At 45.7% G+C, this 109,954-nt stretch overlaps 2 protein-coding genes across 4 annotated transcripts; one reads left to right on the plus strand and one right to left on the minus strand.

Annotated features, from left to right (window-relative positions):
* Positions 1–3,738: 3,738 nt before the first annotated feature.
* LOC105703178 lies at positions 3,739–99,080 on the minus strand. 3 transcript variants are annotated; one of them, XM_012431349.2, is made up of 11 exons: positions 98,351–99,080; positions 67,900–68,152; positions 25,378–25,470; positions 15,551–15,685; positions 14,718–14,882; positions 12,029–12,163; positions 10,976–11,245; positions 9,992–10,366; positions 9,299–9,721; positions 8,882–9,182; positions 3,739–8,806 (listed from the first exon to the last, which is right to left on the minus strand). In XM_012431349.2, exons 2-11 carry the CDS (start codon positions 68,128–68,130, stop codon positions 4,974–4,976), a joined length of 5,961 nt encoding a protein of 1,986 aa, XP_012286772.1. In that variant the 5' UTR covers positions 68,131–68,152; positions 98,351–99,080; the 3' UTR covers positions 3,739–4,973. The 3 variants fall into 3 exon arrangements, with proteins under 3 accessions (XP_012286772.1, XP_023288210.1, XP_023288211.1); XM_023432442.1 differs by having other exon boundaries at positions 3,739–9,182; XM_023432443.1 differs by lacking the exons at positions 25,378–25,470; positions 67,900–68,152; positions 98,351–99,080 and adding an exon at positions 17,570–17,841 and having other exon boundaries at positions 3,739–9,182.
* LOC105703177 lies at positions 85,842–88,117 on the plus strand. Its single transcript, XM_012431348.1, has 3 exons — positions 85,842–86,535; positions 87,798–87,988; positions 88,073–88,117. The coding sequence occupies exons 1-3, from the start codon at positions 85,842–85,844 to the stop codon at positions 88,115–88,117; spliced, it is 930 nt and encodes a 309-aa protein (XP_012286771.1).
* Positions 99,081–109,954: the final 10,874 nt, after the last annotated feature.

The following is a 109,954-nucleotide window of genomic DNA, read 5'->3' on the forward strand; positions in this document are numbered from 1 at the left end:
GCTTAAATTGATCTCTCGAGCTAGTGGCTGCGATTTTTTTCGGAGGAGATACAGGGTTTTGCAGTTTTTGTGAGTAGTTCTTCACTTTTTCAGCCGGTTCTCCGGCTGCCCAGAGTTGTAACAGGTGACAAGTGCATTAGCCGTCTGCATCCTCCACCGGAGGTCGCACAGGACGCGGTCAAAGTCAACGCTCTAACATGCTAAACTGACAAGAGGTCATACGAGAAGCCAATACGCGTTTATCAAAAGGTTTCGTTCGTTTATTAATGTCGAAAGTATTTTTAAGACAAACACGCGCAACAAAATATAAAAGGAAAGTTTGTACATCGATGTAGCACGTGAATGGGTTCGCAAGTAACGCGATACATAGGCTGTGAAACTTTTAACATCTAGCGATAATGTAAAATAAATTCCGCGCTTGCTCCGAGATCAGGTTGCTTCCATCGCCTCCAATCATCGTCTGAATTTCGCCAAGGACCTTTTCGATAAATAATCTGCGATAAAGGTACTCTCTAACTTAACACAGGATCCTACGTAGCATCGTTAGTATCAAAAATGCGGCAACTACATCTGTCCCTCTCTTTTCTTTGGCGAGGTTGCTCTATCGAAACGAAACGATGAAACGTCAGGGAATCGACATGCATGATTTGATGGTCCATATAATTTTTTGGTCGAGATTTTTTACAAATCTAACGAGATGTCTCGTCGGAGTCTTTTGCACGGACGACGAGGTCTTAGATAAAATCTTGACGAAGGAATTGACCCATATAAACATGCTCGATAATGGACAAATGCTATCAACGAAAGATATCGTAATTATTGGTCTTTAAAAATGAAATTTAAATATGAAAATTTATGACGGAGACAATGCATGATCGACATGCATGATTTGATGGTCCATATAATTTTTTGGTCGAGATTTTTTACAAATCTAACGAGATGTCTCGTCGGAGCCTTTTGCACGGACGACGAGATCTTAGATAAAATCTTGACGAAGGAGTTGACCCATATAAACATGCTCGATAATGAACAAATGCTATCAACGAAAGATATCGTAATTATTGGTCTTTAAAAAAGAAATTTAAATATGAAAATTTATGACGGAGCAGAAGCTCACGCGTGATTTCAGGAAATTCAAACGTAAATTCATTATTCATTTGTTATCCAAGGGATACAAATTTTTCAAGTTAAAGCCTTGCCTCATCTTTTTGAAATATCGTCGATAGTATAAGATTTTGAAAGCTCTCCCTCCAGGAGAATTAAAAAACTCTGATCCCTGAATTTGTTGAAATCAAGGGCTCCTATGAATAGCAGATTGTACGTTAATTGAGGCAAAGTTGAATCGACCGAAAAGAAATTCTTTTCTATCACTCAAAGGAACCGATCGACCTGGACGAGAACACAGAATTGGAAAGAAGTTTCCGAGAGGTGTTCTAAGTCGCGATTCTTCTTATGAAGTCCTACATAAACGAGATTAAGTTCTTCGTGGATTCTATCGGAACATCAAAGGGACGTCGATTAATCGAAAGGCCAGTCGGAATTCCAAAACTTCCCCATCTTCAGGTTTAAAAAATGGCCTTCCCCCTTGGACTCTACGAGAACCGAAAATCGAGTTTTCGGTTCTTATAGTTCCGAAGAGGAAGGCCGTTGACAAGGAGATGGAACAAAGTCCTTCCGGTTATCAAAATCCTGAAGGAGCCTCCAAGGACCGAATCTCTGGTCGCTTCGGGAATTCCACGTCTTCCGACGTCGTTTTTATCGACCAGGGTGAATTTTATTCATCCAGCAGTTTCAGATCCGACGAGGACGTCGGATTACGCGAATCCTTTGACGCGGCATTTGAATCGCCCAGGTTAAGAGCTGCAATCATCGACTTGGTCTCATCCGAACCGCGATAATGATAGACAAAGACGAGAGACATCGTTCTCGTCGGAGGGTGAGGACGTTTTTGAAAAATTCGATTTACTGATTATTTTCCGATTGAGTAGCAGGGAAGAGTATCGTCCCCGGCATCCGGCAAAAGGAAGAGCTCGGAGTTCAAAGATAATCAGTCCGATGATAAGACGTCTACATCCCCTCTTACAAGGAAGGTATCCCAGGTCGATCTCTCCGATTTCATTTCTTTTATAATACGTTATAGTAGACTAAAAACTAAGCGACACGTATTTTTTTTTATCTGCCATTAAACACTTTAAGGGGGTGAAACCACCATCCAAAGTAAGGACTGTGAGGGGTGGCTCCCCTCTTAAGTTTTCTTTCTTCTAATTCAGAAAACTATATTTTTCATTTCCCGTTATGGGAGAGCTTTTCCAGGTGGATTGGTTAAAAAATGTTATATTCATGTGAGTGAAACTGCCAAATCGCCCCTTGACATCCTTACTTTGGATGGTGTTACATCCCCTTAAAGTGTTTAATGGGAAATTAAAAAAAATACGTGTCGCTTAGTTTTTAGTCTACTATAACATATTATAAAAGAAATGAAATCGGAGAGATCGACCTGAGATATCTTCCTTGTTAGCGTTACAGTGGCCGAAAACCCAGCCAATAGAACGATCTATCGAAAGGCAGATGTCCAGGTAATTTAGGAAAAAAGGACCTTTAAGGGATACCGGAGAAACGATGCCCTCGTATTCATTTTACCTCAAGGTTTGTTGCAGTGCGCACGAGTCTACAAATAAAGAAAGAAAAAAGAAAAAAAAAATGATTTCGAAGAGGGGACGAAAAGTGAACATTTCTCGACATCCCAGAAAAGGGAATTCGTCGTCGGTCGGACTTATCGGTGACGGGAGGTTCAATGTCGATCATTGTTTTTTACTCGGATCGAAGGGGGATAGCTCCAATTTTGACGACGAGGAGGGCAGCCTCCTCGTTGCTCCTGTCCTCGAGGATGAAGTGCTGCTTCAGGACTTCTGGTCTCGGCTGCCCCGTCCGCGCATCGAAGACCTCTCCTCCGGTCAACTTGCGTGAGCAAGATTTTATGGTACTCGACAAGTGTCTGCACCTCCTGACAGTAATTGTTTCTTTACCGAATCTTAAAGAAATGACACAAGTGCGCCTAAAGGTTCATTTTCCAGTTTCCTTCGTCCCATGGTATTATCAACTTGTTTAACTGTTACGAGAAAGCGTGAGTCAGATTTTATGGTACTCGACAAGTGCCTGCACCTCGTGACAGTAATTGCTTCTTTACCGAATCTTGAAGATATGGCATAAGTGCGCCTAAAGGTTCATTTTCCAGTTTCCTTCGTCCCATGGTATTATCAACTTGTTTAACTTAGTTACGAGAAAGCGTGAGTCAGATTTTATGGTACTCGACAATTGCCTGCACCTTCTGACAGTAATTGCTTCTTTACCGAATCTTGAAGATATGGCATAAGTGCGCCTAAAGGTTCATTCGTCCCATGGTATTATCAACTTGTTTAACTTAGTTACGAGAAAGCGTGAGTCAGATTTTATGGTACTCGACAATTGCCTGCACCTTCTGACAGTAATTGTTTCTTTACCGAATCTTGAAGAAATGGCACAAGTGCGCCTAAAGGTTCATTTTCCATCGTCCCATGGTATTATCAACTTGTTTAACTTAGTTACGAGAAAGCGTGAGTCAGATTTTATGGTACTCGACAAGTGTCTGCACCTCGTGACAATAATTGTCTCATTACCGAATTTTTAGAATGAAAGGTAACGCCCTACCATGCAAAACTGACAAGAGGGCATACGAGACGCCAATACAGATTCATCAGAAGGTTTCGTTCATTTATTAACGTCGAAAGTATTTTTAAAACAAAATACTCATGCAAAAAAATATAAAAGGAAAGTTTGTACATCGATTTAGCACACGGATAGGCTCGCAAGTAACGCGATACATAGGCTGTGTAACTTTAAACATCTAACGATAACGTAAAATAAACTCCGCGCTTGCCTCCGAGATCAGGTTGCTTCCATCGCCTCCAATCGTCGTCCGAATTTCGGCAAGGACCTTTCCGAAATAACCTGCGACAAAGGTACTCTCTAACTTAACACAGGATCCTACGTAGCATCGCTAGTATCACAATTCCGGCAACCACATCTGCCCCTCTATTTTCCTCCGCGACATTGTTCTATCGAAACGAAACGATGCATGGTCGGGCGATCGACATGCATAACTTAAGTATTCACCCTGTCAACTTAATCTACTAACGCTCTAATTGATACGCGATAAGCACTAACGGAGCGATCTACGTCTTTGTAAGGCAACGTAACGGAATCCTAAATCAAAAGCTCTATTTACACGTCCACGTGATTATAGAATGCGACCAATCAAGGATGATGGATCATTACGAGGGAACGACGCGTCGCAATGACCTCCATGATTCGCCACGACCGCGGAATAAAAAGTACGTCTAACCTACGCGTCGAATACTGTAAAATGCTCATGTCGACGGTAATACATCAGTAGCTGCGCGACGAAGGTCTTTCATACACGACTTGGTCTTAAAAGTATGTTTAACATCTGTACAAAGCACGCAATTAATTATAACGAAACGCGCTACGCGTCGGACTCCATCCTCTGCACCTGCGTTAGTCGTTTTACTCGAGACGCGTGAAATCATGTTCCTGCTCCCAGAAGCCTAATTCCTCGCCGATGGGATCATAGCCAGGATATATCGGACTCGCAACTCATTTTCGAATAATCGAGTGCAGCTTGAATTCCCCGAGCCGCCTAAGCTAGTGAAATTGTAAAAACGAGAAAGCTGCAATCGAGCGTTACTTCAAATATTAAATCCGATTCAGTCAAGAGTAAAGAAATGTCCGAGGCAAACTTGGAAAACCTCGGGATTCCAATGGCATAATATAATTGTATGGAATTTAACATGTCGGTAGGAGAGCTTGCAGAGAGGTTGGCTAGAGACGGGAATATATGTTGAATCCGCGTAACATGGAGTCCAAGCTCGTATAAATCTCTAGAAGAGTCCTAATTCGCATAGGTGGAAGGTGTCCTAATTTTTAGGTCGGAAGCGCGACATGTAGTAGTCACAGTCGGTGCAGTAGATCGCCGGTTCGGTGATCTGTTTCTTTCTGCACAGGTGACAAGGAGCAGTCCTCGAGGACGCCGAAGTCGCCATGGATGAGGATTTCTGGATGGAAGACGTCGACTGGGGTGTAGGTGCGCAGTTCTTGGCCCCTGGTTGGAAGTGCACCTGTTTGGTCTGTTTGGGTACCGGTGGGTGTTGGTACGTGGGGTACTTCATGTTGGACTGGATTTGTCCGTTTTGGAGAGGATTTGGATAAGTCTGGTTGGGCGCCAAGACGTTCTGCTGATCCACCTTCTGAGAAGGTGGCAGTCGTTGATAGTTATCGAGTCGCTGTTGATAGTTTTGGATAGACTGTTGTTGAGAGTGGTGCTGCTGCTGCTGGTGTTGGATCTGTTGATGCTGATGCTGCTGATGCTGCTGTTGCTGATATGAAACAGCCGTCGGGTTAGGTGGAGGTTGGTATTGAGGTAAGGGCTGTTGGCTTGACCTGTTGATCTGGGGAACGGGTTGATAGGGGAAACTTTGATAGGAACTATGAGAATATTGACCCTGAGGAGAAGAGGAGTACTGCTGATATGGATTTGGCGACTGGTTTGGCGGGCACGTAAACTGTTGTCCATGTTGAACGGTGATAGGGCTTGCATTGTGGCTCGGTATCCTCTGATTCACGGCGCACTGTTGTTGTTGGGCGGTAAGTTGTTTGTTCATCTGGTTGTGCTGCTGCTCCATTGTCTGATAGTTACTCTGATAGGTATTCTTCGGACAATTCAGCTTCTGTTGTTGGATTCCACCGGTTTGTGGGTACTGAATGTGCATCTGCGTGGGATACGGACTGGCTGGTTTTTGCGATTGGGAGGCGGGCACGACCTGATTCCGCGGATGTGACGTCTGCGTTTGCGGATACCCAATTTGCGCTTGCAGATATGGCGCATAACCATTCTGAGGAGGGTAACGGATCTGCTGTTGCAGTTGTTGCTGCAGTTGCGGCGAATAGGACGTCGGCGGTTTAGCAGAATTCGTCGGCGTTGCCGAATACGTCTCCCTGGTGACATCCTGACCCTCGGAAAAGACTCCGAAGTGTTTCTTCGCATCCTGAATTAAACCGACGGATTCGTTCGAGTTCTGCCTTCCAAAAGTGGGTCGAACAGTGTCAGAGATGGAAACTGGATTGACGCTCCTCAGCTGATCCTGAAAAGGCGTTGCCGGAATGCTATCAGCTTCGCTCTTCAGCGGCAGCGTATGTTGCTGAAACTTCGGCGTTGGATTGTCGCGGTTCATTTCAGCCTCTTGAAGGCTTCTGATCTCTCGCAACACTTGGGCAGTTTCCGGCTTGTTCATGGCTGAGCGCAGCACTCTTTCCAAGATGGGGTTTGGTATATACGAGTCCTTTTCGTCGTCTTCTGCCGTCGCGACGAGCACCACCTGATCGCAGAAAGAAACGCTCTTCTTCTTCCCGATTCTTCGTTTCACCTTTCTAGGGGCGATGTCATCTTCGTTTGGTAAAATCGTAGTGTTTTGTATAGTGTTCTGCATGGCGACCTCGCTGATGTCATCTTCCGGATAATCAACCGGCAGACCGTTCTCATGCGGTAATGTCAGAGACATCGATAAAATCGCGGCGTTCAGTCCACTTCCTTGAACATGATTGCCGTTGGCATTGTTTCCAGCAGCCGACGTCATTGTAGGAACAAAGTTATGTTGGCCAGAAGTGGCGTCGAAGCTGGGACTCGCGGCTACAGGTTGAATATCCGTCTTGACGTAAGCAGGTACGTTTTCTGAAGAGAATTTAACAGGTTTAATATCTTCGGTCTGTTGGATGTCTTGAGAGATATCCATAGCCGGGGATGGAGAACTGCTGGGCGGCTTTGTCTGAATCTTCACTTCCGCCTCGGTTTTGGCAGCGGGCTGCAATTTGATCTGCTCGAATCTGGCAGCCATGTCCTTAACGGATGACGAGGAAGTCACAACTTTTGCGCAATCCGGAACATCTCGTCCTTCATCCTGTGGCGGGTTAAGAGTATTCATCATCAGGTCACTGGTCCTCCTGGTAATAGTTGTGCTCGCCGTGGAGGTTATCATCGATTGCCTAACTTTAGGTATATCCTGATTCAAGTCTAAAGATCCTTGCTTTTTCATCCTTCTCTCGGCCTGTTTTGCCTGGAGTTCCCGGAGCCACGTTTCGTTAGAGGTCTTATCATCGTCCTCATCTTGTAATCTCTTCTCTTCGGCGGACTCCGCCGCGAGGATCTGTTCTCTCTTCAGCTGCAACTGCGCCAGCAAGCAACTGATCTGCTGAGCTTCCAATTGCTGCTGAGTCCGGCCGTTTAGCTGGTATTGCTGCGTGTCGTCCTGAGGTGGTTGGGAATTTGCCGAGTCGTCAATGGGAGGTGGCGGAGGTGGAAAGTCCTCGCTGGCTTGTCTGGAGTGAGACACTGGATGAATGGATGGGTAAGGAGGTGGCGGAAACTCCTCGCTGGGTTGTCTCGAGTGGGAAACGTTCTCAGGGTATGGAGGTAGAGGATCGAGAGGTGGTTGTTGCTTCACCGGGCTCTGTTCACTGTGGACGTCGGCTCGGGTAACCACGAAAGTAGGCTCGTACAGGATCCCATTGGCGTATTGGACTACGTCGTCTTGTATTCTGGGTTTGTTGGAATAGCTGGACTGCGTCGTCGCTGAGGAAGTTTGCTCCGTCGTCTGGTAGGACGGAAGGAAGGGGAGGGAATGAAGTTCCGAGGAGTAGTCCGCGTAGTTGGAGTTCCTACTGGATTGCACGTTCACGTTTGAGAGATTGCCCTGATTCGCGTGGTTCCAATAGGTCGTTTTCTGCTCCTGATCGGAATTCCTGGCACCTCCGTCCGTCATGGGGTAGAGAGGTTTCTCTGCCTGTTCGATACGCACTTCTCCGGGACACTTAGCTTTGCTAAGCTGTGAAGTGGTTCGCAGCGGTGGAGGCGGTGGCACCTTGGCCACGTGCAACACCTTACCGGCACTACCATGGAAGCTCTTCCTCATCAATCGACTTCTCTCCAGATTCGGGTTCCCCGTATTTCCAGTGGAATTTCCATTTCCTGCGAATTCCAAGTGCCCCTCCGACAAGTATCCACTCAGAGTTTGCCCAACTTCGTTGCCTTTCAGACCAACACTCGAGTCGTCCACGGACTGCTTTGGCAAACAGTTCGACGACACCTCCGAATTCGCCACATTTTGGCCATCCTGTCCTTCGCGGAGGTCGGGCATGCTCCGGTTCTTCCTTTTGATCAGGCCACCCATTAGCAACTTTCGCCTGATCTTGTGCTGTTTCTTGCCCTGCTTCGGGTCAGACACGTTCCCATTGCTCTGCGTCGACTTGACTGCACTGCCTTCCGCATCTTTGGTCTTCTCCACTTTGCTGGTCTTGGAGGCAGGCGAGCTCTTGGTGGACGGTGCCACGGAGAAATCCTTCGATACGTTCTTGTTCCTCTCTTCGCTTCGGGCCCTCTTCTTGTCTTTTTTTTCGTCTTCGCAGCGTTTTGCGCGGCCAAATAGGCCGGTTCTTTGCGTCGGCCGATCGTATAGCATGTATTCCTCGTCCTCGATGACGTTCACCGCGGTTGCTTTACTTCTGAGAGTCTTCTTTTTGGGCAACGTCGCGTAAATCTCGATGCTTTTTGTCGCCGGTTTGTCCACCACAGCAGGCGTGTTCACCAGAAGTTCGCGACTGTTCTGCCGAGAGTGGTTCCCCTTATCCCTGGAGCTTTGCCGGGAGTGTTGTCCGGATTTGCTGCTTTCCCTGCTGTGTCTGCCTTCCGGTGCTCCTTCTGAAACGCAATCACTGTTAGCAACCCGACCCATAACCGAACACCATTTTCCCCCTATCCAAGAGGCCAACGAACCTTCTTTCTCGCCATTAGCTATCGCCTGCTCCTGGAGGATCCTTCTGTACAAACTCCTGGTCCTCATCACGCAGGTGTTGTGCTTCATCCTCGCGATGGTTATCGTTTGGGGATTATTGTACGGAGCATCCATGGCAGCCCTGGCCTTCCCACTGGCAGCACTGCACAGGGCAACGGCAGTACCAAGATCTCCGGCATCCTCGGCAGCCCTAGATTTGTCCAGGAGAGCGTCGGTCTCTTTGCAGAGGCGCTCGCAGTCGTCCCCGGAAGATGGTTGATAGCCCTCCGGAATTTGTGCAAGCTGCAAGGATGAAACAATGTAACGCGTCCTAAAGGGTAGGGTCCAAATTCGGCGACCAAATTCCATCATTTGGCTGCATGGATGAAGGTAGTCAGAAACGAAGAGCGTGGTCTCACCTGCAGGTTATGCTTCAATCCTTGCTGAAGCGGGAGACTATCGGTGGAAGACAAAGAGTAAGAGTCGTAACCAGCATCATAGTGGCCGCTGCTGCTGCTGGAGAGCTCCCCGGATTTGCTGGTGGGGCTCTTGGGCACCCCCGAGTTCCTCTGCATCTTGTTTACGATGTATAAATAGGGGTTCTCCATGGTGGTTGACGAGCTGGAGGATGCGCTGTTACGATCGCCCGACCAGTTTCCGGAATCTCGTCGTCTGGGCACGTTCATATGGTCTGGAATGCTAATTCCATCTTGCGGAGTTGAACCCGCGCTCAAACTCCGCGTCAGCTGCATCTGCTGCTTCTTTTGTTGCTGCATCACGGTCTCGACCGCTCGTCTACTTATGTACTTTGATTCCGCGTCTCCGTCCACCACGTCCACACCCTGTGTGCAATTAGTCAACAGCCCATGAGCACCTTTCAACCCTTCACGACATACCGATTTAACTAACTGCTTGATCACATCATTCATCCTTTAAATGTGTCGTTCTGGATAAACGAATACGTTAAATATGCCGTCGATTCCACGGGATCGACATATCGTCAAGAGTTCCATTCAGGCTGTACAATTTTTTTTTCAAGTCCGCCCTCAGGGGTCGATGCCATATTTAACGTGTTCATAGTTAAACGAATTCATGTGTTCAAGATGACGTACCTGGTTGCCAAATATGTTATTCTGGATGTCTGTTAAATTCTGATATTCGCTGTAAATCCTCCTCTGGGTGTAAATGTGAGGGGGGCTGTCGGGGTTGGGAGTTATGGCACGTCTTGCGGTATTGTTGATCGGGGGTTTTTCAGGACTTGGTGTGATGGACCTCCTCGCGGTGTTCTTCGGGGGAGTCTTCAGGCCGTTTCCGTTCGGAAAAGGGGTCACCACTTTTGGGGCGTTTTCCGTATTCACGGGTGTCCCCCCAGGAGTCGCGTAGAGCAACAAAAGTGGCTGGTATCGACCTCTTCTGCATTTCTCCACGACTTGCTCCCATCGTGGCCCTATCTCCTTCACGGTCGCGTCATCGAAGTAGATCCAAACCTATGGACGACAGTCATTGATAATTCCATCATCGCCATTGAAACTAAATACGAAAAGGGGTGCATATATTTATTCTAAAATAATCATTAAAGTTTCGACAATAAGTCATATTAATGCGTTCCCAGTCGCGTGGGGCGTTCAGACTATTTCATGTTTTCAATATTAATTACCGTGACCCCGTGGGTCTTTTCGGACACAAGAGAAATTTCCAACTGAAATGTTTCTTGTAAATGTTTTCAATGATATTGAAGAGGAACTTTTAATATGTTTAACATTAAAGACTAGTGGATAACGCAGGAGGGATCTCGATAAGTAGCGCTGGATTCTTTCAAGTTGTCTAAAAGCTCATAAGGGATGAAAAAGTGGATCTGGATAAAATGGATCCAGGTATGAAAGGAAAGCAGTATACATAATGATAGTCATGGAGGGTTATATGTAACATTTTCATAAAATATTTTAGAAAATACTGTATCGATGTCTAAATATCGCCTATAGTGGGATATGTTAGGCATGTACGACCCACGTATGCGTAACCGGAAAGTCGTCGAAATTTGGTCTGGCAGGAAATGCGTTAATCCATGTAATAGGGTATATTTCTTCTGTTATTACCTTCAGCTTCGTGTGGAAGAAGAAGGTGGAGTAATGCTTCCCGTAGTAGGTGACCACACCGACGAGATTGTGGACGGTAGTGGCACCCCAACGGGAATCTACGACGCTGTGAAAGACATCGCTCAGACGTAAAGATGTTCCCACTGTCGCAAAGACATCCATGATGTGCTCCAAAGACGGTCTTTCGCTGTCCCATACGACGCCAACGGAGACAATCTCCGGACGGTTCATCAAGGTTCGGCAAATCTGAATCTTCGCGCCGCAAGAGCTCTGAAACGCGAAATTGACGTACACGTAAGCATCGGAGAACCTTGGCGTAGAATTCCTTGGCAATTCTCATGGTTAATTTAGTTTCCGCCTTAACGTTATTCGCAACCTTGCGGGCCCAGGATCCGGTGTCGCCGAGAGAAAGCCACGGGCTGACGTACTTTCATTCCCGAGAAAACCCTCGAGGAAGATCCGGAATGATCATTAAGGAATGAGTCAAACTCATCTCACGTAACTCCCCACCTCTAGGAGGAGTGATTTAATTTCCTTCCCTTTTTAAATGAAATATCTCCAAAATGATTACTGGAGCCGCATATATGGAAATCCCTGTGTTAACCGATAACCTGGAAAATTTAGAAGCGCGGACCGGAACTGCAGCAAAACGTGACTCGACATCGGGATTTAGATTAGGAAATCAAAAGTGCCGTGAAAATACGACTTGTCGCCAGGATTCAGAAGATAGGACCGAAAGCGGGGCAAAAGGAAGAACGCTGCAAAAATGCGGTAACTCATTGAACGTGTATCTACGTCCCACCCGGGAGCGGACATAAATCCAGCCTCCATCCATAAATCCTTGCATTGCGGCATACCCTACTCCGGCTTTCATCTTTCGACCACCCTGATTCACTCGTGCGGCTCCGCAGAGATTCGAGGAAGAACCGCAGACCTACCGGTCCGCGCCTCCCCCAGCGTCGATTCTTTATACCCTTTTCGGTCCAGACCTTCGTTATCCCTTCCGCGCCTATGACTAAATCCCGAAAAATCTTCCAAAGCGATGCTACTTACAGGACAGTCGCGAATGTCGCCCATGCCCCCGGCTCTTCTCAGCAGCTGTCCGAACAGATCCGGACTGGTCCGGGATGCTGGCGGAGTCTGACGAGCCTGAGCAGTCAGGGCCGAAGCCGACACGTAGTGGACCATCTGGAATTATCGGAAAAAGCCATTTTGTATTAGGTATTCCACATTTCATTGGGCGAGTTAGTCGTGTTGGTCGTTTTTTGGATAGTTTCTTCCGAGGTCCGGCATATCGGAGTTAACTGAACGTCGAATAACATCCTGCACTTCCGGTTAAGTGAAATCACCGGGTGGCGGGGATTTGCAAGCCGCAAATAATGACCGGAATTTCTAGGCTTAGGAAATTCATCGGCAACGCAACATCGCCGCCGGTATTGCTCCCCATGCGAGGCGTTGCGAGAGAGTAAAAGCGATCGGCCATGACCGATGCGGATCGTAACGAGTTTTGTTACTCCTTTTTCCACTGTCCTCGTCCTGACGACCGAGATATCGGCGGTCTAACTGTGCCCAGGACAATTCTACCGACGATTTGTTGTGCACGGTATGCGGGGTGTTGCAAAAGAGCCCACCGCCATACTTGCCGAAAATCGAACAGAAAAATACTGTATTATTTATTGTTTCTACAGTGCATAGTTAACCTGTAATAATTAATACCGCCAACAAGGCGCATCAATTAGTTAAAAGCGAATCTAAGACCCCACCGTAAGTTGCCTTTTCCTTACATCGCAGACCGCAGACCGCGGCTATGTTTCAATTAATTGTTACAGATAAACTATGTACTGCAGAGGAAAAAAAATAGTACAGGACCTTTCGACTCCACTTTCAACTAGGGTTTTTGCTAGGTAAACTGTATTAATCGATTTCGTAACACCCTGCTTATAGGTACTCCTGAAATTGGAGGATTTGCGAAGCGAAATAATGGTCACGAAAAATTTGCAAGAATTTTCAAGTTAGTTGCATATGAACAAGTCATTAGGTCTATAGGTAAGGAATAATTCTATGTACAGGAATCAGGTATTTTTTATGAGGATCTGTATTGACGATAATGAATTCATTGTGATAGTTTTTACACGAGGCCACGGATTCACGTTAATCTCGACAACGATCTGACATAATCTAAATGATAACATCTTCGTATTTAGATGTAAATGTGGAAAGTGGGTCGTCACTCCTTGAATCCAACGTCCCGCGTACACGAATTGGAGGTAACGCCACCAGCAATTTTGTAAGATCCTGTTTAATTAAAGCGAGATTAGCGAGGGCTCACATACGAATCCACGACGAAACGAAAAGAAATTGCGGCATCCCCCGTTTCTTGGCCGAACCGCATCTAATGAGCCATTAAATCCTGATTAGCTAATCCTCTTCCTGGGTGCCATTCAACACCTGTTTAGGGTTCCTTCCCCAAGATGCGTAGAATTGACGAACGTGCTCCCGAAATCAAGCTCATACAGACCATCCCAATAATTGCACCAATACACTAACTAAACATTAAAAAAAAAAAAAAGAAGGAGATGTCGCAATCCATCAAGGACGGTAAGCCCCAGCAAATTAGCAGAGAAGGAAATCATTAATGCTCCTGAAATTCACTGTTAATTTCTCATGATACTCAAGGAAACAGGAAACGGTATGGGGCGCCCATTCCTACATTTCGAATCTGCCCAACAAAAGGTTCGTTTGCGGTTCGGTTCCGACTCTCAATTTAAGCGAGATCATCAAATCAGGGAAGACGGAAAGCTTTGGTACTCCCCAATTAAACCGTCCACTTTTCAAGACATTGCAGGAAACAGTACATGCGTATCTATGCCTAAATCCCAAACTCGCCTTACAAAAAGATTTCTCACGCTTTGGCACAGTTACAATCATCGATTTCAATTGAATCATGAAATCAGCAGGACAGAAAGTTTTGGACGCTCCTTAATCGATTAAACCGCCCATTTCTCACGACGTTGCGAGAAACAAGAACCGATACGTGCGCCCACGCCTAAATCCCAGATCTGCCCTACAAAAGGTTCTTTGGCATAGCTCCGATCATCAATTTCGATGGAACCATCAAATCAGCAAACCAGGATACCAATACTCCTTAACCAATTAAACCGTCCATTTCTCACGACGTTGCGAGAAACAAGAACCGATACGTGCACCCACGCCTAAATCCCAGATCCGCCCTACAAAAGGTTCTTTCACGTTTTGGCATGATCATCAATTTCGCCACAAGGTACCACCCATCGGCCCTGTTCCCACATGGGCCAAGGTCTCATCCACCAAGACCCACGGGTCTTGAGAAAAGCTGTGCAAAGACCTGGAGCGGCACCTTGCCACCGCTGACAAAGATTAGCAGACCCTGGCGTTCACCCTAGGCAAAAGCCTAGGCATCGACAAAAGGTCCTACCTGCGTGGACCAAAACGTGGGAAAAAGGCCGCAGGGTGCTCTCGGACCTGGGATGGGAGAATCTGGGACTTGGATCGGTTCCTCGAAATTTGGTCCGAGTCAAAGGTGGCACCAAAAATGGGCGTGGGTGCCGACACCCCGACCGCTCGCAGGAGACCAAAACGACAGGTGGTCCCAAGGTGCACCTATTGGCGCGGTATCGGTGGACCCCAACTCCGAGTATTACCTGTTACGGTTACCTGGGCTTGTGTACCGTTACGACGGAAGGAGAGGATACATCCGACTTACCTGTGTGAACGGCAGCGGCTCGGAAGTCGCACCGCAGGCACCGCAAACGCTCTGCTCCACGAGCGTCATGGCGAACTTCTGATGGGGCACACAATGCCGGGCGCTGCACATGTCCTCGGCCTCGCCGCTCGCGATGTGCAGGTGGATGCGCAACAAAATGTTTTCCTGAAAAGAGGAACGAAACGGTACCGTAAATGCTTGGTTCGGGAGAGATCGAGACACGCGGATGCTGATGGTAGTGACTTTTCGCCGGTAACGGGTTCGTGCCGATGGCAGGTCGAGGTGGTGGTTGTCTACGGTGTCTTGGAATCCAGGTCTTTTAGATGGTCTTGGATGGGCCTAGATGGTCCGGGTAAGTGAGGAATTTTTTGTGTTGGTTTCAGCGTTGGATGAGACGTCATTTATCTAAGATGGGGTTATACGATCCGAGACGGTCGGAGAATACGAGAATTCTTTTTCTTTGGGTTTCGGTGTTGGATGGAAGACCGCTTACCTCGGATGATCTCAGATGTGGTCTTTGATGGTTGGGACTAGTGGGAAACTTTTGTTTTAGTTTCAGCGTTGGATGGAAAATCATGTTCCTTGGATGATCTCAGATGGTCGGTGTAAGTGAAGGACTTTCGTTTTGGTTTCGGCGTTCGATGAGAAATTTTGATCTTGGATGGTCTTGGATGATCTTAGACGGTAGGAGTAGGTGAGGAATTTTTTGTTTTGGTCCTAGCGTTTGATCGTATATCGGCGCATGAAATGTCACCTAATTCCGGGAGAGGAGACTCGGTGCAATCGCGGAGAACCGATCTGTTCGCCAGCAGCGACTGGTTCCAGACACTTACGAAACATTCCGCCGCGTCGTCCATGAAGCCCAGCTGGAATCTCTGCTGATCCAGGAAACTCTCGGCAAGTGCACGTCGCAGGGCATCTGGAGGCAGTGCACTCTCCTGGGAGAACTGCAGTTGCGAGAAGAGATCCTGAAATGAAATAACGTAGGAAATTAGCGAGCGCGTTCGTACTTAGCGATCGATTCGCAATCAATTACAAGTCTTGACTAAACGGAGTTTAATCAATTCAAAGCGTGCTGATTAACGTCTTAATAGCTTCATTGCCATACCCCCTACCGTCCTTAGTCTGTAGTTAATTAAGACAAATTATTGAAAACTCATTGACGAATTATTCAGAGAAACGGAATAATGGAAGACTCATCGAAGGCAGTGCCGATCGTTTAGATTTAATCGTACTCCACGACGAGTGTCGTTATAAGCAGGCTATTTCTCTGGGAACTCATTAGCGGCAATTTGGCATTTTAACGACTCGTTAAACGCCATAACGAGGAGGAATTTCGAAATCCCTTGGTTAGCTACTCTCGGTACGCAGGACGAGAGACGATCGATTATCCGAGAGAGGCGACGTCGATTGGAATCTAAGCAGAAGTCATTGATCTGCACCTGGTGGTGCACCGCAGATTAAATTACGTAACTCCGAAGGGCATCGACGATGCATGGAAGCCTGCAATCGATTCTCCTTAACCATCGTTTGCTATTAATGATCTTTCGTCGATGATCCAAACGACCGAAGAATCCTCGACCTCCCGATAGACGAGTCCATCGATTTATCGGAAAATCACCAGACTTTAAAAAGTAAATGAACCTCAATATCGTTTTTCTAGACTTACCATCGATAAATCTTGTCGAGTAATCGAGACAAACGAGTTTTCATCGCAACCCCTGCAGCGCAATTGCACATAGACTACCGGCAAGCGAAATTACCGTAGAAAGTGGACATTAGGTGCGAAACCCGAGCATCAGAAAAATCGGGAAACTGCATCTGTCCGACTTCCCGTATGAAATTCCTGAATGAAAGGCGTACCTGTCTCTTTACCAACACCTGCGGAAGTGTACCGACATGGCCATTACCCCCGCGTGTGTACACGCGGTGCGTATGGAGATGTCGCGAAGCTAGGAAGGTGGTTAAGAGTCGCGATTGGAAAGGAAACGTAAAAAATGAAAAGAGAAAAAAGGAACGCGTCGGAACTACGTGGCCACGCTTCCTGTCCAGGGAAAATGATGAATGAAAGCGATAATATGCAGGCGAGATCGCGGACTCTATTAATGATCGATACAGGTCGTAATGATCCTTGAGAAGGATGCGTCCACTTGGCAGGAAACACTTTCACTGGACCGTTCAGTTTTCCTTTGTGGTTTTGAACGTTTTTTTAATCCATAAAGGATGTTTCAACGAATGTATCTTATCAAGGTTAGGTTGAAATAATTGCTTGATTATTTGAGCATTTGTACCGCACCGAGGACAAAGGTGGCTAATAGAAATTCTACAATGGTCGGAGTCAAGCCTAGCGCTAATCAAGACTCTAGAAGAGTGCCTACCAGGTGCAACGAGAATAGAATAATCAGGATTCACCGGTTCGAACGTTTCCAAGAACGACGAGAGGAATTGCAACGAGAGTTGCGACGCATGGAAGGATTATCGGCGAGTGGAAATAAAGAGCCTTGGGAGATTTTCAGTGGAATCTCGATAGAATTCTATCATTGACATTGTTAACGTCGTAGTGACTGGATAAGAAGTCCTGCTGGCAACGAAAAGCCCAAGGAATCGTGAATGAAAATTGACATAATCGAGCTCTTGACGGAGCCACTTGAGAGTCGGGAATGAGTACCGTCCAAAGGACGCAGGAAAAGGAGCCATGTGCAATGTTTCGAGGGCTTTCACACGCCGGCCACTTAAGAAAGTACTTAAAAGACCCTCAATGCTTCGACCATTAAAGATGACTAAAAATTTCCCTGGGAACGCCGAAAAGACCGGCCCGACACCTCTTATATGATTTTCTTAAGTTATCGTACTCTCTTCGAATCAATCCCTGGAGAGTCCTCTCGTTCCATGCCGCTGTCTTCCTCTTCTTCAGCCTTGACTTCAACTTCGACTTCCGAGACATCCTTCGGCGTTTGGTTCCCAGCGGACGAGGGCGAAACCTCCTGCCGTACTTTGATCCACTTCAACATTTTCCGATAATTCTTCGTCAACCTTTTGATATCCAAACTCTTTATCGGACGACTCTGTCGGGTAACGAGGAGTCACTTCAGCTAGTCATCGATTTTTCAGAAACTAATCACTCGAGTAAATCCACATGCGCTGCTCGGTTAACATAAAAAGGTTACGAGCGATCCGGACCGGGCAAAGATGTCTTCCGGTATCATCTCGGAGTGCGCCGATCTCCAAGGAATGAAATCGGAGTCCCTTGAAGAGGACTCCTCCTCGGAAATGTCCGCTAGCTGCCCAGCGAATGCCGACAAGGACATAAATCGCCTTCGAAATGGTACCAGCTCCTTCCAGATGGAACTTGCTCGACCAGGAAGCCCATTTGCGTTATATTCGAGCGATCTCTGGACCTTCCTTTTATGCGTACATATATACCCCGGGAGATAAATATGTTCCCAGGACTCCCGTAGCGATGATATCCAGCAGATCCCGGCCTACAAGGGTCCTGCCCGCCCAAACGCACAGAACGGTCGACACGCTCTAGGTTACTCGAACGTTAATAACAATTGCGTCGGCGCATAACTTGGGCGGGAGAAGTGAGAGAAAATACTAGCCGAAGGTCAGCTCCTCTCCCCGTCTCCTTTCGCCGGGGAGCTCGGCTGAAAAATGGCGACATATCGTGCAAAAGAAGTCCACTGCGACACCTCGCTCCTGCGGACCTCCAGTCTGGATAAAGCACCATCGGCGTAAAACGAAATCCGATCGTTAACTAAATTCAGCCCCAAAACCAGCGAATCGTCCTTAAAGTATCGGCCCAAGGTGTTTCCATTCCATAGTTTTCAGGATAATAGCTGAATGATCAGCAAGGACCTCCCAGTCACCGTTGGTTCTTGTTCGTTCTTCCGCCAGCCGTGTTCGCCACGTGCTCGCGACTGGTCCCATCGAAGACCTCACGTGTCATCCCGAAGTTCCTCATTTCCTCGCTCTCCACTTCCGGATAGACCCGGAACGTATCAGCCCCTTGCCTCTCTTCGATCCGTTGCCCTTCTGGATACCACATCCCAGACACCGAGAAGACTTCATTACTAGAAAATGACCCACACGTGGGAGGGTCTGGACGCATCGCGTATCATTTCCCCTGATTAGAGAAACGCACCCAGCAATCTGCGGCTACCGGAGAGAAGAACCATTCCGCGTCCCCGAGACCGCCTACACGACACTTAGGGCTTATTGCGTGATTGCCCTTTGACCAAGCGCCTTCTGCACGAACTCCGGAAGTGGGGACCACTAGTCTCCGTCTCGGTTTGACCTCTTCACCGACAAAACCAACGTACCACCGATCAACGCGTCTTCGTTTCTTGTTCACTCGGAAGTCCACCACGAGGGCCCAAATCCCAACCTTATCACCCAAGGGATGTTTCCCCAATTAAGCGTCTTCGGCGTGTCCCTTTTAGTGACTCCCATCCAACGGTCGTTGGTGTCAGCTTCCCGCGTTGACGATGCTCAACGAATAGGTCCTGGGCCAGGTCGGCGATCCCTCGGAAAATCCGGTAATGCCTCGTAAAACCCAGCCAGTCCACCAATGGCAGGTAAACCCGAGGTATAGGCGGCGCACCGACGGAGCACTACCTGCAGGCGACACCGTGGTCGCGTACCTGATGAGAGGAACTCGAGGAGCTCCGGAGAACCTCCCACCAGCCGGCAAGGGACGGAGCCCGATCTACCCGAGGCCCCTTCCCCTCCGATAGATCCGAGAAGTCGAGTGACGTCACCCCCGGCGAGCCGGCCACGTTCACCGAGGGGGCGAGAGAGAGGACCGACGAGACGGAGAGAGACGCAGAGTGACGAGGACCGGCGAGGGGGGAAACCCGCGGAGGAGGACGGAGAGAGGAGAGACGCCTAGGAGAGTCGAGGCACGTTGCTCCGGAGGACAAAGCGACGAGTACCTTCCACTCGGCTTCCATAGGGCATCTCGTAAATGCGCTCTCGGAGCCCCGACTTGGAAGGATGCTGCGAAGGGCCCCAGAAGAATGGCACTCTCTTCTTAGAGGAGAGAGTTATGGGCGCGGGGTTAAGCGTCGGGGGTTCGCCGGGCTCGCCCTCGATCCTTGAGATCGCCCAGCGAGAGCGGCTTCGACGGAGAGATCGGATCGCTTTGACGAGAGCAGGGGGACTCGTCTTATGGGGATGTTTAGATATTTCAAGAGAACTGGGAACAATGTTTACGCGTGCCCACGGTTTGCGCCATCCCTGATGATAATACCGCCGGAAGGTCCCGTGCAATTGTTTCTTTCGACCGTGCACAATTTGAATACAAATTAAGCGATAAACAGGATTAGATTAGAAATTAAGTTACAATAATTGAATACAAATTAAGCGATTGATGCTAATCGACGCGACTGGTTTTAGGTTTTTTTAGTTCGTTATTATTGGCAGACTGTGCACTTTAGAAAGAAAATATGCCCGGGATCCTTCGGCTCCTCTTTTCAAGAAGAATAGCGACGGGTAAACCGTGGACGAGAATTCTGTCCACTAATGTCTGGAAGGATGCCCGGAATGGCGCGAAGTTTAAAGATGGCGTCTCTTCTCGACGTCGGTGGGGGCTCCCCGACTCTTCGAGAATTAGAATGAATTACTTTCCTGCACCAGAGAAAATTACAGCTCGCCTTGCCGTTCGGGTAGAATATAACTATTCAATCTGTTTTCCTTTTTCGCACGTTGGAGTGCAGATATAATGATTATTTTTTCGATAGTTTTTTTTTTTTCAACAATTATACATGCCGCCATGATATGTCACGGCGAACTTAATCGGTTTACTGCGAGCCCATTCCGTCCACTCGTGCTGCAATACATGATTCCATGCACGCTTGCAATAGTATCAGCAACGGTAAACATTTTACTGCCTCGAAATAGGGCACTTAACGTTGATTTTTCTCCCTTGACATCGATTATAGTTGATGTGCATTTTATGCGCCGGGGTTACGTTAGACTTTCTCTGCGGACATATTTGGCCCTGCAACGAATATTTTTTTCTTTTTTCTTTCCAGCGGGAAATCGTGGGGAGAAAATGTAACGCGGGGCAATTAACCCGAAGTGTCGCCTTGAATGACAATGAAAAGTGTACAGATTCCACGGAGCATACCGACTCCATTCGCGTCGATTTCTCCGAACGAGCAGGATCGTTGAACCGCGTGGTCCCGAAGACCATGGGTAATGGATGACGGGTTGGAGAACGTTTAGAGAGAAGTCGATGGGCAAGGGTCCCGGGGTCGAGGTGGTCCACGGCGAAGAAGATGGACACCCTCGCCGGCGATCTTGAGATGCATCAGGGGTGAATCATCGGGGTGCTCGAGCCGAATTCCTAACTTAACGTCCAGCATCCTTACTCCGGAATGCGAGCCTCCTCGGCACCGTAGAAAATTAATTTCGAGGATACAGGAAATAATGCCAAAGTACGGAATAATTCCATAAGTTCGCGGAAACATTTTTTATTTTGCGACAAATGGAGTTATTTCATGCTAAACAAAACTGCCGTCAAGGCGGCAAGCAATGATCGAAAGTTGGGGACCACATTATTAATCGATACGTGGTTCGTTTCGTTGTAAATGGAAAATACAGTTTTTTCAGCCTTTACACACGTGTCCGCGAATTAATGAAACGACCCTCAGGTACGCGAAATCTCTACCCTGATTTTTGACAAAATGCTGCGCGTCGTTTTCATATCGATGCAATTTAATTGTACTTGCAATTGGCAATAATGAAGAAAAGGTTGTCGGTAGGCATCTTTCTGTTCGTGCTTTTATCCGTGACCCGAAGACCCGAATTCGAAGGTGCATCAGGACGCGTCACGGAGCCATATAATAGCGGGTTCATCAGCGAATTGGCAGGCTTCGGAACAGGTAATGACCCCCTGAACGCGACCTCGCTTCTCCCCAATATTTTTGGAAGAGGCCATTAAGGTTTACGGCATTCGTGAGGGGCCCCTTTCGGCCCTTTCCTTCGTTACTCTTCGTTCTCCAAGTGGCGTTTCCGAGTCGCCTCCCGGGGGCCGGGTTTACGGTGGAGGTTCCCCCGGGTTTCGATGCTCGGAAACGTTTCGCGTTAATGGCGTAGAACGTCGGCCAAGAATCGAAAATTACCTCGGACCACCTCGGGCCACTCCTCTCATCTGGCGAACCTGTTCCCCAAAGTTTACTCCGTGCCGGGGAAAGCAACAGGTAGATTTTCCCCGCCGGCCCCCTGGCCCCTTAGGACCCCGTGGACTCAGGTGCCCTTCAGGGGGAGAACCTGCACCGCAGGGTCGCCCCTTCAAACGGAAAACCCTTGGGACTCGTGTCACGTCTCCCGGGCGGAAAGTCAACGCGCTAATCTCCGGAAGCGGAGGCGCGACGCGTTCCGCTCGCTTCTGTAAACCTTGGTCCAGACCCCGATCAATTTTCATTTCCACGGAAATAAGGGACTGAGTACTTATTGGCACTTGCAACCCTGCGAAAGGATGAACTTTCAAGTCCGTCGAATCCTCTTTAAATTATATTAATGCCGTAGATGAATCTTTATAAATATTGCAGGTGACCGAAATTAATTAGATATACCGTTAAAAGTATTTCGATATTTCTATTTTTATTTTTATTTCCTTTCTATGCAATGAACTTTTTTAATTAATAATATATTTATTGGCGTCGTCAATGACATTAAACCCCTTCGGTGGGTAACTATCGAATGCCTTTCTTCCAAAAAGATGGCGATCGAGAAAGTCAGCGAGAAAGAAATCAGACAAGGACTTATGGACCAATCCAATATTTTCACTTCTCGTGCATTTCCTAGAATGGTCATTTTGTTCTAGAGTGTATCGACAGGGATTATTAATGGATCCTTGATTACGAAATGATTATGATTATTGCACCGTGTAGGGAAAAGATCGAAATTCCAAACCAGGAAGGGCGACGAGCGTATCTCTTTACATCTTCGCGCATTCAGGCGTGCATATCCTTTTGCAGCAGGTTGCAAGATGAGCTCCAATTTAGAATCATTGCAATTGCGAGTACGGCAGTGGTTCTCGATTAGTACCAGTTAGAGTCTCCAGCATCGGAATTTCTAATTATCGTGATTCAGGCGCGACAATATTTTGGATGAATTAGAATGAGATCAGTAATTGTGCTTTTCTACTTCTTCCGTCCTGTTAGATTTCGGAAGGTTAAAAATTGTATCTGTACTTCCTACGTGTAACTGAAGTCTACTATATGCTTCTTACATATTCGAAGCTAGTAAATCACGGAAATACTTGGAGGCAAAAAGCAGAAATGGAATTTTCTAAATCGGTGGATAGTATCACGCGACCCAGGCACTCGCTTCAACGAGCACCATAATGGAGTGCCGATCGCTTTCCGTAATAATAAGGGAGTTTCTCGTAAAACCAACTTCACCTTCTCTACCAGATACTCAAGCCAACTAATTCCTGCTAAATAAACTCTACCCTTGGCTTCTTATACTCCGATACCCTTGGATCCATCATCCGATAAAACGATCGTGGGGTGAAACTCTTAGATGCCGTAGCTCAATAGTAATATTTCTTATCGACATACTCGGATGCGATAATAAACTCATTAAACGATTGATTAAATTTCTAATTTTTAAATAAGAATTAAACTATCAGCCACCAAATCCGGTAACTAAAACTTCCCTGGCGAATGCGAATTTATGAAATTGTTTAAACTTATTTAATTAAGAGGTCAAAGAAATTTCTCCCGATTGCCTCGTTTCGACGTTTGCACCTTTTCGCAGACCCTTTCCCCGGCTTTCCATTTATCTTTCGAAAAGCTATTATCGAAAGCTATTATCAACATATTCGGATGCGATATTAAACTCATTACACGATTGATTAAATTTCTAATTTTTAAATAAGAATTAAACTATCAGACACCAAGTCCGGTAACTAAAACTTCCCCGGCGAACGCGAATTTATGAAATTGTTTAAACTTATTTAATTAAGAGGTCAAAGAAATTTCTCCCGATTGCCTCGTTTCGACGTTTGCACCTTTTCGCAGACCCTTTCCCCGGCTTTCCATTTATCTTTCGGAAAGCTATTCCCACGGGGAAACGCAGATTTTCGCGCGTTCTTCGAAGGGAAAAGAAAAGAAAAAAAAAATTAACGGCCCGCGGTCGGTCCAAGAAAGTTTCCAACAACGTCCGGGCGAGCCGTTCTAGACTTTTTTACGTTTGCAAGGAGGCGCATAACAGCTTGATCATCCTCGCTATATGGAAGCCGCGGAGCTCGCGTCAATTATCTCATGGCCCCTCAATTAGCCGGTCAAAGAAACCGCTGCGATTCCCGGGGTATACTTTCCCGAGTTCCGGGGAAAGGGGCGGCGGAAGTGCCCGACAAACTGTTCGCCAAGAAACGCCATTTCTGCGGGGACCAGCAGAACCGAGCTCGGGCAACAAAGGCTCGTTTCCATATACCCACGATGGACCCGACGACGCTTACTTGGGAACCTCCACGGATTGTCATGGTACTCGGCCAATGGCGGCGCTTAGATCACCGGAGAAAGGTATACTCGATGGGCCCGAGGGTCCGTTACATGGAGTCTCGCCGAAGTAACAAACTTCGAGGCACTTTGTGACCCCAGGAGAGAAGCCTACATCCACTCGAAAATTTTCCACCCGACCTTTTCACATTTCTTATTTCCGAACGTAACGGGGACCTCTGAGTCCCGCTTCGATCTGACTTTCCCGCATTCGACTATAAGCGACTCTTATTACAGGGAAATGTACATTTATTACGCGCAAAATATTATCAATTTTGTGTAAATAATTCCTAATGTATTTCACCGGAAATTAACCGCTTGACGCGTGCAGTAGATAGGTGATTATTTTTTTTTTTTAAGACTGCATTTGTATTTTTCTTGGAGGGTGTTTGTACATTTAATGACGTACTTGTGGGGTTTCGGGGGTGGATATTAAATTTACGTTCAAGCAGATAAATGGTTTGAAGGGTCTTATCAGGCCATGTTGGGTAGGGTCGTCGAGAGTTCTCCATGGCTGGTCATGAAGTTAGGTTAAAAACGTGAAGCAACATTGGTCATTATCGTTATGTTTCCGAGATATCTGTCGCATGGGTATCCTAAGAGGCCACCGGACCTCTGCTTAATGTGGTAATAATTTACATTCTTCACGGGTTATCGTGGAATCGTTCATGCTCCTCGATCGCGCAGCGCTTTTTATTTGTCGACCATCGTCGAGATTGCCCTAAGTGGTTCGTGAAAGATCTTGGCTAATCCGCGCGAATAAGACGTTGATGAGGCCACATTAGCCTCGCAATTTTAACTCATCCTTGAGGCGTGAAAAGACCAAAGAACGCCATGCATTTTATCAGGAAAGACGCCCAAGAACGAATTAACAGCCTGCTTGTTGCTAGAAACCATCAACTGTCTCGTACAATCCAATTACATTCTTTAAAGCGGAATCTCTTTTCTAATAAGATTTTAGCATCTATTTATCCTAACAAATATTCTTTACAAATTAGTAAAAACAAATTTCTCCTCGAGAAAATATGTTTAACTGCAAAATGGGATTTTTTATTAAAAAATAAGTCGTCTGGGTGTCGTCTTTCGTGATGTTGAATTGTTATTGAAGAGTAAGTGAAACATTTGTTTCCATTTTATAAATATATTACCTTGAGTGCGCAGAAGATGCAGGACTCCCTCATGCAAGCGTGTCCGGAAAGCTCCCGAAAGCTCCTCCGAAAGATGTCCAGATGCCATAATACCTGGAATAAAAGGGATCTCAATAAGCTTTATGATTCAAAAGAATGTACATGTACGACTGTCGCGACAAATCAAAACACTCGATTTTCCGCACCACCGACAGTCCCACTATTATTATTTAAAAAATCCAGGTTCATGGATATCCGTACTAAGAATCGATTTTACGGCCCACCTGGGTAAAACATCTCAATTGATACGGAAACGTCTAATCATTGCGGAAGTAAGTGTCGACGGAATTTTATTGACTTCACAAGTTGTAGGTAGAAGTAACGAGAAACAAAAAGACAGAGGTATTAATATAAGACTTAAAACAATTGCTTGGAAAAATGTGAAAATTTCCAGAATATAATTTTTTTTAATTATCTATTATCAGCATTAATTTTTAACAATTCTACAGAGCGTAGTTGCATCCCTCGTGGACGCATACAAACAATTTAATAGACGGCAGCATTGACAAAAGCGATACTGCAAGAATATGCATGTCCACACGCAGAAGATAACGCATCGCATCCTGTTCATTATGCACGTTATGGGGAAGGAAATTGTTGTTTCCGCGACTTCATATAATTAACACTGGTTGTTTGTCCTTTGTCCTTTGTCCTCGCCCCAGGGACCTCAATTCGCAACTAAATCGTACGCCACGTGCGACGGAGCAACTATGAATTAATAAATAATTACAATTATTACCGCCCTTATTTCTTGAAACAAAAATATTGTGTGTCTTCGGTATTTACGATTGTCCACGTCTAATTGAACTTCAAACAAAGATGAGGAGAAATAGAGATAGAAGATTTCGCATTTCTCCCTTAGAAGAAGAGGGATTTAAGAGCCTTGGGAAGAAGGACTAAGCAAGAGTCCTGGGGGATCAGGAGAAGGTCTGGATGAGCCCTGGTGGACGACAGGTGAAGGATCGGAGGTTTACAGGACAAAAGTGTCCCTCGGACCTTACAGCGACACAATACCCCCGGAACAAGGAACCCTGAGCTCGTAAGTGGATTTCACTGCAGCGATGTGGGTGTATGCAAGGTGCATCGGCTTTCACGTCTGGCGGTCTAGACCCTTGGCGCCAGAATTCGGAAATTTTGTACAAGAACTTCCATTAGAAATAGGAACACGAAACGCAAAAGTCTTTCTATGCAGAAATCGCATAAAAATATAAACTTTTTTTAGGCGTCTGTAATAGAAAACTGCTTTTCAAAAAAGTAGTCTCATTTGAGGTGAAGAAATGTACTTCTAATCTTTATCTCGCTATGCTTTTAAGGTTTGACAAAGAGAAGAGGTAAAAAGCAAGTACGGCAACACCATTAAGAAGCAATAAGAAGTGATTATGTTGTGAGCCGGGGGTGGAGGGAAAGGAAGCATGACAGCACGCATAGTGCCAAACCTCGGTATGCAAGAAATGCAATTATCAATGCGGAGGGCTCGAACGTGGCAGTACTCTCATTACGGAAACTCCGGTTTATCGTGCGATCTATTTTGCTCCTCCGTCGTCAAGCGTCCCGCAGGGTAACTGGGTATTTGGACCATTTTGAATTTCAAATTCGGAAGCATCCCCTTCCTGCATAGCTGCATGCCGATCTGCAAAACCGTCCGAAGAGACAATTTCGCAAGTGCGACTTCTTGGAAAAGTACTTCGCGAAGTATGTAACGGCTGCTGCAGCTATGCTCTCCTTGGCCGAGAATCGGTTAACCGAGAAATGCGAGAAAGAAATGTACGAGCAGCATGAACGATCACTAGGTAGGAGAAATGTTGCGTTCCTCGACGTATATGTTTGCTTAAAAAAAATACAATTCAGTTCCCATAATATTGAGGAAGTCTGAAAGTAAATAAAATATCGATATCTCGTCGTAATAGGTACGGCGGAAGCCAAATAATTTAAATCCCCGACGAAGAGTTGCGCAAGAGTGTAAACAAATATGGCGCACCGCAGGAGATGCGGAGACTTCGATGCCCGACTGGCAGTGACCGCTATCCAAGTCGGTGGTCATGGTTCCATGCATTGGTCGTTCTTACCCGACATGTTACATTTATTTTATTCTAAATATCACATGCATTTTGTACAAAACTCAGCTTCATTACACTAAAAAATTCAAAACACTAAAAAAAGATCCGTGAGCTCAAGATTCAAGACGTTCACAGGTGGAAGATGCGGTGATTTCGATGCCTGGCAAGTAATGACTACTGCTCAACCTAAGTCGATGGTCATATTCTCTTGTATTGATCATCATTACTCGTTTGATAACATTTATCTTAACAAACTGTACTCGACAGACTGATTCTACCTATGCATAGTATGCATCTAAAAAGAAATCCAGTTTCATTGATGCTAAAAAGAGCCGTAAGATCAAGGCTCGTGGTGTCCAGAGATGAGAGATGCGGTGACTTCGATGCCGGGCAAGCAATAGTCTCTCGCCGACCTAAGCTAGCGGTCATGTTTTCCCGTATCGATCATCATTTCCCGTTCGAGTACATCCACCTTATCGAAATGTATCTTACACTCAAAGTGTTTCTTCCTCTCTGTACATTACATGTACCTAATAAAAAGAGGTCCGGTTTCACGGAGGTCGAAAAAAAGAACCGTAAGCTCAAGATTCGTGACGCCCAGAGGTGGGAGACGCGGTGACTTCGATTCCCAGAAAGCAGCACCGGTGTTTAACCCACGCTGCCGACCACGTTTTCTTACCCCGCATTACGCGTCGCGTACATAGGTAATAAGTTTTTGTAAAACGCTAAACCCAACCCGTACCTTGCAGATAAACGAAAAAATCCATTTGCACCAACGCCGGTTAAGGAAACGGCAGTATCGCCATTTGGAGCACTTTCATAAAACGAGTGCAGCGATACTTGGGGTAATTATTACGGAATTTCGTTTCAATTGCTGTAGGTCGTACCATGAATCGCCGCCGGTACGGCATTAGATCTAAGAACGGTCGTTTGACTTCGTTGTCGGGATGCGGAGAAAGAATCAATTGCGATTTCCTTTTTAGGCGCCGCTATATTCCGGGCTTCTGGGGAGCACGATGGCGCTCCGTTGCTCCGGCGTGAAAGAGGTGTTGGAGGTGAAAAGAAGAAAATCTTGCGCGCATACCGTGGCGAGAGGGTTAACGCCACGAGAGCAACGGCGCAAGTTATTACGATGGATTATATAAATAACGTTTTCCAGTCGGTTGCGAACCGCGCCTCGCGTTCCCAGGCTCGCGTCGAGAGCATCCTCCTAGAGCGAATCGGAGTTCTGATAAGAAAAGGAACCATAGCCAATCTTACGGGTTAAACCGGCCTGCTACTAACAACCAAGAGAACGCACCATGAACCTACAATTACGGATATGGTTTAACGGGAGAAAAACTAATCGGATGTCGACGGAACTAATTTTTGGCGACTCGACCTATGATCTTGAGAAGGTACTGCGGGAATTAGTTATCATTATGGACGGTAATTCGGATTACAATATATCTATATCGTCAAACGTACATGTATGTACGTACCTATAATTGTGCACAGATGTATTTGTTTACAGGTATGTAAGATCATTCTAATCTTTGTAATAATCCTTATTTATGTGTGCCAATCATCAAGAAGGTAACCCAAAACTCTAGAAAAATGAATTTAAGCCCTACTTTGTGTTGTATGCATTTAAATTACAATAATGTGAAGTAGTTAAATTACAATAGTGTCGTAAAAAAATGACTTAGGACACTGTCCTGATCATCGGTACATGTAATAATAAAACGAACCGTAGGGTGTAAAACTTTGAAAAGTCATTGGCAGTTATTAATTAAACAGGAAACAGGATACAAATTACTTCAAGATAAGCACTATCTCGTCGAAACTAAAATATCGCCGGGGTATATTAAAGGTAACATAAACTTGCAGGGAAGTAGGGAGAAAAACGAATCGCTGAATCCCACAGGTGAAGTCGCGGTACCGGTTGTGCACGTAGCTTGGCCCGCTGGGCCATGACGCGAAGGAGGAGACGAAGAAGAAGCTGAAGGAAATATCGAACCTTGGCGTTCTGGAAGAGTGCGCGTCTCCGCGGTAAGACCCGACCAATACCGAAATCTCGCTTCTGCATTACTTACCCTCAAAAGATACAAATATCCCGCGTTGAAAACAAACGGCTACCCAACAATACTAATGCCAGAATGACGGCCGCGCTCCCACTCGACATAACATTTAATCCGTGCCTAAAAGAGAATTAAAACCAAATTCACCGCAATCTCAAATAAACCTAGAGAACGCTCGCTCGTTTAAAAATGCCCAACCCCTCCCAGCACCCCTCACACTGCATAAAAATAAAAATAAAAAACGGAGAACCGTCAAACGTCTCACGCGCACGTACACCATCCAAGTGCCTGGTCGTCCGGGTCATGCCGGGAGGATAAAAGAGAAACTTAAAATGCCAAGAGAAAGAAAAAACAAAAAGAAACCAGGAGAACGTCGAACCTTGGCGATCTGGAAGAGCGCCTGCCTCCGTGGCCTCTCCTGCTTCATCTCTCCGGATGCACTCCGCTCGGGGCCTTCTCTCTTCCCTCGTCACTCGGGCCCACGGACGTCACCCATCGATGACGTCACCCCGCGAATTGGAGCCAAATGTGTGCTCGCGCGCGCGTACCGAGCGAACTCGAGGGCGGAACACCGAAAAGGTTCTTCCTGACGCGGGCGTCGCTGCAACAATGCCGGAGTAAGGCCCCGCCGGGCCCCAGCCGATCGCAGCGCCACCACGGGCCCGAGCGGCCAGGTGAGGAACTGTCGACTCTCCCTGTAAAGCGAGAGGCTGGATTCGGGCCGCGGTGTACAGTTCGTGGTAGGGACGGGCCCGCAAGAACCACTCAGGAGTGTAGAGTACGAGAGAGGCGGCCATCTTTACTACGCGGCGTGGGTGAGGGGCCCGCTCGACCGGGCCCCGGGAAGCGGGGCGGGGGGCAGGGGACAGGGGAAGAGGGGGCCTTCGGAAAACCGGACCCCGGGAAAGGGGCGGGAGGAAGCGACGGCGACGCTTTTACGTTTTACGCTACGCTACGCACCTACGAGCGATCGTTACGCAACCTCGCTCTCGACTCGGCATGAGTAATTTGGGAACCCGAATTTATGCCGGTTCCCAAATTCGTAGATTAGGCGCGCCGGTACAGGATGCACATCGTGCGTGGGGTGATCCTTCTTCCGGAAGGAGATGGGTGGAGGAGACCGTTTTTAGGGGCGGCAAATGCGCCCAAACTGGCCAAGACGTGGGCTCGAGATTGCATCCGGAATTGTGGGGACTTGGGTAATTTGTGGCAATTAAACGGGGGTGTATAGGTGCAGTGGATGATTGGTCGAGAATCTATTCTCTTGATTCGCCGCTGGTTGTGTAACGAGGTTAAGGATTGCGACTCGTGAGATACCGCGTGCGTAAGAATGGCGACGCCTAGGTAATGGGATCATGATCACCTTTGTTTGTGGGGAGCGCAATGGACTAAGCGGGATTGCTTTTAACGCTCGGATGTTGAGTCATCGGAGAGTGATATTAATTCGATATTGTTTTACGACTATGCTTGGGTTTGCGGTTGATTAGTTGTTGGAGTAAGTTAGGATGGACGAATTGACGGGTGGCCCCTGTGGAGGAATCGAGGAATTCAGGCCGGTGGTTTAGGTCCAATGTGAAGATTCCCTTTCAGGAACCATCCTACGCGTTCCGCGGATCGGTCGTACGCGAGACGCGTCTTGTTCTTGCGATTTGCCTTTACGCCCTCGCGACCGGTCCCATTTGCATGGCGCCGTCCCAACGCTACCAACATGGCGGCCCGGCGCTCGCCAGCCTCTTCGAGAGGATATCGCTCTTGCATAGAAACGAAGACCAACTAGGATGAGAAAGACGGAGAGGAGGAAACAGAAAGGGACCCTTGCCAGCTTTGTTTTCTTCGCCGGGCTACGGCGGGGCTCTGGGACGCAAATGGCGCCCGAGCTCTGCAATTTTGTCTAGGCTCGGTAAGGCGCGATTACCAGGCACCGATCCGCTCCTGGCAGAATTCAGAAAGTGCAACGACCAGGGAAAAACATCGCAGAGAGACGGAAGACTATGCCGAGTTTACATTAACTTATCTCTGGCTGTGAAAAAAGAAAAGACAGAAATATATAGACTACTTTTGGAGTACCCAGAACGTTTCCACGTATTATCTCCGTTTTTCTCCTGAAGGAACGTCACGGAATATTCTAACGTTTCCACGTATTATCTCTGTTTTTCTCCTGGAGGGACCTCACGGAATATTCGAAGACCCCACATCAGCGGGGTGTCCGATACTAGCCAGACCCATTTAGTCCTCGACAAAGGCGTCCATTCGAGACGGAAGGTTTTCACGACAACAAAGAGGCGCCAGTTTTCCGTCCCGTATTTTCTCGCTCGTCGAATTGCGGACACTTGGCAGACCACCGGAAATATCTGCTCACTGGATGGCCCGGGTGCCCGTCCACAATTTTCGAGGACGTTTCCTCAACCCAGGCCATGGATTTCAAGAGTTTCTCCGCCGACTCGTTGGGTTCTCGTTTTGTTAGGAACAAAAAAAAAGGAAAAAAAAATCGAAATCCACGCAATTCAGAGCGGTTGCGTAGATGTGGAGTAGCTTCTCGTGGAGGGGACTTTCAATGAAAAATGACTCGCGCGAATCTCGACATCCGGAACCGGAGAGCGACTCGCGTTTCTTGCGTGGACCTTTCTTCTCCTTTTTGTCGAAAAGTCAACAGCGTCCACGTGACTCCCCGCAATGCTAATCCAATCGCGGCCATTGCTCTACGCCTTTCACGCACGATCCTATTGTTCGCCGGGGCGATGCGAGTCCACGCCAATCCGTGGAGGAGAAATACGACGAAGCCATTGTCTTCGAGGCGAACTCGAAAAGTCCGGCAACGCGGATCGCGCCGTTAAAAGAGGCGTAATTATTCGGAACCCGGTAACCGATCGGTACTTAATCGACCTACGTGCGAGGAGAATGATGCATCGCGGTGAACACATCGCATCGAACCCTTCGTATTGGTTGAACACACATTCGGAGCCCCTTTTAACGCGTGGGCCGTGGACCGACCCGCCCTCCCCATTAACAATACCTCGCTATCCGCTATTACGTTATTTATAATCCTCAACTCTTACATTACCCAGAGGCTCCTTATGATTTATCGCGAAGAAGCCATGGATCGAACGTCAAAAATGAAAATTCTCTCGGAACAAATTGTCTCGGAAACGTCGCCGTTTAAGTGCTTAAAAATGACTTCAGCCACCTGATAGAAGTCGCGCAAATAATTTGGCTAAAATTAAGGACGTTTTTCAGATTCGAAAGAGACAATTTAATTCGCTGAATTTTCCCGAATCATGAGACTTGACGGAGCTTTCAGAGAGAAATACATTTGAGCGGGAAACTCGTCCTAATTTCGGGTTCTTCCTAAAGCCGATTTTTTGGCTTTAGGACGAACGGATGAATGCACGAACGAGCAAATGCGAGACTCCGTTTGGACCCGGTGGACAATACGTGGATGCAAATCGAAAGGGAGAAGCGTCCTTTTCTCCCGTGCACGACAGCGCCGTGTTTTCCGCTCAAATGGAACAAACAACAGCCGCGTGTGTGCCGGCTCGGTGGATTGCGCCGTTTCACTTTTTTTTCTTTCCCTTCCCTTTGACACGTTTCACGTGACTTCCACGTTACCGGCAGTAATTTGACAGCGGTGCGATACTCGAAACGTTCCTGCAAGGTTTCGCTGGCGCATCTGTTGCTCCGTGCCACCGCAGATGGCAGCCTCGTCGTTTCTCGAGCAGAAACCTATGCTCGACTTGGAAAAAAAGAAGAAGAAATAACAAAACAAAATGCACGTACGGTTAACAAGTACAATTAAATACAATTTGAGCGCCGGCGTTTTACGTTTCACCGTAAAAAATGCAGTGGTTAACTTTTACGACCAAAGGCACAGTGAGTTAACCTTTACCGTCTCAAATTTCATGTTTCCATAATCCACTGAAACTTTCTCCAGGTGGAAGGTGATTCGATTTTTCCACGATGAGTTTGTCTCATCGGGAGGGTAGAGTGCAAAAAGGTGCGGGGACAAATGTCACGAAGAAACCACGCGCACAAAACGACGCGCTTGGTCCTCGGTAATTGCGCCTCTGTTTAGAATAACGAGGAAGGTTGCTCTTTACGAGACGTTTCTTTTTCCCATTTTCCAAGTATCTTAATACGATCGTACGTCGCCTTCAAAAATCAACTCTTCGCTTTCACTCGACCAAATTCCGCCGTTCTAGGACGGGCCGCGATACAGTGGGATTTTCCGAAACGAACTTTCTCTCGGGTCGAAAAGCTGGTTCCACATGATTTTCGACAACCAGTGCCGTTGCATTTCGGTGTAAGAGAAAACGGGCAAGAAGTCACGCGCGACGCAACAGGTGTCACTGAGAAGTCGCACGCGTGAAGCGCGCACAAAGGAGTCGTAGGTTAAGGTCGCGGCTGAAAAGAAGCCAGGTAATGAGAGAGCTTAAGGTGCATCCAAAGGTCGGAAGAGGGGAAACCTGTTTTCCAGGCTGGGAAACCGAAGTTCTCCCTAGTGGGGCTGAAAAGCAGGTCCAGAGAGAAACTCATCATGGCCGGTTCACTCGCCTGCACCCTAGCCATCTAATTCCTGCTGGGTGATTCGTTAACTCTTTGAGGCACGGTGGTATTAAAATTTTTAATGCGTGAACATGCACGGTGGGGTATAAATGCCGTGCCTCAAAGGGTTAATCCTTTGAGGCACAGAATTTTAGAAAATAAAGACGCCCATGATGCACAGAAATTTTATTCCTTTTTTAACCCATCGTGCATATTTATACATTAAGGGGATGTGAAAGTGGCATCCGAAGGCTCAATCGTTCATAAAACTCTTCTACGAATTGGGTGTCTCAAATCGTTTCATATCATCTCTAGATTTACTTATTCTCTAAACGATGACGTTCCAAGCTGAAGGATGAGGAATTGAAAAACCTTGGAAAGGATTACCCTAAGAAGCGTACCGAAATACCTACAACTGCAAACATCCATGGATGAGAGCAATAAATCCCAATCTATCCGTAGAAATAATCACTACTCGGAAAAGCGACAGTTTCGCGCCAAATACATTTTCTGACAAGCGCTGTACTAAGATATAGTATTGAATAAGACGTGCAGCCGAGATACTCTAGATTTACTTATTCTCTAAACGATGACGTTCCAAGTTGAAGGATGAGGAAGTCAAAAACGTTGAAAAGGATTACCCTAAGAAGCGTGCCGAAATACCTACAACTGCAAACATCCATGGATTAGAGCAATAAATCCAATTTATCCGTAGAAATAATCACTCCTCGAGGAAGCGACAGAGTTTCGCGCAAAATACATTTCCTGACAAGCACTGTACCAAGATATAGTGTTGGATAAGACCCGCGCGTGCCGTAAGTGATTCAGGATCGGCTCTTAATTCGATTTATGGGTGCCTTAGGATGGTTTAAGCGGGTCTTGCAGCTCAGGTGTAGGCGGAGGATTCACTCCTCGGGAACAAATGTCAAACGAGAGGCCGAGGCGCATCTTCGGTTGGCTGCAGGTCGGGTGAAAGGGTTGTCACGGCACGAAGCTCGATCCCGTCGCGGAATACATCAACGAACGGGTCTGCTCGTCTTCCATGAGTTGCGCAATCCCATTGAGGACGACACGAGCGCTCTGCGTTGCTTTGGCATTTTGCAATTGCGGCTTTGCTAGCCGTAAAGGCGCACGCGCGCCAAGTCGTGCGTCGATTGGAAATCAAGTCGGACAACCGGTTCTCTCTACATACAACCGGGCGGCCGATAAAAGGAACGGGAATGACCCCCTTCGAGATTCGACCATAGCTTACCAATTGTACCGTTCGAGGGAAGTCGATTTGGAGACCTTTAAATGCAGAGCGTACTCGGAATGGCCACGGTAATGGTGAATGGCCACGGCGATGTCTGCTCAGAAATTTGCATAAACCTCCATACCGAAGATTTTAATCTCCCGACACTTATTTTTACTATTTTTTTTCTTTTTTTTTCCCTTTACGAGGAAGATTGGACACTTTTACTCATCTTATTGTAGGAACATCGGAGAAGACGTAACGCGATTGGACAACTAGGATCGATGATGAAGAGAGAACGAGTATCTTGAAAATTGTTCCTGGGAAGGTCCAGGCTCTGATCTAAACCCAGTTGGCTCAATTGAACAGAAGTTGCAAGGAACACTTTTCCATCGAAAGTGCAATAAGAGTCCGCAGAAATAAGGGACTCGTCCGCGGTTTGCATATCAAGGGAGATCCGACACTCCTCGGGTGCGCCGAACAATTGCGCGAGTAATTAAGCAAATGTATGCAATTGCACTTTTAACCGGGTATAACGGGTTGAAAAGAGGTACCGCTAGGCGTGCACCGCGAAGACTTTCCAGCGGGTTTCGGAGTTAGTTCCCGGAGACGCAAATCGTTCCGAGCGATCGTAATCGGCCGGCTGGTATCGGCCGTTTCCTCGTTACTTCTCTTGAAAAATGTCCCGACACCATGGCCCAGCGCTTAAACGTGGCCGAATCTGGCCGTCGTTAAATCCAAAAAGAGTCGACGACATTTAACGAACCGGTTCCCAAAAGGTCCTCCAGGGACGTTCGGGATCATAACGAATCGCTTCTTCGCTCTAAACCAACATTGTGTGAAATTGTTCACCTTCCGCGTTATCGGGGTCCGCCTCGCCCATCCGTCGTGCTCAAGATAAATTTGGTATAAAAGATTAAAAAGAAATAATCCTATTACCCAGGATACAACTGGGAACGCCGTTACATCGTTATTGTGCCATTTGCACCATTTTTTAAGTGCCTCCCAGGTTTATCAGGCAATTCGCCACGGCGTTGAAAACTTAATCGAATGCCTAATGGACGGGCAGAAGAGAGGAAGAGAAATGTCTTGGAGTAGGCAATCGCTGCACCTGCATGCACCTGCAGCTCGCTGTTTACCGTCGTTGGTGGGCGATTCCACCGTTGGATGGCCAAGCAAGAATTTACCACAGCGATTCGTGGGCGATAGTCGCCGTCGTTACGATTGAACCGTAAATGTCGAAGACTTCGGGAAAAGGCCTTTCCCTTTCGTCTCGTCTTTCGTTACGCGGCATGCAAATTAATTTGTCGTCCGGCTGACAGGAAAACCGTTATCGGTAACTTCTTCTCTTGATCCAGGCGCCCTGTTTATGAGAAATTGCATCGGCAAGGCTCATCAACCAGGCTATTAAATTGAAAAGTGAAGGCGCTTCGATCGTTTATTGGCAGCCGTTAAATAAACGTTTCACCGCTCGTTGTTCAATGAGCGATAGACTTTCGCGATGTCCCTCTTTTCGGGTCTACGGCCTGAAGGAGGACCAACGACGAACATTTAACCAGCGTCATTATCCTTTTTTAGGTAGGGGAATCTTCGTCACCAAACGCGAAGATCGTGTTTAAAGCCGGATCCACGGCCATCATTTTCAAAACGGATTGGCCCAATAAAGCAGGCTTCAAAAATGTCCCTAAGCCGACGAACAGGTAAGGCACTGAGGGAAATCTTAAGATGGGACATCCCGATTAACCCGGGACCAGTTTCTCGCGACGATGTCGATCCCGCGCTTCGAGGAAGGTGTGTTCGTCGGCGTTCATTTCTGGTGCCCTACACCCTTCCCCAGAGTTTAAAATCAGGATTAAAAATCTCGCCCCTTTCGTTTCTTTCACCTAAAATCCTCTTTGGGTAAGCCAAAGAAACTGTTAGAAATGGGCTAAAAAAATGAAATCGTTTAAAAATTCCCGAAAAATAAACTCGACAATTATACGATATTCACGATCCGACGTCCCACTTAACAATATTCGGTACTTATATGTGTATCCTTAAAAACAACGAGGAATTAATTCAAAATACACCTTCCTTTCCTTCAACAGAAAAGTAGCAAAACATCGCTTTAGGCTGGATACCCATTTCGAGCTTGCCTTTCCAATCCCTTATGGCGCAATGCAAAAATCGATTTTTTTTACTTTTAAACGATTCCATGTATAAAATAAGAAATAATGAACCGTATAAAGTGGGAGGAAACGCCATCCAACGCCTCCGAGGAAATTTCCAAAATCTATTAAAACCATCATCGTCATTTCTTCTCTTCCTTTCTTTTGTGCCCGTTTTTCATCTCCTGGGTGCGCATCTTCTAGCTTCCTTTCCACAGCCGACGTTCCCTCTCGCTCTGCTTCGTGTAAACATCCATCACTCCGTCTCTCCTCTTCTCAGGAGGTGAAGATCCTCCTCCTCGTCGGTCGCCTCCCTCTGCCCTGTCCCTCAGCCTCCTCGCCACGGGTCCAGCTCCATCCGATCTCCTGCAGCTTCGGAGGCGAATCCGCGCCTCCGTTCGCCGAGGTGACGCGCGCACGTGCGCGCAGACCCAGGACAAAAGGAAACAAGAGGGGAAACTGGTTCTCCAGCCCGGCCGAGCCGCTACCGGGACCGGGTCTCGTGCGCGCGCAGCACATCGCCTACGCGCTCGCCGATATTTTCATTCCTCAGCTGTGTCACAGAGAACGTGAACTGGGAGAGAGGATCGGTCTTGAAAAGTGTCGAACACTTTCGAATGCAAATGCATACCTATAAAAACCAGACATACGCTACATTTTGAAGAACTCTACTTCAGAATTCACCCAAAGGACTTCGAAATTTGGAATGAAACGATAGGGCGAAATGAGAAATCGATACAATTGTGTGTATGAGATGCATTATATCTATGAGGCGCTCGAGAGCATCGGTAAAGATAAAGCGAATCGGAATACTGCACATACTTGAATTACTGATTTCACCCGCTGTCGGACGATTCCAAGATGGCGGACCTCTCGCGGCCGAAGCGCCCGAATATTCGAATTTGGCGTCGAAGGTATTAATGAACTGGCGAAGAGAACTGCGCGTTGATATTAATATCGGTGAATGAGATTTCGCACACGTGGAAACGCGCTGCAGCCGCGCAATGTTATGCGGAGGTTGCGGAACACCCTGTATGCTCAACCGTGACGCCGGAACAACGGCGAATGGATTACAGTGATTTAGTGCCCGACTGGAATACGTACACCGTATCGGGGCCCACTAGGAGTAAACTCGGTGACTTTATTGAAGTACTCGAACGTACGGGAGCATCGATAAGCTCATGCTTTCCACGTTAATCCTGGCTCCCATGGTCGAACGGTGCTCTCATTTTTACTCGGCCAATTAGCGCAAGGTCTCTTTATCTTCGATCGCCCGATAAACAAGGGAAATGAAAGAAAGTTCGGAGACCGAGTATGTTCATTTAATCGCCATCCGATTGCGACAGTAGCGTTCGTAATTTATGCATGTCTAGACCCAACTAGGCAACATTAATCAGGCCTCGTGGACAATTGAGTGATCGGAACACGCTGCTTGAAAGGAGCCCATGATGCATGGATCCTTCGATCGATCGATCGATCGCGGCAACTCGAGCCCCCAACGGGAATACTTGTCCAGAAGCTGGAAAAAATGACTTATCTATTGATTATACAGCGTTAACTAAAAATATTATTTATACATACACCCCCTGCCTGTATGTATAAATTTGCGCATACATGAGTAAGCGCGGGTTTTGTTGCTAGAAATCATATATCCAATTTAATTTAATATTCATTTTTTCATATTTCCATCACATCGTCTAATAGATACTGCAAGGAATCAATGTTCAATAACACCTCACTCGCTCCCCGCTCCACAGTTTTACAGGATTTTTATATAAAAAGTTATTATGTACTTAAACACCATGCAAGTATCAAAATGGTTAATACCAGTCGCATCCTTGACATTCATGTCGTATTTAGAATTGAATTCCATTTCTTCACAAATCAAGACATATTAACCTTAACCTCAAACTAAACGAACAGAATTGGAACTGCGCGGTTTTTTTTTTTTTAAAGAAAGAACAATTTAAAGACCAATAAGGAATAAGGATTGCGCATGAAGTTAAGGCTGTGATCCTTTTTAACCCATTTGCATCATAAGGAAGTATGAAAAAGAGGGTCCTTATCACCAAATTTCAGGCTGAATGATAGTGACCAGGAAAACTGAGCGTATATATACGCTAATGATGCAAATGGGTTAATAAAGGATTTGTGAGCATAAACAGCCGGTCGTACAAGAGGGAGGAAAGGGGTCCGATCGAGACGGGCAGATATGTGCGTCGATAGGCAACATTGTCGCGTATCGATACTCCGATCGATCGCAGCGCCACCAGAGAGAACTTACTCCGCAGTCGGCCGGCGCGTTGTTTTCGAAGCCTGCAGGAGGTCAAGCCTTAACGGCCAGCTAGAAAGGAGGAGAGACGGAGAGGGGAGGACGCCGGACCCCGTAGGTGCGAGAAGGACGCGGAGCGAGCGAGAGGAGTCGACGGCCGCGCGGTGCAACGGACAAGGACGGAACGAAGCCGGTTTCCGCGAGGAAGGAGAGGTCCGAGGGAGCCGGAGGAGAGCGACGGAGCTCGGTTACGGCCGGACCGGTTTTACGATTCAAACTGGAGTAAAACTCTCCGTTGCGCACCGGACTGCGTCGATTTGGCAAATCGAGCGGCGAGCTTTCGCGAGCGATCGTAGCGCCGCCGGCCGGCCGCCTCGGGAATCAATCGTGCGAAGAGAAAGCCGCGGCAACTTCCGATCGGTGTGTCGATTACGCCCCGCAGAGAGCTACCGGTTGTCATTGTACGTTCCGGAGCCCACGTGGTCCTCCTACGATCCGCTCTAATTTCCGCCATGTTTATTGTTCCGTCATATGGATTTTTCCTCCGACGCGCCGAGGTAGGTGGCGTCCGGCACCGAGAGAGATTTATGGAGCCCTGGAGGTTCAATGGGAGAAATAGGTTAGGGGTACTCCGTTAGAAATAGATTCATACTATTCATGTACTTTTGGTACATGAAGTTGTAGTAGAATTATAAATTTGATGTCTTAAAAGTGAATTAGGATACATTTATTACAAATTTCTAAGTGAACTTATAATGTCATGGCGTCGTGTTATAATTCTGTGAAGTCCCGGGGGGAAATTAATACAGTCATCTACCGAATTTATAATACATTTTATAAATTCACTGCAAATGTGTTACAAACTTAGTATGCCCCGTCTGACTAAAACTTCCAGCAGAAATATTCCAGAATTATATTGTTTTTTGTTAACAGGGTAGGAAAGTAAAACGATTGTTGGCCGTGATGTAGGAATCGAGACAAAGGAAAGCGTTTGGCTGCGATTTGCGGCCTCGTCATCGGGAATGTCGTCTCGGCGCGCGAAGGATAAAAAGGAGGACGCGTCGAGGACTTTCCGTATGGCGAGGTTTTTAAAAATAAATCGTTACGCGCTCGAGGACTGTTTATGCAGACTGTAAACCGGCGCTCTGTCGCGACGGCGGTTCGCTACGCGGATCGGAATGCCCGTTGCATCGCTCCTCTCGGTCTCTCGCGCGTAAAAATCCCATTTTCAAGGATAAACGGAGCGGGAGAAGCCGCCATTCGCCCGAGAAGGGCGCGAAACCTGGAGAGTTCGACGCTGGGCCTCGCATGGCGGGACCGGAGATCGCTCCCGGCGGCCATCTTGGACGGTCCGAGAGGGATCCCCGAGGACGCGCCACGCGGGAACGCTCCCCATTGGATGGCGCCATTTTTAAACGCGTCCTCGAAGCGCGGGATGCCGTCGGTTTTTTATCGGACCCCCGAGTCCGGGAATTCGCGGGACTCGCCGTCTCATCCTCCGCGCAATAAAGACCCGATTCTACGATACCTCGCGCGGGAAACTATTAAGTGCTCATCAAGGGATGCCCCGAGGAAGGCATTGCCTATAAATAGGCCAGAACCCCGAGCACCTTTGCATTCCTATCCGTGTTGCAGTCCCTCGAGTTTCTTCGGACGGAGAAATCAGCGAGAGAGGTCAATTTCCCCATTTTTCTCTATGTCCCAACTAGACCGGTGAACATCTACAATTATATATATTACTAATTAACTACTAACACTAATCTATAATACTAATTATGGGTTGTATGCAGTCGTAAAAAGTCGACGCACCTCCTTGCTAGCATCCATTTCCGAGATAAGGTGCAGCCGAAGATGCCGCGAAGTAAAATAAGCACCCGAAACCGTAAGTTAAAAAGGAAACATGATTTCGAAGGATTTTTTTCAATTACATCGGCAGTATTTCGATTCAGTAAGTACGGTATTAATGGCGTCGTATTAAGGGATGTCGTATCATCGTTGGAATTCTCATTAGGAGCCGTCGTAGATGCAACCGCAGGCAGGAGACGCGACCATGCGCCGTCTAGTGGCCGCTTGGAAAAATGTAGAGAATCACCGCGGCGCCTCAAGATGGCGGAGGATCCCCTTGGCTGGGAGAGAACGAGAGTTTCTCGTGACTTCCCGCAGGATCGCTGCGGTACCGCGGCGGTGGGATGTTGACCCGCCGCCATTTTGGATCACGCAACAGGCCTACGTGAGCGTAGTACTACGCACAGCTGGCGGCAGCGATCCCGTCTCTTCGAGACACGCGTGTCACGCGGACCCACATCCGCACGAGAATGGACGATGGAGGCGTCCTCGCGTGGATGGTTTTACATATTTATAAAGCGCAAGGAGCACGTCGTAAAAAAAAAAAAAAATGACCACGTGCGATCGTCTTCCGATGCATTTCTCCGGATCGTTAACGGTCAAAGAAAGGGGATGAAATGGGGAAATGTGCCATGGAGTACCTAGGTGTAAGCTCGCTGGTGAGACAACGGTCCACTTGGTACATATGTAAACGGTGTACAATGCCCCTACAATTATCTACTTGGCCATTGTCTCAGCGGCGAAGTGGCGGAGAACGAGACAAGGCGCCTTGGCGGCCATGTCGAGGAAATCCGAACGCGTCCATGAAAATGGCAAAGGGGACTTTCAAGAGTCCATGGTGTGACGTACTTATCTCGAAGATAAATTATGAGCCGACGAGAAATGAAGTGCGAGCGAAGCAGGGGCTGCGGTTCTCGAGAAACGTTTCCCCTGGAAAATCGTTGAATCGCCTGTATGGCACGAGTGCCATTAATTTCAAGGGGCAAGGCGTCATTTTTCTGGAAGAGTTCCGAGATTTCCAGCCAGTTCCAGCAATTAGACGCTCCTCCACTTTGCCTCATCGCGCGAGGGCTTTTGACATTTCTGCCTATTTGTCGTACAAGAAATTATCGTCGAGGTACCTATCGCCTCCACGCGCGTGCAGGTGCAGCCGGAGGAATGATCACTATGATAATAATCGTGTCACGGCAATTAGAGACAATAGGAAGAATACTTCTGGTTGCGCGTATAGGAACCCTCATGGGCCAGGGTTTTAAACGTGCGATCACTTGGCACGCACCTACGTAGGTGCGTCCGGCATTGGTACGTGCTCGCCATTTTAGCAACTGAACGGCTATTGAGAGTCCACCCAAGTTTCAATGAATTCGCAGCCATTTCACCGGCCATATCAGATTCCGAGTAGACCGGGTGGAGTGAAATCTCTATACCTTTTCGTACTGCAAGGAGATGGCGCGATAAGGGCCCCAGGGCAGATCGGAACCGGGGATACCGAGGTTATTCTCTTTTTCATGGGTCTTGCTCATTTCTCCGACTGAGGAGCCGTAATTCTTGGCCGGCTTGGTCCCACGATGGAATACTAGAAGTTTTACATGCACCGCGGCGTTTTCGCACGCGTCATTACCTTTCCCTACCTCTTCCGATGCCCTTCGGAGTTGAAAGGGTGTGTTCTCACGGTGAACGAGCTCGAAAATTGCCAAGACCTTCCGATTTCGAACTTCGGCGAGCTGAGGTCCGTCTTCGATTTCTGAGAACTGTGTTCGCGGCTTCGCGGAACCTCTGAAAAATTTATCGACGAGCGCGCTACGTTTCGTTTTGAATTCCGAACGTGTTTACGGGGGGTATAAATTGTCTATAAATTTCCACGGGTCGATCGCCGAGGTTTTGCGTAAGGAGATTTTAATGTCTTTAAGTGTCCGACGCGTTGAGCGAGGTTAGCGCACTTTCCGCGCTCGGTATTACGTTGAATAAAATCCCCCCGAAAGTCTTCCTCGCTTGTAATATTCAAATGCATAGATGCAAAGAAAGTAGGTGAACCGCCTCCGGCCATTTTCTCCGCGGAGTTGTACGCTTATTTAACGGCAATCCACGATGCAACAACCCCGGCGATACTTATGTTAATGCAGTCGGTGTTAACAAGTACAGCTCGCGAGCCATGCCGCATATATTTACGGAGTGTTTATCCGGAGAAAAGAACGGGCTGAAAGGGAACACTGAAATCCTTGCTGAGCAGCTTACGAAGCGTAATGCAAGTACTCGCCGATCGCAGATAAATGATTTCGTCAATTGCTCCTGGACGGTGGAAAGATTTCACTCGATCTAGATCGCTTTTAAAGATCGCAAATCGAACGCGAATCTTTTAATTTCCGCTTGTAATGTGTCATCTGAAGTAGCTCACGCGGGCATGGATGTACGTCAACGAAGCCACGAACGAGTTAATTGAAACAGAAAGGGGGGAAGGAAAAATGAAGATCGCTAATGGCGGTGAAAGATTCGAGGAGAAAAAGTTGTAACGAGTTCACATCGATCGACGAAGTCCTCGAACTAACAGGATCGAGCGGGATCATACCGACGAAGTGATCCGGATAGATAGACAGGTGCTTAAGTGTTCTTATCGACGTAATTTGCTTTCTTATCAACGGATGCCCTCGCGTCGAGTCACGATGAAATTGGCCACATTAGACTCCTGTCACGCGGTAGATTCCACATCTAGGACAAACTCTACAGGATGCCTCAAAATCCCAAAGAAAAGTTCCATCGCGTCTTCTCAGCTGTTTAAAGAATTAATTTATCTATTTTTTGCACGTGAAACTTCTTAAAAGACAACAATAGAGGTACGTTTGCACGTTACGAGAGGGACCCATTTCGAAAAGTGTCGCTTTGTTTTTGCTTTTTAGTTCATTACTGTAAATTACTATATACATTCATCTTCGGGTCTTAGTATTAGCGGAATTCCCGTAAACGTTCTGATCGGCGTTATTTAATTTCAATTTGCTGTCTAGCAAGTGAATCAGCGACTGTGCTTCGGTCTAGGCGAAGTGGACATTAAAATCGCCGTTCATTGCAATAGTTTTTATACCTATTCTATACCTACAAACAGCCAGTAACGAACGCGTAAGGACCTTCCGTTAAAGAAACTTAAGAGTAATTAATAATATCTAATAATTGTCTTTAACTTAGAGGTCTCACTTCCTTGGCGGGCACACACCGATCTTGTATTCCAGGTTCTTCTACATTTGTATAATTCCCATATTTCCTTAGTTTAGCATATCTCGGAATTTTAACCGCTCTGGAGATAATTGTTTAAATCTGGTTTAATAAATTTTTCAGGATACGGTTCTGAATTTGAAAGGCTCTCTAGCGGCGATGGGCGATAAGAGGAGTCCGGCCACGGTGTGAATCCGTTCTTATCCGAAGACGGGCATCGGCACTGACACGAGAAAATTATCGTGACCCCTGTACTCGAGTGCTCGTGTGAACCAGCCGAGGAAGAGCGGTTCCGGTGGCGGCTTCCGGTTCGAGCCCTATCCCCTGTGCCCTCCACCCTGGCCGTACGGTTCACCTCCATTCAGCCCTTGGCCCCGCACTTGTTCTCCTATCCTGGCTTTTACTATTACTACGTGGTCACGGTGGCTGAACCACGTGAGACCACGTGAATCCGCGTCTTTCACGTGTGCTTTAGCAGCACCGTGTCCTCCCCCTCGTTTACGGCGCCCACCGAGGCGAAGGAAATCCCTCGATTTTCCCGGTTTATCACCGGAAAACCTTCGCAAACTTGTGAACCTACTCCTGAACCCGTGCTAACCGATCGTTAGGTCAATTTTCCTGCTCTCTATTTGGCAAAAGGACTGACGTCAAAGAAAAAAAACCATCGGTCCCACGTAACGCGGACACCGTGTCCGCTGAGAAAAAAGAAACGACCCTCGTGTGGTGTGTGATCTACTTACGCCTCTTCTAAATATTTATATAGACCAGGCGGAGATGCACGAAAGAGATACGAGACAGAGATTTGCGAGCGAATTTGCGGGGGTCATCGACCACTTTGATTGCTTGATTTGTCATTAACACCGCGTCTTCGTTAACAGGAGTAATTACCGAGCTTCTAGGATAAGGTCTCTAAAATCGTTATGTAGATTGCGTTTGTGGTTGTAAAATCTTAATATCGATAATTAGTTCGTTGCACCAGTGGTATCACCGATTTTGTGAAGGAAGAAACGCGATTTATCGAATTTCTACGCTTTGTTATTTCGGCTTTGTAAATTAAGATCGCGGTCGAGAATGGTGTTTTAGTGCAAAAGAGTACTGATTATAAAATTGTTGCACCGCTAGAAAAGTGATCTGCGATCGTAATTAAAGGTTGCCAATTTCATGAAACGACAAAATGCTGTTGCATAAATTTCTTCGCTTCGGTATTTGGACGTTATAATTTAATTCTTAAACGGATATCGGGTCATTTCGATCTAACGTCAGTATATATAAATGAACCCAAAAAAATATACAATAAATGTCTCGGTTCAAAATACAGATCTACATTTCTTCTTTTATCTTTTTGACTATTATTAATCGCAACGACCTACGTGAAAATATCGTAAAGTATCAGATCTTACATGCAAAGTAGAGTTTTATAATTTAACGACCAAATTTTGGTTAAAGGGTTAAGGCAGCGATTAATAAGCCGGTAGAATCAATTACCACTGATAATTCGTTCGTTGCATTACTCAATGCGTACTGTACTTGCAATCGAATTCGAAAATTCAATCTATAAAAGAACCAAGTGGGCGATTACAATTTCTCATTTCACGGGTGGTTAATTAAAGCTCGGTACTCAGATGGTCTGGATATCTTCCATTGGGCAGATTCACAGAAAATTAGAGGACCGCAGAAGAGAATGGGAACGCACAAGGAGCGTCTCGTTAATCCCGACAGGTTCCGTTCCCACGAAGTCCTTTCGCACCTCTTCCCATTTGCGCGTCCACGTGCGACAATCCTTTTGCACCGAAAGAACAGAAGTACATCGGGTAGATGATCCACCCCCCACGAATCCCGCCTTCGCTCATCCGAGAGAGAAATTCCGAGTCTTTGATCTCCTTTTTCGTGAACAAGTCCTCGCGAGTCCTTCGGGGCCTCCTCCATTTGCAACAGGCTCTCGGTTCAACGTTGCACTGGGCCACTTCGCGCTAATTACACGGAGTACTTACCTCGAATGGACTTTCATTTGTTTCTCGCATATACTCCGAGATAGAACAATAGGCGGCCTTCTCAAAGAGTCTTAATAACTATTGCAAATTAAGCCCCATTTAAGTTTGGACGATTATCTATATATTTAACAGAGGTCCCCGACCGATCAGCTGACTTCGTCATCGTCCAGCCGAAATAATTGAGTCTAGAAGTGTGAAATTTGGGGAGTACATTCCTCTCGTAACACGGATGCTCTCTAATACGGGATTTTTCTAAATTTAACCCCTTAGATGGTAAAAAGGGGTAAAATCTGTTTTTATTAATTTTCTAATATCTCTGAAGCCTGTTGAGATACCGACTTGGTTTTTACTTCAAACGAGTACGGTCTAAAAACCAATTTCAGGATTTTGCTCTAACCAACCCCGAAGGGGGTTAAATGAGGTTTTCATATAGAAAGTCATTAAATAACAAACATTTATAAATTTCGAATTGAATTTCCACATATCGCGAGCGAAGCCGCGACGGGGGCGCCGGTAAGACTACAGAAAGGGATAGATGTCTCTTTTCAAACACGGGATATTATTTGAGAGAGGCCGAATTAGGGCTTTTAGGTTGAAAAATGATGGCGCAGGAAACTGTAGAAAAATGCGGCGAGAAATTCCGGCGGTTTATAGCGATCCCGTTTATGGGTCCTGGAGGCGAAGAGGGTTTTCCAAGTTCCTCGGCCCGATATTTCCTGACCGTTCCTCGAAAGCAAATTCGCCTTCGCCGTAAACACGCCGCGACAGTTTGTTTTACAAACAAGTCGGTATTTATAAAGGCTGCGTGCCGGGGGGAGTTTGTTGGTGCAGTGCCGGCAACGCATCCGAGGTGCATCGGGGAGGAGGTCACCGCCGGCCCGCGAAGAGAAGCCCTTAAAAGCTTTCCACGCGTTAACTCCGCTTTACGAGGATCGTCCATCCGCGTAAATTCCGCGATAATCGTGACCACGTCGTCCGGGAATAACGCGCGGAGGCGTCGTCGCGAGAGCTGGGGGTGCTACGAAATTTGCAAGATCGACCTGTTGCAAAAGTTTACCACCCCTAAAAGGTCGATGCAAAGGCGCGTTTTACGCATTTTACGCATCAGGGGAGAGGCGAAAGAGTCGACCACGGAAGAGAGGTCCTTAAAGGTTTCCGCGCGTTAACTTTACGAGGATCACCGCGGAGATTCCGCCGTGATCATAGCCGCATCGTCCTGCAAGAGATTACGGATGCGGCGCACGCGCTACCATGTAAGCGGAAACTATTGTTTCTACAAAGTTTGGGTGGTCGACTTTTGATAATTTACTTTTTTTTTTTTTCTCCCAAGATCGACGAAAAGGTGCATTCTGCACATTCCGAGGGATTCTTAAAGATTTCTCCGTGTTAACTATTGAAGAAAAATTGCAAAGATACTGTAAGGCTCTGTAACATGTTGTTCTATTTAGGAATTATGCAGAAAAATATCACTCCTTTTATTACTAATACGTTACAAAGATGTAACGTGTTTTGAATAATGGGATCCAGGTGCACCCTGTGCATTTTATACATCAGGCAAGAAATGGAGGAGGATCGGTCCACCGTAGAAAAGGGATCATTAAAGGGTTTCGCGCGTTAACTTTAGGTTACAAGAATTACTACGAAGATTTCGCCGTGGTCGCAGCCGTATTGTCCTGCAAGAAATCACACAAATGCGGCGCATACGCGAGCGAGAATGATCACTTCCCCAAAATTTGGGAGATTGACTTATGAACGTTTATTTTCATCCAAAGAGCGACGAAGAGTGGGGCATTCCGTGAATTTGATGCAAGAGGAGAAAGGGAGCAGAAGATCGATCCACCACCGACGAGGGTTAAACGTTTCCGCGAGCTAATTTTATAATGGAAACTATGGCGATTCCACAACTATCTTGATTACGTTGATACTATCCGGCACACTAGTTGCCACCGAATCGAAAATAAACCCTTCTGAAAAGTGTGCAGGACTAATTGATCAGAAAAATGAGACGTTTTTTTAAGAATAGCCTACAGGTGCGCCCTGGGCACTTTATGCTCCCAGGCAAGAGATGGAGGAACGGTCCACCGCAGAAGAGAGGTCCTTAAAGGTTTCCGCGCGTTAACTCCGCTTTACGAGGATCACCGCGGAGATTCCGCCGTGATCGCGGCCGCATTGTCCTGCAAGGAATTACGCGGATACGGCGCACGAGCTACCGCGGAAGCGACCAGGAAGATTTTCCAAATCATTGTCATTACCGGACGTTTCGCCGACAAATTGGCGCGATCCCGAGCATCCATTAAGCCGTCGTTCGCGTTCCACCGAGGTCCTCTTTGGGGCTTCCTTTTTCCCCGACTCCTAAGCTCGCGGAACTTACGTCCTTTCTTCGTCAGCTCGTAATCGGCTGCTCCTCTTGCCGCTTCGTTACCTCGCCCGACTACCGTTGGCTCTGCTGCACCTGCATCCACCTTTGCATCCTCTCGCCAATTGGACCCATGAACGCGTGGCCGATAGCTCGATAGATTTATCCACCTCGATTTTATATTCAAAGTGACGCCCGATAAGAAATTCCGTCCACTCTTCCTACACCTGTGCAGGTGCATCCTCTCGTTCAGGCCTTATCTCGACTTAGCTCCGCAGAGGACTATAAATTTTCGAATGCACCGAACCTCTCGATTTCTCCAAACTCCTGGTGAAATACACGTAGAGTTCTGTCGCGTTCGTCTTACAAAGGTAAATAACGCCGTCAGATGGATCTCAAGTCCGTAGATATTAAATGACACGTCATCGATGCTTTAAAGAGCGATCTCGACTTAGCTCCGCAGAGGACTATGCATTTTCGAATGCACCGAACCTCTCGATTTCTCCAAACTCCTGGTGAAATCCAGGCAGGGTTCTGTCGCGTTCCTTCTACAAAGGTAAATAACGCCGCCAGATGGATCTCAAGTCCGTAGATATTAAATGACACGTAATCGATGCTTTAAAGAGCGACGGTCATCACCGACTATACATGACGTATGACAGTTCTCGATTCGATGATGTCTACGAGTAATTATAAGAGACATCTTTTCTCGGTAGGAAATTTCCGCGAAAATTGCGAACAATCGCGGTATCGAGGATTTTCTTGTTTCAGCTTTCCTTTTCTTGACTGGCTCCGGAATTCTAGAGGACGCGGCAAGAAGAGCCGCAAGAATGAGAGCTATCGGCCACCTACGAGGCAAACTAGTTAACTGGCAGGTAATTCCGGTACCAGTTCACCCAACTCCTTGAACTCTTCTTTTCTGTTATGTCGAATCCCCGTTGCAGGTCTACATTATCCCGTTGCTGTTCAGCCGATTCCCTGACCACGCCCAACTGCATTTCGCATTGCACCGATGCCTCGACTTCCCGGAGCGCGCGACTTCGGGAGCGTGCTCCGAAACGTTAATTGCTCCTTCCATCGAAAGTGCTTCCAGGATGCCGCAAACCCTCCGCGTTTCCTCGAAGTGTAAGGGATAAAGTTGGTTTTATTCATAAACCGACATTACATAACCCCATGCACTACATAAACGTAAAACAGTCTGTACCGATCATGACCGTCGCCTTCCATAAGAATCGAAGGAAACTGACTTTCGGATTCAGAGCTTCGACCCGGGTAAGAATAAATAAGTGTTGTCGACCTGCCTCCTAGGAACATCTACCAGGTGGTACGTCGTTAATAACAAAGTAATTTAATTACGATACTTTGCACTTACTCCGGTCCCAAGTCTTCGACCACGATAAGGACAGGTATAAGTATCGTTGACATGCCTCCTAGGAACATTCATTAGGTGGGACGTCGCTGATAGTGTTAATAACAAAGGACGTTGATTCGTTTACAAGAATTTTTAAATCAAGGCTTTGACCAGGTGTTATTCAAATGCTTCCTAGCAACAACATTTACTAGATAGTACGTCGCGGTAACGTTGGTACTGGTGAAACAAGAGAACGTAACTTCGGCAATAGGAAAGTGATTCGGTAACAGAAAATTCTAACGCTAGTCTAGAAAGAGATAGCGCACTTCGATCGCTATTTGCAGTCCAAAAATACGACCGGGAGGCGAAAACACCTCGTAAACTGCAGACGGTGCATCCTTCGAGGGAAGCATTCAAACGGGCAAATGATTTATTCGAGAGCACGATTTTCGGAAATGTCGACGACAGTAGTGTGCCCGAAAACCCGTCACGGTTCTCGAGGGGAAATTTCCAGCTTCGACCGCGCATAAATGTGGAAATGTGGAGACGTTTCTTCAAAGTCACACTTTAGGCTTGGACGGTTAATCGTCAAAGAAACGTCCCTCGCAGGTATTTGCTGCCAAAACAGGTGTTTTAAATTTCCCCAGGGGCTCCGCCGTTGGGACATCGTAAACGGCAACTTTCATGATTACAGAAGGGACGTGGGGCATAAGGCGAGGTTTAGGATTTCGGAATTACCTGTCCAGGGCAAAAGAAGCCCCCCATAAACCGGCGGCTATCGGACTCGTCGACTACCCACCCGTGTAGATACATTCTTCTGCTAAACCTGCAGAAACCGTCACACCCCATACAAAGGGAGCTGAGATTCAAGCAAAGTAATTTCGCTCCATTTCTCAAAAAATTATTCCAAACCGTAACACCGTCGAAGGCTGTGTGAACCTGGAATCCAGTGTGAGGCACAAACAAATGGAATGTTTCTGCGATGAGACGTTTGTACCATGTTGAGTTGTGTTTGTGCCATTTTTTTTTTACAAAAACCAGAGCTGTTAAAAAAATAAACAAATTCTAAAATGACCATTTTAACTTTTTTGGGGTGCTGGGAGGCTCTGAATTTTTCTAACGTCACAGAACCCATTAGAGTCCAAAAATCTGAATTTCTATGAGGTTTCATTGAGGATTTGTTGAACTTTTTGACACAGCTCTGATTTTTGTAAAAAAAATACCATAAACAAAACTCAACATGACACATACGTTTTCATCACTGAAACATTCCAATCAGCTTGTTAATTTCATTCGTGCCTCAAATTGGATTCCAGGTTCATACAGCCACCATCGAAACCACTATTAAGGGGATATGAAAGTGGCATCCGAGGGGCTGATTGTTCGTGAAACTATTCTCCGAACTGAGTGAACCGAATCATTTTAAACTTTACAACGCGAATGCGGAGGCGATAAGGAAGATCCTAACCCCCTGAAATTTCATTTTGAATAAAAAATTTTTAAAATACCTATAAACAAATTTTAAAGTAATTCAAATTTTACGAGGGTCAGGACCTTCCTTATAGCCGCCATAATCATATCGTGAAGTTTGAAGCAATTCGGTACACCCAGTTTGGAGAAAAGTTTCATCAACGAGACCTCTTCGACACCACTTTCACATCACCTTAACCCGATGACTATTCCTTCGGTTGACTTTGGATGATTCTTGAGTTTGAGTTAAATTTTCTTGTGGTAGAAATTGCAACGAGCCCATGACAACGAAGCGGAATCTTTCCTGAGAGAAACTCAACTTTTGAGGTGATTATTCCCACAAAAGATCGATGATCGTTATTCATACCGAGATGCACTTCACGCACAGCGATCACGCGTACGGTTTCCTCGCAGTCAATGGGAAAGGAGGAGAGCAAAGTACGAGACGTCGCGAGGGCGCAACCATAACTTGAGATCAGTGGGACGGTTATGGTCCAGTGGGATGAAGTCCCCTCCGGAGACCAGGGAGCCCGTGGAAGTCGTTGGAGCGTCAAGGGTCAGATTTCACGGACTGATCCGAGCCGGGATCCAGCCAAGGACCCGCTGGACCCAGAAGATGACGACCCAGATAGGGTTCCATCTCCAGCAGAAGGGATTAACCGACCAGGCTATCCGTTAGGGTTGACCTACAAAAGCGGTCTCTGGGAGACTCTTGCGTAGCGAGTTCCACGACGTCCTATATGCCTCATCCTTGAGAACATCCCTGGGTCCGCAACCGACTGCGACCGCTCTTGATTCTACGATACTTCCTGGCTGAAGAGGATGACGAGGAGCGTCTGCTTTCTACGGCTATCCAATGTCTACTCGAAGATATTCGGAGGAAACCAGCCAGACCAGAAGAGATAGACAGGTCCAATTTGTAAGTCAGTCGACCATGGAAATATTACATTTCAAGAGCACCTAAGGCTATTGATCGTCCGCTTCCTAAGGCTATTGAATGTCGGTTCGATGTATTTCTCATTCCAAGACTCGAAGGTAAATCCAGTCCGTGAGTCAGTCTTCCATGGAAACATTTAATTTGAAGAACCCCGAATCGATGGTTTTCCAAGATTCGAAGGCTGACTCTTAACTAACGTATTTTCCCTGGAATTAGTAGCTGGATCGCGAAGATGTCGACCCAGATAGAGTTTCATCTCCCTTGGGTGAGTTCGACCAGTCGAGCGATTCGAAAGGGTTGACCTGGAAAGACGTACCTTGCCCGATTCTTATGCACCAAGTTCCACGTACTTTGCATACTTCATCCCTGGAAATCCTGCAATCGACAGAAGCCATTCTAAATTCTATGATATCTGCAGACCGCGAACGAGGCCGGAGGGTGTCCGTTTCCAAAGCTCGACCAGCAGTGGAATCCCCTGTCCAAGAGCAGGATGCTCCCTTTTCCCAACACTTCAAAAGAGGAAGTAGCCCGCGAAGAGTGTTCCATGTCAAGGACACCGAATACCGAGACAATCGCAATGCCATCTCAGAATCTGAAAGCTGGTTTCTCGTATCTATCCACCGATTCCTTTCGAGGTGAGTGAACAGTCGATCCCTCCACGATCCAATGGGAACATTTCCGCTTGATACCTCGATACTTCCAGAATGCATATCAACGAAGCAACCTTGACTACAACTCGAGCATGACGGACTTCTTTCGCCATCGAGCAACCAAAATGGCTGACAGAAGGCAGACCCGTTCCCTAGGTTGTCAAACGTTCCCCATCAGCGTCGCTCGTTCTTTAGCGCCTAACGCACCGCGTCTCCATCTTGTAAATCAATTTTCCTGATAGATACGATCAATTGGAAGAGGAACCGATCTTTCTCTGAGAATCGAGCAGCCGGTTGCCAGCTCCTAGCTGATTTGCCGGTTCCTTTCCCGCCAGGTAACCACCACAAGCTCCAACGGGAACCCCTCGGTTCCCTGGCCAGGCGCGTTCGATTCTAAGCAAATGAAGAGTCCCTGGATCTCCTCATGCTTGGGTCCCTGATTGATGTACAGGTGCACGTAAGGGAGCGCACACGTTCACATGATCGAGCGAGAAGCGAGCGTTTCTCAGTCTCGCATCGTGGCGCTTTCCCACACGCGCGTTTCGAGCTCTTCGCGGAGCTCTTCGAGGTACGAACCCTGCCTGGCCTGGTGTACCAGTTGACTTGGCTTCGCCATGGTAACCCCCTTCACCCTTTTTTCACATCTTTCACTTCTTCTTCAAGCGTTAACTGGGCCTCCCACGTTCCGGAATGAAGGTATCGGCTATTCTTCGCTATGAAGGTCATGAACTTCGATCCAGACGATTTGGCCAAATCCTAAAAGACAGGCTCCGATAGAGACGAAACTATATCCTAGGCTCGAACGGCATCTGGATCTCCGTTGCGGTTCTCGAGTTTCTAGTAGTCCCTGGGATTCCCGATAACAAACCACTCGTCGCTATCATTGGCAGCTAGATCCCTCCAAGTTCCTCCGGGACTCCTCCGAGATGAAAGTCCCGTCTGAAGTTCAGGATTTCTCGTTTCCATTTGCCCTACAGCGGTTTGAGGAAAGTTCCTCCAGTTTTCCAAGAACAGGGACGTGGTATCGCTTTTGGGGTTCCTCCACTCGGACAGGATGCACAGCTTTGGACATAGCCGCTGCATTTTGTCTCGGGATGCATATTAATTTCTTATCGTATACTTTTGTGGGACTCTAACCCAATTTCTGAATCAGGAAAAGGCAGATAACCGGAACCTGCCATCTTGCACACCCGCCTGATGGCGTATATCCATTTTTCCACAACTTCTACGTCTTTTTCTTCTTCCTCTTTGTCTAAGGACGTTCATTGAGCGTTTAACATCCCGCGACGAAGGCCAAAGACTTCGATTTGGCCGGTCCGGCCAAATTCTAAAATCGAGGTTTCGATACAGACGAAGCTGCACCTAATCTCGAAACAGGGTCCGATTCTCTATTACGGTCCTCGAGTTTACAATAGTCCTCCAGTTCCCGATATTCTTGATAACAAATCACACTCATAGGCAGCGATTTCCTTGGAAGTTCCTCCAAGACCCCTCCAAGATGACTACCTTTCTCAAGTCCAGGATTTCCCTTCTCCGATTGCGATACGGCGATTCGAGATAAGTTCCTTCAGCTTTTTAGGAACAGTGACTTGGTACCGCTTTCGAGGTTCTTCCAACTTCCCGAAAAGACTCACCTGGCCAGAACTAGGTAGACAGGATGCACACCTATAGACACACCTGCTGCATCCTAGCTGGGAATCGATGCGAGTATATCGATCTCATTTTTTAATGTGAGTAAAATTTTAACCCTCTTCTTTTTCTCCACGTCTTACACGTCTTTTTTTTCCTCTTCGTCCTCGCGCATTACCTGGACCTCCAACGTTCCAGGATGAAGGTACCGGCGATTCCTCGTTATGGAGGCAAGAATTTCGATCCAGCCAACTCGACCAAATTGTAAAAGCGAGGTTTCGATAGAAACGAAGTTACATCCTAGCCGCGAAACAGCGTCTTCATCGCGGTTCTAGACTTTATAAAGTCGATGAGATTCCTGATAACGTCCTACTCGTTGCTATCATTGATACCGAGCTTGTTCTATGTTCCTCCGGGGCTTCTCTAGACTGAAAGTACCTACCGCAGCCCAGGATTTCCCTTCTGCGATTGCGATACAACGATTTGAGGAAAGTCCGTCCAGTCTTTCCGGAACGGTGACCTGGTGCCGCTTTCGGGGTTCCTCCACCTCTGCCGGAAGACTCACCTGGCCAGGATGAGTCAGACGGGACGCGCACCTTTAGACACACCTGCTTCATCCTACCTCGGAATCGCTCTATACGGGTTTGCCGATCTGATTTTTTATACATTTGCGGGACTCCAACCGTCCATAGATTAGGAAATGGCAGTTGGCCGAGATCGCAACCTCGCGCCATAATTCTCCAGAAGGAAAAAAACCATAATCTGCCATAACGCGATAGCCCAAATTCGACAGGTTTGCCGATGGAATGCAACGCAGCCCGATGAAATTTCGCCCTGACTCTCGATTTCTCCAAAACTCTCTGTAAAGGCTAATCGAAGTGATGCACCGGCGACATAAGGAGACCGAAAGGAGCAGCTGTCGTCCAGGGTGGGTAGCACGTGTCCTCTCATCGCCGGGCAATCGCAGGACGAAATCCCTAAGGACGATCCGGGTCAGGTGCTGAACAGTCGCGTGCCGGCAGCTGGGCGACCTGTTGCAGGTGCCTTCTTTCCCCTGCCGAGGTCGTAAAGATATTCCCAAAATAGAGAGAGAGGACAAAAACTACAAAATAGGAGGGGCCCAATTATTCCCTGCCCTGCGTCGTCTTCTTCTATTCCTCATCCAAGCCATAACTTCTGGCACAAAACGAGCAACGGAGCGGTGACGGCTTCTGGGACGCGGGAGCCCCATTTATCGGGAATCTGCGATCGATTATCGGGGGATGATCGATAACTCAGTCCGCGTAATCTGGATTTGACGGGCCGCTGAATTGCACCGGGTCCGATTCGAGTCCAGTCCTTTTTTCGAGTCTAGAAGCTGACCTACGAGTGAGGCGGCGATCACTCGACTCGATTTGCATATCATAACTCGTGGGAAACTCCGGTCCGGATGACGGGAGATCTAGAGCGACGGATAATTTGCGCTATCGCGATCGATCGCCAGTTATCGCGGGATAATGGAAAGGAGGAGGTCTCCGATGCGACCGGGGACCAGGGACGCGGTTACGTGGGAAGGAGCGAGTGGGTGGCAGGACGAGGACTCCCGGATCCTTGAACTCACCGAGTGACTCACCCGGCCGAGTAGCCCGAGTAAAACGTCAACCGAACTGTCGCTTTTACTCGCCCTACTCGAGCCGTAATGGAGTATTATCCCGGACCTTTCCGGGCGAAAAGTGCTCGACGACGAGAAAAGGACGATATCCTCCCGGGGAAACCTCTCTCGAAAACAATTCATAAAAAAGAAATTATTGAAATGACTTTTTATAGTTCAAAAGTGAACTTCTTATGTCACGTATTATCCCAGACCTTTCCGGGCGAAAAATGCTCGACGACGAGAAAGAACGAAATCCACCCGGAAAAACCTCTCTCGCAAACAATTCATAAAAAAGAAATTATTGAAATGACTTCTTATAGTTCAAAAGTGAAACTTCTTATGTCACGTATTATCCCAGACCTTCCCGGGCGAAAAGTGCTCGACGACGAGAAAAGGACGATATCCTCCCGGGGAAACCTCTCTCGAAAACAATTCATAAAAAAGAAATTATTGAAATGACTTTTTACAGTTCCAAAGTGAAACTTGTGTAACAGCAGGGTAAGTTCACAGTCTGAGAAAAGAATTTCACCGAACCAAAGAAATATTTCTTCGAACAGTACCGAAGGAATATTTCGTTAATTCAAAGAATAATCATATTTGACTCAAATAAATTCGAATAAATTAGATGCAAGGTATTTTTTTAGAACAGTGATTATTTATTTAATCTCATTAGAGTCCTCATATAGTATTTTGATAATTGAAGGAAATATTTTTTCAGCTCAAGGAATCTTTTTTCTCAGGGCACGAAACGGAAAAATAGTGAAAAAAGTAACACCTATTTACGTTATTACAGTAACTTGCCCTTTCTATTCACTCTTCTTAGTATTGAAACAATTTGCGTAAACGCCTTCATCGACGTTTGCGCGTTACTCATTCGGTTAATTGTTTCCATAAATGTTTCAATGACATATATTAGTATTGGATTTAATTCGCTTTCATAACAATTGATTTATTACGGCGATAGCAGGTGTCGCTGAGGTATCGGCGATTTTTCGTTATCAGCCGACAAAAAGAGTTTCGTAGAATCATCAGGTCGATTGGGAAACATCTCGAGGGAGATAGACGATGTCTGAGTCCTCGCGCCTCTCTCTCCCTCTTTCTCCCTCTCTCTCTTTCTGTCTCTCTAGAGAGACCCTTTGTTCGTTTCGAAACGCACCTTTGTGCGCACAAAGTTGCAACTTCACACGAGGGGGAGCACGTGGAACATCCCGGTCTACCCGGTCGGGCAATTACAACATTAAAAAGTCATTCTCTCGTTACGCTAATTACGGATAGTTAGGTCTGTAGGTAGAGGGTCGAGCCCGGGCGGAAAAGAGAGATGGAGAGAAAGAAAGAACCTAAGAGAGAGACCCCGAAGGCGACTGGGGAAACTCGAAGGCGCGAGTGGGTGGAACGACCTCTTAATTTGGATCGACGCTATCGAGTGGGAGTATCGATAACGCGAAGGGTGCGCTTCCGCGGTTCCATTGCCCTGATATGTATATCACGGATAGGATAAGCCGTAAACCCCACAAAGCGAATAATCGCGGCGTTCGCATTAAGCATCACCATCGTTACATCGGTGCATCAACCTAACATAGATCTTGTTTTTTACCCATTCCTGGCCATTCAAAACCCCGCCATATTGCGAAATGTTCACGACTGCTTTTCAACTATCCCGACGAATTACCTGTTTTTTTTTTTAATTGAAACACGCCTGGATGTTAAATAAAATCATATAAAAAAAAAACTGGAATGAAGAGACGAGAACTGTTCCCATTCAAACCCTTTTTATTCCATTTCTGGTCAATTTACTCCCTGTATTCGGCGCTATATTTTCAATGGTTGGTTAGGAAACGTGGGTACGTTTTGGAAGTGCACCATGAGTAATCTGTCGAAAGGGCTACGCGGTGACACACCTTCTCTCATTTGCATCGTGGACCGGGGTTTTGACTCTCGTTTTTCTTTTTAAATTCGTTTCACGCTCCATTGATCGCACTTCCTAGGTTGACGATGCCGTCGCGAGATGTGCGAATGAATGTTCCGTAAGTCATCAATTTTACGATTTTACCGCGTACCGAAAGATTAGGAATTTTTTGAGGATTTTTTAACGGTGTAGGACCCTTTCGGTTCGCTTTGGTGACAGTGCGGCCAGCCATGTAGCAAACTGGTATCTATATTATACCTCTATATATATATCGGTGCTCCACTGAGAACCGAAGGAGAGCGCCAGAGGAAGGAGGGGAAGCCTTGAACTCCGCGAAGTTCGCGTGGGCGCAGGAAGCGCCGATACGTTCAGCCCGATGTCACCTCCGGCCCTCAGGGGTTCTCAGCGGGGATGACCCGCAGCCGACCCCGGGACCGGGTAACACAGTTCCACCCCGAAGACTCCATGTGACTCGTGTGAAGTTACCGACATTGTCGTTTCCCACGAATCCGCGAGAATCCGCCTGACTCGCACGAAAAAGTGGTCTACGTTCCTACGCCTCGACTCATTCGCAATTGACGGCAAATGACGATTTAAGAAAGATGTAATGGAAATGTAACAAAGATGTAATGGAAATGTAATAAGGATGTTATGAAAATGTAATAAAGATGTTATGAAAATGTAATAAAAATATTGACCAAAAGGGTAGAGTCGTTAACGCGACAGAGTGGGGTTAATGTCTGGGGGAGAGGGAATTTGTAGGCCGTCGGACTTAATAATGCTGAAATTACGAAGCAGATTAAACCTACTGTAAATTCAACATCATCGCTTCCGTAAACCCTCGCCTTTCGATTTTTGCGCCGTTTTGGTGACATTTTGAAATTGCCGGATCTGTACAGGGTCCAAGGAATTCTACACAAAGAATTATGGCATTTCCGAGATCTACGATCCAGAATTAAAGAAGGCATCTTATTCGTTATCTAACATCCGTCCATAAACTCTCAATCGGAAATTTCGTTATTTTGATAAATCACATTCGCACTTTGCATATACAATCTGACACTCGATCATATTCTGAGGTAGGCAGTTGCGATTAATAACAATTGAAAAAAAAAAACAAAGAATGTACATCTATTCTTTGAAGAGAAACGTTTATATTTTCTGTACACATTTACGATGACGATCAATTAAAATAACCCAATTTCCAATAAGGAGCATGCGCTTCAAATCCCGTCATGTTTCATTACATACATATTAAAAAATGAATGAACAGACACCACCGCTACCGTAAAGAGGGATGAATGACTAACATCTGAGATAAATGTCTTTTCTTTTAGGGAGGACAATAATGTTTCCCAGTAAGAAAATCAGAAAAATGCAAATATTCCTTCGGACCCCTTGCAGACCTTTTACAGATCTCTTGCAGACGGCTCGCAGACATTTCGCGGCCATTTGCAGGCATTCGAGAGCAAGAAACTTCAGCCAAGTATAGGTCGAGTCCTCGACGAAGCGCATCAGGAGCGGATCTTGCGGAGATACGAATCGATCGAGTTTTGCTCGTCGAGTCACGATTCTCCGCTGTGCGCACGTACGAGATCCGAGTCGGTTCTTGGCTTCACGTGCGACTGCGGAATTCTCACGTGAAGCGCCATGCAGTTCCACGGTCTCCTTAAACTATTCAAAGACCATGCCGGATCTTGGATTACCTGGGACCGGTCTGAGCGAAAATCTGAATAAACCCACTGGCGTCATTTCCGGTCCTAGAAAATTCCCAAAGGACGTCTTACCAAGGGAATTACCGAGCACTCTGCATACCGTCAGTTTGTCTGCCAGTTTTGTTCATACAATATCCATAAACGGAATGGCTCTTACGAAAGATCCAAAATCGGTGGATCTTAGTTCCCCCGAAGACGCGTCAATTTTTAGGTAAACCATAAATCCTGATCAATAGCAATATCCACATTGATACAACCACGTAATGTGACCGACTGTCGAATTCATGAGGGAGCATTGCATCCTCATTTCCACGTGTATGATTACTAATTTGATACGCCGAATGAGCGTATCTTCGCATCAACTAATCGCGTCCAATCCATAATGGCCGTTTACGTGATGACTGCCCTTGTGTATACAAAGGATCATTATCGATGTGAATTTCAATGAAGTACAAAAATCGCTGCACTTTTATAATTACCTGATATAAATGTAATCTTTATGTCTAAGGGTTCGGGGAGGCTTTTGGGATAGGAAAACTCGTAATCGAGGAATTCGTTCCACCTAGCGATTTGATTTGACCTTACTTTCGGCACTTCCGCGCTCCGTTGAGTATCGAAAAAGAAAGGAAGGCGGGTAACAGGTTACCGGAAATGCAGGGTGGATGGGCAGACTGGTCGTTTTGGGAAGCAGGTGTTTACGGGAACACCGCCGAGGGGTCGGCTATTCTGTCCGTACAGCTCGTTTCCTCTTTGCATTATCTTTCTGAGTCATCCCTCCACGCGAGGGCTTTCTACGACCGACGTCGACTCTCCGTTGGTCGCCATTGTTCTCTAGGTTTCGATACGTGTACCGAGGAAGAGATATTACGGGGCAGGATGTGTGATTTACGTAAGTACGGACGGTTAAGTTCAATCAGGCAGGTAAGAACCACTTTTTCTCTAAAGTGAAAAATAAAAGTACTGTAAAAAATGAGATCATCGGACGAAAATATGACCTATTTACGGTGCGATCCAATATTTAGTACTTTAGCCAGGCAAAACCGCGTAAAAAGAAAAGTTTACTATACAAATTACCGCAGTCACGAAAAGCAGTCCGAAGCGATTCCATGGCGTGTCCCGCGGTAATTTGTACCCTGTTCTTCTTACCGTTCACTTACTCTTTTTATTTTATAGCTAAACCGAAGGTCGAGTCTCCAACTGAATGTTCTAACATTGGGGCGTGTTTGTCCCAGTTGTCCAAGAAAATTGATAAACCGATCCCTACAAGCTGACAGGGTGATTTAACGAAAAACCATTTCATTAATCTCATCTTGTAATTTGCCAATTAATTGTAATCTGGAGAACGCGTTACGCAGGTTTCGCGGAATTAAAACTCCTCGGCTAGAAACGGATTTTAAAATGAGCGAGTACCTCCACTTCGGCCTTATCACAGGAAAACGCGTTTAATCTTTACCGAGAACTTCGCCTTGGCTCCCATCTTAGAGCTCGGCTGTTAAAGTTGCTTTATCTTGGCACCTCACAAATATGCACTCTTCGTGGAGCCCGCAAGATAGCAAGCCCACCAGCACTTGTTCTTGTTCTTTGGGGAAGATAAAGCATCCTTTATGTTTAAGTCTTTACGCATTAACGCCCCTCTGCACATTTAAGTCATGTAAAACACCCGTAGATGCACTTAACAAAGAATCATAACATATAAATATAAGCAGTATTGACTTTGAAAATTCTCATACAAAATGTTGAATTCACCCTATTCAAGATGAATTCAAACATCGTGGAATCTACTTGTATTAATAAAATACTGTAAAAATTGTATCGGTCAAACAGTTTCATTTAAAGAAACATCGACGGATTTGATAAATATGAAAAAAAAAAATTGGTTCGGAACAAAAGCGTTTCTTGCAATAAAATTGACTTACAATAATCTTGAAATTTTATCCGAGGTATTCTTATCTTCAAATTCAAGACGGATATTCAAGTGTCCGTTTTTAAGTCAGCTTCCTTGTATACTACTACTTTTTATTTCCTATTCCTTCTCCCAACGATTACTTTTCTTTCTAATGGCCTAAAGACCTTTTCCGTTAAATGTTGGAATACAAAGCGATGTATACACAGTTTTTAAGGAAACCCTCCGTCGTAGAGGAGATACCCACTGATACGCCGTCTCATAATTTCGAGGACCATCATTTTCCAGGGTCTATCTAGGAGAACGTTAAAAGTCTTTCCCGGTCCCTACATCCTAACGAGCGTGTTAACTCGAGCATTACGAATCGATTGGAAATCCCGTGAAAAGTCCAATCCTTCTCCTCGTTTGCTTTTTATAGCGACTCGTAGTAAGCTTGACCTCGAGCGGCATTCTCGTTCATTTAATTTACATGCAGAGGGAACGGCACTCGTGTCACCGATCGGGAGCTGTGAATGAAATCTAAATGAATGGCGACTGAGAAAATCGCAGGAAACCATTAAACCCGATCAATGAATTAAACGACAACCCTACCGCCGGTAATAATGGCGTACGATAATTTCGGAGCAATTTCCTTCTACTTCCCCTTCTTTGGTCAAGATCGAACCTTCATCACGAGACTGGGACCCTAGTTACGGATCCTGGAAGTCACTTTTTGTTTAACCATCAGGGAAAAAAAAAAAGAAGAAGGGATGTCGCCCTACCCTGCAAGTGTTTCGAAGGGCCAATCGTGATCGCTCAACTATAAACTATATCAGAGGAGAGACGGGGAGGGTCCCTGGGATAAAACCTAAGGATTACAGGTAAATCCTACGGTGGGATGAATCCTTATCGCTATAATTCAATGGGTCCCAAGGATAACGCCTTCAGGGTGGTATAATTTTCAAAGACCTTTGACGCTCGGGTACGACATTAATATTCATCGCTCGTGGGAAGAACATTGATTTCCGTGATCGATTCGTCGCAACTGGCGATCGCTATGAATTGTACGAGTAGATGCCACAATACATCGGCATATAATCGTGCCCACTTTATATTTCATGAACATATACCGTCCTAATTCTTACCGACCTTTCGTTTCATACGTTTAAGTATCACGGACGTTAGATAGACGTGGAGACCTGAAACTCAATATTCCCTTAATATTTTTACGAAGGCAACAGAAAGGAAAGATGGAGAACGGAGGAAAAATTCCGGCTTCCTCATTCTTTCTCTTGACGTTAGCTACATAGTCGCTATATTATGCCGTGCACTTTTTTCCCAATACCGGAAAATCCGCGTTAAATTATCCGCGAAGTAGTTTCACACTTCAAATCTAAACGATAGGACAAGATTTCAAAAGTAGGCGAGGCCTGGTACTCTAAAGCTTAATGAAAAAAAAAAAAAAAAAATGAAGGAATACTTGGTAACATTTCTATTTCTATTTAGCTACTGGAATAGAAGTGTACAGATGTATATAGTCGCTATATTATGCCTTGCACTTTTTTCCCAATACCGGAAAATCCGCGTTAAATTATCCGCGAAGTACTTTCGCACTTGAAATTTAAACGAGAGGATAAAATTTCAAAGGTAGGCGAGGCTCGATACTCTAAAGCTTAATGGAAAAAAAAAAAAATATTTGGTTACATTTTTATTTAGCTACTGGAAAGAAGTGTATAGATGTATATATAGGGTTTTCATGGGCGAGAATAGTATTCCGAGGCCGACCTCGAAATCTGTAAAGTATCGGGGCCACCGATGGGCACGTAACGGCGTCGAGTAAGCCGCGTCGAAGAATGAAAGAGTCGTCAGGAGGGAAGGGGACTCGCAGGATAAATCAGTAGGAAGGGGAGAGAGGAAAGAGAGGGTCCCCCGTCGCGCACCTGTGCCTCCGAAGCGGCACTCCCATGTGGAGGTGAAGCGACCCCACGAGACACGCGTGTCCCGATTAGCGATGCCCACGGCCTCTCCCTCTTAATTACCTATGAAAACCGATTGAGACTCCCCGATTCCATTCCACCTGTTCGATCGCACGAGCGCTCCCCTACCGACCTTCATCTTCCCAATCGGCAGAAAGAGCTGCCAGACGGTAATAATTGGCTTGTACGCCCATCGTAGCCGTTCCGAGAATGAACAATAATATTCGATGAAGTTATAAAAACCGAGTAACCGGAGTTGATTGAAGCTTTCTCGTTTCATTTTACCTACTAACCCTTTTCCAAAAGCGCCGATCGGCAGTTTTAAATATTTCACGTATGCCCGGAGGACGCAACATTTGACTCAAACTCAAACATTTGACCGCTAATTGTTGACTATTTCTCCTTAGGAATGATGACAAAAAATATTTAATAACTACTGCTGCAATAAAATTGATACAGCTTCTAGAGAGAGTGTGCGCGTTTGGTTTTTGCGAATGGACAAGAACAGTAGATGATAGCTCTCGACAATATACGAGAAGAGTTCCCAAACGGTAACAATTTGCCAATGCGATATTTTATAGCACTCTTGTTGCAACAATTCCCTTATTTTGTAGCGCCATCCCCCATCAAGTCGTACGAAGTGACTCCTTATCGCCTTTAGTCTTGTCAATGGACAGGAAGAACCACCGGACACGAAAACCATGAATACTTTTTCTAGTCGTCCCTAGTGGATCGACTGGGCGAAAGTTTACTTTGCGAAGTAACAGAACAATATCTTGTTTATAATTAAAAAAAAAAAATAAGTAATGTTCGCTGTCAATGCTCGGGCTCAAATGTTATGATCCGATAATACGACCCTCCGCGTAACACGAGACAACCGTTTCTACACCGCACCTCGCTTACGTGCCGTGCTTAGGTACAACAATTCTACTTGTAACACGTGTCACGTAACATGGCCCCCTCGCGTGCCCTTCGGCAATCGATAAAGAAATGCCAGCACCGCCTCGACAAGAGTGCGTCGCCTGCGAAAACGGCATACGAATACGACCACGCGCCATTCCTACCATTTTCCCGAATTTTCACTCCGAGGAAACATCGTCCAGTCTCTCAAGCTCATATCCGTTCGTTCAAGTTTGCCATTGCGTACAAATAACCCGACCTGTAATCGACACTGATTGCGACGACATTGAATTTTCAATGAGACACAGTTATTTCGAAATAAGTCTCGTCACATGCATCTCAACTGCCAGCAGAATTACCACGATTAAAAAGTAGGTAACTCAAATAACCGAAAAAAAAAGAAAAAAAAATTAACATAACCCCTTGTAGAAAAAAGTAAGTTACAAATGAGGGAGTAACATCTTCAAGTGCGGAATTATTCGCAAAATATACTTGCAGCCAGAGTTTACAAGACCCAGAAATGTTTAATTGTATTTTATTAGGACAGAGTCGATCGATGTAATTGTGTTATCGTTCTTTGTCCGATAGTTTCATCAACTTCAACCAAATTCAACATAAACTGCCAGGAACGAAAGCAATTCTGCCCTTTGATTATAAAATCGGTGAACCTCAAAGTTGCCATTAAATGTTAAGGTTGCTTCAGTTAAAGTATATTTTTACGAAGTGATTATGAATGTAGCCATGAGTCTCCCAGGCGGAATAAGTATTTCTCATGGTCATTTCCATGATTTCTCAGATTACCTATCTATTAGAGGGATAACGGAGGGATTGTTTCGAGACCCGGATGCAACTTTCATCGAATTCCCGATGAAATTTTGTAGAAGGCCCAAGGTCCGAAACCCATTGTGAGCTACAGGGGTGATTTATTAATAGGAAAACGTCTAATTAGTGGGCCACTGCTCCTTGAATTACGAGCCAGGACTCCGCCGCAATTTAGTCCCCATACGGCAGAGAGGCTTCCCTGAGGGCACTGGGAAGGAAGAGGGATCTTTACACGACCGTGCCAGAGATCCCGAAGGATTAGGTGCGAGGAGGTCCTTGACGTGTTCCGTCGCTTAGTCGCATGAATATTTACCACTTGACAATATGACTTTCAGGGCCGGGGCCCTGAGTGTCTCGTGTCCTCTCATGGCCCAGGGTGTGGGTGCATCCGACGGCTAAATATTTAACAGGACGACGGGACGCGAGGAAAATGGCCAAAAAGTCCCACAACAGCCTTGCAATTTAAGGATCCACCGTACCATAACTCAGAAACTGAATGTAGAAAAAAAGGCGGGATGAAAAATCAAGTGCCGATGCGGCAAGGAAACCGCGGGCGCCTAAAAATACCGCTCCATAAATATTACCTGCACGCCTCCAAGGATGCAGGCGTGGGTGCATCCTGCGGTTAAGTGTTTAATAACGAGGTGACGGGAAGAAAGAGCGATGGAAAAATATTAGGAGGTAAACGTCAAATCGGACGAGCCTCATAACGCGTTAATCATTTGCAGAAATCCGGGAAGGGTGGTAAAGGGCGTTATTTGTGGGGGCCTAATACCTCGAGGAGGCTATCAGATAATTCACTTATCTCTTAACAAGGTTCATCATCGAATCAACTTACAGCCCTACGTATGACGAGGTACAACCTGCGGTAGAATATTCAAGCAATCCACGTTAAGACCTTCCCGTTTCGGTGACAAAATTTAAGCAAATCGTTTCAATTTAGAGCACCACGTGGTTTGCTTATCGGCGATGCAGGAACCGCAAGTGCGCTTATCGCGGGTCCGCACCACGTACCCTACCGAGACCTGAATTATTCCGTGTCCGGTGGTGCCCAAAAGTGCATGCAAGCCCGAGCCACGCCTGCACGGCGGGATGCACCTATGCAGGCGCCCTCTCGAGCTCGCTGCATTCGCTCGATCGGGTCTATCTCGGTTTTCTCGGCTTTTAGGGCAGAACTGGGATTTTGGACTCGGTCTCGCGTACTCGTGAATTCGCGATAGCCGGAGAGAGCAATTTGGATTCACCGAGAGGACAAAACCGGCGTGTACTCTCTCTCTCGATGAAACCGGTTCGTCAATGCAGCACGCCCTGGAGTAAGTTTCCCGATAATAATGTCGTTCGGTGCCCGTCCTGTCCCGGGTGGAGGCGCTCTAAAATGCAAAACGCTCCAACAAAATGAATCGAAACCAGTCTGGATAGCGATTTCACGTAAATCGAGAGGTACCGAAGAAACTGCCCCTGGAACGAGTGATCCAGGAAAATAGGCGATATTTCATTGATTTCCCCATTTTTAAGAGAAATGTCAACTAAGGCGATAACGCCTGTTCGGCCGGTAATGGTGTCTCGTAATTAGAATAACTTTTGGATTATCTAAACGCGTTTCCTAAAAAACCTATCGTAGATCAAGGTAATCAGAACTGTCGAAGGAAGCACTCGCTTGAAAAATATTCGGGTCAAGTGCCCCAAACCCGGTCCAAGTATCGAAACATGAATCTAAGGGTTTCGAGTAAACTGGAACTTAAACGACTCATCCGTGAATGGAAACTTATCGATCGACTTCTCTAATTTTACCGAACAATTTTTCCAGCAGTTTCTAGCAATGGAATTTTTTTCGTCTCGACAATGCTTCGGTAAGATGATTCTTGGATTATCGGAATAGAAATTTTTTGATCGATTTTTGGATTACTCACTTGTACGGCGCTGTTCAGGAAGCAATTGTTCTGTCCCGGACCGTTAAGAAGGCCCTTGGTGCTGGTGAAGCTGGTATTGTGGTCCCTGTTTGGGGTTTTTTGTCCACCCTGTAGCTGCTGCCTGTCGTTCTGTTTCCCGTGGATCAGGTGGTTATGGGATTGCAGATATCCGGAATAATCCACGGTGTCCTGAGAGACAGCCTGCTGCTGTAAGCCCATGGTGGAGGCCATCCCGAGGCTACGTCAGGAACATCTGGGAACACCCCAAGTAATCTCATTTAAACCAAACATTACACCAAGAGACTTTTTCCCACGATGTCCGAAATTATGCGCATACAATCTCCAGAATTTCTTTCAGAAATCGAATCGTTACCGCCCAATTAGAAACCCTTCCATGAAATATGGAAGAGTCTGCGGCCGCACATCCTGAGTTATCGCGCTGACGGTAACGAAAGCGCGCTATTATCACATGGCCCGAAGTGTCTGGTTCGTAACGCGATAGAAAGGAGATATGTTTACGAGGACCTCGCCTCTCGTGGAGCTAGCAATCCCGCGATAACAGGGCCTGAAAAATGGCCCGTTGAAAGGACGGAGGATCTGCTCCTGCTCCTTCGAAAACCTCGGTTTAGCAGTCCCGAGAATACACAGCCCAAAAGGAACCACCCACACGTATAAATGTGCCAACGACGCCTCTTGGAGAAATTCCAAGCCCCTCAAAAAATATCCAACACTTTCCCCGTTAGGATATTTGCAGCGATAAACCCTTTTTTTTTAAAACAAATAATGCGCTCCGCGAAGCTGCCTTAATAAATAGCCAGGTTTCTTCTGGAGCGATTCCGGGAGCTGATTTTCTCCGCACGGGAGCCAGTGGCCTATCGTGGATTTTACAACGAATTAAACGAAATCCTGCTAGCGTAATGACCACGGCAATTAGGAAAATTGCGGTGATCGACCGCGTAGAAAGTGTCGGAGGTGGAAAGGAGCACCCTGGAATAGGACCGATCGTACAGCCCGTCTAAAGGCGGCAGGAACACGAAGCCTTGCACCTGAATAATGCGTACACGCGATAATTCGTCAGGCATTATGCAGTTACGAGGGCAGCCTTAAGTGCGCCGACCAGTGCTTTTCCGCTCCTTTCTCGCCTCCTGCTGACGGAGGCTGAATCGTTGCCACGATCCTTGGACCTCCTTTCGGGCCCGACGTTGCCTCGGCCAACCGTGGAAGGATTAATTGTCCTTTCATGGACACGCAGGACACGTTGCTTTCCGCGAGACGCAGCTTGGGATTACAAGGCAGGAAGGGTAAATGTTCCAATTGCCAATGGCCGCTCTCGATACTACTTTCGCCTCGTACCTCCGACAATGAAATTGAACAGTGGGCTCGTTATCACTCCACCCCTCGTGTACCGATCGAGCAAACGTTCGAATCGACTTATCGTGTCGTAAAGATTCTGCAGGGCAGTCTTTCCGAATTTTTCTACGCACACAGGGAAATTATTCACAGTCGTGATAAACAATGTTACTTCCCCCGACAAATGAGAAACACTTGAATGCGAGCCGACAGAATTTTCTTGCGGAATAATTTACGGAAATCTTTCCCCACAATCCTGAGATAAATGCGTCAGACCGGTAACTTAATTTATTTCATGTAATTTATAAGAGCAACACAAAGTAGATTCACGGTTGTGGTATTCTTTAATGGCGACAACAAACTGGGCATGGCTCTTTTGATCGAGGAGGAAGCAAGATATCGTTTTGCGGTAACGTTTAAAAAACTTCCTCATACTTTTCCAGCTACTCCTTGAATGTCAATTATACAATTGTTCGAGTAAACTCACTAACAATGACCGATAAACGCACACATTTTCTCGTTTCACTGATGCATTATCGTACGCGGTAGAATAAAAATTACAATATACTCTACCGAATTTATCGGTTAAGATTTTTAAATTATATTTCACTCCCCGTAATTTTGCTGTAAAAAAGATCCGACTTTAATTAGAAACGTTTCCTAATATTTGATTAAAGTACCTCGGAAAATAATGAGAAAATTAAGCTGTATCTGTTTAAGCTTAAAGCGTTATCTCGCCATGGCTCATATGTCGATCGATCGAACTAACGATCGAACACCAATCGGAGTCGACACATTGACGGCAATGATCGAGCAATTGGGCGTTCTTTGTGGGCCCATTGTTGCCGATCGAACAAGGAAGCGACTCGATTTTCGATGATCGACAAGATTCAACGACCTTTTGCGCAGTGTGCCCATAAAGGATCTACGGATCGTTCTATTGATCGAGGCGAGGGTGGACACGGGGGATGACGAGTGACGCGAGTATCATTGGAGACAATGGTATCGGTCAATGGAGCGAAATACAATACCCCATCGCCGATCGTTAAATTCCTGGGGGAATTCCTTGGGGTCATCTCGAACAACGACGTAAATCACAATAGAGGGTGATTTCGTTGCAAAGGCATTAAAAAGTGGCGATAAAAAGCGTAACGAAAAATAAAAATAAGAATAAAAATAATTTAAAAACGAGGTTTAACGTCCCCTTACCGGCATAGAGCAATTTTTCAACGCCCCTTAATTTATCTCACGAACGTTGTCTAAGGTCCCTGAAGACGGCACCGGCAAGCCGCAAGAAACTTGCACGATCGTTTGTTCTTTTTTCTTGGGAAGCGCTCCGCCCTTTACATCTACAGAGGATGCGTCCTCCCGTCCCCTGCACCCCCCCGAAAACTAATCTAATCCCTCTGCTGAATATGTTGCAGCCAAGGCAGCATAATTTATCTTAGGATAGGTTATGTTTACCACCACCTACCTCCTCTACCCTAAATTAAGAATAAAAAATCGTGAAATTACCCCGAAAAAAGAAGGGGAATCAGAACCCCTTCGAGAAAAATCTCTTCCTTGTTAGCGAGATGAAAAATAAGTCCTTTGACGACCGATCACTTAGGCTGTATTTTAGGGAAAATGCCTTGCCTAATTTTTTTTTCGTAAGGGTAACATTTCCAAGTATCGTTACTAGACATGTGAGCGCCGTGAAAATGTTCATCCTCGTTGATTTACCGTCAGTCGAGGTCATTAAATGTTCCTAAATGTTCCCTAGGCTCGTTTGACATTCCGCTCCGTAGGATGTCCTATAAACGACCCGGTCGTTAGCAATTGCGCTCCCTCCAAGGATCAATATCCTGGTCGAAACGAGCAGTAATCCTAACGTCGCCGTTGGAACAATTTCGCGTAGAAAACGCCGAAGGAGGATCTCCTGAAGGATCTGCCGGAGGATCTGGCAGGGACGACCTCGTAATCTCGGCTCTCTTAGCGCCTTAACCCTTTTACACCCTGAAGGATCGTCTAAAATGTTAACACGCGCCGGGAATGTTTATTGGAATTTTTATTAAAGCGGTATTCTAAGTAACAGGCTGTTAAATATATATCTCCGGCCCTTTTCCCTAACAAGCGGTCGAGACTATCGTCGCAGGACCTTCGACTACGGATGCAAAAAGAGTTCATCCTTTTATCCTTCAAGGAAATACCAAGAGTCCTTCGGATGCCACTAAAGACCGTCAGGAGTCATATATTTGCAGGCAATATATTTCGACGGCGGATCATATTCTTACAAAATAAAATGCAAACCACATCAACTCGTTCAGCATCATGGCGTCGTTTTACAATTATTTGCCCAAGGTATCGGAAAAGCACTGAAAACCTTTCCTCGAGGAATTATGGGTCATCGTAAAAATGGAGCAACTTTTTTTACAACCGCGAATCAGGCCGTAATGGTGCACGGAGGTGTAATGGCGGACTTCGGAAGAAAAACTGAGGAATAGTGAAAGATTTCGAGGAGCTCGGACCTAAATGGGTCCTCCTCCACAATGGTGGACGATGGTCTTTCCATTCGAGAAACGCTTAAATCGTCCTGCACGATCGCGATCTACGTGTTAGGCCTGGCAATGTAACGAGCCGTGTATCGTTTGGAATAACAATGTAACAACATATTTACAATCACCTCCTAGCGAACCGAAGGTACAGTTTCCCTCCAATTGTCTTCAATGTCTTCAACCAATTGACATCCCCATTTCGTGCCAACGAAATACGCGGATGGGCTATTCCTTTGACAAGTCCAAATATTTTCCCAATCCCGAATATCCTTCACCGGGGTGTGAAAAGAACCGGAAACTCGATTTTACAATAAACATTCTCTTAATTTCACTATTTGCCTACTTGACTTCACGTCATTTTATGTCAACTGATCCTAGCACGACAATTGCAGGCTCAAATTGGTTGAAAAATTAAAAGGTTACAGAATTTAAAAGAAAAACGGAATCCGAAAGAGGACAACCTGTACGTTTCCTCGCTTAATAATGCATGCAGGCGTTTTCCTGATTGGAAATAAGAGAAAAAAAAAATTGCGTTACGTTATTATCACCGTTCCTGGAAGTTCTCTTGGCAGGAGGAACTAGCTGGGTAGAAACGTGCGTGGTCTTGTAAACTTTTGCTCCATGGGTGAGTTATTTCCAGCCTCGTTCTCAGGGGAGTACTCGACGCTCGAGACGTCTGGCGTCGTCTATGAAAGCGACTCCAAATCCGACCTAGCTGTCAATTCTGCTATGAAATTCTGCGTAAACGCAGCTGCGATTATTCCCGGGGAAAAAGACGAAAGTCGCGATTTAGAAGACGAACGTCATCTCCCTCTCGGGCCGAGATCTCGAGAGTACTCTTTCGACTTCATTAAATTCCCTCGCTTTTCTCTTTCTACGTTCGTCCACGAGTCGAGGAATTGCTAAAAGGCCCGTACACATTGGCGCGCTCGTTAAATCGTCTCAAATGATTAACGGCTGAAAAAGTCTCATCCTGCCTCCAAAGGAAATAAAAAAAAAAAGAAAGAGAGAGCCATGACCAAGAGGTGCGGAGGAAAGAAGCGCGCGGTTCGGAAATACCTCCTTACCGTTTTCGCGCTTTTCTTTCCTCTCTTTACACCGAGTGGACGATAACGCACCGTCAACGGCCAAGAAACTCATAACATCGCGTAATACCGCCGAATGATATATATATATGGCACGTCGTATACTCTAAGAAAAAAGAAACAGGTGTTAAATCGCACTTGAGTACGGCACCAATTGCGCCGTGGAGAAACACTCACATTGAATTATCGAGGAAAAGTATTGTAGAAATTGTGAAAATAAAACTTGAGTACGAGAAAATTGTCGCTTTTATTCCGACTGTTATGCCGAGTTACGTGATTCTGAGAATCTATGCCAATGATAATGTAAAAGAAAAAAAAACGTACTGTCGACATATTAGAAATTCAGGAACTCATTTTCGATGAAATCGTCTACAGATCTTTCATCCAGGGATTCTCTTAACTGTTAAATCGGTGCATAAGTAATGTTACACTGGAAGGTACATAAGAAATAGTAAAGCGGTACATTAATTATGTACCAACTCGATGAAATATTTAATTTATATATAAAGTTCTAATTGGTCCGTCATAACGTTTTCATATTTCTTTTTCCTTTTGAGTCGACCTCTCGGCTCGGTTATTCGAGGGGTTAAAAGTGCTTACACAATAAGACCGAGCTTCATGGAACGACCTGAAATGATTTATACGGTTCGGTCAAGGCAGATCCGCAATGCGGCTCTCTCGGTGCTGTCGTCGTACTTGAGGCGTACAGCGGATAAGTAATTACGTACGTTTGAGCCGTAGTTTGGCTACGCCAGCGAATTTCTGTCTTTTTCTTGATCCGCTGGCGCTACTTGGAAAAAGAGATTTGGCTGACATCCTTGGCGAGCCTAGAAAGCTCTTTTTCCGCATCTTAATATCACCTCTCTATACACATAAGAGCCTCATCCGGAATAAAAAAGAAGTCCGCAATGCCTGAAATAAATCGATTTCCCCCCTTTCGAGCCAAAGACTACAAGAATGTGAAAAATCATGCTCCAAATCGAATTCCTTTGAAATAGAAACATAATTAAACGCCACGCGCAAAGATGTTCACCCGGATACTGTGCAATGGTTGTAACAAACTAAACGCAGGATAAATAAACTACAACTCCAAACATAACGAAAACGATTCGATCGAACTCGAAATTACAAGAATTAAACGCAGGAACCATTGTTTTTTTTCTTTTTTTAATTTGACAAACATTCTCAAAAAATTACAATAAATTGCACGCTTTCTAGGAGCTCTCTTTCTCTACATTTGAAATCAATATAAGATGTACTTTGACAAAAATAGTGTAAGGCTACTTCTCGAGTAGCTTCAAGTAATCATCCGATTGCATACCTAAGAGTAATTCAGGATATGGTATTTCCTCTAGCTTAGATGTAGCTTTAAAGGACTAAAGAGAAAAAAAAAAGATCTCAGCTAACGAAGGTTGGGAAATCGTCGGAACACTTTTGCGCGGTGAAAAAAAAATAAAGTAGCCGCGTCCACGAGATTTCTACCTCGCAAGTTTATTCGCGACTTGCGGCCGAAGAGAGAAAGAAAGAGAGAGAGAGACGGGCTTTAAACCTTTACGAGCGTCCTACGTTTTGAGTTTACGACTTGTAGGAGCGTCTTCGAGGTTCCTCTTCGGCATCTATTTGGTGGCGGGTTGCGCACCGCTGTAAATTAATTGCCGCATCGCCGCCCGTAAATGAACGGAAATCTCCGGAGTTTCGTGATTTTCTTTTCGAAGACCCGCTGGGAAAAGAGCTCTCCATTGCGCGTCCGCGCCTCAACTCCGAGACTCGTGACAAATTGTCCGAAAAAGTGTTCCTTAATGTTCCATTTCGAAAGGTCCTTTCAAGACGAACTAATTTTCCCCGCCCTCAAATGGGTGTCATTGTCGTACGGATGATTTTTAAAAAGTATAACATTCTTTCTCGGACAGGCCCGAGTAGACACAAGAAGCCTCTAAGCCCCGCAATTAGTTATGTAATTGGACATATGTATGTTATACGCTGCAGTTCCCCGAGTCTCATGGAATGGCAGTCGACTGGAACAATGCTCGTGGGAGCGAGAAAAAAGTGAGGATAATAGCACAACGACCGTGCCGTAAAAAAGTCAGTCAACGTTTCCTTTTTTTAACGATTTTATCGTAAAAGCTGCACTAGTAAAAATTCCGTTAGCCCCGTTTCTCGTCCGTGCGTCGCTCCGACGCGAAACCCATTTTCGGATATTGCATTAATAAGCGATGACGTCAGACCGATTTAATTCGCGTGATAATTCCCGATAACGACAAACACGGCTGATCGATCGATACGGTACCGAGGGATAAATTTCTTTTACGGTTAAATTTGGTAAAAATGATGGCGGGTAGGTCGAGACCATTTCAAGGCCTAGGTAGAAAATCTTAATCGCAAACGGTATCGGCCCATTTTCAACGTTTTTATCCCGCGAATTTTAAGTCACGATGTCGCGATATCTCGAGGGCTGCAAATAACGCCGAAAGAGAAGAAACCAGGAATAATCGCGACGGAATATTCATGAGGACTCGGGGCGAAGGAACCTCACGAAGGTCTTTCCCTGACGCTTCCACCAAGGTGTCGGAAGGCGTCACACGTCACGATTCTCGTCATTTGCATGGTAAACGTTCCCTGAACGATCGCCCCATGAGAAAACGGGAAATACACGGAAGCAAGATATTCGAAAGAGCCAACATTCCACAGAATTTGTATATCATTTGAAAGATGTCCTGGGTTTCCTTCGACCACGTCGAGCATCGGCTAGGGCTGCGCCGCGAAATTCAAAATGGAGGGGAGATAGGAATATTTCTTTACCTTTAACTCACTTCGAGGAGTCAAGAACGACCCTTTTGCCGTGTACTTTCTGCCCTCGTCCGTAATACCAAGCCGAGCTTTGGGTCAATTTTAATTTTCATATTAATATTACAATTAATTCGCGTAGTCGATCGATTCCTCGAGCTTTACGGCAACATCGGCGGTCTCGTCGCGAAAGCAGCCTTACCGCGAGGAGAAGAGACCCGAAGGAGGAGTTCGGTTTAATTTTAGAGGATTCAATGTCGCAATGTCGCAACGATATAGATATGGCCGCGAGTCGCCGCGACATCGACCTAACTTAAAACTGGAGCGTCTAAATCTACATACAAGCTAAAGGAGGCTGCACCAAGCTTTGGACGGCGATGCAAGTACCCGGATCCTCGCAATAACATCGACGGGATCCTGCGGAGCAAGGATCAAAGAACTTCGAATTGAAGTGTAAATAAAATGAAGTCAAAAAAAAGTAGTCCGTCAAAATGAAAAACTCCCTCCCTTCATGTCTCGATCGCGTCTGATCTCCCTTTTTTAAATCACCCTAACCCTTCCGGAGGACTTTAGAAGCCTCCAATTTCACGGGAATCGGCATCGGGATTTCCCCGGGAAGGAGATCGGAAAGTTCTCAGCCACAGGAGTGATGGACGCGTTAAGACGATCTCCGAAGTTGGGTCGAGTCGAGTCCCTGTCCCAGGACTCGAAGGACTCTCTTGAGGACTCCGGTCGACCCCTGAAAGTTCACGTTCCTTCGGGCTCCGTAGGGAAGAACCAAGAGGGCAAGGGGTCGGCTGGTCGCGGCAGCCATTAAAATTTCAACCCAAGGAACCCACCCTGGTGCGCGGTTCCTCGGAAAGAGGTTAACCCATTTCGACGTCCCGTGGGGTCGCGGCACCTGTAACCAGAGTCCGCCGATTTTATGCTCTCGTTAAATCGGGTCTCGCTCGGTGTCAACGGATCTCCCATCGACGAGCCGTCCAATTCGACTCGATGTTACCAAGATCGATCGATCGATCCTTCCAACCGCCGATTCGAATGTTTCCAATCCGACGTTCTGGAGGTACCAGGAATCCGGTTGGATCACCTTCAGGGACTCCACCGATGTCCCTGGCGAACGAGATTTGGAAATATTCCATGACCAACGTAGATATATCGAGTTGGTCCATAAGTTCCATGGTAAAGGTACAAACATTTACTTTTGGCATGGAAACGAGTCAATTGATCATGTTTCCCCCGGCATAGTTGATCCCTCCTTGTCACCTTCTTGACAGTTATAATTAAGTAAATAGGTTGACAGGTTGTAAAGGGCGCTTTAATCAAAGTTAGTTCAAAAGAGAATGAAGAGAAAATATTTCCTTCTTTCGTCGTTTTTGAAGGTGCCTTAAGAAACATTTAAGATAAGAAATATTTCAAAGTGCTTCCAAATTGAGGACTTGTGGAGACTGGAAATGTCTGATTGTTTTAAACGGTGTACATGATTCCAGGGGAACGGTGAGACGGAAGTAATATTATTATATTAATACTATTAAGGTGATTTTAGAAACTAGAAAAGATGATTTAAGAACGGCTGGGTTAACCTGGAATCCAGTTTGAGGCACAAACAAAACTGACAGGCTTATTGGAATGTTTCTGTGATGTAGACATTTGTTTAATGTTGAGTTTTGTTTGTTAGACGCGTTTCGCAGTTATCACCTATTAGCCCCCCTCCGTGCCGTTATCACCAAATCAAATTCCCTGCAAACAATTTTCCCGCAAACTTTTGGAGCGTTGGTACGACATTATGTTGGACTCTGCGAGACTCGGAAAGTGGTACGAAAAATTGGTAACGAAGAATTGAGTGGTCGGTGCCCATCGATTAGGCGATAAGGCCTCGAAACCGGCAATCAGGGCACGACTACTGGCTAGGACCAGTTCCGAAAAACTTGCCCCTCGGGGCCGCGGCACTCTTCGTTTCTTGCCATTCGTGCGCTCCGACGATCCGAGTGCAAGAACACGAAGCTGCAATTACGGCCAGCCGGGCACCCTCGCCTGCAGATGCAGCTGGCGATGCTCCTGCGAGCCCGGAGGAAAAAAACAATTGCCCCGTGTCACCATTAACCCGTAAACAGCCCGATGCTAAATCCGCCGTTAAAATCATGGACCATTGGACGAATTGAATAATTTTCAAAATTAACCCTTAGTATGCACACCTTCGTACCTAACCATTTATGTTATTCATGTTGTGTTATTTATATTATTCACGCTGTTACTTATGTTATTCATGTTGTGTTATTTATGTTATTCATGTTATGAAAGTATACCAAGAAGTCAAGATATTTATAAAACTTTTTCCCAACATGGACACATCGAATAATTTGAAACTTTAACACCTGATTATGGGGGTCCTGATGAAGATCTTGAAAACCGCGAAATTTCATTTTTCAAAGATAAATTTTTTTTTTCGGTCATTGAAAAATCGTAAATTTCAAGACCTTCATTAGGACCTCCATTATCACCTGTTAAAATGTCAAATTATTCGGTACATCCGATTATTCGAGTTTACTTTAGTTAAGTAGTTGTTCTTTGAATTAACGAGATATTTCTTTGGTACCATTCAAAGTAATATTTCTCTTGTTCGACGATATTTCTTTCTCAGAGTAGGCAACGCATCGTTACCTATTTGTTCACGAATAACTACAGAAATGTCCTTTTCGGCATCCGAGCGAGTTTTGGGCGAACTCTAAACCGTTGTATCTCGCATTACGTCGTAATACCGTTGGGGTTAATAGACCCGGGTTCGCGATTAAAGTAAGGACGCAAATTGGCTTCGCTATTGTAGAACTTGCCTCCAGCAGCAATTTCGCCAACTCTTGCAAGGCAGAGAGAGGAAAAAAAAAGAATCTCAAAGCAGGACATGCTAATAACTCACAGATGATTAAACAAACACGCGGCGTACATGGCGAGGATAACTTATATTTAGAATATTTTCTTTGCACGTTACAAAACGAAATGAGTCACGCAACGTGTGTGCATCGCTTGTCGCACGTTTCACCGCGGTGCAGTTTGCGGCCATTCCGTCACGGATGCAGCGAAATCGACCGTCCTTGGGGAATATTTTCAAAACGATACAAAAAGGCCGCAGTTCCAGGAGGTCAAAGTTTTGGAAATTTTTCGACCAACCAGAACATATCCGGAATCACTGGCCACAGGAATTTCAATATTTTTTACTCCTCCATCGCTGCATGCGGACGGCTTTGCCGATGTAACCAGGAAACGTTATCAACAACACGGTATGAGAGTACACCGAGCACCTGCGGTGTACACACCCCCCTTCCTATCGGGTTACGGACGCTGATTTGCGCGACGATTTATGCATCTCAGAGCTGTATCTAAAGAATCCCCAAAGCGACCTGGTTCGGCCCCCTTCGGGATGAAAGTCATTCCACGAATACAATTATAACGAGACCGTTTAGCATACGCCCCAGAAAAAGTCGAATTCAACCGAAAATACATTCCGAGGATTTCGTAACAAATCTGCAACCCGGAAAAATATGAACGCGCCAAATCTATGTGTATTCCCGAGCGCGTCGCCAAAGGCCCCTTGATTTTTCTTTCAATTATTTTCCATCCTTAAGGGGTTACACCACTTTGACGCACCCAAAAATTACGGTTTTTCAAGAATTTCTTTTTAAGAGTTAAAACGTTTTTATCCAAATTAAAGTACGGTAAGGTATTATACTACTATTAAACTCGCTCACTGCGAAAATCGGTGATCGTGCGGTGGGCAGGTATATAGGTGTAAACGCGTTTTTCTTAAAACTGCATTTTAAAAATCGGTGGGCACTCTAGCTCCGCCAATTTTCAATCAATCGTCTTGATTCTTTTTTTATTTTAGTCGTGATATGTTTATCTAGCGACATACGTATGGTTTTTTCAATGTATTGATATTCGCATTTTTTATGCAACATTAATTAACGAAATTTAGAGCAAATACGTACCTTTCCTTTCAAATCGATGCCATTTTGTGAAAAATGCATATTTTTGCAAATGGCTACGTATTTTGTTAGCTTTTGGGCTATAGAAACTAATTCTTTTTCGTTTATTGTTCTAACTTAAACCTGGACTGAGTTATCGTGCCCACCGCACGATCATCGATTTTCGCAGCGCTCCGGTAAATCGCCTTTCAAGCCGCCATTTTTGTAAATAAAGAAAAATACAAAAAAAGCATTTCTTTTGTTTAATAGTAGTATAATACCTTATTGTACTTCAATTTGGATAAAAACGTTTTAATTCTTAACAAAAAAATTCTTGAAAAACCGTAACTTTTGTATGAGTCAAAGTGGTGTAACCCCTTAAAGTGCTTCTAATTCAGTGCGGAATTTCCCCCCTATCTCTCACACTAAGTATAATCCTCGATAAACGCGGACGACCGATATCTCGAAGTGAGTAGATCATCCTCCGGGGCCTGATCGCACTTCCCGCGCTCATTAGGGGCATCACGGGCGTCACCCGCGATAAAGCATAATTAACGTTCCGCGACACTCCTGGCGTTCTCGAGGGTGCCCCTGGTGTCCCTGTAGTGGTTTCCTCCCGGGCCTCGTGCCCCCACTCGTGCCTCTCGGGCCCCATCGGCTCCCCCTCTCTTCCCCTCCCAGCCCCTTCCGCCGCCGTCAGGCCCCATCGGCTCTCCCTCCCCTCCCGTTCCGGCGGGCCTCGGGCCCCTCCATCCCCACCCAAGCCGCAAGGCGCGAGGCGATTCTTTAAAGGAGATCGACGGCGTTACCGCAGAGCCTCGTGCCTCCGCGGATTCCTGGCTCCCCCCTTCGCGAAGGACCGGGACATTTACTTGGGCCTTACGGAGCGAGTTTTTCAGGACCCGCGGTGGGCCCCCCAGCCGCAGCCGCAGCGTGCAACTGGCCAACATTCGATACCTCGACCGCGGGTGCATCCCAAAAAATTCGATCGCCCTTCGAAACGGATATTGTCCTTTTTGCGCGTCCACCTTAACCTCTTCTATCTCCTCGCGACCGCCGGGCCCTCTATGCTCCTTTTGCCCCGGGGGATCACGTACGACTGGAAGCGCTTCTTCATCGATCGTCGCCTGGAACGGCCTTACGGCCACCTGTCCGTAGGGCGCGTTTCTTTCGTAGGTTTTTCCCGCTTCGACGCAGGTTTATCGTTATCCTTCGCTTCTTGCGTTTATTTGAGAAACTGACGAATTGCAAAATGCCGAGGAAATTATGCTTCGTCGGGGGTACGGAGCAGGGCTCTACGTTAATATCTCGTCGCTGCTTCCATCGCGAAACAAGCCATTACCGTAATACCTAGAAGGAACGATTACTGCTCCCGGGCCGAGACAGCCCGAGTCACCGCGCATTACGGTAAACGTTCTCGTAAACCCCTAGACGATTAACGCGGTTAATGGAAAAGTAAATAACGATAATCGAGAAGCGGAGCGCGCCGGGAAACCGCGCGAGCGTTTCCCGAAGAATGGAAAAACTAAAACGGCGGGGGGGGGCTCACCTGTTGCGGACACTTTTCGAGCCCTAGCCTTTTACCCCCCGAGACAGGGTGCGCGTCGTATTCGCAACTTTGTTCGATCGCTCGTGTACCATAAATTACGCTCTTCCTATGGATGGATTACCTTTCCAGGGGGCCCGCAGTTACGTCTTTACGACGCAAAAACTAATAACGGCCGACCCAAGAGCGAAACTCAGCTTCCAACCTTCCCTAAGGGGTTACACTACTATCAGTGTCTGAAAGTCATTACGCTGTTTTGCAATTTTTTTCCTTTCTTTTTTTGGAAAAAGTTGAAAGCTAAATGCACCTTTTATCGATGGGACTTTGTTGTACGAGTATAGAAGAATACGACGATATTTTGTCTTTCCTTTTTTCAACACAAAATAGGGACTATGAAGCAGTCCTGCTACATCGCCTTGTCAAACCCCTTTAGTTAAGGTTGCGAAACCAATGGGATATTATTTTTCCAAGTCTATCAGTTTGACTTATAAAATTCGATTTCTTGTTTTAATCTTATCCTTAATGGGTTGACTTAAGGAAGAGCCTTGCAAGGGTTCACACAGGTTGCAAAGTGAAATTATTTACGCGGGATCATCGAGGAAAAGAAATATGAGACGTGTCGAAAAATCTCGCCGTTGCCCTCAGAGATCAATCGTTATTATCGGACCCATCTTTCAGTCTCTAGGTAAACATATCGTATATCCTTTCTGAAGCCGAGGGAGCGGCAAAAACGAGAAACGTCAACCACGAGGCATCGGTCCGCCATGATTAACCGAGGGGGTCACGCCGGACTCGGACTCCCCTGGAACAGGTAGAACAGGTGGAACAGGTGGCCGAGTGGTTGTTCCTCGGTTAAACAAATATCCCTCGCGGAATAAACGTAAACGCGTCTCCGTGCGTATTGCGTGCGGCCACGTGCGAGGGTCGACGACCCGACCCCGTAAGTGCTCGTACACGCGTAAATACTGACATCCGAAACCGGGTCAAGTCCTCCTAATGCAACTTCCGTAAATGTGCGATCAATGGAAAACTTAAGATGATACGAAAGTGGCATCGGTCAATCGTTCGCGACAGTATTCTCCGAATTGGGTGTAGCAATTTCTTTCAAATCGTACCATATGAATAAGGAGACCCTAAGGTAGGTTCTGAAACTAGCGAAATTTCATTGTTTATATAAAATTTGCAAAATATCCTACAATGAAATCTTCTTTAAATTGAAATTTTATGAGGGTCAGGACCTTTCTTACAGCTTCCATATTCACGTCGTAAAGTGTCAAACGATTCGGGTACTCTTAGTTCGGAGATAAGTTTCAACGAGGCCTCTTTGACGTCACTTTCATATCACCTCATCGACACGGACTTGCGATTCTTGAATTTTAGTTAAAAGTAAACGTAGATTTTTCGATCACTGAACTGCATAATTTACATGCAATCATCCCAGGGCTATTCGTAAAGCTCCATAAAAATTGGTAGGGCATCGATTAATCGCCACATTTTGTATTTCGATATTCAATCAAAATAAATCGTTATTGCCTATAACACGATATCGGGCAAATCATCCCACGTTGCGGTGCCTGGGGAACGGGAGCAATTTGAAAACCGCGGCGTCATAAAAAAATAACTCACAGTCATAATAAAAAGATGCAAATTTCGTCACTAAAAATGATTCATTATTAACGAAACCTCACAAGAGGGGCGAAGCTCCCCTCGGATCGAAGCAAGGAATCAGATGATCTCACATTCATACAAGAGATATCGATGGTGCCAGGATTTCCGTAAATGCCGCATTGAATTTCACGTATCCCCGTCAATTCTCCTCGATTCCCGGGACATCGGCTTCGAAAGTAAAGCCACAAAGCCAACAGAACTCGTCCAGGTTCCAGGCTTCGGTTACCCCGTAGCCCCCTCGGGAATAAACAATGCAAATCTCATGAAATCACGAACAAAATGCCCAGGGCGCGGCTGGAATACGTAAGCGAGGCCGAAGAGGGGACGAGCGCAAAGGCGCCGTGGAACAATGGACGGGATAGGAGAGGGAGAAGAATTAAAAATGCCGAAAAGGAAGTAAACGCCGCGGAGGGAAAGGGCCGGGGCCTTAGCTGGGCCTTTTTAAGAGGCTGAGGTGGTCACGAAAATAATGGCGCCCCGTCGAAGCCAAGCATCCGGGGACGAGACTCGCCTACCGATGCCTACATCTCGGTCGTTATAATTCCTTTCCGCTTTCCCACTTTTATTTTAACTCCTGACTGTCTCCCTCGCCGATTTTACCTCCCCTCTTTTTATACCGATCTATGAATACCAGACACCTACGCGTTCCAAGGTGGAGGGCCGAAGATAGGTCCTCGGCGATTACGCCGTCCACATACGGGGTTGGTTAACGCAACGTCGTAACGTTTCCATTGTGTGCGCCGAACCGGTTGTGGTCGGGGCCTTAAGGCTCTGCCACTGCACTTATTCGGGCCTGGTCTCGAGGCTTCGATGGAAACGAGCCCCGAAGAAAAACGAAGAGGTCGGCCCCGAAGAGGGGAGCTTTTCGTGCCTTTGGGCATTAAGGAGGGCAGCGGGTAATTTCGAGAGGCCCTGAATTACGTGCCGACGAAATTAACGACCCACCTGGGTCGATCTCTGGTATGCCCCGTAATATCGATAGATCGATTCCCGGTAGGACCCCCCTCCGAAGGATGCGATTAATGACCCCTGCTATTATCAAATATTTATAGTATCTGAAAAAGTCCGTGGCTCTGATGGGAAAATTTGTAAACAAAACGCCTCGGTGGGTGGGTCGATAAATAACGATCGTGAATGAATCGTGAATAAATCAAGGAACACCCATCGATGATCGATCTCTGTACGGTGGACGAGAGTAACTCTGGAATTTAAGTACCCGTTTCTTTTTCTCCCCTACCGTACGTGTACTTAGTCATTTTTGGAATTGCCGTTCGTCACGAGTTATCGTAGTAGTGCGTTCCGCGTGTTTGCAAAACTCGCGATAATTTTGAATATCATTTCACGGGGGCGGAAAACCAACCGACATCTTCCCGGTGGCCGTTCGCCAAGAGACCGGCTTCTTGCTCCCGATCCTCAGGGAACCGCATTGTGCGGAGCCCCGCGAATAAATACGCCGGATGGCCAGTGATTTATCGAACGTATTCGTATTATTTTTTTTTTTTTTCCCCGACTACCATCCGCTTACGCTGGTGGAGTGTACATGCGAGTGCTCGTACGGTGCGCGAAGAAAGAGAAAAACTTAAACTTGGCCCGAGAGTCGGCTCTTCGGGAAGAGAACCATCGAGAGGCGGCCATGAACCGCAGACCAGTGGTAAAATGTCTTTTACGTAAAGTTCTGCAGTTTATATCACAGGAGAATGTCGAAACCGACCGACAATGCTGAGGAGAATCGTTACACAAGTTGTGTGAGACTCTGTGAACGGTAACTTTTGAAATATTAAATGACAAATCTAATCCGTTGATGGATTCGACAACCAATCCAGCTAGTATATAAGAGTTGCGGCATAGTTGAATAATTAATTAATGCCGTAAACAGGAAAAACGAGGCTCGATCCGCAACTTTGGAGAAGGGCTCCAGGTGAATTGAAAATTTTGCGAATAATAACTTTTGAATTGCTCAACAGCTAACCTAAGTAATCAGTTGATGGGTTTGGTAACCAACAAGGTGAATTTATGAGGGACGTTATGGTGAAGTAATTGGAACCGCTATGTGACACTCTCGGATATTAAAATCTATAAATTAAACAATTTTCACGTATAAAATAAACGAAGGAGGGGTCGGACGATATTTAAAAAATTCCCGAGTGCGTGATATCGACATCGTATTTCACTCCAATTTTATAAAACGGGGTAAACTGATATGATGTATGAAAAAGGAAAAGCTACTTAACGAAATGACGGCTTGCGTGTAAATCAACCTCTGTACGGGGGTAATACGTGTTAACGTGCGACGTTTCTCGTGACGTCCCAGTACATAAAAGATTTCACTGAAATTAAGGGACAGAGGTACATATATATACGACGACATTAAACTCCACCCTAGGAAGGTGTGCTCGCGATTCAGTGTCCTCTGGGTCGGCGAACAACGAGGTTCCTTCGTTAATTTCATCTGTCCAGATAATCCAAAAATTCACTAAAAAGAAAATAAATACTCGTGAACCAGAGTCTCGGAATACTCTAAGGATACGTCAACGAATTACAATTCTTCGGTGTAAGACTTTCGCAAAATATTTGAGAGCCTATGCAGAGGAGAAATATCTCCTACACATTGAACTCCATTGTGAGATCGAACAAAGGTGACAAGGAAAGTCAGTCCGTTGCGACATACCTCGCGGTGTAAATTGCTTTTAATATTTCTAGAAGCAATCTAAGACTTCTTGACGGGGGCGTGAGAAATCCCGAGCTCTGAGTCACCCTCTAACCCGTCGACTTTGGTTCCGGGATACGTCATCGGCAGGACTTAGGCGATAACACAAAGGGATATTAATAAGTAATAAACAAATAAACAAGGCCAGAAGATGAAACGACAGAGATTGTAACCTACGTTCCAGGATCAAGACCAACGACGAAGAGGCTCCAACTACCATCGGCATGTTCTTTCCTTGCCACATTTAATATCCCTACGAGAGATCGGAGACTTCCACGAGAACCCAAGAAAATTGAATAACCCGGAGCCATGCCAGGGTCCATAGACTTTGATCTAGTCGACTTCAGCGGCAACCCTATGGAGAACGGAGTGGCGTCCATATACCGCAATATGAGCATCAATTCCAACGTCGACCTCACAGAAGCCGAGGCCATCATGGATATCTGCATCCTCGCGTCCGGTGGCTTCTCTAACTGTTTCCTCCTGGTGGTCTTCTTCCACCACGGCACTATGCACACCAACACGACAAGCTACCTAGTGAGTCTGTTCCTCTCGAACCTCGTCATCCTCTTCGGCATCCTCGGAGAGGTGCTGAAAACGTTCGTCGACGAGTCGTATGACCTGGACCTCGACTACGTCGCCTTCGTCACCTTCGAGGCATCCATCGTCACCCTGACGATATTCAGCCTCGACCGATACGTGGTCTTCTGTCGAAGGACGACCTGGGTATGCAGAACCCTGTCGAAGACGTCCACCGCGGTCAAGGCCGTGCTGTTCATTTGGTCTCTGGCCTCCATGTTCAGCGCCATGGAACTTCACCTTTACGCCCAGTTTCGGAGAGAAACCATAGCCTACGTCTTCGCTGGCTCCACTTTCGTCTTCCTCGCTCTGCCTACTATGGTTATCCTCTCTCTTCAGGGTCTGGTCATATACGAGTTCCAGAGACCAGGGTCTCTCATGCGATCGGCCAAAACCAAGGATATCGAGTGCTTCCTTTTACTGGGTGAGCTCTCGATCCTAGGATAATCCTCCCAATCTTGTGTGGAATATTAATTGTATTTTCTTTTAGAAACTTGTTTCAATGCGATTAGAAATTGCGGAACGTGTTCAAAATTCGCGTCTTCTCCCTGATTTTGATAAACTCTCGGAATAACGTCAAACTTTCGCTATTTTCGATCGATCTCGATCAAAGCGCTCATACATGTCGCGTTCATCTTTGACAATAAGTTAAAGAATTTGCGTCTGCCTCCTTACATGCCTCAATCCAAAAGTTTCTAACTAAAGATGCTTCTCGGTCCCATTGATTTTGTGGGAATCATCCGCGTCGCGAGGCGAATGATGAGAACTTTACATAAAGTGGAAATAATTTTGGGAAAAAATTTCATGTACAAAGGTGGCCTTCATTAATATTGAAAATATTGAGAAATACTAATGGGCATCATATTTTCCCATCACTTTTCCCATGAAACGTTGTACTTAGCTCGAACAACTTAATACCTATAAAATTGTTCATATCAAGTTTCATTCCAAGACGTTTCTATGCAGAAAATCTAATGATAAGAAATAATAAAAGAACTTGTTCAAGCTAAGCCCAAGAAAATAGAACATCGTTTCAAATGTGTATTAATTTCATTTCATCAGCCCTGCAGCTTATTTTGTTGGCAATAACAAGTAAAAAATCATGAGAATTCCTTCTTATATAAAAAATGATTAGTTCACTCTGTATAGGCGACGATTAGACAAGGTAGCTTCTAAAAACAATGCTGTTCTCGGAACAAAGGGGAAAACAATAAGATTCATCTGTCCTATACTTGTCAAGTCCATAACCGACGAAAAATCATGAATGGTCCTGTAATCGATACAATATCGCGCATCAAGATCAGGTTTTGAGAAAATGAGAGTTCGTTTTCTGACATTCGTGTTTTCAAATCTCAAAAGCGCTCCGAAGACCAGCTGGTTGGTTTGGAGGGCCAAGATGGAGAGGTACCCTGGACCTCGGCTCTTCGAGGCAGTATTACGATCTGGACCCGTTGATAAATAGACCGATTCGAGGGGAAGACATTGAGGAATTGGTCGATAGATAGCCTGGCGGACATATTCGTCAAGAACTGCTTCGGGGTGTCAAATCGCCCCGAAAGGATCGGGTCGATGTAGAACCATTCGGAGTTTCCTTTCGTAATGGTGTTACGCAGTTCCATTTCACTCTGGCCGTATAATAGCCCGTCAAGAAGACGTTTATCATAACGTATGTGCTTATGGTTCCAGTTGGCCTGACTCTGGGATTTTTCCTGACCATGGTGCCAAACCGAATAGCCCAAGCAGCCTATTACGTGGACCCCTCGATACACTGTCTCGCCTTCAACATTAACGTCTGCTTCTTGGCCGCCAAATTATCGCCTCTCGTGATGCCCCTTGTTTGTGCCATCGCATGGAAGAGGTTTCGAAAAGCTGCCAAGGTAAGTCGAGATTGCCCCGACTTGGCATTTAATTCTCCAGCATCGATGAGTGACACGTAAATTGACGCTGCTTATGCTCATCAGGAAACTCTTCGGGACTGCCGATGTCGTTCTCACAGGGACTCCTGACTTTGTCCGCAGGTTCCTGCCCAAAGCATGTCCAATTGGATTTCCGTAATTACTTTCCCCCCTTGGCCATACACTCGTCTTTGTTATAACCGTTGGAAATAAAAAGTGCAAAAGTACCCCGAGTCGATACTCTATTTAACTGGGCTTCAAGGTTCGGCTCTAGACTCATCGTTTCATACACTCGTTTTTGTTATAATCGTTGGAAATAAAAAGTGCAAAAATATCCCGATACTCTATTTAACTGGGCTCCAAGATTCGGCTGTAGACTCATCGTTTCATACACTCGTTTTTGTGATAATCATTGGTAATAAAAAGTGCAAAAGTACCCCGAGTCGATACTCTATTTAACTGGGCTTCGAGGTTCGGCTCTAGACTCATCGTTTCATACACTCGTTTTTATTATAATCGTCGGAAATAAAAAGTGCAAAAGTATCCCGATACTCTACTTAACTGGGCTTGAAGGTTCGGCTCTAGACTCATCGTTTCATATACTTGATTTTGTTATAATCGTTGAAAATAAGAAGTGCAAAAATACCCCGATACTCTATTTAACTGGGTTTCAAGGTTCGATTCTACACTCATCGTTTCTGACGAAGCGGGAGATATTTATCCTTCTTCGTCTCGTCTTAGGGAGAAAAGTAGTGCACTGCGGAGCTCTTGGCCTTTCGTTCGAGTTAACAGAGTCTGGGGTCGCCGAATCAAGGGCGCACCTAGACACGGAAGGAGTTCATCGATCTGCTGCAGAAATGAAATTCAACCAATTGCTAAGTGCACGCCGATGCCCCAGACTTTGCATCAAGGACCCTGGATCGGTGATTTAACGTTTCGGTATTGCGATATAAACGACACCGTCACCTTTCATCGTGTACTTCGCACAGATATAAGTATTCGAATGATTTATTAAAACTAAGTATCATTAATAAGTTTTAATACGTGCGATTGGAACTTTTCATGAGTTACAGAAGATAAGTGTTCAGCGGAACTCGTCAGAAATTGTAAGAAAAGGTGATGCCAAAAGCTGGATCTGAAATGACTGATTCGGATAAGTAAAGAAAATTCAAAGTCGCGCGACAATTCGACGCCTAATCGTTACCAATTCAATTTAAGTAAGCCGATTAAATTTTGAATGAACTGTCCCTATGATTGAACGATAAAGTATCGAATAAATTGACTCATTTCATTTTTAGTCACAACACTTTCGTCAACTTCCATTGGAAACTTATCATCTCCTGAAAATGGACCGCGGCAACAAGGATTATTAAACTGCGTGGAAAACATAACGAATACTGCCTAATCATGCGAGCATTGTCCTCACTTTTCGGAGTATTTAGTGGACATTCGTGCCGAATGCTGGCGCGTTTCGAGCATAATTTGGTTATGAAAGGACCGCCGAGACGAGCCATTGTACGCTTAACAAACGAATCCCAAAAATATCCCAGCTGATACGTTGTCACCATAATTTTCCTCGAGTCACTCCAGTTATTAGTTTTTTTTCCTTTCCAGATCCCTATTTTTCTTTCTTTTTTTTTCTATAACACGGGTAACAGTGCCCAAATAATTCGTCCGGGTAAAGAATTACGGTTAAAGCGAGTTCCTTCCGAAATCATGACGCATGGTCGGTCAGAAGTGAAGAATTTTTAGGTCTTACTTCGCCCCGACATAAATTCCAGCCGAAACGCGTTAATACGCCAACTTGACCAAATATTGTGCGAGGCGTTTCCATCCTGATCCTTAGTTTGCTTAACTCGTGCCAGAATGAAGGGAGCATAGCTTTATGTTGTGTTTGTGCATATGGCGATTTGCGATAGGGCACCTTTGAAGCCAGCGCTGCAAGTCCCTCTTTGAGCTTCTCACGAGCTTCCGGAATACAAAATGAGAAACGGACCTTTCAAAACCCCTCCAACGTGCCGAGGGTACTTTTATTTCACAATTAATATCACGAGGAATTGTAATATCGAGGGAAAAGCCTTGCCTACGTTCTCTTGCAGCGATTCCTTATCAGAGACTATTAAACAACGATCCCTTCCTTGGCTCTCGAGCATCTATCCGATACTCGGGAGCACCAAATTCAGGAAAGCTTGAATTGAAAACCAATGCCAGCCCTAGTAGCACAAACTATTTGCCCTATATTTTCTATATATTTAACGAATATCGTACATTTTGTAAATATTTACCAGACATTTGAAATATTTGCAAAACGTTTACTTTAGAATATTATCCTATAATATTTATATAATATTAGCTACATGTGTTTTCATTATATTTTTCTACCCGATATACGAAACATTTCGTTTCATTTTAATACAAGTATTTTTTAAATATTATCTGCCGAATACATTACAAACATTTTAAAAATATTTAAAATCAAAATTACACGTTTTGCTCCCGTAATGAAATAGCGGAACGAAAATATTAGAAAAATTTCTCGTGTTTCTTGATACCAAATGAAGTGTCCGATAATAGTCGTGAAGTAAAAAACGTATTTCTATTATATTAATAAGTTAAAAAATATTTCTCTATGTTTATAAATTATTGAAACTAAATATATTGAGATTTTCAACAAATATTTCAAATATCTTCGAATGAAATCTCCAAGAAATCTTAAAAAATCTGTCGCTTGAGATATTTAGCAAAAATTACACAGAAATATTTAGAAATTATTATATGCTACTAGGGAGAAATATAAATAACTTTTTGGTGGGCAATCCTTTAGAAATTTATTTTTAATTCGTACATATTCACAATGCATCAGAATCAAGCACCACGTTGCAGGAACTACGACCGGCCGATTTGGTTCCTTCATCGTAGTTTCCTTGAAACCTTAGTTGCCGACCTTATGGAGCTTCGAGGCGATATTAATTTGGACAACCTGCCCATGGACATGGACGGTGTCGCCAGTGAAGGCAGTTCCGACGTGAATTTAATAATAGATTTCTCGCCAAAAGAGCTACAATGCTTAAAAATCAATTTGTGCAAACCCAATAACCCCGTATATCGTTAGCTCGATAAAAAAAAAACCACTATGACCATCTCTCAGTAATGGAAAATATTTTTAAACCAAAGTGAAATCGCTGTCTCTTTACGTTATCCTTAATAGTGCACGTCACCTGACTTGCACGACTTTCATCTTTAGATCATGCGATGTCTTCCGGCGAGCGGTGTATTAATCATTATTTTGATAGGTCATTTAAGAAGCGATTGCAGTCTGATTTGTCCAAACTACTTTAACGGGTGAGTAATCGAAGGAAATGGATCGATGAAATTGTGCGCAATAAGTGGAGCGAAAAGAGCCTTAAAAAGTCGACAGACGTCGAGATTGGCCCGGCAACTCTGAACTCGCTTAAAGTCGGCTCTTGCCAGATCGATTAATAAACTCTCATAATATAAGACAATCGTACTTTAAGCCAGTTTCGCCTGGCTCGAGCTCTGCCCAAGTTTTAATGAAAACCGCGGCCGAGATACCCGGAAGTTGCAGGTCACTTTGAGCTTGACGCGAGAGACCGAAGTACGGAGGTCGGACTTTAACGTTAGTCCTTTGCCAGGTGACACGCGTTAACCGGAAGTTGACATTTCCACTTGTCCAAAGAACGAAATAAAAATAATTCGACACCAGGCTACCTCGATTATACGTAAGAAAAATTAATATATTAAAAATCAGTTATATGAACATTCGTCAGACGAACATTCATCGAAGAAAAATCTGCATGCATTTTAAAATGACTGAATACCTTGTCGGTAAAATTACACGTACAAAGTAGAATGGAAGGACATCGTGGTTAATAATTTTCTGCGATCTGGATTGGCCGAAATGTCGCTTAAAAAATTGCGGCTGATCCCTTAGGTCGAACGAAAATTTATCGAAGAAAAATCTGCATGGATTTAAAATGACCGAATCCCTCGTTGGTAAAATTAAAGTACAAAGTAGAATGGAAGGACATCGTGGTCAATAATTTTCTGAGATCTGGATTGGCTGAAATGTCGCTTAAAAAATTTAGGCCGACCCCTTGAAAATCAAGATAAACCAGGATATCTCGCGTCTCTGGAGTAGTCTGAGGAGCTGAAGGAAATGGTGGGGAGGGAGGTAAAAAGACTCCAAAGAGTCAAAGACTTCTGGATCTTCGGGACAGGATCGTGACTCAGGATCGCGTCTGGAAAGTAGAGCGAACAGTGTTTCCACGTGATCGCTAAATCCGTAAGCGTAAACACCGAGGCAAATTTGTAAAGAGTCGTGGGCTGCAAAAGACTGCGTAAAGATCGGGATGCTTTATAGGTCGCTCTAAAATAGATCGAAGGCTAAAAAGCGACAACACCTCGGACGTTCCCTTAGATGCGTATCGAAGGTGTCGAAACGAAAGAAATGTAGCCAGGAATAATAGTAGAATAAATTGTAGACTCTTCAAAAGGATGAATATCGAGCCGGAAAAGAAAAGAAAGAAACAAGATGAGCCATTAAAATGAAACAAAAAAAATTTGCTTCAAACGTCAAGTAAAAATAATGAGATTCTGTGTCAAAATAATCCAGCCAAACTTGGGGGAAAAAAAAAACAGAAATAAGGAAGGATTGAATTCGTCGAGGAGCACATCTCAAAACTACCCTGGGAACGTCGTAAGCGAGTCGCGTTTTATTAAAAGGGAGGAAAACCTCGAGCCATCGACCCGCCAATACCACGTGCCAATTCGCCGATCGGGGAGCCTTAAAATTGATCCGTCCCTCGAATATGAGATTAAGCCCCAAATCGGAGTCTGTCGAGCCTTTCGAGCGTCTCAGGGAGGAACTTTATTGCCGATTGCCCGGCCACGAGCGCGTCGGCTTGTAAATATTCACCCGGGGGAAAGTCGGCGAGGGAAAGCGACGCAACGAAGGGGCAAAAAGCGTAGATGTCACCCAGTCGGCATATATCGAGATCGATCGGAGCGAACACGGCCGGGTGACGATTAAAATTAAAAACTGTACCTCGCGAGCCGCCCCGCAAATCCTATATTTTTCACCCCATGGTTTTGAGTCGCTACTCGGCGACATAACCATCCCCGTGGACCTCCCATAACGCAGAGCAATATGCCAGATCCGAATCCGGGATTATGGTTTTACGGTATTAATTTTAATCCGATTTGCCCGGTCTTGCGGCGTCGGTACTTAGCTCGACTCTGCCGCTCAAAGGCTCGTCAAACTCTGGGCCGAGCCACCGGAAACCGGGCCGGACTCTCTCCGACCGGTTGGAAGTTAAATTAATTAGTATGAAATTCCCCCCGCCTTTTTCCACCTAAATTCGTGGCTTTTCCCGAGAACCTTGGCGTAGGTGGCACGTTTCTAGATTTATGCGCAATTAAAATCGCTTCGTTGACGGTGAAAAGGGGGTTCCGACGTCTGATTGGGAGGGAAAAGGTTAGGTAACCTAGAAATTGACGCAAAAGTGTAAATGTTTCCGCCCGAGGATTTAAAGATACGGTGGAAGGAACAGAGGAGCTTGGCCGGCAGCTTTAGCGCAGCGGACGCGTTTGTGGTTTTATTCTTTATTCGTTACGGAGGGCAACAAATGCCTTTAGAAGCGCGAATAATGGACGGGAAGCTCGTCCGTGTAGTAATTTACCGTGCCATAGTTTCGATTATGTAAGGTCGATTCCATGGTTGGCAGAGATTGGGGTTGGGATTTCGATGCCGCGTTTATATCTACCTCCTTGGCACTCAAACGTGTCTTGGAATTTGATAGGACCCCGAACAGAGAGACTCGTCCAAAGAAACGCCGTAACTGGGGTTTGGTGGAAAAGGGGGCACAAATGAAAAAGGCTCGTCGCACGGAAAACGCGAGTCCCGTGTGAATCGCTCATTGTTCTTGAGCGAACAATGAAGCGTCGTTGGCGAAATAATGGCCGAGGTCGGGACGGAAATTGAAAAAGAGGCCTACAAAACGCCACAAACTACCGGCAACGCGCCCGACGTCCGATGGCCGTCGTGTCGCATCGATGCCACCACCGATGTGCAAATTAACTTTCAATTACAATTGCGGAGAGCTACCTCTCAAATATTGCCATTCAATTGGAGTTACTTACAGTCCCAACAACGTCAAGTTATCGAGCTCCGGATCGCTCTCCTGTAACCGAGCCCCATACAAATTTCCCTCGAGGCTGCTCTCCGGTTCGCACGTATTAATTAATTTCATAATCTTGATCGAACCGAAAGGACGACCTCGCTCATCTGCATCTAATAAATCAATTAATACGAGATCCTGGAGCTTCGCCGACAAATTCGGGGTGCAAAATTCGACCTGCACCACGTGCTACCGGGGGGCTATCAAGATGCTACAAAACACGAATTCAAGATCTTCGATATAATTTTTCTTAAAAAAATAAAAATAAAAATAATTTCTTTCTATAATAATAGACACATTGCAGGTGACCCGAGGAACAAATTTTTTTAATTGGGAAACAGATTAACGACAAAAGAAAACACTAAATCTTCCCGTTTATTTTATTTGACTGTGCTAAAGTGATCGTGCCAACTTAACAGACGTCAATTTTGAACCCTAAAGAAAAAGGGTTCGTCCTCGTCCATCACGTTTAGAGTTAGAAGACGTCTTTTACCTGTACCCTTTAAATGGCTAAAAAAAAAAACGTCTCTAAACCCTGAAAGTGAGGTCTGGAGACGAGCCAAAGTCTTTAGTGCCGTCTCTTTGGAAGGAAATAGGAAGTAAATGTTAATTCTTCCCTAAAACAATAATTGCCTTACAAGCACGTTCGCGTAGCCAAAGTTACAAACCACAGTAACGTAAAGTCGCGATCGCTCGTATCGGTCAGGGGCCCTACGCGATAAGTCTTTTCCTTGGACTGGCTACCATTTTAGCCAACGAATTTCTTAATCGCGTTCGTAGCGCGGCGCGACCTCGTTCATTTGCATCTAATAAATCGATTAGAGCCTGACCGTCGAGGTTTGCCGGCAATTTCGGGCCGCTAAGTTGGCCGGGGCCGCGCCACCTGCTAGGACGGGGCGAAATTGCCGCAAGTACCGAAACTAAGGCCATTAAAGTCCGCTCCTTCCTCGGTCCTAGGGGTCACTGCCTGCTGCCAGTTCACCTGTCGGCATAGAGCAGTATACGGTGCCCTGCAGGCAGAAGAAAATAGCCCCTCCATGGAAACCCTCCTGCACTAGCCCGACCTATTCGCCACGGAGACGTTCCATTAAAGCCAGTCCTTTGTTCGGCTCGCGCCGCTTTTCAGAAAGACTCGATCAACCGGATTAAATAATACATCCGAGAAACGAAACAGTAGGTCCCAACTATAGGCACCGAACTCCTGCAAACCCGATGTTCCGCCTCGGTGAATTATCCAATAAACTCCCCAAAAAATAGGTAATCCATAAATAGAGACACAGCGGCCGACAAAGAATCGAGCAATGATACCTACTGCTACCCGAATGATCTCCATGGCTTCTTTCCGTGGAAAAAAGAAAAGAAAGAAAAAGGTAAATGAAAGTAACTCGGCGATTATGACAATTTATTACTCGGACATTTTTAAAAGGTATTCGGAAGGAAGATCGAATCATTCGAGCGAGCGAGCGCTACCTGAAGCGTTCCCGATCGGTGAGCCTCAATTAAACGTGACGAGTAGTTAACGATTGTCCAGGTTAAATCGATCGACCTCCGGAACGTCAGGGATCAATCGCTTTTACGGAGTTATCGACGAGGATTTTATGAAACTGTGAGAGAACGACAGCTGAGGAGGAGAGAACTTGTTACCAGGCATTGCTGCGTTTTGCGGTAAACCAGAACCCAGGGGAGAGTTTCAGTGGATTTGCCGAGTGCATTTTCTACAGCGAGCTCTGTCGGTTTCCGGCATCTCTACCCGTTATGCACTTACGATAATTATCCATCGTAGGATCCCAGTACTCCGTGTCGCTTACCTGCTCGTTTCTTCTAAAATACTTTCGCGTAAACTCCTTTCTCGAATTTGAATTAACGTCATTTAAAACGGCGCGTTAACTACACCGTTCCATTTTGCAATTTTTTTTTTCTTTTCGCGCTGTAAGAGCATAGACTTTATTGTTGCGTAAGGTAACAAGGAAGGAGGCAATGTCTTTGGCAATACCTGCAGGGGAATTTCCGCAAATTGTGTGTCGCATTTAACTGAATCTAACCGCTAAACGCTATATGGCACAAAGTAGATTTACCTCCGAATGCGATTCAGACCGACTGCTCTGATTCAGAGACGCAGAAAATGAAAGCCGGCGTGCTTATCGCATGCGTGTACGTGCAGCTTAGACTGGGAATGGCATAAACAAATCAAATGCAGCCCGAGAGACGCAAATGTAATTCCATACCTAGAGACATCTGGCAACGATACCGTCTGACGACCGCAATAAAGGAAAATGAGTTCAACCACCCTAAATCGATGCCTCGCGTACATAACGCAAGCTCGTACCACTTCGACTATAATTATACGATCGATTATTTCGCTAGCTGAAGTCAAGTTCAAGTTGAATCGATGGCTACTGCACTTTCCTCCGATTTCACTCGAAACTCGTCCTACCCTGTGTACATTTCTAAATCTAGGCCTAACAACCGTGACTTCGGAATAACGAACCGTTGGTACACTGTTAAAAAGATATTTTAATTTTACATAATTCTTCTTAAGTTCCATTCAAACATGGTATATTAACTTTACAACATTTTGTATATATATTTCATAAACTCGTGTTATATAGGACACAAGTGTATTAATTTTCCTATACAATTTCGCGAAACTATGACATATTATAACATTGTAAATTCACTTAAATGTTTGTAATGACTACTATCATGTATTGAAAGTGTAGGAAATTTATGAATATTTTTAACGAGGTACCATTCCCTCTTTCACGACACGTTCCATTTAAGGGGAGCAAACCACCCCTTTAGACGCCCGAAAATGAGTAATTTTTAAGGAATTTTTTTAATAGTGATAAAATAATCGCATCATTTTTAAATTTTCACATTATTTTATTACAACTTTGAAGTGTTTAAAAACATTTTTGTTTTCTTTTTGATCTATTTATCTTTTATCCCGCGTTAAGTCTCTCGTGCCTGCGAGTAGAATTATTAACGCGACGATGCAAGTAAAGCACGAATAGAAAGAGGCTTCTTATGCTTCGACTATGCAGTCAATGGTGCCAGTAGTCATCTCACGTCCCGGAGATGAAAAGCTGAAAACGCGGGCCGTAAAAAGCGCGATTTGTGGTTCCACTGTGGTGGAAACATAAAAAGCATCGGATGCCATCCCAGGTATTTACGTCCCTTTATGATGGCGCCGTAAAAGCTGCTACGAGGCCCGTGGCTTCGTCTCAGTTCTTTCGGCATTAGTTCGCGAGTTCTAAAGCGTTTATCGTCGGAAAGACGTCACTCGTCACGGCTCGTTACGGAAGCCCATTCCCTGCAAATCGCCGACACTTCTCCGCGAATCCAATTCTTTCCTTTAAAGGGCCCTTCCCTCGCGTCGCCGGATTTCCTCGTTTTTCCCTGATACCGGGGCGTAAATCATAGCCCTACAAACGGCAACTTCGATATTGCCTCCGGTACGACAATCTATTTTCAATTAAATCGCACCTCAAGTAAAAATATCTTCCCCATTGGTGAACATTCCTTACGAGTTTATTATTACTTTTGGGAATTAAATTCCATCCCATGACGCTCAGAGAATATCTTTCTCATTTTTACGTTAAAGACGGTTCCCTCTGGAAACTTACTTTTTTTTTTGTAGCGCCATAAGGTACGACTTTTAATATCTTCATTAATGCATGAAAAACTACCGAGAGCTCCCTTACTCAAAGAGGCATTAAAAGAGAAGGTAAATGATTTCGTCTCTCTTAAGATTCACTGCCAAGTTAAGTGCTAATTAAGCGCGTAAAGATCTGAGAGATCTCCAGACACACTTTCGTGCAGAAACGGTGACTCGGTAACGCAACGTACCTGCGATTCTTCTCTCACGTGATACATACATAAGTACTCATTCTATCTCAAAATTGGTCTCTCGATGCTTCGGGATAAATTAAAATTAACAGGCTCATTATTATAAGTTAAAGAAGTGCAAAGTCAGGAAACATTCGAGGAAATGTCCCAATTCGCCTAGCTTTTCTCTCAATACTTAACAAATGCGAGCACATGTGCAGTCTTGCGACGCGTGTACACGTGAACGCAACGCATATGCGCATTGGCATTACCTGTCTACAAATAAGCGACTCGTCGCGTAAGTTGTATATCAACTCACCGTTGCAGTCTGCAATCGTCCACGATGAAGTCGTCCAGGTTCCTCGAAACACTCCAAAGTCCGTAAAAAGTGAAAATCTTCGAAGCGAGGCTGCGCGCGTCTCGAACACAATCCGGCCGGTAATTGAATTACACCGTGCAAAAAAAGTCGTCAATAGTTCTCTAATTAAAAGAAACCTCCGGAGCCATCACGTGCGCCTCCGTGACTCGCTCACCAAACTTGAGCGTCCTAGCACGTCATATCGCGCCTCTCCACGCTCGTGGACCTCAACCGAGTCACCTCCATCCAGTCGGAAACAACGACAACCTTGGCGCGGTTAAAAGGAATTCCCAAAACTGTAACGAGCGTCCACGGCAGCCGACAAACGTTCGCGCGGCATCCCGGCGATTTCGCAATTACGCCTCCCACTGTCCTCTCCACCCCGCGTGGGGATAAACGTCACGTGCGGTTTACCATGTAGCGTTATATTTCGGCGCACCTCCCTTGCGATACCTCGTTCGAATCTTCTTCCTCCCGCCGACGTCCAGACACATTATCAACCCGCCATTAGGGGAATTTCTTCCTCTCGTTTGCCGGTTACGTCGAGGCCGCAACCGTCGTTCCTCCAACTGTCACTTCCGCCGGCGCCGTCGCGCCTCGTTATTTCGCGGCTTTCCGTCCGTTTTTTAATTAACTATCTCGTCATTAGGAATGCTATCGAAAATGCGTACCTAGTTTCAGGCGGCTGATTTACTTCGAGGGTTACTTCGAGATCGCCACCCGACACCGTTCGGATCGTGAATCGATCGAGAAATCTCGATGCGAAGCCGAGGCGCGCGCGGCACAGCAGTCACGGCTCGGCAGTCGGCGCGCACTGCAACGACTACTCGCCGCGCCACGCGACTCCTGCACTCGAAAGCCGCTCCGGCCAAGATGGCCGCCGCTCCGAGGCCTCCCATTGGTCGGCGGCGGTCAGGTGCTCAACCTCGCCGTTGGCGCCGCCGAACGCGGGTGTCTCGCTCTTCGCCCGCGCGTTGATAACGACGGGATGCTTAACAATCGCGGCCTTCGGCGTTTTCGCATCAATCCGCCACTGATAGTGCTAATTACAACCCCGTTCGAGTGGACAGATGAATGAACAAAGGTAATTCGAATTAAATCCCTTAATCAAGGATTAATTAATGCGCGATTAGACTTCGAGTGGTTACCTACCAGCGGACCTACCATGAGGTTAGCTGAGCTTTTTGACGGTGCGACACAAATCCCACCGATTCAATGTCAATTTCACGTCAGTTATTCCTCTATCGATTTACTATTTGTAAAAGGGAATCTTATCGCAGGCGAAAATGGAAAAAAAAATGTAGATAAAAATTGAAAAATTAGATTCGTACTGAGGGATTATTGATCGTCACGTACGTCGGGCGAATCACCGATTTCGGACTGTAAGAAAGGAAATTCTTTCGCGGAGGTTGAGAAAGTGTGAGTTTATTTAGGTGTTCCTGTTTCTAGTCCCGGAAAATGTAGGACGTTGCTGGGAAAGCGTAGAATATTTTATTATGCTTTAAGTTTATTATATACTCGTCCCGAGTATTTTCACATATATATTTATACGGACTGGAACATTTTCCGAGTTATTAAACAATTGAAGAATAGCAATAATACGGCATGGCGGTGTTACCTAAAATATATCCTAACCTATTCAATTTCTGTAATAGTTTAGGTTAGTTTCAAAAGTCCTGAAGTTGATCCAGATCCTGAGGAATAATAAGAAATTCGCTTAATTTCATCTTCGATCTTCGATTTCTCTGAACAGTGGACTGCGTGATAATAAACATACCAAAATATATGGAAGAATGTTAACAAAACGATGGAAGTAGGGAAGTAGTCAAAAGCAGCCAAGTATATAGCCTCTTTGGTTTTCTTTCTTCATTGTAACTCGAACAATATTCAGGTCCGACCCTTAAATATATATATTAAATACTTGGGACGACGTCCTCTACAATGTATAAAAGTTGTACGAAAATCAGAGAAGATCACCCTTTTATGCATAATTGCCAAAAAATGTTGTTTGTTAATATTTGCCATCCTTGTTGAAAAATAAAGTAAGATGTCTTCATGACCAGCAGCATCAAAAACACTTTTAACAGAAATTAATATACAGCGTCAACGTGATACTGAAAACATGCGTAAAAGGTTTGAAATGAAAGAAAGTTCGAAAAACTTTACTTTAAATATATATACATTCCGCCAGCGTTTCCTTTTTTCTATAACTTTTTCATTGATTCAGTTTCTCCTGCCGAAACCAATAATTTAAAATTCAATCTAAACCGATAACATACAAAATAGGATACAAAAATTTGCCCTTCATGCTAATTAATAATTTTTACCAAACTTTTTGTCCCTTTTGTCAGGGTGCGTCGTGAGATAGGAACTCAACCTTATGTCTTAAAGAAACTGAATGTATAACAAAATTTACTTTCATATAAAAAATATATAATGCACTTAATTCGCGGCAAAGGACAAATTTCTTCACTATTTCTCATAGCATACTCTATTAGGGTATATATACACGTACGAAGCATTCACAAGTAGAAATTAATAGTCCGATTTAAAATACAAATTGGTCTTTCGTCCTCAAAGCCTTCCGCAGCCCGAGAGGCGGCGGGGGTGCTCAACTTCGTCACCGGGTTAGCCTTGAACGTCGCGAAACGACTGCGGGCCGCACTTGTCGCACGCCGATAGCGACGAGCGGCGTTCGGCAAGCCACCGAAACGGAAAAAAAAAAACTGACGCTTTAGCGCGTCATTTTCCCTAATCGAAATGGAAATACCAAGCGAAGCGGCAAAAGCTCGAATGCTTCCGTCGAGCACCCTCCACGCGGCAGAATAAACCGGCACGTTCCCCGTCGAATTCTGTCGCGGTGAATCGGAAGTTTCATTAAGCTTGGATAAAAAATTCCATACGAGCCGATAGAAAGAGAGGAGAGAGCCCGCAATTATTGAGGTTATGATCGATCGGCGGGTCTCTTTCCCTCCCGCCGATCGGAGGTCTCTCGTTCTCTTTGCCACATGACTGCCAGAGGAATGCAGGCAACTGCAAATTTCCGGTAGGCCGCCATAGAGGCCGATTCCAAGCGGAATGGGCGTATATCTTCAATAACGCCGTTCCAAGCCGCGCTCGTCTCTCTTCCGTCCGCGCGCCGGTCGCGTCTCCGTCTCTCTCCCACTCGCGCTCGGGCAGCGCGTTTCATCTCTCTCCCGCCCGCCGCGGACTCGACAGTTCCTTCGCGCGTCGCTTGGCGGCAGCACCGGCGCTTTTCCGTCTTCGCGACACACTTCGGACCGCCGGACGCGTAGATCAATTTTCTCGCACAAAAGGTATCGATACGATGCGCTCCACACCGCAGAACCTCGATTACGTCGTCCGACCTGCAAGCTGGAAACGAGCCCAAAACAATAGACCCTATCTAAAGGCTCGGACCCGAGGAAGTCAAATTTGCGAGAGCTGTTCTCACATAGTTCTTACGGATAATGTAAACGTTCCTGAAAACGAACTTGCGCAAATTTATTGATAGTACACGCGCAAATTCCAGCTTTTCTAGCAAGAAATGTCGCACTTTACCCGTGACACCCGATCTCCCCTTATCTGCATTCTTCCGTTAAGGCATTAATACGATTCACTTTCGGTGAATATTATAAACATGGAACTCTTAAAAACAGCCGTTCTAAATGTAGTATGCACATAGTTGATGCTTTTTCAAGATACAGGATTTTAAAATTTCGTGTACAATCCCGCTCGTGATTTTAGTGCGCGAGTATTTGAATTTCAAAGAGCATGTATATTGAATTTTAATTTTATACCGTCCTTTTTTGTCACATTTATGAGAATTTATAGGCAATTGTGCATGAAGATACACGTACGGGTGAATGTAACATAATGCGTACGGCGTTACAGAATATGTAGATATACCAAAATTGCCATACTTTTGCAAATTGATGTTAGATCCCTTACACGTACACCGTTGTTTATATATTTCAAGATCGCATTCTAGTACATTTATGAACATTTTTACCGACTTCTTTTCTTATCTTATCATTCTGTTCCGAATTATGAATCCTCACATTAAAATGGTGTTCTTCGAAATGTAAGGTACATTTGTCCGGTTTTCACTTTGAGTGCCACTATTGCCAGTTTTAATATACAATTTTATTCAGAAGTGTTTCGCAATTTCGAAACATCTTTAACACATTAGCGACCGGCAAATTTTTTCCGTTTCAAATACTGAGTACCGGCGAAAATAATGAAATTCTGAAACTGGTTGCCGCAAACTTGTATCGTTAAACAAGGATAAAAATGATAAAATTTGTGCACCGCGCCGGCTAACAATTAGTGAGCCAGCTAAGCAGGACGTGATTCACATCAGCGGCAATCAGGGATAGAATTAAAAATGACGTGAATTCACGTCAGCGGCAACCAGGAATAGAACTTCAAAAGACGTGAATTCACGTCAGCGATCGCGAATGTGTTAACAGTGTACTGGAACCATCCGGTAAGGTAATTTTCGGGGAGGAATTTGTATTAGAAAAATAAAGCGCGCCGCTAGGGCTTCTTTTTCCTATTTCGAAATGAAACTAAATCGGCCACGAGAACAGCTTCGTGTCTGTCTCCCTTCCATCTGATCATTTGAGGAGCGCAACTATATATTATCTCATAGGCTACCGTTATAACCACCGATTCCGAGGGAAATGGGCGTACCTCGCGGGAAGCCCGCTCCATCCCGTGCCATGGACGCTTTTTTCGCGTTTTTAAAGGTTTTGGTCGACAATCTGGGCACCTTCCCGTCTTTTCAGATGTTTTCTACCTCCCGAGATCCTTCTCGACTCTTGCTTCCTCCTCAGAAACTGAAGTCCAGTTAAGACGTAAATCTGTTTTATAACCCGAAAGTATGTTAGAGATTTTACTCTCGGTTTCAATGAAACCTTTCCGCGGGATAAATGGAACAATAGTGGCGGATCGTCGAAGCCAAACGGCAGAATTAACAGGACATTGGAGTCGAAAAAGTTTCCCGGAAACTTGGCCCACTGTTTATTCCCTAAGGCGTACACTTGTAACGATTAGGGTGAGTACGGAAGTGAGTTTTAGAGCCCCCTCGGGCTGGTCTAAACGCGCGCCATTAAAACTAATGTCCGCGGCAAAATGGAAAAGAAGTCCGCCGCGAAATCACCGAGCTCCAGAATACGCCGGAGATTCAAGGTCGGCAGACAATTACTGCTATTGGAAACGATTTCTGCACACCTTCGGGCGTCCTGGCACGCAACAAGGATGCAATCGTGCATCTGGTCTGCTCCTGATCATCCAGGAAAGATCCTGTACAGATTTACGTGTCTTACGAAAATGTGCTCGATTGCGTATGTAGCCAAAAATCCACATTTCACTCCTTTTATTTCTGCATTTCCTCTGACCGCTTTCTTCGCGTTACCGACAATAAACCGCTGATTTCCCACCGCATTCAGCGCTGTTTCTACCGTTATTATTGCGAGTTAGTAGCTAATTTCTCATCTGGCGAGAAACGGCCACACCCTACAGGCTGTATAATAAAAAGAGGTACACAGTGCGGGGAAAATTACTTGGGGGAACGAGGTTGGTGGCTCGAAGGCGACATTCGGCGAGGCGTTAAAAAGGTGGGCGAGAGCCGGCGAAAATAAAGAAGGCCGACCAGGGGCAATCTCTTTCTAGCAAAATGCAAAGGCAACAGTTACGGCAGTTTGCCGTAAAATGGAGTTCCACGAGCAGGGCCGAAAAAACCCGTACTACGGGAGAGAAGAATCGTTCGACCTCTTTTCCGTCGTAAAGTCGATCCTGGAGGATCGTCCGTAATCGTCCTATCGGACTTCCGTAATTCGACATTCCGTCCCCGGATTATGCACCCTGATTATTTCCGCGGAATTCCTGCCTTAGGGCCCGAGGTGTAAGACGCGGGTAGGATGGATAGAAATTTAAGAAAAATCGGGAAATCTCCCGTGCCCGGAAAGAGAGCTCGAGCCTCTCGTAAAGCGAGTCCTGGTGGAGGGGCGAAGTGGAGCTAGAAAGGGAGGGCTTCATAAGTCGGAGAGAGACAGGGCTATACTTGTACTATACCCGGAGTAATAGTACTCTCGACGAGCCTGACCCTGAGAAATCGTTCGTTGGTGAAAGAGCGATTCTTTCCAAGAATCGACTCCTCTCTCCGTCTCCGTTCCTGCATAGACGGAGAAAACAAACGCTACCGTTCTCCGGTCGTTCCTTATATCTCATATTTTGTTTCCCTCTTCCAACGCAGAGAACGTTAATTTCTCTCTTCCCAATAGCTCGGTGAATCCAAAATTAATCTTTAAAAAAAAAAGAAACTAAGAGGATCCATTTATTAACCGAGTATATTTACTTTTTGTGATGGTCATCCGAAAATAGTATTCTCTTGTCTTCGCGTTCCGGGCTTACGCGCCTCCCCTGTATAATAGCCCTATTCAGCTCGCGCCGTTAAGACTCGAAGACCAAACCTTTCTTAATTAGACCGAAAAGAAATTCCTTCAAGATGACGATTACTCGAACTTGAAACGATATTTCGAACCGATAAACATATCAAATAATTCAAACGCTGTAAGCACCGGCAACCCTAACGTTCCGGACACTAATCGTCGATAAGACGTCAGCAGATTCGAAAATTAAATTCAAATCAAACGGAAGAACCAACAACATCGCGTGACACTAACCAACAAACACGAAAAACAACGACAACCATAGGTTCAATAGGTAGGGATGAAACCACCTTTGAGGTCCCCTGTATAATAGTTCTATTCAGCTCGCGCCGTTAAGACTCGAAGACCAAACCTTTCTTAATTAGACCGAAAACAAATTCCTTCAAGATGACGATTACTCGCGCCAATCCGTCGCCGGTGAAACATTACGAGGTCGGGTCGAGGCCCCTCGAGTCGTGTTCACCAAACCGGCCTAAAACAGAGAAACACCCTCCTCTCGTTTCGTACATGAAATTCGAGTCAGGCCAAATTTCGGCAGCGCGGCACTCGACCTCTTTCCCGAGCAACGTGGCACGCCACCTCGTGCTCGCGCCCAATTTTGGCTCCGAAATCGGACGAAATAAGTGGATAATTCCTTCACGTGGAATCTGAGATATAAAATATAGGGAAAAAAAGAAAACGGACTCGAGGCAGCACGCGAACCGGAAACGCCGGCTCGCGCGAGGATCGGCGCGAAAGGGAATCTCCTTGGGTGCAATTGTTGCGCCCTGGACCCAAGTGCCGGAAGTAACGGACGTAAACGTTTCGTACGATCCGTACCGAGTCGGTCGCTGTACGTCGTTTATTGCCGCCCACGATGGGCTAATGGATGGACATTTGCGATGGACCGAGGCGAGAATAACGGAGCTATTATGTTACGCGCGTGCCCGCTGCACGCACGGCCGGTGGTGCAGGGAAAGACATTATCGACACTCGGTGGGCTGCGGACCGCTACTATTCGTTGTACTTATTGTACATAACCGATGGAAAGGACGAGCGATCTTGAAAAATGGAAGAATGATGAAAAATTCCGCGAACGTCAGGCAATACTTCGGAATATAGGGGACATGAAATATAAAGAGCTTGCACGGACAAATATAAAAGCGATTCTTCCGCACCGTGTTGATCAAGAGGGTGTAACACTAGCGACACTTTCGGAAAGACCTAACACTTTAAAATTTTTTGAAATGCCGTCATGACTTGATCGAAAAAATGCGTGGTAATTACGGGACCACATAGGCGCTTGTTATTTAACATCTTGTTAATGTTAATAAATAAAACAAGACCGGTCACACGACCCGACTGTGTTTACATCTGTATCTCACGTAGTTCCATATTTGATTCATGTTTTAAGGGCCGCTTTGTTGCTTAATCAAGTTGAAATGTTTTTTCTACAAGGATCACTGGTGTTACTGTTGGTTAACTTGGCAAGACAACATGGGGTCAGAATTTTTAACAACTTTTCAAAAAAGACAGAGTGAGAATCTCTTATGCTAGTTTACGTTTGAAAAGAATTCTTTGGGAATTCCTGTCGATTTTGAAGATGCCTCCTCTTTTATCGACGCGGACCGAAAACTGACAATGTACCCTGTCCAGGCCCATCTCTGTTCTTTGTCACTTGTAATTCCCTGAAAGTGTCGGATGCCAAGCACTCAAGAGGACCCTGTGTGTCTCACTAGAAAGATTCATGTTATAAAGGTCTGCCTATTGACCTGTTCTGGGAAACGCATCAATTAATTGGCTATGTTATACTTGTTAATTAGTGGATAATTCCATCGGCGTAATTGGGAAGAGCACTGTTATTTGTCGTGCTTGGATTGATTTTACGGTATCGGTGTTTTGAGGGTCTCCTTGATATTTGTATCCCTTGGGAAGAGAATAATGTGGTAGTGACCGGAGGTATTTCGCTTAATTAGTGCAAGGACCCCATCTCGGAGGTCTGTTTGCATGGACTTCCGGAAGTTTAAGGACTCAGACCTGAAAGTAAGACGGAGGAGATAGGAAGGTACATGATCGTAATCAGGAAAACCGCAGGAAAGTCGGGCCTGTGTGTACAATGCGCTCGAATGGCGCAGCTTCGCGTTTCTGGGAGAGGTGCATTTTGCAAAGCGCGTTTTCAGCAATTTACTTAACTCCGTGCCCCTCTTTCTGCGTTTCCTCCGCATCCCCACTTCGTCCTGGAGAAGTTCTTTCATGCGGTCCGACAAAGGATGCGGTGCACAAAGGTCCATGCGACTTGAAAGCGCCATGAAAACGGATCGAGCCTTTGCCCGTAATATACTCCGTGCTATGAAGGATCGAGCACTTCTCTCGAGAGATCCTACTCAGTCCTCCGTCCTTCTCTTATTCCTACCTCCAATAAATCATAACAAAGGGTCGCGAACAAATTTCATTTATAAGCAAAACCGCATACGTTAGTGATAAGAAACGTCTGCGGAGTCAGTAACAGGTCTGCTCTAAGTATATGAATTGTTCGTAATGTTTTCAATGCTATGAAGTATCGAGCACTCTCCTCTGTCCTTATCTCGTTCCAAACTTCAATAATTCATGACAACCGACGATGAAAAAATTTAGTTTCTAAGTAATACTTCGTACGTTAATGATAAGAAATATCTTTAGATATGATTTTACAGCTATTTAACAACTGTTAGCAGAAACTGCAATACAGTTCCCTCCACTTAAATAAAATTCCGTCGATAATGAACTCAGCATTTGTCAATAGCATAGAGCTATGCGAAGTAACATTCTGCATGGCCTATCATCGATTAAACTTTACGTAAGAGATTATATGTTTCTCTATGCTTTTATGATCTCCGACCTCCAGCGAAACATTATAATATAAAGGCTGTAATCTGTGGGCAAAACCACGTACGTCAATCGTAGTTAAAGGTTTACGTAAACTTTGGAGTCCGTAACGAGACAGGTACAAGTATATCGATTTTAAGAGACTATCGATAGGCAACTTTTGTGCCCGTAAAATCAGATTTTTCCTGAGCGCGAGTCTTGGTTGACATCGGATTTTTAGCGTCTCTTCGAGGCGCTTTTGCATTCTGTTATGCGAGGCGGAATATCGATATACGCGCCTATAAATACAGCCAAGGTTTGGAGGACCAAGTACTGTCCAAACTGGTTTTTTGAGGCCGGTGGGAGTCGCCAGATGAGATCGTGGTCCATCGCAGCTGCAGCTGCCCGCGAGGCGGGCGGACCGGTTTCCCCTGAAAATCTGCAACCCGGGATGCACGTCATATCGAAGGACACCGTGACACAGGGGCAGATTTAAAGTTCCCCTTTTTTACAATCTTTATAAAATCACACTAAATGAAAAGCCAGCATAAAATTGGGTATAAATATATCTTCCACGTCAGTTTGTTCCTTTAACTACCCTTGAGTGTCAAATTAAATATCGACCATTTCTTTAATCCTTTTCTGAATACACAGGAGTCCTTGTAAAACTACTCTTTTCAAGTTACTAAATGAAAACTGTTCACAAAAACGTGTACACATAAATGTACCGCGTCAATTTGCATTAAATGATCCCTGAAAGCCGAATAAGCAGTCACCCGCTTTTTGAATCGTTTCTAAAGATATTCGTTGCGAGGACATATAATTGCTCTCTTCTTTCAGTTTTGAAGGGTTTGTTGTATGTAGCACAACGTTACATGATAAAAGGGCGCCTTCGATGAAATTGTTTAAAACAGCTTTAAAATAAAATAAAACGGTAAAAACCTGTTGGTAGGAAAGAAAAGGGCTCCGCAGAGACTTGCGTATTTTGAAAGCATTTAGCTGTGACATGGTAAATTAAACGGAATTCTTTCAAATTCATGCATCGCATGTCAGTCAGTAAAATAATTAATTATACAAATCAAATCTGTCTTATCGATTAGAGAGAACTGGTGTATCTGTTCAGGAACGTGTCTCTGATGATAATAAGGTCTCTGCAGATCGTTACCATCGAACGGAAAGCGTTTCGTACTGTCAACTAACGCACTCTGTTCGTGCAAATACGATTAGTTACAGAGATGATTTGGGAGACTGCTCACGGGCTGGGAGTTCGAACATTTTCGGTAACACAATTGGAGAAGATAACTGTGAGACACATACCATAAGTTACCGAGAATATCAAGAATTTAGGAGAACGTTAATTTTTTCATTTATGTACTCGAAGTTTCTTCATTTAAGTTACATTTCTTTTCAATGTACTTCGAAGTTCAAGTTAAAGAGTAATAAACAGAGATACGTTGGAAGATTGCTCACGGGCTGGGTCGCGCGATCGCACACTTGCCACCTGATACCTCCCGAGTGGCGGTCCAACTCAAAAATAAGTTGGGAGCAGAGATGTGGAGGATCCCTAAGTTCGGCTGCCAGTCGGAGGTACACGTGGTAAGAGCACGAGCCACCCGCATTCTCCACCGAGGGAAGTACAGAACGCGATTGCGCGACCCAGCCCGTGAACACTCTCCCAACTCACCTCCCGACAGTTAACAGAGATGAGTTGGGAGATTGCTCACGGGCAGGGTCGCGCGATCGCACCGTGTGCTGCCCTCTGATTTCGTACGTTAACTTTCACCGTTTTTTGCCCCCAAGGGCGGCGCAACGAATTTCTGGCAGGGTCGCGCAATCGCGATGGCTGTGCCATCTACCAGTTGCCGTTGGCGGCTCACGTATTCGTGATGGTAATACCATGCGGCAGTTGGCGGTGGTGGCTTACCATTATGGCAATCTCCCAACTCATCTCTGCCAAATCAGAGATGAGTTGAGAGATTCACGGGAAGGATCGAGCGACCGCGTCCTGTTCGACCTCCGGTGGAGGATGCAGACGGCTAATGCAATTGCCACCTGTTACAAATCTGGGCAGCCGGAGAACCGACTGAAAAAGTGAAGAACTCCTCACAAAAACTCCAAAACCCTGTATCTCCTCCGAAAAAATCGCAGCCACTAGCTCGAGGGATCAATTTAAGCAGAACAATCTTCCCCACCAAGCTGAAAAAGTGAAGAACTCCTCACAAAAACTCCAAAACCCTGTATATCTTCAAACAAAAATCGCAGCCACTAGCTCGAGAGATCAATTTAA

Source organism: Orussus abietinus, unplaced genomic scaffold (genome assembly GCF_000612105.2).
Source record: "Orussus abietinus isolate OABI.00-Male unplaced genomic scaffold, Oabi_2.0 scaffold305, whole genome shotgun sequence".
Taxonomy (NCBI): domain Eukaryota; kingdom Metazoa; phylum Arthropoda; class Insecta; order Hymenoptera; family Orussidae; genus Orussus; species Orussus abietinus.

Excerpts from the sequence above, each read along its gene's own strand:
- LOC105703177 (XM_012431348.1), top strand. The coding sequence starts at position 85,842 with ATGCCAGGGTCCATAGACTTTGATCTAGTCGACTTCAGCGGCAACCCT. Across the intron at positions 86,536-87,797 it reads CGAGTGCTTCCTTTTACTGG|TTGGCCTGACTCTGGGATTT; the intron begins GTGAGCTCTCGA and ends TTATGGTTCCAG. Across the intron at positions 87,989-88,072 it reads GGTTTCGAAAAGCTGCCAAG|GAAACTCTTCGGGACTGCCG; the intron begins GTAAGTCGAGAT and ends TATGCTCATCAG.
- LOC105703178 (XM_023432442.1), bottom strand. The coding sequence starts at position 68,130 with ATGGCCTCCACCATGGGCTTACAGCAGCAGGCTGTCTCTCAGGACACC. Across the intron at positions 15,686-25,377 it reads GCATCTTCTGCGCACTCAAG|GATCTCTTCTCGCAACTGCA; the intron begins GTAATATATTTA and ends ATTTCATTTCAG. Across the intron at positions 11,246-12,028 it reads GCGACATTCGCGACTGTCCT|AGCTCTTGCGGCGCGAAGAT; the intron begins GTAAGTAGCATC and ends TTCGCGTTTCAG.